Genomic DNA, 144,179 nt, shown 5'->3' on the forward strand with positions numbered 1-144,179 from the left:
TACTTGGGTCACTACTATGTTTCTACATGTGACACCAGTACTGGTTGGTTACAGGAAGCGGACTCGAAAGTGATTAATATAAGCAATTGAGCTTAAAATAAATATGTTTAAACCAATTAATTGAATCATAAATTTACAACATGTATAATAACAGTGTATCTTACTTGTGTTCTACCATCAGCAGTGCTTTATTGTTTGATATATAAGTGGTGTCTGAGGCAGCAGTTAACTCCCCTTCTCCTATATTCCCATTATTTAAAATTCTGTTAACTTCTCGTATACTTGCATCAATTTCATCTTCACCCTGGAAAAAAAAAATTTTATGTATCATTAATGAATTACGACAGGTGTCTTTTATAAAGAGATGCATGTTTTTCTATCCAGGTACTTTTTTTTCATAAAGGTATTATCTTTTATTATAACTCTTTTGTTAAGAAAAGTTTACTGTTACATTAAGTCTTACAATGTACCTTAAATACATCTTCCAGAAGGGAAAGTCTTACGTTTGTATGACATTCATTTAGATAAATCTTTTGTTATGATTTTAATGAAATAGTATCATGATGGTTTTACAAAGTTTGTACAATGTTATGAAAACTATCAAGCCATAAACTTCTCCAACACTTATTTGGAGACGCAAATTTATTAGAAATTCATTTCAATCAATCTAAATAATTACTCTCATCAAAATTTGAAAATGAATTTCTGGTAAAGGAAATAAACTTTATCATTAACTGGTACACTGTATGTTAGTAGTCATAATTTTATAAAAATCCAGAAATTTATCTCCACAAATTTACTAACATCTTTTGCTATGTCATCAGCATTCTCAGTAACCTCTTTCTCTTTTCCTTTCCTTTTCTTCTTCTTCTTTTTCTTTTGTTTACTTGTCTGGTTGGCAGCAGTTTGAGTTTCTGGCTGGGTTTCTATTTCCTCCGATTGATTACCATCGTTATCTGGCAAATTGTCTTCATCTTCATTCAGCTACGAGATATGATTTTGGTACATTTCAAATGGTAAAATGGTATACAAGTACACATGATGTATAAAAATTAGTCTTGTCTTACAGTATCAAAGCTGTACACCTCTAAATGAAAACAAAAAGTAAAAAAAAGTTCACATAAATATTCAGAGAAATATAAATTAAGAATATACATGGTAGTGCAAACTGCATGTATATCAGGGCTTCCGATAATGGAAGTTTGGGAGTCATTTACTCCTTGATTTTGGCTTGTGACTTCCAAACTATAATACTTTTCTTTCTTTACCTTTATAATGTGACTTCCAATATCTCAGATTTTACAGTTTCTGACTTCCAAATTTTGAAGTTTAATGGAAGCCCTGGTATATAAATGTCTGAATTTAAATTTTTTTTTATCATTTTATCATAACTATTTTATCATAACTTCACACTATTATTTTTGAGAAAGTTTGTTGTTGTTGTAATTTTCAGCAATTTGCATGATGTCATGGTGGGGTTTATAATTGGTCCAATGTAAAATAGATTCTTCACAAAAGTAAAAATTTTATAAACCAGAATATTTTACCTCAAGATTGCTTATCTTATTAGAGAAAATAGTAAATCTATGTTACTGGAAAATGGAAAAGACTTACTTTTTATTGGTTAAAAAATAATTTAATACATTATTTCAAATTATTCTTGGTGACAAACCAAAGAGGCAAACCTTCATCCTTCATATTGGCACAGTGCTCAATAAATAAAATAGGTCACTGTATAGCACTTGTATTAATAGCGAGCTCGACGAGCTGGCCCAAAGGGCCTGCTCGCAAAGTGAGCTTTACGGTAACGCGAGTACCTGCTAAGTGATGGTTTTGAAAACTTTCGTCCGAAGTACCGAATTGGACACATCGCAACTTTTCAAATTTAAAGATAACGATAAAAACTGAGGAATTCTGACTGAAAACGGATGTGTAGACTGGTCACCCGCACACGTCTATGGGAACTATAATTGGACAGGGAACCAGAATAACGGAAGCTTTCACATTGAAGGCGCCATTTTGTTTGAAAAATCTGATAAATAAAAACAATTTTTGGTCGAATTTTGTTGTGAAAACTATCTAGAATGAAAGAAAATGGTCTAACTAAGAAAATGAATCCGAACACCAATATTTTTTATTCAGTCGTTAACGCTGTACAGACGCTTAAAGTATTGTTTACGTGACGTCACAATGTAGCGCCAAACAGCACGTGCAAAACAATCAAATCAAGTACGATATTTTAATGTCGCAAACGTGTAAAGTTTACATTTATTTCACTTTTAATAATCTTTATATCGCTTGAAAAATTATAGAATGACGTTTTCAAAACTCGATATTCATTTAACGACAGGGGCGGAGCCATATTTAATACAGTATGTGTGACGTCACACGCACTCGGAATAAAAATGAGCGATTATTTCATACTATTTCACGTTAAAAGTACATCGAGCTCGCTTTGAGGCTTTGCCTTTTTCATATTATATTATGAAAGTTTGATTCTTTTTTAATGTAATTCTCAAAAAAATCTCCAGAAAAGGGACTTTTATAAATGTATGTAAAATTATGTCGTCGAGGTGTTTCCGAGTGAAAATGGAACAGGTACATGAGATGCCAAATGACACCTTTATAGCGAGCTCGACGAGCTGGCCCGAAGGGCCTGCTCGCAAAGCGAGCTTTACGGTAACGCGAGTACCTGCTTAGTGATGGTTTTGAAAACTTTCGTCCAAAGTACCGAATTGGACACATCGCAACCTTTCGAATTCAAAGATAACGATAAAAACTGAGGAATTCTGACTGAAAACGGATGTGTAGACTGGTCACCCGCGCACGTCTATGGGAACCATAATTGGACAGGGAACCAGAATAACGGAAGCTGTGTATAAAATTGTAAATTGAAGGCGCCATGTTGTTTGAAAAATCTGATAAAAAATAAACAATTTTTTGTCGAATTTTGTTGTAAAAACTATCTAGAATGAAAGAAAATGGTCTAACTAAGAAAATGAATCCGAACACCAATATCTTTTATTCAGTCGTTAACGCTGTATAGATGTTTAAAGTATTGTTTACGTGACGTCACAATGTAGCGCCAAACAGCACGTGCAAAACAAACAAATCAATTACGCTATTTTAATGTCGCAAACGTTTTCAGTTTTACATTTATTTCACTTTTAATTCATTTTAATAATCTTTATTTCGCTTGAAAATTATAGAGAGAAATAAAATAAACAAAGTTTTATAAACGTTTTCAAAACTCGTTATTCATTTAACATCAGTGGAGCCATTTTTCACACAGTACGTGTGACGTCGCACGCACTCGTCACTGCATTTGAAATAAAAATGAGCTATTATTTCATACTATTTCACGTTAAAAGTACATCGAGCTCGCTTTGAGGCTTTGCCTTTTTCATATTAACTGAAAGTGTAAATAACAAAAATGAACAATAATTATAACCGACTTCCCCATTCATATTACAGATCTGAAAGGCTGGCGGCTGCCAAAGATAAAACCTCATACATCAAATATATCTATTTCTTTATCAATCTCATGTTAAATTAACAGTTTCATATCTCAAGGATATTTATCTCTGATAATCTTTGCTACCAAATTTACCAATTCAAATAGATTTTCAACTGCTGGTTTCTTTTTCTTCTTGTTTTTCTTGGCACTAATAGGCTGCACATCTGGCTCCTCATCAGAAAGAGTTTCTGGTAGTTCTAAGGCAGCCAAGTCATCACCCTGAAGTTTTCTCAATGCTCTACTAGACATTTTATTTTATTGTCAGTTGTAATGTTGTTATTACTGCAACATTATGTTTATTGCTCGAAAAATAAGAAAATTTCACTGTTTTCACATTTTATGTGCAAGTCGGAAGTAATACCTGATTAAATAATATTTGACAGCTGACGAGAATATATTCTAATTTTAAACACTACATGAAGTGCGAAAAAATCTTTTTTACGCGAAAAAGAACAACATTTTTTTTGTCATCCTAGATGAATCCAAGGGGTTTTGTCACTATCTGGAAGATGAATTTATAAAATTAAAAAGGCCTACTAAAAAACCATTTTTGATATTTAGCGATAATCAAAGGTGAACCTCCACTGCAATAAGAAATTTTCCTGTTTTTCTTATTTATAAGGGACAGTAACTTAAATATATTCCAATACAATTAACTTTTGATCAATAATACTTTATGTGTATTATTTCCTTAATGATATAGCCACATTATTTTCATTATAAGCAAATCATTTATTTGTGAAAATGGTCCAAACTGGTCATTTTCCTCTAAATAGTACTCATGTTTAAACAAAGGACAATATATATACTGCAGTATATATATAACTCATAATCTCGGTTTAATTAACATATTGCAGTGTTTACATATTCTAATATATATATACAGTAGAGTTATACTTAAATATATATTATAAGTCTCTGAATAGCAATCATTTCTACATTTTTTTAAATTTTAGTTAATATATAATGATAAACTTGGCTAATAATAGACACAAGAACAGATAGAAGAAGAAAATGAACACAATTTTAAAGCAGAAGATAACATCTTACGGTATAAGAATAATGTTACTTAAATTTCAATAGAAAATGTAGATTGAAATAAACCAACAACGCACGAGATAAAGAAGATATGTGACAACTCAACTCAACTCAACAATTTCATTTCATAATTAACAAAATATATATCATACAATAAAACAGCATTTGTAAAAGGTAATATCGATATAATTTTATAATATATATTTTATAATATATAATATATATATTTATATAATTATATTTATAACGTTGTCTACTAACTTCAAAATAATAGCAATATATATGACATTGTCAACTAACTTCAAAATAATAGCAGTATTTATGACATTGTCTACTAACTTCAAAATAAAAGTAGTATTTATGACATTGTCAACTAACTTCAATTTAACAGCAGTATTTATGACATTGTCTACTAACTTCAATATAATAGCAGTATTTAAGACATTGTCTACTAACTTCTAATACATTGTATAAGATAATAAATATATGTAAATAGCTTTCGAAGAGTTTCATCATTCCAAGTTGATAATAACTTTTATCACACACCCGTGCCGATTTTGCGACTCCGTAAAAATGGTATTGCACGGCCGTGTATATATTTTGACGTGACGTCATTAGCGTTATACAAACATAGTGTAAAGACGCGCTAAATGTTAGCGTTATACTATAGGCTCGTCAATGAAAAATGACTCTTATTTCACTTTTAACGGTCTTTATTTTGGGTATGTGATAAAAAGAATATTAAATTCGTGTAAGTTCATTACTGAATTTATTGCACTAGTTGAATAAAATAATATTATTCAACTCGTGCAATAAATTCAGTATTGAACTTACACTCATTCAATATCCTCTTTTTATCACACACCCGTGCCGATTTTGCGACTCCGTAAAAATGGTATTGCACGGCCGTGCATATATTTTGACGTGACGTCATTAGCGTTATACAAACATAGTGTAAAGACGCGCTAAATGTTAGCGTTATACTATAGGCTCGTCAATGAAAAATGACTCTTATTTCACTTTTAACGGTCTTTATTTTGGGTATGTGATAAATAGAATATTAAATTCGTGTAAGTTCATTACTGAATTTATTGCACTAGTTGAATAAAATAATATTATGCTCGCCAGAGGCTCGCATAATATAATTTTATTCAACTCGTGCAATAAATTCAGTATTGAACTTAGACCCATTAAATATCCTCTATATAGAAATTTCTACCCTAGTTCCAGAATTATACCTGCTAAATAGATATAAATTTCTAATATATATGTATATATATATATATATATATATATATATATATATATATATATATATATATTATATATATATATATATATATATATATATATATATATATATATATATATATATATATATATATATATATATATATATATATATATATATGGAAAAATGCATGATATTCACAGTCTATACATCCAAGTCCCTTTCTAAGCAAAAAGTACATAAATGATCATTATATGAAATATTTAAATGTCTGTCTCCCTCTATGTATAATTTATGGTTTGAACATCTAAACTTTTTTAACGCAATTTTATGTTTTAAAGGCGTACTTATAGACAAATATCATATTCAATGTTAAGTAAATGATTTTAATGATGACAAAGACTTGAGTTATTTATATTATCATGCCAGTTCTGAGTAGAACAATCTATCAATCTGTTTCTAAACATTTAAATAAATAATTTACAATCACCAACAGTTTGTGATATCCATGCAAATCCAAATCCGTATTTGAATAAAAGTAATTTAACATTTGTTGCCCAACAATTTCTTCCAGCATTATCAAGAGCATATAACATTAAGTAGCATTGTTTTGAGTATCTGTGAGAAGGCATAAAATTTTGCAATAATTTACACCAGTAACGTACACAATTTGCATGTAATGCATATATGTAGACGTCCACATTCTCCTAACACCATACATGTATTTGTAGTTTGACGTACAAATTTAAGTTTTCTACAAAATTGATTATGTATAGATTCAATTTTGGTTATATATATACAGTGTACACATATCCATAAATATCATGTCTCAGATATTTCTCGACAAATAGACTTGACAGAATAGAAGAAGTTTTATCACAAGTTTTCAAATGAGCTTATAATTACTGAATTATATTCAATAAAAGCCGTGGTTTCCACACAGGGACTCGGCACAGTGTTGGTATAGTGTAAAAAGTAATTCTAGAAAAAATATATACTGTATCTATATATTATATACAATGTTTACAGTATATATTTATCTAGCATTACTTTTTTACATTATCCTAACACTGTGCCGAGTCCCTGAGGGTTTCCATTGCTGTTGACCACATTCTTTATATTTCTAAGTAAGTGGATTGTCCCTTCTTGATGTAAGTTAGCTAGTACATTATATGTATATTACCATTGTCAAATAAAGGCATTAATTTGCTTTTTTATCAAATCCACGAGACAGTTTTGCTTTTTACACAGTTTCCAATAATATATTTCATACAGATGACACCATTTCACACAATCATATTGCATATACAATAAAAATCTGGAATCGAATTGATCACTCGGATCGAGGCATTAATCACGACAAAATTACATGAAAATTGCAGACTCGGTTTGATTGAGTCTGTACATGAGGGATAATGAATAAGTGCAACATCCCTCACGCCTCCTGGCACCGGCTGAACGGTACTCATTTCTCAACACTTAATGGAAAGTAGTTTACTGACCTTGATATCAAGCTGTGTGTAAAAAAATAGTACCAGAGAAATTAACTTATTTTATCCATTTCTTGCATACATGACATACACAGACACACTTCGCTGTTGCACAATAGAACACGAGATACTGCTTTTTGTGGAATTAAGTTTTGCAAGTTTTTTGTTGCAAAAAAAGCATTCCTCTGCACTGAAACAGATTTTAAACAAGATTTTGCCATTAATGAAATGTACTTCAAACTTTGCTGGTCTTCAGAAATTTAGCACATTCAAGGTAAATATTCTTATTGTTATTGTTTATATTTTTGTTTATTACAGTCTTTAAAACATAGACCTGGAAATGTAATTGCAAATTGTTAACAAACATGGCTGAAAATGCGGAAATAAAAACTTCGATTAAATTTTGTCCATTTTACGAAAATAAATCAAATGCAATAAACATGGCTGCCGCCTTGATTCGCAAGAAGAGTTTTTTGTGTAGTTTAATGCTACATAGTACTGTCAGAACAATTTATGGCACTACGGAATTACAATTTGATTTAAAGAAATCAAAAACGATGAAGAAAATATTGAAAAAGGCTGAAAGGTATATGAATTCACAAATTTACCAAAGGGAGGGAACTCTGTTGTAATGGCATAGTACTCGTATGACCCTTTATTCGGACAGAATGTACACAGAAATGAGTTTTTTAGTTGACATTGCCGATCAGTTATCTGATTCACCTGAAAAAACTCATAATAGTCAAGAAAGTTGCCTTTCTGACAACTAATTTTTGTAATCTCAGTTTCATGTATTCAAGAAAAGTAGCACTTGGTGTAAGAATTAAATTTGTTTTGGCGAACATAATTTACGAAGAGGTGCGAAAAGTGCTTTTGTCAACCTTATGTTATATAGTAATTATACGTTACCATTACCTTAACTTGATTGTGAATTAATTAATTACTTATTAATACTGTGCATATATGTTTATTGTCAATATATATCATATGTTGGAAAAAGAATAAAAAAATATTTTGTTATTTTCTTTTGTTACAAATCGTGGTGTATTTTCTCTTATATTCTCTTCAGTTTTGTTTTGCCTGTTACTGTGTAGTGGAAACATATAAGGATCACTTCTCTGTTGTCCGTCAAAAACTTGTCTGGACTATTCCTCAAAAACTACTGGTGCAATTTCATCTAAACTTAAAGGAATGATCAGTACATGCATTTTCTAGTTCAATGATTTTTATGCTCCCCGAAAAATTTCTCAAGTACTTATGCATATTACAAGGTTATCTGGTTGAATGGAATATGTCTGAGTTATGGCCCTTGAATGAAAAATGCATTTTGGCCTGTTAATGATTTTTGTGTCACCATCCATACAGAAGCTGGATTATGGTGCAAAGGAACCACAACATATGGTTATAGGGATTACTTCTTTAATGTCTGTCAATCTGTGTGTTGGTCTGTCTGTCACAAAGCTTGTCCAGACTATCCCTCAAAAACTACAGATGCAATTTCATCTAAACCTTACAAGAGTAATAAGTACCAAGTCTACACTATAGTTGTGCATATCATCAGAATTTTCCATTTCAATGATTTTTGTCAGAGTAATTGTCTTATTCATCATTTTTATTTTTTAAAATTTTGCCCAAAATTCTTCTTTTATACTTATGCAAATTGAGTGAAACTTTTCAGGATTGATCATTACATCAAATATCTGCACATAGTTAACAGGTTTTTGGGTTGAGTGATTTTTGCTGAGTTATAGCCCTTGGATAAAAAATGCATTTTGGCTTGTTAGTGATTTTTGTGTCTTCTGCTACACAGTAGCTGTTACAGTGTAACATGCGGCAACTTTACAACTGATCAATCACCAGTCAATACAACTGCTTAATTGGCTATCAACAGGCCCTATAAAATGAGCCGCATCACGACAAAACCAGCATAGTGCGTTTGCGACCAGCATGGATCCAGACCAGCCTGCGCAGTCTGATCAGGATCCATGCTGTTCACTTACCAACCCTATAACAAGTATGGAAACTAATAGCGAACAGCATGGATCTTGATCAGACTGCATGGATGCGCAGGCTGGTCTGGATACATGCTGTTCGCAAACCCATTATGTTGGTTTTGTCATGACACGGCTCAAATATTAATTCTAACATGCTTCCACACTATTCCTATCAAACAGATAGGGCAATCAAGTGCATATTACATATATGCACAGCATAAAAAAGGAATGCTTACACGTCAAAAGGGGGAAAACCTGAAATTAAATTCCAACAACTGAGAATGGAATTTACCCACACATTTTTAAAAATTTTCAATTTTAATTTAATTTAACATGCATGGTTCTTAGCAGAGGCCATCTATAGTGACAGTTTGCTGTTTTTCAGTGAATTAAATTTAGCAACTAGCTGAAATAAGTCAGCTGCTGTTAAGTCATTGTTCTAATGAAAAATGTGCACAGGGCATTTCAGGGGAAAATATATCTATTTTGGTCTAGGAAAAACAGTTTTTTGCCATAAAATATTGGAAATTAATAACTGTATAAAAAATTATGTTATCAAAATAAGACGTAAATGGAGAAGTACAACACGTCAACACCAGAGATGGTTAAGATTTATTTATTTTCTACTGATTTCAGTTCTATCACACCTTGAAAAAGATTATGTTGTAACACTGAAGCCTTATTAAGAACCTCATTGCCTTACAGTGTATTATATTGGAATATTTAACTCTTGTCGTTAGATATTTTAATTGGCTACGCTCACAGGTTTTTTCTTTTTCAGAAAGAAAGATATAAAATGGTTTGCACCCATTTATGGACAGGTACGGGTACAATTAATTTATTTTTATGCCAATGATTTAGCAATGTATAATGATGTAGTCTGATAAATTATCCTTGAATTTAACTTCTTGTGTAATTTGATACATTGGCAAAACAGTAAAAAAAAATCTTTCTAGGTATCAGTTAAATGTGCAGAGAATTTTGGTAAATAAGAACATGAACTGCATGTAAGCAATCTCATTAAAATCAGATCATTGTTTTCGCTCCCTTACTCTTCGCTATTTGGCGTAGGGTGGTGGAGAGATATTTAGGATATGATTTTAATGAGATTGGCATGTAAGTTGTTTTCTTTTTCCACAGTATTCATATTACTGCAACATAATTATTATTCGTGGGAAACTAATTTTTGTGGTTTTCGTGGATAGGTCAATCTACGAATTTAAAATCCACAAAATTTCATTTCATCTACTGAAAGATCACTTTATTAATTGCATCACATTATTTACATTTTACCTTTTGGAAAAAAAAACAGTCCACAAATTTATGAAACCTCGGAACTGTTCTTTGTGACAAAACCACGAAATTTCATGCTCACAAAATTAAGTGAATTACAGAATGTAGTATTAACTCCACTCTTGTTTCATCATTAATGAAAAAAATTCTTCTTTTCTCAACTCCATCTAGAAACCAGATGTTGATTTCCCTCGGTCAGGAAAACCTGCAAAATCCAAGGAAAGATTCTCCGAAGGGAAACAAAGACGAGCAAATCATATTGGTGATGTCATGTACGATACCGTCTGTGCCATAATAGGAAGTGGACAACTTGGTGTCAAAGCCAATATTTTACAAGTATGTTCGTAACGTTTTTTTTTACTGTTCAATATATTATAATGTACTATATCTATGCCCATTTTCTAGACCATCCTGTCAATATTAATACATGTATAATTAAATGCTTTTGTTGGATAATGAAGTACTGTTAAGTAATTATTTTGTAATAGTAGTGTGGCGACATGGCCGAGTGATTAACGCTTCAGACTTAGTAGAACTCTAATGATTGCTGATCACATGGGTTCAAACCCTGTCAGATGCAAGCCTTTGTTTCCATGAGCAAGAAACTTTACACTCATTGCTTAGTATTGGTGGTTCCAAGAACGGATTCGAGGGTGTTTCAATAAGCTTATAGCTTCCAACACAATGGAGATAAAATAAATTAGTATAAACTATAAACTAAGTAATTTTTTGTATAAATGTTTGTGTAAATGATTGTTTTGAAGGCCTTAAGGAATAAAGGTTTTATCCTATAGAGTTAGCTTTGGTATTCTTGTTCATATCACAATTATTGATGTGTTAAGATGATTAGGTCATTTTATCGGATAATGTGTAATAAAATTACTGTATTTATAGGTGCAAGTAATACCGGATATGTCATACATGAATATATTTTGGGAAGCAAGTGGGGACAAAGAGAAAGATGATCAGATAGAGTTAGAATTAAATGAGAAAGCAAGTTTGTTAAGGTATTTAAAAGAGTTTTCAATTACAGTATGCCCCCAAAAAATGGGGGCGGTTCAAAGTTTTTTTGCATTTTCCTTCCATCTGTCCGTGCACAATTTGAGTCTGGTCTATAACATTGTCATTTTTAGCTGGATTTGGTAAATGTTTGCATAAATGTGAAGAACATTGAAAGGATATGTTGTCAAGGTCAAATTGTGACTTGTCAAGGTCAAATCTTTTTATAAAAGTGCATTGATGTTCCTGTCTGGCCAATTATTCTGTTATTGCTGGATGGATTTTATCATAACTATTATTCATAAATATGTTAGACATGATGATCATGCATCACTTGCAAGAATTTTGTCAGTAGCTCAAAGGTCAAGGTCAAATTATGGATGGTCTTTGAAACAAATATGCCTTATAAATATGCTGCTTATTAAGAGGACATGCAGTGAATAAAATTTCAGCTGCCAAAAAGGTCAAGTTCATGTCAAAAGGTCATGATATGATAGTCATGTCCAGTTCATATCTTTGACAGTCACAGATTTTGTAATAACTTGGCTTAAATTTATGATACATTAAAACAATCTGGGTTGCATTTTAAGACTATGTGTTTCTTGCAAGGATTAGGTCTTCAGTTCAAAGGTCAACGCTACTTAGTATGTCAAAAGTCATGGTTGTGTGTTATAATTGAAATAATTTGAACTAATACTTGATTGTTTCCAATGACAGGTCTTGTTCTTGAATTGTTTGAAGACAATTGGTAATTATGATTTATCTCAGCCACATGTCTGAATCCAGGCCAACTTGTACATCCAGTCAGATCATGCATAATACAGGTGGAATTATGGATTGGGAATCTTTAAACCTATTACATTAAAACAGTTCACCTCCAGATTTTTGTTATATCTATGACATTTTAAAAACTGTTGTGAATTTGTCGTAAAGTATATATATAGTGGAAGTGGTGGCCTAGTGGTTAAGGTGTCTGCCTCTCAACCCTTGGGTCATTGGTTTTAGCCCCACTTGGGTCATGACTGAGTTTCTTCATATGACACCAGTACTAATTGGTTCCAGGAAGCAGACTGGAAAGTGATTAATATGATCAATATAACTTGCAAGAACTTGTTTTGCAATCAAGCTTTAATTAATATGTTTAAACTAAGTATATAATTATACATCAAGTCATTAAGGTAGTCTTACTGTATACTTTTCCGCCAAAAAACATTGCCCAATATTGTAGCACATTGCTTATTTCCAGAACATTATTTTTTTTAAATCTTGGGCATTAGAATATTTACAATCACACATCATTTATCGCTTTGTACTAAATCTGGTTATAAACGGTTAAAAATTACTGAATACCAAAGATTGTGAAAAATAGTGTTCCGGAAATGACAGTTTTATTACGATATTGGCCGAAGTTAGAAACTCATTTGTAGGAAATCATTGCAGAGTAAGACTATCTTAAACATTATTACAAGCACACTATATCTGCATAAAATTCTATTTCAGACAAATTCTGATGGAGACTAATCAGGTAGGAAGCGTTCCAAAACCGATATTTGTTAAAGACATGTCAATATCCAAACAGAAGCATATTGAAAATTTACTGTATCAAATCAGACTTGACATGGAAAAAGAGACACCCGCAGAAGAAGATTCTGAAACAAATTCGGATGTGGAAACTTTATATGAATGTGATGCAGAAAGCGATTCAGACGTTAAAGTTGTTAGTGCTATGAATATGGACAGTGGACTAGATTCCAACGATGGATCACTTTGTGAAAAAATCGAAACAGAATTTAGACAAGATTTGTACGATGTTCCACATGATGTTCTTATAAATAAAGTTGTTACAGCAAAACTTTCTGCCTATCAAAGACCTACAATTGAATCCACTACAAATATTGACAATGATCGATTCATGGATTTTGATAAAAAATTGAAAAAAGTGCTCGCACCAAAAGAAAAGATAAGTAGAAAAAAGATGTTACGACAGTTGGAGCAAGAAGAGTTGCGCAATTATGAAAAGGAAATTTATCAGTCAGATGAGTTTGATGAAGAGTATGAATATGATGACGATGATGATGTTAACGAAGAGAAGTCCGGTGTAGATATTTGGATGAAAGGATACCAGAAAGATTTTCCCGATTCAACCTAACTTGTCTATTAATTGCATTAATTAGTTATATGGTAAAAGATATCATGAATAAAAGTTTTAATTTACTTTATTACTCATCATTATAATTTGAACAAAGTTTATCAAATATGAATTTACATTTAATTCTGTTTATTCAGTGTACTCTGTAACTTTTAAGCAAGTTAGACCTTTGCAACTTTGCTGCTTGGCTTTATAATGGAGAGAGCTGCAGAATGTCTACTTAAGCTACCCAAACATCATGAATAAGATACGTTATTATGCCTACAACTGATATTATGTTTAAAGAAATTATTAATGATCAAGAACTTCCTCCATTACAACTATCGCCACTCAAGAGGTAACCCAGATCTTCACCTTGTAGTAGCAACTCTTGTGTATCTACCATCTGGGAAGATGAAAGAGTAGTACTAAATGACATAAATATAACTAATTAGTCAATTAACAGTATCTTTTCTTAATCCAATTTCCACAGCATAAAACTATATTCAGACTTTGAGTTAAACATTAAACAAATTCTATTTTTAGAAAAATCACATGGCGCATAGAAAAATCACATTATGGCGCATATACTCTATTTTTATACGTTAGGAGATCAAATTTCTCCTGATATTATACAACTTTGATGAAAAGTCGTAAGTGTGGCACCCTCAGTTATCATCATTAAATAAACCTTAAAACTTATCCGGTGTTGATTATTCCACTTAATTCATTAATTTAGCAAGCTGTGATTTGGTTTGATTAGAAGGTACACAGATATGGTGGTGATTTTCCAGCTTTACTTATGTGGAAAGACCTTCAGTATACTGCAGTGCAATATTCTGAAGAAGCACCAGAGTAAATTATTTTGCCAAATATGATTTGTTTAGTAGGTCGTCATGCTAGTTTTCACACATACACAGGTTTATGGGACTGTTACTGATAAGTGTTCATGCATGCTGTACCAGTACATGCCTATGCCCGGTATGCCTATGTCAAAGTGTTCAAACTTGCAAACAACACCTATACCTAACCTTGGATAAGATACATACCAATAAAAAAATTGGATTGTTTGTCAAAGAAGAATCAATAAGGGAATATCTAATTAAGTTCAAAATAAGAAACAAAATTTCCTTAACCATACAGAATTTTAAAAGTTACAAATCAATAAAATGCACAACAATCATGAGTTTATGTTTTTTATTTACAGGATATTTTTTTTTTAGAATTAACACGAAAGAGGAGAAAAAAGTTCAATAAGTAACTTTGACAATATACAAATATACATGACATGACAAAATGAAAGAAGGTATACATGTGAATGCAGAGTCCTTACAAAGATATACATGTATATAGACGACTATATGAAAATGCACTATCTTTTATTTTTTTGACATTTTTATATTTCCTTAAATTTTTTTTGACAATGCTAGCCTAATAGTTAAGCAAGTGCGGCAAAAAATGATACTAATTCAGCAATGGGGACGTATACAATGTACTTTAACATTTTAGTCATCATCATTTAAAATTGAAGAGCAAGTGTTATAAAATTCAGTGACAAACTTGTCATAATATATGGTGGGAATCAAAGTAATGGCTTTTATTCTATAAACATTGTCTTCTTGTCAGCATAAAATACTTTCGCTCTGATACATAACACTTTATTTCAAATGAGAAAAGAATTATTGCAGAGATAAAGAAAAATTGTTTTTAGCACCTTTTGTACATGAGTATGTATTATAAACACATTTTGTTTTACCCTGATCATGCCAAATTTATAAAATGAACTTTACCAACTTTAAATTTGGCACAGTCGACTGTAGTTTGACCCCCTTAGTCTGCTGGAGGAATTTACCATGTGGCCAGTGCAGACAAACATCAGTCTGCACATTCATGCCATCTGATCATGGTCTGCACTGTTCACTATTTAATCAGTACATACTTTAAAATTCTCCCTAAATATTAGTAATGGTTTTGTCAAGATTGAAAGATGGACAAGTTCATTTACGATATATTTAGCGTGGTTAGAAGTGTTTTTGTATCAAAATGCTAAAATTTAGCAGCCAACAATATGAATCTTGGTCAAACTGTACAGATGCGAAGGCTAAACTTTTATAAATGTTTTTTCTATATGTTAAAGTAATGTTTTAATCACAGTTTTGGCTCTATTCTGTTGCCTGCCCTAGCAACAGGTATTAACTTTTCTCGCTCTTCCATCGGTAGGTACTTTGCTATAAGAGATTTTAAACTCTGTTTCGGCGTCACATGACCTTGTCTTTTAAACAGTAGAACAAAATCCGACATGTTGATTTGTTTTCTGCCTGCATGTTTGGCATAGGCTTCCAAATCCTTGGCCATGATGTCCCAGTATTTCTCGGATCTAAAATAAAACAACCTTAGTCTTATCTATAAAATGACTTTGTTCTTAAAGATAAATATTTGAAGTTCAAAATTGACATTTGAAAATATTGAAAATAGCTACACCGTCTCTTTTATAATATAAAATCAATATTTGTGGACTTCACACAGAGTAGATATGTTTTTAAACTCTACACACTATAGGAGGCCACAATATGAGTTATTTCAAGAAAGGACCAACTTTTCTTGATCTGTAATTGGGAATGCAGCTTCCTGTATATAGTTTTTACACTGTTAAATTCAAATAAGACATATTTAGGAAAAATTTCAATAAATTTCAGTTATAAAAGTTTTTTACTAAAAGATGAGCAAGGTATATTTTTAAGTAAATGACTGGCTATTTAACAAGTAAATCCTACCACAACTGATTTAGATGACATATCAACATCATTAGTATCAAAATAAATCTCCAAGTTTGAATGATTTAGGTTGGATTTTAGTCACACCAACAAAGTTAAGGTCATATGATCACTTTCCAGGTTTATTGATGGAGGAAGACATCAGGTGCACCTCTGTGCATTATTTTAGCAATGAACAGGCACCTGAGTATAACCACTGACTTTCCGTAAGCTAGTCCAAGTTCTCATAAGGGTCATTTGAAGACGGTATCCAGACAGTTAATCCTTGTATCAAAGGAGCTTGCTGGTGCCCCCCAAAAAATGCACTGAGGGGTATAAGACGTCTTCTTCTTACAGAATTACGAAATGAAAATCAGTATACAACTGTCATTTTGATACAAAATTAAACGAAAATATAAAAATAGTGTGAAGTAAAAATCTTACACTTTCATCACTTCTTCAACAGCTTCCTTGGACACCCTCATGCCTGCATAGTGAGTAAAATGCTTCTTTACTACAGAAACTGGTAATGAATAGTTGGACTTCTGTCTCGGCTTTCTAACAGCTTTCTTACGTCTGTAAAACAATTAATGTGTGATTCAAATTTCATCACAGATCACAATTTATGCACTTAAAATTTTGAATAAATTTTGAAGAATTAAATAACGTTAGTAGTTAGTACAATTATATCATTTTAAATTTTTCTCTGAAAATAAACATATAGGGTTCAAACTTCGTTTTGTTTTATTCATTTATAAGAGAAATTTTATTTGTTGGGTTTTATATTGCATAAACACAGCAGGTCATATGGTGACTTTTCAGGAAGACCTTAGGTACTTCTCTGTGCAATAATTACATTCACAAGAGCCCACCTCAGTAGAACCACTGACATTCCATACACTAGCTGGATAGCTCCCTTACATGGATAAATCCATAGTCATGGAATGATTGGAACCTACAGCAAAGAGGGGAAAGGTTTTTGAAATCAATGACTAAAACCACTCGGCCACAGACTCTCCATATAAGGTAATGGCATTCTTGTTTTTATTCAGTTTTGAATGCAGTACATGAGATAACCAATCATGCTGGTGTTACAGATATAAGACCTGTATTTTGATAATGTTTCTCGGAATAATAAAACCAACATCCGCATATTAGAGCAAAGTTCTCAACACAAATTCTCAAATTATCTTTACATAATACTATAAAATATATAAAGGATATTGAATGAGTGTTGGTTCAACACTTAATTTATTTCTGGCGAGCGTAATATTATTTTATTCAACAAATTCAATAAATTTAATAATGAAGCTACATAAATTCAAAATTCTATTTATCACATATCCAAAATAGAACAGTTTACAGTAAAATGACTCACTTTTTTATTGACACTCATTTAATGTGACACTAAGGCTGTGTCTTTATGCATTTTGTGTACACAGCAACTGATATCACATCAAATACCATTCTTACAGTGTCACAAAAGCGGCATGGGCATGTGATAAAATAGGATACTTGTATTCTGTTATTGTGACATTTTTACTTTTACAGAAGGAATCTTTAGTGATGATGGAAATGTGAAAAAATGTCGGCATTACTTTTGGTACAGGAGTGGTCTCTTCAACCATGGGCACAGAACTCTGCTGACTTTGCTGCTGATTTTCAGTTACTTCTTGTTCTTCATTTATCTGAATTAATATAAATTACTTTTCTTGGGGTTTGGTTTTATGTTGCACCAACACTGTAAAGATCATTTGGCAATTTTCCAGCTTTACTGGTGGAGGAAAGGCTCGGGTGCCACTTTGTGCATTATTTCAGGCACACAAAGGCACTGGAGTAGCACCACTGACGTTCCTTAAGCTACCTGGATAGCTTCCACAGTCCTGAGGGGCAAGTGGTTTGAACTCAATGACATTAACCACTAGACCATGGACACCCTCAGTTCTGATATTCTATGTACAATAAACAATTGTACAATCAGGAGATATTTCTTATTTACTATATCCCTTTAAGAAATTACTCTTTAGTACTAATGCCCGGCTGCTTATGCAACACTCTAACAAAAGGGTTTAACAAAAATGGAAGCAAAGAACAAACTAATTAAAACATCTTCCACCTCGAAAATAAATAAATAAAAAAAAAAATTCAGAATAAAGTAAGAATAAGGAATCTAGCTTACCTCATCTTGCCATTGCTCATCATTGTCAACATGTTCATTATCTTCATCATCATCATTCTCATCAACACCAGTATCTGTATGTACCGTAGTACTTCTGTCCACAGCATCAGCACGTACCGTAGTACTTCTGTCCACAGCACCAGCATCAGTATGTACCATAGTACTTCTGTCCACAGCACCAGCATCTGTATGTATCATAGTACTTCTGTCCACATCACCAGCATCTGTATGTACCGTAGTACTTCTGTCCACAGCACCTGGCCCTGTACGTGATAATGTTGCCAGATTCTGGGTTGATGCAATTTCTGGTGAGAAATTAACTGTATTGTTTGGTAATGTATTTACCATATCTGTAATTTAAAAAAAAATCACATAAGTTTAATATTTTTCTAAAAAGTTAAAACTTAAAAATCATTTGTTATCTAAATATCAATTTTGATTATTTCAGTATGTACAAGTTCATTCATTGGCTTTTCCTATATAGAGGATATAGAATGAGTGTAAGTTCAATACTGAATTTATTGCACAAGTTTGAATAAAAATTTATTATGCGAGGCCTCCTTGGCAGCAAATATTATTTCATTCAAACTGTGTGCAATTAAATTCCAGTAATGAACTTACATTGAATTTTAAATATTCTTATTTATCACATACCAAAATAAGACCCTTTAAAGTGTGAAATAAAGTCATTTTCATTGACGCGCCTATAGTTTTATCGCTAACTTCAGGCGCTTCTTCGCACTACGTTTGTTATAACGCCTAATGACATTCACGTTCAAAATACTAGGCACGGTCGTGCAATACCATTTTCACGGAGTCGCAAAATCGGCACGGGTGTGTGATAAACATTTTTATGAACAACTTGAGCTTGATTGTCTTTCAACCTATTTTGTCATTAAACAAATAAAAGCCTATTTAACTGGCATTTTCATCCATTTTGGCACAAATTTTGTGCCATGCTTTGAGTTAGTACATTGTACATGTATAAGAAATATGTGTGTACTTGCATTAAATGTATAAGTCATTTAAACAGTCACATAAAATCAATTTTAGTTTTATTCAGTGTTGACAATATTTTAAGAAGCTCAAATACAGTTCACACTTTTATCAACTCAAATAAGAATAAATATATAAAAGACAGAATAAATCATAATGTAAAAACAGAATAAACTACCTGGAGCTAGCCTCCTACCAGCAACAACTGGAGAAGTAGATAACCTTGTAGAGGGTGTTTGACCTTTTGACCTTGACCTGCTCAATGATTGATTTACAGATGAACTTGACCTTTCTAGCATTTCCTTCTCTTCTCCTAGACTTTCTTGTTCAGAGTCACCTAAATGTGTCCTAGATTTTCTTGTCGATGGTTGAAGCTCCATACTACTTCGAGATTCATTCATACTGTTCGCTCCTGGAGAAACCACTGGTGATGGGGTCACTGTCTTTAATGGAGTGTGATCCCTGGATCTCATCTGGTGTCCTGCTGAACCTACTGGTGTCCCGTGTCTCGAACCACCAGACACTGGGGTCAGCATTTGTTGTGGTGTATAATTTCTTACAGAGGAGTGTCTAGTAGAATTTCTTGATGACAAACTTCGTGCACTGCTCGATGGAGACACAGATCTGGACTGGTTGTCTCCACTTGACGGCATTAACGCTCTACTTTCATATCTAGAACCACTTGGTGTCTGAGTATAAACTCGTTGAGATGTACCGTCTCTAAATGCTGACAGTCTCGATGAATTTCTAGAGGACAAACTCCTTGAAGACAAACTTCTAACACTGCCATCTGGGGAAGCCGAAGTGGACTGGTTGTCCTTGTTAGATGGCATCAACACTCTTGATCTAGATAACCTTGATGATGTCCCACTTCTTGGGCTTGATCCCGGTGAAACTACTGGGGATGCCGTAACATTAGAACGCGGGCGGTCTTCTTCATCTTCATTAGTTTCCATGGTAATGTTTCTCTGAGTTGAAGATATTCTTGGTGAGAAATTACCAGAAATATTTGGCAAGCTCTGATGACGTAAATTTTCTGGAGGAAAAAATGCAACAGTGTCCAGTTCAATGAAATAACCATATTAATCACATCATTTATCACTGTAAAGGGGGAAAAAAAACTTAAAGGAACTACACTGAGGTCCAAAAGCATAACAAACATAAACTTTGAATTTCTTTCCTAGAGCGCTTAAAACAGTAAAATATGCAAAATTTAATTCAGAAATATACTCAGAAATAAATTGAAAATCACATTTGTGTGCTATTCTTAGCCCAATTTGATTGAAAAGCATTTCAACACTTATCTATTTTAGGTATGTTTTCAAATTAGAATAATAAATAGTCTAGAAAAAACAAGTAAGCGTTCAATCTGAATTTATGCACACAAGTTATTGCTCTCGAAAAATTATTAAAAGTCGTCTTTTGACAAAAAACTTCAGTGGAGAGTCCCTTTAAAACTGAAAAAACATATAAAGTTCAATGTATTTTGCTAGCATACAAAGTTTCATGTATATAGCTAGCATACATATGCATCTTGACAATGAAGTACAGGTAATATATTATTACTCAATATATAGAGGATATTGAATAAGTGTAGGTTTAATATTAAATTTATTGAACGAGCTGACTAAAATCATATTATGCGAGCCCCTGGCGAGCATAATATTGTTTTATTCAACGAAATCAATAAATTTAGTATTGAATCTACACAAATATAATATTCTGTTTATCACATATTTTACATAAGAACGGTAAACTGTTATCAAGAGTCATTTTTCTTTGACACGCCTATCATTAGCGCGCTTTAACACTATGTTTATAGCGCAAATGACGTGACGTCAAAGTGTTATTACACTAGTGTAATATTGTCTAGTGTAATACCATTTTTATTAAATGGCTTTATTACACTCCTTCACCGCGGTTTATGCGATAAAATTAAAATAAACAACAAGCACAAACCTTGCCTTGAATATTCTAACTTCTGAGCAGTATACAAGTCATCGACATCATCATTGAATGAACGTATTCTAGCAGGTGACACAGCATCTAGTATATTATCAACCTGTCTACTAGACATTCTTGATACCATATCTGCACTCCTTGAGCTTAAATTTCTATTCCTGCTTCTATTTTGTGCCTCATATCTTGATGACTCTTAAAAAAAATAATATAAAGGTGTATTAAATTTGATTGCTTTGTTTGATTTTCTGTTGCTTTATTTGTGCTGATCTTAACACATTTAGGCCATATTTTGGCAGTCAATCCACCTAACTGACTTTTCTGGATAACTAGTTAAGTGACCTACTACTAATCCCACAGGATCTCTGAATCGCCTTTGGGAGATCAATGACTACCAGACTTATTTTGTACACTGGATACACACATAGTCTAATTTATTGACTGTCCCTGAATAAGTCCAAGTATTCTCATTTTGACTTATGACTAACAACAATATATCACCTGTTTGGAAAAAAATATTCAGCAACTAAAGATCATTTTTCTTTTTTATGCTCCAAAGACTTTAGTCCATACACCTCAGGAGAATCAGAGAGGCCAAATTATAACCTTTTGTTCGTGATTTGTGGATGGAAACTTTACAACTTTTTATCGGACCAAGACAAACGGTCAGTCATGTCCGATGCATTTTGCAAATTTTGCTTAGTCTACTAGATCTATATAACAATTAACATTTAAAATAAAACTCCTAAAATGAATTAACATTCTTTTACCTCAATCAGGTTTTAGGTATTTTTTGATGGCAGATTGGAAATATATACATGTTCTCATTATCAGACCGATATTTAATATCATGGTAAAGGCCATAAAAATATCATACCTGCCATTGAGGTTTCAATACGACTGTGTTGTCTTTGTGACTGGTTCAAGTCATGTCTCCTTATTTCATTATCTGGTGAATAATTAATGTCCACAGTCCTTTGACCTGGCATTGATCTTCTATGACCTTCAGTTGACCTCTGACCTGGTGACTGGAGTCTACTTTGATGCCCTTCACTCCACCGTCCCATTCTTCTGTAGTCCCTGTTTCGCCCACTTTGCTCCACATCATATTCGCTCTCTAGGCTTAAATTACCCTGTGACCTATCAACTTTATAACCGCTTGATCTATTAAAACTTTTATCAGATATAACCGGGCTTCGATCCATCTCACCACCTTTCAAGGGTATAGTATATTCTTCCCAGTCAGGTAACAAATTGGTACCCGGTTGAACTTGCGATGGCATATAACCGGTTCCCTCTTCATAATCCATTTCGTTCTCACTATCGCCAACCATATCATTCTCAAACTGCCTCTCTGTTATTCTAGATTCCTCAACAACATTATCAGTGTGCATCTGTGAACGTTTGTACAAGGAAATCTCTTCTCTCATTGATTCAGGAATTGAGATGTTAAAATTACCTGCAAAATAAAGATAAAAATGAAACATGACCTCTTAGGGGACAGTGCCCTCCACTTTTCTCAGTGCTGGATAGTAAAAAGAAAGCAACATAGAAAAAAGGGGCATAACTTTGCAAAAAATTATTTTAGGGTGCATTTTTATAAAACATTTAATAGCATGACCTTGACAGGCAAGTTTGACTTTTGAGCTGGTTTCCTGATTCTTGCTTCAATGTCCAAAACTTTTAACAAGTCATATTAAAATCCATTCTAGATTTTAAGAATTATTGACTCGACATGACCATCAATTTACCTTTATAATAAAGTCCCTTCAAGTTGGACCTTAACCTTTGACCTACAAACCTTAGTCATGCATGCAACACATTGTCTCAATATTACAGTAACACATTTCTGCAAAATTCTTTCAAAATCCATCCATAAATAACAAAGTAAAACAAACAAACAAACAAACCCAATAATTGACAAGATAGAGGGACAATTCATAAACTACATGTACATGCTATCCTTTGGGGACATAAAAAACCCTTTTATAATGTATAATTCAGTATACACAGACAGTGTTTGTTTTATATACCTTTACGATGTACAGTTCTACTATACACACTGGGCTGTGTCTCTGCTATTACACTTTCTTCATCAGATGAACAAAAAGCACTGAAATTAAAGCAATCAAAAACAGTACAATTAGTAATATAACTTTACACAAATTCTGCATTTTAGAGTTGTAGGTAGGACAGCATCCTTTAATATTCCTAGTGCTTCTGCATTAGACAAGAGTTGTAGGTAGGACAGCATCCTTTAATATTCCTAGTGCTTCTGCATTAGACAAGAGTTGTAGGTAGGACAGCATCCTTTAATATTCCTAGTGCTTCTGCATTAGACAAGAGTTGTAGGTAGGACAGCATCCTTAAAAATTCCTGGTGCTTGTTAATAAAACAAGAGCCTTGATAATGTAGAATCATCTGGATAAGGTAAAATTTTCTAAGTTCAAAAAGGGCCAAAATTCTGTCAAAATCCAAGTTAGAGTTATGGACCTTGGTCAGTGACCTACTTTTATGCTCTTAAATAAGTGTATGAATTTTCAACCCATTCCCTTCAGTACTTTTGAGACACCTACTTGCTTGCAAACACTTAACCTAATTGTGATGCTAGCGTCTTGGTGAGTACAATAGCTCTCCCTATTCTTAGAATAGTCCAGCTAAGATAAAACGTTTCCATATAAGAATGAGGGTTGGTAGGCTAACTAAAAACAGAACCCTTTCTTCATTTTTTGTGCCAAAATTGAACTAAATACTTTTTGATTTTTTTGTGTGTTTTTTTGTTGTTGTTTTTTTTAAATATTTGCCCATTCTGTAAAGATAAGAATGCATTTCTGTCAGTAAATGTGCTCTAAAATCACTTCATATATTACAATACCTGGGTATTTTAAAATCTTCTGGATTAGTGGGAGGGATCATGCTGTCATCCACAGCTTGGTTCACACTCTCCATTATACTGTAATGCTCTGAAATAGTTAAAATATAAACTTACATATTAAAAAGTGAAAACCTTGAAGATTCTTGGGCAGTGTAACATTTATAGTCCTGTTAACACAACTTTACAGTTTTCCACATAGAAAAAATGAAACAAGAGCACTGCATGCTGTGTTAATACCATTCTGTTAAGAGCAATGACTATTAGTTTTGACAAATATTCTATGTTAAAAAGAGGGATAACTCCAGAAATATATCTTTCGAATTATGCACCTTGTCATGATAAGCAAGTATCCCAAGTTTTATGTTGATTACTTTAAAATGCCTGAATAATGTGCTATATTGAAGTTTAACTTGTGGTTCACTAGACAATGCTACAGGACAAAAACTTAAGCTGTGAGTGCTTTGATTTGGTAGAAGGGGATTTTAAAAGCTTACTTATATGAGATTCTGTAAAATCAAGTGATGCCCCCAATACAAATAACCCAATATACAATGTACATGTATATTATAATAAATCACTGGTAAAAGGGACTTCTGATCTGTAGTCTACAAGTAAAGTAAAAACCTAACACTTACATAATAGACCATAGTGACCTACCTTTTGTTCTTCTCGCAGATCTAGGCGTCTTTCCTCTAGTGCTCCCATGTGTTGTGACACTATCAGACTCTGATGAGTTTGTTCTAAATGGACTGTAAACATATAGCATAAATATCTATAATATACATACCACATTGTCTTCTTTAAGGTATGAGGCCTACCAAATTATATAAACAGGGTTTTCATTTTTATCTTGGGCAAAAAGATGTTCCAAAAAACAATTGATTTTGCAGGGGATCAAGGGTGATATCTTAATGTACAGGCAAAAACAGATTTTAACAGCATTTTAACTAATGATATAGATTGTGAATCTGTTAAAAATGAAAACCCTGTTATACATTTTATATTTAACATAATGTTACTGGAACAATTTCATGTATAAAACATTCATGCTGTAGTTGATCAAAGCATTTTTTTTAATTTAAAGTTTTAAAACTTTTATATATTACTGATACACAGTTTTGAAATTGCTTTGATATTGCAGATGCCATAAAGTTAACATAACTTTATACATGTATTGAAAGGACAAGGTATTGACATTATTATCTAAAATTCCCCAGGTGCATAATTTCATTAGACACCACCCAGTAGGCTGCACTTATAAGACGCACTTATAACTTTTTGGCAAAATATTCATGACCAAAACTGGGACTTATAACTGAGTATGTACAGAATTTTAAAATTTTGTTAAGATCTATTCTGCCAATCAATTCCAGTGATCATAAAAACTTAGATTATAAACTTGGCAATTAATTTAGAATGTAGTTTTTCTGGGATATTAATTTATTATAATAAAATTAATGACCTGGGAGTGTGGTAGGTCTCTTGGTGCAACTGTATTTCTGGACTTAGCTGCTGTGGTATATCCTTTCTTGGTGCCGGGGTATCAATTACATCAGTTGCTGAAATAAAACAAGAGCACAACATGGGGTGATAATGCTTGTTTGTTAAAGACAGTGACTAATTTTAATATTAATTTTTTAAGTTATAAAGGGGTATTACTCCAAAAAATATATATTATGCCCCTTGTCTTAACAACTGCACCTTGTCATGATAAGCAAGTAGTCCAAGTTTCATGTTGATAACTTTTAAAATATTTGAATAAAGGGCTACATTTAAATTTTCTGCATGATAACACTGACATTGCAGGGATCGTAAGAGCTTGACATGAAACAGACATGCAAAAAAGGACTTTATCTTCATGTGTTTATAGTTTTACGAAACATCATAGTCTCATTATTGAAATCTTGTTACATTGTAAAAAGGCAAAATAGAAAGTATATAAACATACATTAAATATTCTTGACTTGAAGACATGATATATCCGCCGTGATTATATCAAACAACATCCAAAGTCACTGATACTCTCTATGTCTAACAATTATAGCACATTTAACTAAGTTTTGTCTAAATTAGTCATTCATTTATTCATTAACCCTTTCCTTCATGAGCATATTGTGAAAAATGGCCTTTTTCATTAAAAAGCCTCCTGTTACAAGTTCAAACTATGAAACTATGAAAAATGCTTCAATACTGATGAAACTTGGCACAAATGGTGACGGACTATAGCCTCTGTAACAGCATTCTCAATCTTAAATTTCCTGTAATATTGGCAACAGGGGGATGTCTCAAAATTGCCAAAATTCACTTTTTTCATTGATTTTTTTCCATCAAAACTGATTTCAAAGTGCTGCAACTTCTCAATGGATTGTTTGTTTTGGGTTTTACAAATAGGGGGAGGGGGGTTCGAAAAGCTGTTAAAACACATGTCTATATGAGGTAAAAGGTTAAAAAGTTCACCTGATTTTTTTATTTGGAACTATAGAATCTTACTATTTAGAACATATCTCTGTAGGAGAGTCCTTGGTGTGTCATAGTCTATATCAACCGTAATATTGCCAGGTCTGACAAGCGAAGATCTTCCACTACTGGATGATGAGGGAGCCGGCTGACTAGATGATGGTCTACCTTGAGATGTCCTACTTGCATATCTCACTAGTGGAGCAGTTGTGTCCTCACTCTCGAGGAATCCTTGAAGCTACAAGGTAACATATCATGATGTAATAGCGAAAATAAATTAGAAACACTCTGCAAAGCAGCACATGAAGTCCCAGTGGGCTGAAGCCATTAGTCCCCACTTGTCAGTAAAAATTCTGTATGATTACTATGAACACAACCACAACACTGCATGATCTCCATATAACAAACTCATTTTTAAGGGAAATATTAACACATTATCACATACAATGTAATAATAATCACATATTCTTATGTTTCAAATAATACATGTTTTAGAGATCCTCATAATCAATATTTTAAAACAAATAATTTTGAATTCTCCATTACTATATCAATAATAATTTTCATCTGACAAAAGTTAAATGCCTATTCTTCATTTTGCTGTAATGTTTCACTAACATTTCTCGAGTACCTAGTGATATCCAATTGAATTACTTACTTAGTATGTAAAAATCTTATTTTAAAAAATCCTGTTACTATAGTATAGCAACCAAAATATTCAATCATGAATGGTATAATTTTTACTTACCATCTGTCTAGGTGTTTCTTCCGCATCATTATTACTGGAGACAGATCTCCTCTTACTTCGTAATGTAGACACTCTGTTATGCTGTGGGCGACTCTTTCCTGCTGAATGTATATATGGCTCAGGGGTTATAGATGTGTATCTTTCTGTTCTACCACGTTGTTCATCACGCTGGGAATGTATGTAAGGTTCAGGTGTCCTAGACAGCCGAGGCCTGATAGACCTTTGATCTGTTGGTGGTGTTCGTATTAGACTTCCATGCTGATTCCTTTGTACTTTAACTGTCTGAGTTTTGGAAGCATCCAGATAATTCTCAAGCAAGGTTCTAGGAGTTTTTGACGACATAGCAATCGTCTAACACCTGTATAATGATAAAAATTAAAAAAATATAGTATTGCAAAATCAGTAGGTGACCACTTAATGATTCTCAGTTCTAGTCTAAATAGTAAAGACTGGATAAAGTATGAATTCACAAAAAGGAAGATTCATTCAAAATCAATAACGGTTGTAATTTTCAAAGTAAACAAATGGTTGCAATTCAGTTTAAATCAATATAGATAGATAAAATAGTGTGTCAAAGTAAAATTATTTTTGTAGATGAATTGATTATCACATCATTCATTCCAAGAGACTTCTAATATATATCATATACTGGTGTGTTCCTTGAAATCAAATGAAAACTTAATTTTCCTTGGTAAAATTACATCAAACTTGCAAGTTAACTTAAACACCACTTCTCACAAAGAAATTCTTCTTGCAAAAATTTTACTATTACTGTACTAATATTTAATCCAACAAAATTGATGGAACAGTACCTCTGTTAGTTGGCTGTGGGTTTTTTGTTTCAATATTAAGTTCCAAAAGATGCGATTAGTCAATTAGAGTGTCAGTAAATTATTATGCAATGTTGAATTATACAAAAACAAAAACTGAGGTGTACTGTCTAGTTAGAAATCCAGGTAATGCTTGTATACATGTGTTAGTGCTATACACTGGGCATGTAAAGAACTTAAGTGGTCTGTCTATTCAGTAAGAGCTAGGGAGTGGTTCCCGGATTCCCTTGTATCTCATAGCTGTCTCTGAATCTAGAGTCATGTCTACATCCGTGCAAAGGGTTTGACATTAATGGACGATAGATAGATAAGTTTTTAGTATTTTAAAATTATTTCTGTTCAGATTTTGTATTTCAATTTCAAAAACCATTATGCATTAATTTTTCAAAAAAATGCATATCTATGAAGAAAGTAAAAATAAATAAATTGAGTATTATAACATGAAAATATTTTTATAACCACTTTCAGGGTTTTACGGGATGCAGAATTCTGCGTCCCTATATGCATAAATTTTGACATGTACGCATATAAGTTATCCACTTTCGTCCAAGTGTACGCACAAAAATAATCCTAGACAATAGATATTATTGTTTCTGACCAGACATGATTTTATCTCTCTCTTCTCAAAGCTCACAAAATTCCAGTTAAAATCTAATACATTGCATTTATGATTTGTTTATTTCGGAAGTTAACATAATTGAAATGCTATTGGCAAGTGCCCACTGCAGAAACTGATGACGTTTACAGTGCAAGCTACTGTAACTAATGACGTTTACCGTAAAATCTATTTTAGGTCGCTGTTTTTGGGTTTTCTTTGGCTATATTTAGATGGACTATTTATAACAGGCAATTACTATTGGTTAGCGTTTCCAATGTCGGCGAATCTATTTTGTACACGAACGGCGATAATAAAAAAGGCAGTGTTTTTTTGCAAACTTATTTTCAAAGTGTTTTAGAAATTAAGTCACTGGGTATGTAATTATCGGTGGTGTTAAAAATATAATGGTTTCGGCGAACTTAACTTATGAGGAGGTGCTCATCGGCCTTGTGTTTTATGATATTTTTTAAAAACACAACATATTTAGCTGATTGGTCTGTAAAGCAAAAATATTTACAAATAGATCAGTACAATTTTCAGTCTGTTGGTGTAATAACCTTATCAATAACAAAATATGCTACTAAAACTTGACATTCCAGCCACTCAAAGACTAAGCCTTGGAAATAGCACATGATAACAGATATTATGGTAAAGGCGCTATAATAAAAACCTAGTGATAACAGATATTGAAATCATATACTACTTATGAAAGCAGAACAATATACATGCATATTTCTTACAAGGTAAATAAATGATTTTAAGCAAAATTGAGTGGTCTTCATAGTCTTTTTTAGCTGTTTAGTGAATATAATTATGGACCCCTAAAATTTAGGCCTGGACCCCTAATTTTCTAAACTGTGCATCCACTGGACCCCTAAAATTTCAAAAATAATCTAAGTTACTAATTAACTTTCCACCAAATCACAGGGGGCCCACACAGTGTTTGAATGGTATATACTGCTTGATAGTGACCTTAAAATGAGATTTTAGTCATAACCTTATAATATGTATATAAATATAGACAAGGGGCATTACTCGCTAAATAGAGAATTTTCGATCACCCTCAAATTCATGCGAGTTTCTATTACCTACCTGCGCAAATAGTCGTGAAGCGCTCTATATTCGTCTGTTTCGAACGAAATCTTCACATCTTGGGGAAACCCTGGTCACGTGACCAGCCGGTGTATCGAGACCTTTCATTGGTTCAGTAGAAACTTTGTTTATAACGACAACCAATGAAAGGTTTCCATACACCATGACCAGAATTTCCAACATGTATTCGCCGAAGCAGATTTCTGCACTGATTTGAAGATTTCGTTCGAAACAGACGAATATAGAGCGCTTCACGACTATTTGCGCAGGTAGGTAATAGAAACTATGTTGTGTTATTGTTTGCATGCGTTTATTTGTACCTACCCCTTTTAAAATTGATATTTTAGCCGTGGAATTTGGTGTTGCGACATCTCGTACGACTAAGCAATTTTGTGACAGAAGTGAACGGTTTTGAATATTTTTTTTTAAATGGGCCAAGGGAATCAGAAAAGAGTTAGTGTTTATCAATTGTGGATTATATAAGCTATGCAACGCAGTATAGTTTTTGGAATTTTTTTATTTAATTAGTGGAAAATCTCGCATGAATTTGAGGGTGATCGAAAATTCTCAATTTAGCGAGTAAAGCCCCTTGTCTATATTTATATACATATTATAAGGTTATGACTAAAATCTCATTTTAAGGTCACTATCAAGCAGTATATACCATCCAAACACTGTGTGGGCCCCCTGTGCACCAAATGGAGCGAATTGTCACAGGACGAATCAGAATTTAGATACAATCATTTTTAGCTGACCTTGTGTTAGAATTACCTCAGACTAGGCCTAACTGTTGATTGTTTCCAAGGTCTATGTCTTATTTTAATTATTTGCAAAACTTATCGGACTAAGACAAAGTTAACAAACCTTTTTTGTTTATTTATTTGATTTTTCCGCCGATGATCTCGGCCATCAGATGCTTGAATTTACGAAACCAGTCTATTTTTTTTATTTAAACCCAAAGAAAGAAAATAACAACAAAGGTTACTTTGAAGAAACCAATTATGAAACAAATAATAAAAAAGATTAAAGATAAAGAAATAACAAGAATAATAACATTGGCTTTTAATTAAACATTTATTTAGAACAGTTAACATACCACAACATTTAATTTCTAAAATTTTAATATCAGAAAAGTAGAGTTTCAGATAAATATCGAAGTTACCTCCCCTTTTCATTATTCGCCATTTGTAGTATGGTGTGTCGATTACAAAAGTAAGGGTTTAAAACATTTAAATTCTTTTATCACCCAGAAGTAATTGATTTAATCCTTTTATCACCCACTATGGAATAGGTGTGGACATAATCATTAAGACAAAAATGTTACACTTTATGACCAGATAATTAATACCCAATCTATACTTATATACGGTATTGCAGTGTTCCCACTAGAATTTAAATTTGAGGGTACATGTACCCCCTAGGTCATATTTTTGGGGGTACACAGAATATTTAGGGGGTACAAACTATAAAGACAAGCAAGTCAGTTAAACACATATCAGTATTTTTATTGAGACATCTTTTCCACAGCTTTCTGAATAACTTCATTAGAATCAAAATCTTGCTGATTGGCAGAAAAGTGTATCATCATTCTATTTTGTACATTTTTAACAGTCCTCCTACTACAGTACCTTGAAATGTGTCTGTTTTGTGATGAGAATCCCCTTTCACAAGGGACAGAAGTTAGAGGGATTGTCAGCAAGATACTAGCCATATTGGCAAACCCTGGGAATGTTTCAGATTGTTTAGTTATAATATCTTTGCATAATTCCTGCAATGATAACTGCCTATTGACATTCAAGAGGTACTTAAACTGAACAAAAGAATGTTTTAATTCTTCTCTGTTGAGAAGATTCCCATAGAAATCAAGGACCCTGTCAAGTTCTACCTCCCCATGGGTGATAATGCCCTCATGGTCACTAGGAAGCAATGCTGGGTTGAGAATAGTATTTAGATCTCTGAGGATTTTCATATCATCAGGGGGAAATCTACTCTCAAATTCTGCCAAAAGATGACCCACAAATGTTCTCCTCAAATTGGCCAATGTTAATCTATCCCTCAAAGAACAAGACAAAGTAATGCCTTGGTAAGTATCAGTATCATCTATGCTGTCAATCAGCTCCTGAACTGAGGGAGATTCAGTAGAACCACTAAGTGCAGAAATAGTAGCTTTTGTAGCAGAGATCATACTATCAACCTGATGTATGTCAATATTATCTTTCTGAAAAAACTTTGACAGCCTGCAAATCCAACTTAGAATATATTTAAGAAGGCATATGGTTGAAATGAAATGGAAAGTTTTGATTTTCCTAAGAATACCCTTACTTTTGTTACCTCCCTCAAATTGGGGGATGGTTGCACACTCATGTTCTAACCCTAACACCAAAGCTGACCAACTTGAATGTACAGCTTTAATGGAATTCTGTAGTGATAACCACCTAACCTGAGTAGGCTTCTTAAACCTTTTCACTTGGTCACCAATTATTTTTTTTAATTCTCTAATTTTGTTGTACCTGGGTGCTGAAAACTCATAAAAATTGTAAATATTAACAAGAGTTTCTTGTACATTCTGCAGATAAGGGACTCTTTTAGCTGCCCAGTATGATACAAATGTTAATTATTCTGGGGTTGTCAGCCTTTAATTTTACACCAACCCCAGCTTTCTTCCCTGTCATTACTGAAGCACCATCACTTCCAAACCCTGATACTTTGTCAACATTTACACCTACAGAACCAAGCCAGTTTATAATTTCCTTATATACAGTTTCTGCTTTGCCATCAACAATGTCAACATTTGCACAAAACTCTAACTTAAGTTCACCATTATGAATGATTTTTGCAAACATTACAAGTTTTTTTGTGGTCGTTATGTCTAAAGATTCGTCCACCATAATGCCAATATATGGGCTGTTTTTAATCCGGATAAGAGCCATTTCCTGTAGGACATCAGCCAGGTACTGTTGCATATGCATGACTGCTTGGTGGTTCCTTAAAATTCCTGAAGGTTTTCTATTACCAAGATCAGGATCAGTGGTTTCTTTTACAGATGAATTATAGAAGATGTGTGCATTGGATATCTGCAGTGAAAATTAAAAATACATTTTAAAAATAGTAATGATATGGTGTACAGTTGCCTAATAGTGGATTTTTTTATATATTTTATAGAATAGAGATAATTAGATTTCAATGCTTAGTGATTTTTTTTCACATGTATTTTTAGCATGCGAAGATTTATTTTCTGAAAAATTATTTAAAAACAAACGATTACTGATTAAAGTTTTAACAATAGTTCTTTTTTTATAATTTTTCTGTGATTTTTTTAGCTTTTGTAGGGATTTGAAATCTATCAGCATGTTATTTTGAGTAAAAAAAATCTACCTGCAAATCAATCGAACTCAGAAACTTTCTGTTGGCAATAGTTTCTTTAGCCATATACAATGCGGTCCTGAGCTGTGCCTCTAAGATTGGTTCATATTTTTTCTGAACTATTTTTACAGCAGCAGTCATGTAAGATTGTTGCTTTTTGGCGTTGCATGTAGTGTTGTCCCGATTGTCTCTGAAAATCGATAACTAATCGGACCACCCCAAAATCGGCAACAATCGATAGTCATTTTTAACAATCGATTATTTTAATGTTCTACCACCGCTGAATTGCTTAGGGCGTAACTTTTTTACACACAGTCAAATAGAAGTTTACCGACCAAATCTCTTTAATTCCAGAGGATCCTATAGTCTTTTTTGTTTGCCTTATCAAAAAGATATACAGAAAAAACATGGCTAGTGAATAAGTGGGCAATTTGAACGACTTTGTTTCCTGAACACCAAAGCAAATTCATCTTTGCCTCTCACAAAGTAGTATTAGGTATTTGTGTTGTTTGTTTTGAATTCAAAGAGTAAATCTTACTTTAATCAAGGAGACAAGAGCTTATTTATTCTCAAAATATGGTCACTACTGTATAAAAAATACATACAAGGATTGGTACCTTAAAAGAAAAAGGGCCAAAAAAAATGCAAAACTCGATTATACTATCGGAAGACAATCGATTGTGGTGATCCGATTATCGATAGTGATTTTTGAGTCCGATACCCAACACTAGTTGCATGACACATTATGATCGTCGCATTTCTGGTGTCTAACTAATGCTGACCGCTGGAAATTATTAGTCCCAATTGTAAACGCCGATTTCAGACACTTTTTAGTGTTTTTTTCATATGTCTCGCATGTTAAACAAAACATTTTCCCATTGTCTTTGTCAAATCTAAGCCATGAAAATTCGGACAACCAGGAGTTCTGAAATCGTTTGCAATGTTTCTTTTTCGGGGGTTCAACACTATTTTCACTAGGGCCTGGTTCTTGATTTGCGCTAGAGGATTGAGTAAGGGTCGGCGATTTTTCGCTGGAATCGCTTTTATGGAACCATTCACTTAAATTGCGTTGCATTTTCAATAACTTTTCCGGCGATTTTTTAATATTTCAGACGGCTTATTTGTATCACCCGGATGTAGACTTGTTACTGCTTTTAATATAGAGCGTCGCGAAGCGTCGTTAATTATTATAAACCAGTCCATGAGCTAAAAATAGAACAGCTGGGAAACCCGAGTTATGACCTCAGTTATGACTGATGGGATTAAATTACGGTCTTGTAAACAATTTCAGAGATTTATGAGTAGATTATTGATTTGTGCTTCGAATTTACGGATAATTTTTTGGCAGTTTTACTTTATTTTTTATACGTGCATGCACGCACCTAGCTGTAATTTCATGCGTGATTTTTGTAAATTATGCGTGATTCACGTACATTTGTGCGTGAATGGGAACACTGGTATTGTCTGCAAAATCTATAGTCCTAATTATAAGACCTATACGTAACCTATTTCATATTTATCATTCATTAATCTGACATTTTACATTTTTCATTTTCCATATTACGTTAGGTCTTAACAGATCTTTGCAAAATCGTGTAGCAAAAAAATTGACATTAGACATCGATTTAGATCTAATGCATTTAAACAATTAAGACAGCGTGTATTTACATTAATTTTGACCTATTTATGAACAAAACTAAAAAATAAATACCTTTTAACAAAATAATTAAACTGTCAGATCCGAAAAGTCATGATTAAATCCTCTCATTTAATTAAATTCCTTGTACAGCCAATATACAAATGGCCGCCATACAGTGCGCGAAATCTGATTTGCTAATTCAAATGCAAGCGTTTAAATGAGTCCAGAAGTTTCTGACGGAATATTTTTTCAACGAAATAATTTCCCGTGCACCGTCAGTGTGAAAGCAGTGTGCTTGAAAGGCAAGTCAACAGACATTTTTTTAATTTTTCAAAATGCTACACGTTTATGAGCAATAACTATTAGACGTCAGGCTTGACCAACATAAAACTATAACAAGCCTGTAACGTCTAATATATTGGACTACAAAATCTAAATCCCATTTTTTATTAGATTATTCTAAACCCAAAAGTTGCAATAGTTCTACTATTGGAATACCTTGCAAATTATCATTGAGTTACATTAAAAATTGCAGTGCCATTAAAAATTGTGGTGATTAACTTCAGTCCAGAATTTCACTGGTCATACATTTAATAATTATGTTCATAGTTTAAGCTTTCTTTTTTTATTCCCTCAAATGTATCAATCAAATTCTCAAGATTGTCATTTGTCAGTTCATTATTTTGTTTGGTACTGAAAAGCAATCCTGCCATTAAAGTGTCATACAGTAAGGGATATATTAGTCCTTCATTGAATGACATCGCATTTTCGTTTTTTTACAGTTTGACGTAATCGGAAAATGCGAAGTCTTTCCATAACTGGCTAATTTCCCATAGCACAAATCGACACGATTCTCGAGTCAATTTGAATTTACCGGTAAATCACAACTTAAATGCTATTTATCTCAAAAAGCAATTGATTGCATAAAAGACGGAAGCATATTTTCCCAAAAACTTTAAAAATATGCAAAAATTACTCATGTCAGATAAGTAGTTTATTTATCCATATATTTAAGAAGACACATGAAAGACATTTTGTGTTGACCCCCATATTGAAAATTCCTGGACATGCTGTGACGTCACTCAAAAAACAATAGTACGAAATTTAAGTGTGAACAAAAAAAATTTCTGTTGTGATGTAAAACGCTGACAGGTGCACGCAGTAAAAATTTCGTTTAAAAAATGTGGTTCCAGTAAACACCGCATTGCGTAGTAGACACCAATATGGAGGCTGTTTACACGAATTCTACACATGATTTGTTTAAAGTTACATTAAATAAATTTCATCAAAAAAGAAATAGCAACATTTCATTAATAAATTGGGTTTCATATCGACTCCAGATCTTATTTTGGTGTCCAGACAACCAAAATGAGTTTAATGAGCATACAAATGTGCAACCTCATTGTGGCGAATTCGGAAGTACAATTTCTGTTTGCATGAGAAACTCCGCCTTCAGATCATCCGTACATCAATATTAAATCAACAAACATGACAATAAGTAGCAGTCCTTATTTAACGGTATATTTCCGCATTGTAACGGATATTTTCATACAAATTTAATCTTTTTTATGAGATGATTACTTTTTTCTTAACCACAGGCCTAGTGCACCGTGAAGCTTAAACGGTAAAAGTGTGTTTGCACAAGAAAATCTTATATTTGCTGTGTTCCGGGTAGCAACTATAACACCGTGACGTAGCGCATACACGAGCTGATTATAGTCTTCATTTGCATGTTAAAATTCGTATACGAACTTTAGTGTTACCGTGGGGTTTTCCATTTAAAATCCTAATTTATGAACAATATTTGATGAGATTTACAACGATACTGTTAAAGAGGTTAATGAAACTGTAGAATGCTTGGTTTTTAGGCTGACGGCAAAAATATTTTAACATATTTAGTTAATGTAGCTTTAAAATTGTTTTGTTTAAAATTTGAATAAGTTGTTTTTGAGTAGCAAAATACACATTTTTGGTAGGATTATGAATACCAAGCATTATTTGTAACATTTTACATAGGGAGTTTGAATGATTGTGCATGTTTATTGCTTTTCATTTTGCTATGGACTTTTAAATAGATATCTTGAGACGTTAAAGCGGATTTGACACATGTAAAAAATAGCTTCAAATCCGCGGTTACGTCTAATTATTTGGACAAGGGATATATTTGTATAGCGTGACAATTTTTTAAAGTGATTTATGTAGCATTTAAGTGCCATTTTCTAGCATAGATAACTTTATTTGTTTATTCAAGACAATATTAATTTCTACTAAATGTATGTTTTGTCATTGTAGGTCACTCACACTGAAATGACTGAATAACTGGACAGATGATGGCAGAGGATACAGCCACTATAATTCCAGACCCATCCTCGGTGATTTCAGCTTTACAAATCCTTACAACAGCAAAACCAGGCAACGATGGGAGAAATCCTGGTAAAAAATTATAAAAATTAACAAATTTATCAGCTCATGTTTAATTTTTTTTTATCATCATCATTTTCTTTTTAGCAATGTTGTACAAATTTTTATGTAAAATGTTGTTAGGATGTTTGTAAAGACTTATCAGTGTTCATAGTTTTACAATCTTTGGATACAACAAGTTGTTACAAGTATTATCTGATTAGTTTACAAAAAACAAACGCAGTTAATTTTGTTCATTCATAATATAATGACAATACAGGTAATTTTGTGTGTCTACAATATAATCGAAAATTTGCCATTTCCAAGATTTATATACCATTTGATGTAGGTCTGGGTATTTAACTTGTGTGCAAATTTTTAGGTCATTCTCTCACCCCATTTTCAAAATGTGCAAAATGATCTAAAAATGTAAAGCTTGTCACTCTGCACAGAAAGTCCTTATTCAGTTTAAGTCTGAGTGTATTTCTTTATTACCCTTTGCAGACTTTTCCATTTTAAGTCAGTGCTTTACTTGATTTAAGTATAAACTTCAAATTTTATGTATCAAAGCTTTTTGACCTCAGTGGAGCTCCTGTAATGATAAAAAAAAAATACTAAATGCATATCATAGTAAAATATAATCATACATGTATTCTTTTTCAGGCTCAAATGCAGTTTTCAAATTAGATGAAATTCTGTTAGCCAACACAAGAAAGCTTGAAACTGCATTGAAATCAGATACCAAATATGAGAAGTTATATAGCAGATGGACGTCTGATACAGTTGTTGTTATACCTACAGAATGCTCTTCAAGATGGAGATTTGTTTTGCACTGTTTAAAAACTCTTCACCTTCTTCAAGCGTCTTTACAAGAAAGCCAGGAGAATTTCATTAAAACAATTGTGACGGGGGCGAAAGAAACAAAGCCTCATGAAATGACACCCGACACGCTGAGTTTCAACGAGCAAAAAGTTGTCAAGGGTGCGTTACAGTTCGTAATATGTTTGGGCATTTGTCCAAATTTACACAAAGGCGTGGGTTTACCTTTAGAGTTAAGGTCGGGATTCAGTGCTCTCGTAAATATGGTCGAGGACAAGGGAAACATGTCCGAGCATGAGAAAAATGTTCAGTTGTTTTGTTGTGTAAAAGTTTTGATGTCATGTGTGAAATGTCCGGCACTTGGCACACTGATCCTTACTCAACACCTTGTCGATATTCTAGCTGCCTTGTTTCAGCTTACACATATAGGGAATCAACAAAAACGTAATGAGTTACAAAAGACAGTGAAGACTGACACAGCTGTTAATGTAGATTGTATGAAACGTGAAATATCTAAGGAGTCGGAAGAAAATTTAGTAGAAGAACATTCATTGCATGATATGAGTCCAGCAAAAATGGTCGATTTTGTAAGGTCAAGGTTTGAAGAAAACACCGTCACTGATGTACATGAAATGAAAAGGAAAGTCAATGAAAAGTCTGGACTGCTTAATGAAAGCCATGATGATAAACGTACATCAGAGGGATCTGAAGCCAAGTTTAATCAGATTAATTATAAGTATTGTGAAAAGTGTCTCGAAGATTTGCTTGGGAAGATATACCCACCTTTATTAGTAAAGACACTTTTGCTACTACAAGGGGGACCTAAAACCAAGGTATTGCTATGTTTTATTTATGCCATAAGTAGGACATTTGCATATATTTCATTTTCCAAACTTGATACATTTCTATTTATAGAAATATCTTTGAAGACCTATGAATTCAATTTCTATGCCTAAACTTCATATGATAACACTTAATGATATTGTATTGATCTTTTCAGAGGAAACCTAATATGACAAAAAGGTCATGCCAGTTTAAGCCTTTATTCTTAGTAGGATTTAAGAAAGGCTATATGAGGAAAGTTCTATAATTAAGCAAAACTGTTGTCATTACCAAAGAATGCCTTGTTTCATCTTTTGATTATGTATTGTTTTGATCCTATAGCTTTACTACAGATAAAATTATTTAGATCTTAGAATGCATCTGCAGTATAACCTTTGCAGAGTAACACCCTTTGGGAGACAAATATTTTGGTTGTTGCTAAGAGGTGTTGCTCTACAGAGGTGAAATGTAGTGGAAATCTTAATTTTTGGAAAAAAATAATATTTTTCCCTTTCAAATTTGGGGTAAAAGGGGAAATTAGTTGTAGAAAAATGGGGGTTTTTTTGAAAAGGGTTTAATTTCCCCCAGCAAAAAAAAACTTTAACATAAATAGCTTCAAGGGTGCATACATCACAAAATACGTCAACCGGGTTTGCCTTATTGTCAAAGTTTGTAACTAAAATTTGGAAATTGTACCCCTAATTAGCTGGAAAAAAAACACAAAATGTTCTTAATTCTGGAGTAAGTCTATAATTCTGGAGTAAGTATACAATTCTAAAGTAAGTCTACAATTCTAAAGTAAGTCTATAATTCCGGAGTAAGTCTATAATTCTAAAGTAAGTCTATAATTCCGGAGTAAGTCTATAATTCTAAAGTAAGTCTATAATTCTATTTGAGTAAGTCTATAATTTAATTGCTCTTCATAGTGTTGCTCTGCAGTGGTTATACTGTATTTGTATTTGAGTTGCTTCTACACTTTACTTTAGATCTAGATCATCCTGAATTCAGGATAATTTTATTAGTCCCCTACCGGTTTACCGGAGGGGACTTTAGGTTTACCCTCCGTCCGTCTGTCCGTCCGTCTGTCTGTCAGTCCGTCAGTCCGTCCGTCCACAAAACTGGATCCCGCGATAACTTGAAAAGTACTGAAAATATTTTTATGAAACTTGGTATATGGATAGATGGCAGTATGGAGATTATGCACGTCTTTTTCTTTTCTTCCTATGTTGAAAATTCTGGTTGCTATGGCAACAAATAGGCTAAAAATATGGCATATTTTACACATAAACTGGATCCAGTGATAACGCAAAAAGTACTGGAAATATTTTTATGAAACTTGACATATGGGTAGATGGCAGTCTTGGAATTATGCACGTCTTTTTCTTTTCTTCCTATGTTGAAAATTTTGGTTGCTATGTCAACAAATAGGCTGAAAATATGGCAAATTTTACACATAAACTGGATCCAGTGATAAAGCAAAAAGTACTGGAAATATTTTTATGAAACTTGACATATGGGTAGATGGCAGTCTTGAGATTATGCACGTCTTTTTCTTTTCTTCCTATGTTGAAAATTCTGGTTGCTATGGCAACACATAGACTGAAAATATGGCAAATTTTACACATAAACTGAATCCAGTGATACATTTTGTAACTCAAAAAGTACTGGAAATATTTTTATTAAACTTGACATATGGGTAGATAGCAGTCTTGAGATTATGCATGTCTTATCTGTTCTTCCTATTTTGAAAAAATATCAGTTGCCTTGGCAACAAATAGGCTTAAAACATGGCAAATATAACAATATTTGTGATTAGTCAAAAAGAGCTGAAAATTATTATGAAATTGCATCTTTAATTCAAGAGTTATCTCCTCTTTAAGAATTTTGCTTTTAAAATGTTATATTTTGGTAACAGGGATGTTTCAAATATTAACTTTAGAGTGTCCTTGACAGTCCGTCTGTCTGTCTGTACATAAAAACCGTTTCCTGTGATCACTTTTAAAGAACTTTTCCAACAAGTTTACTTAAAATAGAGAAAAATTGAAACATAAGTGAATGGCCAATGGCCCTTCAGAATGTTGATGGGGTTCTAACCGGTAGGGGACTTATGGATTGCTTGCAATACTATGATAATTGCTTGTTTTGAATAAGCACTGTTTGTATGTACATGATCATGTATTATTTTGTGTTATAGGTACGAACCTGTCAGAATGCACCCGTATTACAGCAGGCACCTCCGTGGTTAAGACAGGAATGTGGCAGAAGACTGACAGCTGTTATTATAATGCCTAAAGGTGTACAAAGTGTTCTTAGGGGAATGTTAGATTCTCCAGGGATGGCAAAAGGTATCTTATTGTGATGATTGACATGATTCCTTTGAGATGAAAAAGTGAAATTATGAGAAGCAGAATCCCCTTGTGGCTGAGGTGTTGCCTCTAAGAGTTTAGGTTGCATAAGAATTGCCACCACTGTGTATCACTGAGTAATTGTAAGAGGCGTCTGAATGGGGTCAAATTAATGGAGTGACCAAGTCTATCCACCTCTTAGCTCCAGCATTTGAGGTGGTTTTGACCCCTGGTGTTGCTTTAAGTTTGTAACACCTAAGTTTAGCCAAAATCATCTTACCTGTTTTGGCGCAATGTGACCTGAATTGTGTTGGTGTGCCATAAAATTAAACAAACAATGAGGAGCAGAATGATTAGGATCGCTGACTTTTGGGTCAGAAGCCTGTAAAGGCTTTGGGTTTGAATTCTTAAATTTTAGGTCAAGTTCTTCTCAAGTGTTTGCTTATACCCGAATTGAAAGGCCCCAGAAGAAAAAATTGATTTTTGAAAAATTTTAAAGTCTTCTTAAAGGGAAAATAAATTGGGTTTTGCCCCCCCAAATTAGGGATGGGGGGTTTTTCCCCTTTTCAGTCTGGGCCCCACCCGTCCATCCCCAAAACAGACAAAAAAAGTTTAAGTGAGGGCAACCCTGTCCTATAAAAACATTTCTAATTTTTTTTTCATTGAAATTTTGCTTTTTAAAAAAAATGTTATTTTTATATTTATAAATTTAAAAAAATTTTGTTTTTCAAGATAGAAAATGGAACCAAAAAATCACAGTCTTAAATTTTAAAACTCCATATTCGTCTCAGTGTTGAAAGTTAATTGTATTATTATGTTTATTATTTGGGGCCCCATCACATCAAAAACCCAAAAACCAAAAGCATTTGCGCCAGCATGGATCCAGACCAGACTGCGCATCCGCGAAGTCTGATCAGGATCCATGCTGTTCGCTATCAGTTTCTCTACTTTTCTCAGACTGCGGGGATGCGCAGGCTGGTCTAGATCCATGCTGGTCGCAAACGCATTGTGTTGGTTTTGTCGTGACGTGGCTCATTTGTAACAATTACTCTCTCTACACAGGCATGTCAGAAGCTGATGATTGGAGGAAATGTGATGCTGTTGCCAAGGTGATTGCTTGTTGTCCACTTCAGTCAGTTTCTGTAGATGAATATTACAAGAAAACGGCCCCTCAGGTTTGTTAAGATTCTTCAGTTGAGTTTGGTTAAATCTATAATGTATACATTGTATACATGTATATAGAGGGAGAAATAAAAGAAAGGCTGGAGTGCCCATAACTTTTGGGTGGCCCTTTTTTCCTAGATGTTGTTCATGATAAATCATATTTGACTACTTTTTATGATAAAATAATTGTTGACTACAGATCATCTGTACTTAGAGACCATCTTAGGTATTTCAGGGAAGTGTCTGAATACATGTACATAATCTCAATACATAGAAGGGAAAGATGACTTATCCAAATGTTTACTGGCCAAATATATAAATATTTATTTCACATTTTCTTGTGTGTTGACATAACACTTTAAAAACTTCATTTATTTGGGGAAAAAGCTGCATTTGCCTGTGAGTGAAAAGAAGTCTATTTCTTATGAGATACAGTTGGGGTTTTCTAAACCATTGTTGGAAAATTAAATGAATTCTGAAGGTTGCTTTAGAAATTCTGGTACAAACCAGTTTCTATTTGATCTTTTGGTGACTTATTTGTTTATCTCAATTTATCATTATCTCGACTTTCATTTGATGGTGCCAGCGACTTTGAAATAATGAGAGTTGACTGTATTGGTACACTATATTTTATTTCTCTGCTGTCTGTTTTAGATACTGGAATTACTACATATAAAGGACAAACAAGTAAACAGACAATTTCTGAGAGTTGCTTGCACCACTATATCAACCATGGCAACACAACAACCCTCTCTCACAAAGAAATATTTGATAGAACCAATGTTGAAGCCTCTTTTGAAATGCTTAGACACAGAAGGTAAGGTTCACAGATATCTTGTTGATATGCAGTAACATTATTTATCACATACCTGTGCCGCTTTTGTGACTCCATTAAAACAGTATTGCACAGCTGTGCATATATTTCAATGTGATATCATTTGCGTTATACAAGCATACCATAAAGATGCTCTAAATGTTAACTTTATACTATATATAAACGCATTTATGAAAAAAGATTTATTTTATCTGTAAACACTTTATTTGCATATGTGATACATAAAATAGCTTCAGCACTAGATTTATTGAAATAATACATTTGTATTACACTTGCTAGAGGCTCAAATAATATAATTTTATTCAACTCGTACAATCAATTCAGTATTGAATCTACACTCATTCAATATATTCTATTTAAGCTCACCTAAAAACAAAAGTTTATAAGTTAATGTTAGTTTGAATATAGAAATCAACTCCAGTTTCAATTTTAAAATGTATTGTTTTATTTTTATGCCCCCGACATATAGTAATTGAACCGTCCGTCCGTCTGTCCGCACAAACCAGAGCTACATTATGGGGTTTGGTCTATTGTTCTCATAACAATAGATGTCTTTGATGTCATTTATTCCATTTCTCTTGTGGGGTTATTTTTTGCATTGTGGGGTTAAAAAGAACAAAAGAAATAACAAAAGAAAACCCCATAATGTAGCTCTGGTAAGAACAACCGTACAAGGTTAAACTAGAACGGCAAGTTGGATTTTTCTTAAGTTCTATCTGTACCAATGGCTTCATAATTTACACACTTACTAATCCATACAAAGTATATGATCTGGACAAGTTAAATAACTCTAGCTTCCATTTGCACCAAGTTATGGCCCTTTTCAGCACTTAGAAAATGAATAATGGTTAACCTAAACCGGCAAGTTGGAAATATCTTATGTTCTATCTGAACTAATGGCCTTAATATAATTTTCACACTTACTTATTAATACAATGTACATGATATTGCCAAGTTATATAAATGTGCCATCCATTTTCCCAGTAATTTAACTTTTTATCACTTTGAAAATAGGGCCATGTATGGTTAACCTATTCCGCCAAGTTGGATTTATCAAAAAATTTCACCTAATTACTTAATTTATTTAATGATATCTTTCATATTTGGTAGGTGGATACCTTTAACGGTCCTCTAATTTTTTTGTGGCGTTAAGCTCTCTTAGGTCAAGGTCAAGGTCACTTGTGTAAAAAAATAAATCTAAACATTTCTTCTCATACAGCCTTTCTTTTTTAAGTTAATGTCTTTTCATGTTTATAATAGTCATATACCAAGGGGGTCCTCTTCCTTTTCCTGTAGTAAGGGGTCATTTGGGTCAAGGTCACCAATGTCAAAAAATAGATTTTTTACACTTTTACAGGTGTATTAATCCTAATTCTATCGACAGATGTCTTGTATATTTTGTAGGAACATAAAATTGAGGTATTCTCATTTGGATGGAGGTAGGGGTCAGTTGGGTCAAGGTCAACAGTGCTAAAAAAAGATTTTTACAACTTTTGCCCATACAGCCTTTATATCATTGACAGATTTATTTCATATTTGGTAGGAAATAAAGTTGCATGACTTTCTTCCTTTGGATGGAGTTAGGGGTCAGTTGGGTCAAGGTCACCAGTGCTAAAAATATATTTTTTACACTTTTGCCCATACAGCCTTTATTTATTGACAGATTTATTTCATATTTGGTAGGAAAATAACTTGCATGATATTCTTCCTTTTGATAGAGGTAGAGGTCAGTTGGTCAAGGTCAATTGTCATAAAAGTGGTGAAATGTAAACAAAGTAGAATTTTGTCTTCCATACAAATTAGCTACTTCACTCTCTAAAGTTAAATTATTGACAACAGTGAGCGCGGGGCATTTGTGTTTATCAAACACAGATTCTTGTTTTTTAAAAGTAAACAACGTTTCGACTCAAAAGTCTTCGTCAGGTAAACTTGTTTATAGGAATTGCCTATAGAAATTATAAATCATATTTATAGGAATTGATGTTACAATGGCAACCAGTGATTATACTGTGGTAGAGGAGTCACAGCTTACACAGTGTTTGGAAGATTGCCATAAGGTAAAATTTTTTAACACTATGTCAAGCTTATAAAAGGAGACAACTTTATAATTTAGTGAATAAACTATAGTGCACCCTCCACACAGTGGTTCTCTGAAGAGCAATTACCTCTTAACAACAACATTCTCAGTTTTTCTCGAAGTAAGACTTTACAATAGATTTAACCTCTAGAGCAATGCCTCTTGGCAACAACTAAAATGTGTAGCTGCGTGGCCGAAAGGTTAACATGTCAGATTAGTAATTCTATAAGGATTGCTGGCCGCGTGTGTTCAAACCCAGTCAGTCAGGGGTTTATGTAAACAAGAAACTTTACACGCATTGTTTAGTACTGGTTAGTTCCAGAACGGATTCTAGAGTGTTTCAATAAGCTTATAGCTTCAAACACAATAGAGCTAAAATAAATTTGTATAAACTAAACTAACAATTAAAATTTACATCTCCCAAAGAGTGTTGCTCTGCAGTGTTTGTACAGAACTTATTGTGATTTTTTTTGTTTGTTTGAAAATGAATACTCATAAAAAAAAATTTTTAATAGTGTGAGTTACAGGGCTTTCATTATTAATAGATTGGCGATCCACATTATCGGTCAAAATGCTGTTAAAATCGATTGTATTTTCAGCATGTAGATCAAAATATCCGCCTTGACTCTTGGCTAAATCAGTTTTTCTTTGGCACATCTGTTGCCTCAAATAAAAATGATAATCTTGAAATTATAAGATTTTACTTAAAGGTTTGTGTTTGTATTTCAGGTTTTTGTCTGTGGAAATGTTGGTAATCCACAATTAGTTATGTACATACAGCCAGTGGTTCTCACATTGTTCACATTATACGTTTTCATGAAGCCTGGAGTATCTGCTTTAAAGTAAGTGATGCTTTATAATTCTTGCTGCTAATTCAAGTTTATTTGGTGTCAGTATGTGACTCTCTGCTTTTCCAGGTATTCAATGAATGCTTTTCCAGGTATTAAATTAATACTTTGGGTTTTAAGAATGCTATAAACATTCAATGTTGCTTAGCATAATAATTGAGATATTCCTATGACGAAGAATGGTTCTGTAAATTGTTAACTTATTTCTAATTATACAATGTAGCAAGGAAGGCAACTCTGGCAAAAAGTGCTAAATATAGCAAGAAACATTCTGACAACAAGTGCTAAATACTTGAAAAGCAAGGAGAGCTACTCCAGTGTAAATTATTGCAAGACACATTATTCTGGCAACAAGTGCTAAATATAGCAAGAAACATTATTCTGGCAACAAATGCCAAATATAGCAACAGAGGTTATTCTGGCAACTTAAATGCTTAATATAGCAAGGAATGTTATTCTTGGAAAAGTCACTTACTAAAGCTAGATGCAGCTGAAGTCTAAGAAGTTATTATGTCAAGCAAGTTTTGAAAGAAAAGCTAATCCTTAAATCTGTTGATTTGTCTATAAATTTGTAAGATCAGTGAATTATATGAGTACTTAATGCATGCAATGATGTGTAAATCATGCTTAGAAATAGGTTGTTATATTAGGCACAAAGTAGCAACATTTTTGATAGGAAAGATAGTAAGATTTTTCTAAAGGCCAGAGTATGATGAGAATGATAGTCAGTTTTTTTGTGTTTTATAATTTCAGGACAGCTTGTCAGGAATTGATAGTTGCCTTCTTTAAACAAGCAGACTTAACTGTAACATTGACATGTTTGCAGTTAATGGCTTTCCAGCAAGCAGAATGTCAGAATGAGGCTGAGATTCCCAGATTGCATCCCTGCCTGAAATTTGCTAATGGAAATAATGGTGGAATTATGGTTCAAACAAATTTTAATGAAAAGTGAGGACACAATTTGAAAACAAATTAAAATATGATGGTTATAATTTGCGAAATAGGTTTAAGCTACTTAATATTAACCCTTAGTCTGCTTGCGGCAATAGATGCTACCCATGTGACTAGTGCAGACCAAGTTAAGCTAGACCAACTTTGTCATCTGATCATGGTCTGCACCGTTCACTAACCAATCTATATTTTTATGCCCCCACAATGTTGGAGCATATAGCATTGCACTTGTGCGTCCGCCTGTCCGTCTGTCCGTCCCGAAATCTTGTGAACGCAACTCCTCTTAAACCGGATGGCAGATTTTGCTTAAACTTTCAGGGATGAACAACCTTAATGTGTAGATGGTAGTAAAGGAAGGAATTTTTGCTGCGACCAAATTTAACAGAATTATGGCCCTTTGTTGATTTTTTCACTATATACTATGTAGAAATTTTGTGAACGCAATTCCTCTTAAACCGGATGGCAGATTTTGCTTAAACTTCCAGGGATGAACAACCTTAATGTGTAGATGGTAGTAAAGGAAGGAATTTTTGCTGCGACCAAATTTAACAGAATTATGGCCCTTTGTTGATTTTTTCACTATATACTATGTAGAAATTTTGTGAACGCAACTCCTCTTTAACCAGATGGCAGTTTTTGCTTAAACTTACAGGGATTAACAACCTTAATGTGTAGATGGAAGTAAAGGAAGGAATTTTGCTGCGACCAAATTTAACAGAATTATGGCCCTTTGTTGATTTTTAGTTTTCAACTTGTGGCACATGTAGTCCAAAAAATATTTGACTTAGAGTCATAAGATTGACAGAACAGTGGCGTGTGGGGGCATCCGTGTCCTATGGACACATTTCTAGTTTTAATTTTCCTGAAAATGATGAATAGTTTTGTCCAGACTGAAAGATGGACAAGTCCATTTAAGATGTTTAGCATGAGACGGGTTTACTATGAATAGTAACTGTGCTAAGTCTGCCAAGGTTAATAAAATAGCTGGAGCTGAATGTCAGTGTTTTCATGCTTTAATGGTAAAATGTTCATAGTCATAATGACAATTTGTATGTATCTGACAAGTTCAATACTTAATTTTTAAAGTGAAATAATGGGCAGAGTATAAACATTTTACCTGTTGAGACCAGGTTAATGCTGGTTTGGCCAAATTTTGCTTCCATATATATGTATACACTGGTACTGGAAACAGGATTCATTATTTTAATTGAAAAACTGTCGAAAACAGCAATAAACTTATGGTAACTCAAGTGAAATATATGATTTTGTTTCAGTCAAAGTGAAAGTACCCAAGAAGTGAATGTAGAATGTATAGTTGCACTGTTGAAAGATTTACAGAATACAAGTATTCCTGGAGAGTTTCTTGTTTTCATGCTGAAGGTAAGGTTACAGTGGATAATATTTGTTTTAGATTGTTTTATATCCATTGATACATGTATAATGTTTGCTAGAGTTTGTACTGTTGCAATGAAAAAGTGTTAATAAAAAAGCTCTTAGAAACTCTTTGTATGTTACTAAAGTAGCTGACAATTAATGTATTACCAGAAATTTTGTTTCTAATGGTCACATGTAAATCCAATTTTTCTGATAAATTTTTCTGATAATTACATTTTTGTTTTGTGATGTGAAGCACTGACAGTCCGATACTGTAAAAATCATATGGCAACTGTCCACCTATGCAGGTGAATGAAAACTATGGGTACCTTTTTTGCTACATTTAAAGCCTTTTAGGCATGAGTAGGTATTTGAGTAAAATCTCCAACTTTCTAAAAGCTAGATAGAAATCTTCTTCACATGGAAGAATCAAAAGTGCCTACAGGGATTTGAACTCACAGCAATGAGGGGGGAAGTAGTTTTAAATCAGAAGCATTAAACACTAGGCGATGGCTTCCTTTAATACTGGGTACACAATATTATGAAATGATGACATGAGCTTGCACTTACTTCTAGGAGTTGACACAGTTCATTAAGATTGAAGTGGATGGGGATGAAATTGAAGATCAAGCTTCTACTCAATCTGATGATAATCAAGCACTTATTGACATTGAGCAGAGGAACCAGTCCAAAATAGACCAGTTTCACAGGAAGTTGACATTACTGAATATCCTGGCAGCAGTCTGTGAAACTGTTGGACCAGAATGTATCAAAAATGCTAAACATACATTAGAATTTGTAAAGGTAGGTAGATAATCTATGCATAATACAATTTCAGATATATATTGAATGATGAATAAGTTTTATTTTCTTATGTTAATGAATGAATTTATGATAACCAGACATAGATCCAGCAGACATAGTAACTTTTCATTAAAGTATGGCTAAAGTTTGACAGAAATCTAGTATGCTCTTTTCATGCTGCCAAAGTGAGGGTATATAGTTTTTAAATTGTCAGTTTCTTGTCCGGTCTATAACTTTGTCATTCATGGGAGGACATTGAAATAATATTGCATAATTGTATGGTACATTAAGATGTTGTGTCACATGATAGACTCACGTTTGTAAGTCAAAGGTCAAGGTCACATTTGAATTTGAAAAGAATTTTTTTCTAAAAAAGCATTGATGCTTGTGGCAAGTCAACAATTCTGTCATTCATGAAAGGATTTTAATATAAAGTGGCATAAATGCTTGGATGTGGTGACTGACATCATGTCACATGCAATAATAACATCTTCAAAGGTCAAGGTCACATTTGTTTGATAAATTATTCATAAAAGTACATGGATGTTTGTGTGTTCTGTCAGTAATACTGACCGCCTCCGTGGTCAAGGGGTTAGAGTCGATGACTTCTAATCCAGTTACCTCACTGGCGTGGGTTGGATGCCCGGGAGATGCTTTGGTAGTTTAGCGCAGAGGAAGGTAGTCTAGTACTGGTGTAACTCTCCAGGAACGATGGTTATGAAACTACTCGCCTATATGACTGAAATACTGTTGGAAAAAGGCGTAAAATGAAACAAACAAACAAAAAACAGTAATACTGATATTCCTGGATGGATTTTCAATGTTTTGGCAAAGACATGATGATTATGTGCTGTCTGCAAGAATCAAACCTCCAGCTTAAAGGTCAAAGTCATGCTTTATTGGTTTTCTGAAATACTAAGTGTTAAGTGCCAATTTTCAATATGATGATCACAACTTGAACTAGTGCACATAGCAAACATAAATGTATAGCTACATGTTTGTACATTAGAATTATTGTAACATACAGCTTTATTAGAAACTTTGGTTTCATTCTATGGATGTTCAGAATGTTTCCACATTTAGATGTAATATTTTTGCCAATACAATAAATAAATTCTGAATATATTTTTCCATAGGCTACATTGGAACGAGGTGTTCAGGTTTGTAAAAATACTGAAGATAATGAGTTTGAGGTATTTGAGAATGAAACACTGACAATGGCTATGGGTCTTCTTACAGCTCTGCTGACTGGGGCTTTCCAGGTATGTTATTTGTATTTATCAACAAATATCTAATGTCCTGTATTCAGGTATATTATAAGCAAGTGTTACAAAATATATACTGGCCCGAAAGTTACTGATAGGAATAGAAAATTGTAAAATACTTAATATTCCTAGTCATATTTTGATAAAATGCAATAATTTTAAATTGAGTGCTTGTAAATTCTGTCAACTTACTTATCTTTAGCTAGCCAATATAGATTTCTTGAAAATATTTTCTTACAATCTATGCAAAAGAAATAAAGGAAGAGTGATATAATTTGTTAAAAATAAGGAAAGCAATTTATAAATTTGAACTTGGTCGTCAGTGTTTAGTTAATCTAATTTTCATTCCAATTCATCACAGTGTTTTAAGAAAAGTGATTGTAGTGTATATTTCAAAATATTTAAAGTCAAATTCTGTGTACTGTAGAACACTTTGTTTTTGCAAGAACATAATTTTTGCGTTAATTTTCAAGTGCTAATAGAATTAATAACGTACTTTAGTTTAAAGAAGATTATACATACAAAAACTTAGTGTTCGTCTTATTTTTTCCTCCACCTAGTTTTGTACTGTTTCCATATTGTTGACATGCACATGCTTTTAAGTGGTGATTTGAAAATGAATGGAGAAAAAAATGAAAGTGCTTGATATTTAAACCTGTTTCTCCCTTGTTCTTCTAGCTAACAGATGAAGACAGGCAAAATATGCAGGAGTTACTTCCCTTGCTACAGGAGATAAGTTCAGATCACCCAGAATCATCAGTACAAGAAATGGCAACAGACATTAGAATTGCCATAGCAACCCATGGTGCAGTTTGGTCTGAACTAAGTAAAGAGAAAAGCCAGAATTTTGAAGACATAGCTAAAAAGGTGACAATATTTGACCCAAATTTTCACATACTTTATACACTACACTACACTGGAGCAACTGGTGAAAATTTTTGACTTTTCAGATTTGATTCTGTCAGTAAAAATATACATATACAATGTGTGATGTTTGAAACATGTAAGGCATGTTGACATTAGTTGATAATTTCATGTATATGACATTCGCTTATAAGGCAATATACTTCCATTTTTTTAGCTCACCTGAGCATATGCTCAGGGTGAGCTATTAGGATCACTCTACGTCCGTTGTACGTCGTCCGTTGTCCGTTCACACTTTTAAAACGACATCTCCTCTGAAACCATAAGGCAGATCATAATGAAACTTCACAGGGATGTGTGAAGCCTTAACAAAGTTGTTCAAAGAATTCCATTCCATGCAGAACTCTGGCTGCCATGGCAACCAAAAGAAAAAACTTTAAATATCTTCTTTTAAAAAACCCAAAGAGCTAGAGCTTAGATATTTGGCATGAAACATCTTCTAGTGAGTGTCTACCAAGTTTGTTTAAATAAAAGCACTGGGGTCAAAATTGGCCCCGCCACAGGGGGTCATTGATTTTCCCTATATGCATATAGTAAAAACTTTAAAAATCTTCTTTTAAAGAACCCAAAGAGCTAGAGCTAAGATATTTAGCATCTTCTAATGGGTGTCTACCATGTTTGTTCAAATAAAAGCCCTTGGGTCAAAATTGGCCCCGCCCCAGGGGGTCATTGATTTTCCTTATATGTGTATAGCAAAAACTTAAAAAATCTTTTTTGAAAAAAAACCAAATAGCTAGAGTTTAGATATTAAGCATGAAACATCTTCTAGTGAGTGTCTACCAAGTTTGTTCAAATAAAAGACCTGGGGTCAAAATTGGCCCCGCCCCGGGGTCATTCATTTTCCTCATATGTGTATAACAAAAACTTAAAAAATCTTTTTTGAAAAAAAAACTCAAATAGCTAGAGTTTAGATATTAAGCACGAAGCATCTTCTAGTGAGTGTCTACAAAGTTTGTTCAAATAAAAGCCCTTGGGTCAAAATTGGCCGGCTCGGGGGACATTGATTTTCCTTATATGTGTATAGCAAAAACTTAAAAATCTTCTTTGAAAAAACCCGAATAGCTAGAATTAAGATATTAAGACTGAGACAATTTTTAGTAAGTGTCTACAAAGATTGTTCAAATAAAAGCCCTGGGGTCAAAACTGGCCCTGCTCCAGGTGTGTCATTGTTTTTAACTATATGTGTAAAGAAAAAACTTGAAAAAATCTTCTTTTAAAAACCCCAAGGAGCTAGACCTGAGATGTCTAGCGTGAAACATCTTCTAATTGGTGTCTACCAAGTTTGTTCAAATAAAAGCCTTGGAGTTTAAACTGGCCCCATTCCGGGGGCCTATATACAGGTGAGTGACTTCAGGGGCATCATGGCCCTCTTGTTTTTTCATACAAGCATTTTGGAAGCTTTCGTTTTAGAATTTAAACAGTAGATTTTGCCTCAGATATGTAGCAAATACACTTTAAAAATTTAGTTCTTGTCATTTAAAATATTGTCAAAAGTTAACATCCTTTCTCACCATTTTAGATAAAGCAAGAAAAGGAAAAAGTCAAACCTCCAGCAAGGAAAACTACCAAGAAGATTGAAGTTTTATCTGAGCAACAGTTCCCTAAACAGAGAGTAGAAAAAGTAGAAAAAAATGTTGATGAAACAGGAAAATCTACTGGTGAAAGAGAAATGCAGAAAAATGAAAACAGTAAGGTTAGTCAAACACATTCTAGGGAGATTACTCAGAAATGTAGTGAAGATACTCCTGTAGATATTAAAAAAGAGTTGCAGGATGTGAAAACTATTTATGTAAAAACATCAAATGAAGTGAAACAAATTGGTCAGGAAGCTGATGTTGAAAAAGTGAGTTCAGAACTTGACCTGGCATTTAAGGAGTTATGTGATACATTGATACCTGTCAGAGGGCATGGTCTTATCAGACTTACACATCTGGTACAGAAACGAGACCCGGAAGTGAAGAAGAGACGGGACGCAGTGTTGAAAATATTTGTAGAGAATTTAGATCACGGGGATTCTTATTTATACCTGTCCGCAGTCAATGGTTTAGCAGCAATGTGTGACATGTATCCAGATTTAGTAGTGCCCGACGTGTGTAAACAGTTTGCGGATTTTGATAGGTTGAAAGGCGAGCATGGCAAGAAAAGGTCGGCAGAGTTGAGGATGAAACTTGGTGAAGTAATGGTGAAGGCATCCAGATGTCTAGGTATGTCTGTCTGATGATATAAAATATTTCATATTACAGTATGACATTTTTATTACCTTTTTACAGAGAGATTAACAATTCTTGCATAGCAGACTGGCGTTTCAATGAGTTTTACCCATGCCAGATAGAGTCTGCCATACAACATGGTCATTTTAGCACATTTTATGAATGAACCGCGTTAAAATGACTTCATTTCTGCGCATTTTAGAAGGGACTACATGTATGTGCTCAGGATGACGTCGTTTTGTCATTGTTATTAAAGTTGTAGATTCATACACTATTGTAAAAAAATAGTTATGGATGAAATGACATTAACTTCCGTGAACAAATATCTTGCGGAGGTAAACCATTTTAGATATGAAAGAATATAGTAAAATATGCAAGAAAAAATATCTGACATATGTTTGCAGTTAGGAATATCCATCCCCTTGGAACCCATCAATGAGCTGGTCCCCTCGGGACGGATATTCCAGTTCGAACCGCAACCTATGACAGATATTAGGACCTCTCAGAAAATTTTGCCAAATTAGAATTTATAACTCACAAATTTTGTTGATTTAAATATTTTTGAGAACAAATCTTGCAAACATTTAGTAAATAGCATGAAATTAACTTTTTTTTTCAGAAAACAACCTTTACTTTGCCGTGGTATATTCTTTTAGATTGATACCTTTAAAAGTCTAATTAGAAAAAGTAGCATTATTTATATAAGGTGGGGGATACTTGTACAAATGCATTTTTTTCCAACTAAATGCATATTATAACAAATAAGATATACTGTGATCACATCAATGTTATAATATAGAGCAGGTTTGACTTTAAACCCAATAAAAATATTTTTCCTTTGCAATGGTTTTATCTCTTTGATTTTAAAGCTTTTATAATCTTATAATGAGTTGCGATTGCTGGCCATGTGGGTTTAAACCCTGTCAGGGACAAGCCGTTGTTTAGGTAAGCAAGAAAATTTACACTCATTGCTAAGTACTGGTTAGCGCCAGGATAAGATTCTAGAGTGTTTCAGTAAGCTTATAACTTCCAACACATTCAAGCTGAAATAAATTTGTATAAACTAAAATCTAATTCAAAGCATTGCAGTAGTTTTATACAGTGTTTTCTGGTTACATCAATAATATTTTATATTTTACGTATTTCAGGAGACACTATAGCAGGGTACCGTGACTTGCTGGTTCCTAGCGTACTAACTGGTGTAAGGGACGAGGAAGCTTTTGTTCGAGCAAGTAGTCTCTCAAACCTTGGTGAAATTTGCAAACTTCTCAAGTTTTCACTCGGAAACATCATACATGAGGTAAATAACTTAAATAAGTATAAGTTCACCAGCACTCAAAGTACTTGTTCTGAAATTGTCTGTCTTAGAAAATGAGAGTCTTCAGTGTGTTATGTTTAGAACAATTTATTGTGACCATCCTGTGTCAGGCTTCCATCGTTCATTGTTAACATTTTACATCTCCCTTGGTCTATAATAATGAATGTAGAGTACATATCCTTTGATGGTCCTCTATAAAGATTGCTTAAATTGTTTCAGTCTGCTGAACAAGATAACCAACAGATAGCCAAATATAGACCTAAAGTTGCTTATTTAAGAGAAAGTTGTATCCTGTAAAGATTATTGTAACGCTGGAATTTTGTTCTTTCAGGTATTTGAGTGTTGTAGCAGTACCCTGAAACATGACAATGATGTTGAAGTTAGAAAAGCAGCAGCCCAAGCTTTGACCTTACTTATACAGGGGTCAGGTCCACAAATATTCAAGGTGAATTTTGTTCAGATTCTTGTGTTTATAAAATGAAATTATTGTAAAGTATAATTTTTCTACCTTCTTAACATAAGGATTAGCCCAGGATGTGGATTTGAGTTTGATTTTAGATAAGCTGTAATATTTCAAAATTATGATGCTAAAATGTACATGCATGTTTAACCTTTAGCCAGCAGGCAGGCAAGATCTTCCAGCATATCCTTGCTACTTAATCACAAGGCCTCTGTAGTGGTATGATAATAGTTGCTAACATCAGATTACTTGTTCCTTAGTGTCTAGGACTTTGGATGCTTTCTTGTGAGGAAATTATCCAGCTAGCTTACGGAAGGTCTGTGGTTCTACTTAAGTACCTGCTTGTGCCAGAAATAATGCAAAACAGGGGGCTAGAAATTAAGTAATTAATGACTTTATTTAATGAGACTAACACATTCGGTTTCCTGATTTTCCAAGTGATCCTCAGCACCTAAGGTCTTTTTCCGCCATTAAATCTAAAAGGTAACTGTATGACCTTTACAGTGTCAGTGTAACTTTAAATCCAACAAACAATCAGTCAACAAGTCTGATCATGGTCTGCACTGTTTGCTATTCAGTCTGTACAGATTTTTTTATACTCCATAAAATGATGAATGGTTTTTGTCCATTTAAGATATTTAATATGGTGAGAAATAAATTATTGGTCCAGTATATGCTCAATGCAGAAAGATATTGTATCTTTATTCTAAAATTTGTCTATTCTGACTGTTTATAAAGTTGACATTATACTCAAATTGTCATACACATTTAATTTGAGATGACAGGTTAATTAATTAATCTTTGATAGTTTTTTTTTTAATTTTAATAAACACAGATTTCTATTTTCTCTTAAGGCAGCATGCATCCAGATTTATGCTTATTTTCGTGAATTTATTTTTAAAAATGTATTGAAAACTTCAAGAGTAAAACATTGACAAGTGAAGAAAGAAAAAAATGTACATACATGTATTGCAAACGGCACTTATCTACCAAAATTTTATAAATATTCTTGTTACAATGGAGTTTAACCACAATTTTAATGTTAAGGCAACAAACATGAGTAGCTTCCCTTTGATTTTTTAGATGTAAAAGTGGCTTGTTTTTTTATAACAGTTATTTCATCAGTGTAATAGTCATTTTTGATTTTTTAACGCCATACCTAAATTATAAAATCATATTGTGCTCCCTATTTCTGAATCATTACCGATGCTTCATAAAAATTCAAAGTTAAACCCTCCTTATGATTTTTCCATTATGAGCAGTTTGAAGCAAATTAATCTTTTTCTTCCAGATTCTTGACAGTGTTCTCAAGGACCTGTACCGACTGTTGAAGCACGTGATGCAGAATGAGAAAGAAGATGGCGTAAAGTTGCACGTGCATCTTGCTCTAAATGAACTAGATGACCTCACGAAAGAACAATTGTTTCCTAAACAAAAACTCGAAAAGAGAATAAAGGTGCTAGACTTTGATTGATATAATATTATGATGAACTTTTAATATAAATGATATGAGAAATTCAGCTACAATTGTACCTCTTTCTCTTTTATTTTGTTTTGCTATTTTGATTTCATAACTGTCTTGAAGCCCAATTCCAACAGGCGCTGTTTAAAAGCAAGAAAATCTTTCCATTACGAATCACCATGATGTCAGATTCTTTAAGATAGAACATTTTATGTGTGTCAGTATGTAAAATATAACAAACAGTAAACTCAGTTATGTTTAAAGATCCTGTATGTTTTAATTAAGGATGTAACAACATTTAAGTGAAATTTTATATATGTATATTATTAATCTTCTAAAACAATTTCCAAACATCAAGAATATGTTAAATATGTACTGCAAATGTTTATACGCATTATAAGTAATCATTTAAATGTATGCATTCATTTTTTAATGAAAAATTTGGCTTAGACTTTATCGAAAATCTATTTCTAATTACCTCCCTTTATTTACATGAAATGTAAATTCGGTAATGTCTTGACAAATAATGCTTTTTGGAACTAACAATATTTATAAATCTTTATTTGAGCACCATATTAATGATATAAAACCATGAAAAAAATTGAGTTACAGAAGAGAACATCATGATGTCTGTTTGTTGTTTTTTTGCTTGGAAAGAAGCCTCATGAATTGATTTTGTGGTCTGCTGGATTGCTAGGTCTTTGATAACATTTCTCAGTGTGTTTTCTCAACAAATGCTTACAAATGTCATAATTCTTCTCGGGAACCTAAATATCTGACAAGGGCAAATTATATTGAAGGCCTTAAATAAATGAATGGTATTAATTTCATGTCTGATTCGAAAAGCCATGCCCCAAAATAGATGTGACCTTTGAAGGGACGCATAAAACATAGATCAGCTGGGGCACTAAAACATAAATATTTGCAAATATTTTTTAAGATATATATTCTGAAATTAATTGAAAATCTTATTTTTGTGCTCTTCTTGGGCTTTTTTCATTTTGTGATCATTTTTCACTATTAGAATAATTGATCTGGAAAAACGGATTGAGCGAATGGTTTGAAATTCTGTACACAAGTTATTGGTTTAGACCTACATCAAATGGAACATTAATTAACATAAAGATATATCAAGTCCCTTGTGTAAAAAGAAACAACGCCAGCGGAGTCCCTTTAAAGCATGATTGAATCTATTACTAATATTTGTAACAGAGAACCGGTAGCTTTCTCCTCTAAGAGGTTTTTGGAGTAAAGACTTGTATCATAAAATTCTTATGTCTAACTCTCCTATTTCCGCTTGCTTAACATGCTGAAATCATGCGTCCTGGGGTGTTTTACTTAAGAATTCATGTTCTGAAACTCGGGTAATGTTTGCTTTATTTGGAAAATGAATCAGTCTTAAGAGAGTAGTGTTTGATTGGTCCAGGGTCTTTCTATTGAAAGACCCTGATTGGTCTCCCTTGTACTTTGAGTTATGTTGATTTAAAATTACTCGATATGACAGGTTTGTTATATGAAGGCAAAAGCATCAGAAAAATATCTCGTATATGAACACTGTTTTGAACCCAAACTATAAATACAGACTTACAAACGAAATGGCAACACTTTGGCGGACTTGGTATTAACAATGCTCCCAGACCACTGATTAAGTTGTATTTACAGTAATAAAAGTACACTTGATTAAAAGCAGTTATACATTCAGTGATAAATTGTAAACCCTTTTGTAAGGAACGACATTTAATAGCACGATAACTCCACATACTCATATCACGCAATTAGTTTTAATATAAATTTAGAAAATTTTACCCTTTGTTGTTGCAAAGAAGAGAAAAAACAACAACAAAAACGTACCTCATTTGAATGAAATTAAAATGTTTTATTTACTTGTACATATATAATTAGATGTACAAATGCTACAGTTCAGCTACATCTATCATACGTTTTTTGTAAGTTAATGAATGTTAACGGCCTATTAATCTACCGTCGGGAGTGACGTCAGCATAACCTAAATCTCTTGCTTGTGTAAAGATCGTTAAAATTATATGTGCATAATGTAAGTTTTGGATTAATTCGAAGATATTTGTCACAGAAAGATAAGTTATACAATTCAACATGAAAAAAGGAAGCTTAAATACTATGTTAGCTAATGCTTTGAATACAAAATTTGACGTGAACATTTAGCTAAAATCTGGGCCATACGTCATTGTATGTCCCAGCTAAGATGTGCAAATGTAATGAATATTAAACGGAAAATGGCAGTACAGAGCTTGATGTTTGGATTTTTCTTTTTAAGTTTACTTTTTGAAGTATTCGGCAAGGAGAATAATATACTATTGCACCGGACTTTGAACTCTAGCACTGTTAATCGGAACGTCTCAAGCAATTTGATTAATGATGTTGGGAATTATACAGAGGAAATGCCGTCAGAAAGGGACGTCACTCTGAATACTGACGTCAATACGTCTCTAAGCGGAAATATAGAAGCATTGGATATAACAGCTTATGGTAACTGGAACAACATTTCTGTATACATAATTCCAGATAGTTGGTTAGGCATTTGTAAAGTGTTCGAAGGAGAAATCTATGAATCTGAATTTACACCAAGAACGAACCTTATATCCATTAAGTGTACAATAGATGTCAACCACTCTAATATATTGAATACGAATGATCTAAGGGAGACTTTGGACTCTTATAAAGACCTGAACAAACGTTTTAGTTTGGAAATTAATTGTCGATCAATGGCGAACATTTCTTTATCCTTTCCATTTAAAGTCGATAACTTGTTCATCTTGAAAGTTCAAGGCTGTAGAATACTTGATTGTTTAGCAGACGGCAGAAACAACGTTTCGGCGGCCATTCCTGATAGTTTGCGCGTTCTTCAAATATTGAATACAACAATTTCTGTCAAACAATCAAACTTGAATGAATTTATGAGGGACATCAAAACACTGACAAAAGGTTACTCTTGTTTACATGCGGAGACTATTGAGTTCATAACGATGAGGAATATCAGCTATGAAATTATTAAAGATATTGTCAGTGAACCGGAAGAAGTAGGGAATCATGGTCGGAACATCGTCCCTAGATCGCGTCACATACCGGATGTTTGTGATTATTTGCATTTACGAATTCTAGACAGAAGTATTCGCACCAGGCCTTTATTTGATCTCTACGATCTGTTTACAGAAAGATCGATTTACGAACGAGTCCAAATTTACAACGCATCGAATTCTGGTATTGCAGAATTGAAGGATCGATATTTACAATGGTCAAACACATTTCCAAATTTACAAATGTTAGATCTTTCTAAGAATAATATCTCAAAATTATACAGATTTGCTTTCCCGTTGCATTCCATGGCGAATATCAGTAAATTTACAACTGTAGATCTAAGGTTTAATAAAATTTCAATGATAACTGTGAATGACCTTGACCGATTTAAAATGATGCCGACTGTCTTCTTTGATCTGAGAAATAATCCTATAGATTGCAATTGTTCCGACACTTTGGAAGAATTATTACGATATATAGAAGCAGGCAAACATCTACAAATATCAAATATATTCGATTATAGTTATATCGAGAATTTGGAATGTAACTATCCGGAGAACTTGAAAGGCACAACCATAAAGACATTGACATCTGAGATGATTTGTGAATCCAATTTACAGACGGAATATTTCTTGGTTCCAATAATTTGTTTGAGTGCCACAATTGTTATTTTGGCGTTATTATTCCTTGTGATTTGTCGATTCAGACACGAAATTACCATTCTATTATTTACGCACTTCAATATAATTTTCCCTTGTCAAACACGCGACAGTTACGACTCTGAGAAGAAATATGACGCATTTGTTAGTTATAGCAGTAACGAAGAAGAATACGTGGAGAAACTTTTCGAAGATCTTGAAAAGCCAGCAGACGACAAAGCGCGCCCATCGTTTAAGTTCTGTATGCATCATCGTGACTTTGTTCCAGGAAAAACTATTTTTGATAATGTTACATTTTCCGTTGAGTCAAGCAGACACACAATTATTTTATTGTCAAACCATTTTATAAAAAGCGAGTACTGTTTATACGAGTTTCAAGAGGCTTTCAGACAAAGTATCATGGAAAAAAGGCGCCACCTGGTAATAATCATGATGGAAGATATTCCTGAAAAACAACTGCCACGCGATCTCAGACGCTGTGTAAAAACATTTACATATATCAGAAAAGATGATTTTCTTTTCACGGAAAGACTAATTTATGCACTATCTATAAAACATGAAAGAAAAAGTGTCATCAAAAATTCTGAAGAAGTATAGGGTGAAACTTAAAACTGTTTATTATTGAAAAACTACAGACATCGAAAGATTTAAAATGGGGTTCATTGTTGACATAGCTGTCAGAGATATTGTTGACTTTTCAATGAAAAGTTACAGTACGTGTTATTTCTAATTTTCTACTACTTTCTATTTTACTATATTTTCCATAATATCGTTGACAAGGTATCTACTTTCCTTTACCTGAAAAATGACAACTTTATGGTAACTGAATAATGCCATGTCGTATTTTTGCTCCGCTTTAAGCCAGACGAAAACACGGAAATACGACAATGTGACCATTTTGTCGCGAAGAGCCAGGAGAACATACGAACATACGACAACTTTGTCGTACTTTTTCTCTGTAGGACGACAGTCGGAAACACGACAATACGAGAAAGTAACTAACCATTTTGTCGTACTTTGCACTGCTGGACGGCAGGCGAAACAAAGTAACCACTGTCGTATTTGTGGTTTTTGCCTGGCGCCCCGTGAGCGAAACACGACATGGCATTAATCAGCTACCATACAATTTAGTTACAACATATCACCCGTTATTTTTACGAATAATACTTTTTTCTTAATTAAACTTGATTATTATTCGCTACATTTTATATCACATCGCCCAAGATGGCCTGAGATGTCAACAACTGTTACGTTGTAATGAAGTACCTTTCCTCCGGAATAAATGTACTTGTTTTCATACTATTTGTTTTCATTGCAGTTCTGTTTTGATCACTTCATTTAAATGCAAACATCCACCAATTGATGTATTTCAATATGACATTAACTGCACACTGTAGTACACTTTAGATTCTTTTGACAAAATGAATTCATGATCTTAAATCGTGCGGTATGAATAAACGTAATATCAATAATTGTAGGAAATTGACAGGGAAAATTGACTACAGTTATAAAACTCCAGACAGTTATTTCCTATCTAAACCAATTTAAAAAATACTTGTCCTTTGATCATGAATTTATTGCACCTGATATGACAGTATTGTTGTGATGGCACAGTTTAGTTATGAAGTAAACATATTGTTTCAAAATTAAAGGCACATTATGCCTCAGAAGTTAATATTTTTTAATGGTTTAGAATGGTCAAACATGTGTTAAATAATGCTTAAATAATGGATTTAAAGCATGTTAGATGTTAAACAACCGACGAAAGTAACCTTAATCGTGCAGTAATGTGTTTTAAAGGCATTAAAATTTACAAAGTAGATATTTGACTTTGAATCACTATAATTGTACCAATTGCCAAAGTGTAAGAGAAGCAAAAGATAGTTCATCTATATGGCCAATGGATAACTTTTTTGAATCTATAACAATATACCAGAAATAAGAAAATAGTCATAAATGAAATTTTGGAGGCACTTTAATGTTATTTACTTTGAATATTAGTGTTTGTATGAATATTCTGAAATCCTTGGAATATAAAGAAGGGGTGTATATTAATTCTGATAAATTTGTTATTTGATAAACAAGAACAGTATTAAAGGCACTCCACTGAGGTTTTTTTAACATGACGGGACTGGAAATATTTTTTTCGAGATTATTGTTCCACCTGATATAGGTCTAGACCAACAATTTTTTGTACAAAATTCCACGTCATTTGCTCACTCAATTGACTCTTAAAGGAACTGCACTTAGGTCTAAGCCTAAAAACATAAAATTTTAATTTCTTACAAATATTTAAAACAGAAAGGTATTCATAAGATAATTGACAAATATACTCAGAAATATGTTGAAAATCATTTTGTTGTGTTAATCTTAGCTAGATTTGAGTGAAAAGTGTTGCAAGACTTTTCAATTTTGGGTCATTTTTCACAATTATAATAACTAGTCTGGAAAAACAGAGTGAGAGAATGGTCTAAAATTTTGCACCCAAGTTATTGGTCTAGACCTACATTAAATTAACAGAATATTAATCGCGAAAAATTATTTCCAGTCCCATCATGTCAAATAAACCTCAGTGGAGTGCCTTTAAAAGAAACACAAATGCTACGTACATTTCTTACAAATAAAGCCACATAGTTAGCTACGCTGTAATGTACATTTCATGGTATTAATTAAGGCATGTTACCCCTAATGCATTAGATGACTAGTCAAATAGGCTTCAGTCTCTGCCACATGCATCGAAACTTTGGGTTGTGGGTTCAATCCCCAGAAGAGTGATACGTTAAATTCGTATTGGTAAAGTTTCGAAATTCGTTCTTATTAAATATTACTGACATTTAAACTTTTAAATATTACAACTGTATACGCATCGGTTTAAACTCGATGTGATACTCATATATTAATTATTCTCATAATGAATTACATGAAACTGCTTCATTTGTGTAATGAATTTGAGAAAAAATCCATTTAAAAGTTAAGGAATTTCATAACCACAATACAAAAAAGTTAAATAACCGACTGTATAGAACCCTCATCAGACTGCATGGATGTGCAAGCTGGTCTGGCTCTGTGCTGGTGGCAAATGTCAGCAATACATGATACTCTAATCAGGCAACTAAATGTTCTGATTTTTGCCGATTTAATTGCTTATGTTTATTATCAAGCTGAAAATTTTATTAAAATATCTTTAAATTTCGAGAGCGTTTTTATATGTTACTGAAGTTAGCCAGACAGCCGGAACACTTTTTGCCAGAATCCGGTTTCCGGCAGAACCGGCTAGCCAGAGATGGCACAGTAAAACCTGTGCAAAAGATTATTCCATGACGTAGTTTCAAATTGTATATCACCTTGATCTCCGGCTACTCCGGCTAGCCAGAAAAAGCTTTTGATGTTTTTTCTTTAGGTTTAAATATACATTCTTTTGTAATATGCAAGTTATAATTAAGCACCTTGTAACACACTTCGTTTGATTAAAACTGCTGAAGCAATTAATTAATACAGTGTCTAATGCACTGTTGATCGAATGACAACATCTATACATATTAAATTTCTACTTCCTTGTACGAATCTCTGGTCACGACTTTGATATTATCAACTTGAGTATTTCCTTCTTAATTAAATACAGCAGCAGTATTTCCTTCTTTCTTCAAGTTTAATATCATTAAAAATTTCAATCTAGTTTTTATAAAATAAAAGATATTAAAACATGACTTAAAGTGCGTGATAAGGATATGATTTTAAGGCATAAAGGTAAAAAATATTAATATAACTTGTTGAAAAAAATATACAATCTTATTTTATATTCGTATGTTTTCGCCGGAGAAAAATTCTTCAAAAATAAAACAAGACTTAAATTTAAAGTTTGTGACAAGGATATAATTTTAAGTAATGAAGGTAAAAAATTTAATAATCAAATAACACTTTGAAAAATTATAATCTTATTTTACTAGATCTAGTAGACCTTTATGTTTTCGCTGGAGAAAAAAATCTTCAAATGCTGTTGATATATGTCTTTTTTTCTTGGCAATTTGCCAGATACATTTATTACAGTTATTACAATGTATATAAAGCTTCATGAATTTATTATTCATAAAACGTAACAATTTGGTGGCGATGGTGATGCAATAAGATACTATGATTATAGATAAAACATGTGGATTATTCAACAACAAGTAAAATGATAAAATTTTTATTGTTTATTAACAATTTAATTATATTACTTTTATTTTCGGACAAAAAGTTAATTGACTGTATTGCGAACAATAAAAATTGTCTTGACATTAATTTTTATTGCAGAGGTATTTATTTATTTATTATTATTAAGAGATATTTTACCCATTTTTTATTTTATGTAGATTTTTATGTTTAAAGCTCTTTAATCGGTATAAATATTTAACTTTACACTAATTCTTTAACTTTACACTCATTATTTAACTGTACACTCATTCTTTAATTTTACATTCATTCATTTTACAGTCATTCTTTGACACTCATTCTTCAACTTTACAGTAATTCTTTAAATTTACAGTCAATCCTCAAAACTGGTTAGTTTCAAGAACTGTACTCATTTTTAACTTTACAGTCATTCTTTAACTTGACAATCAATCTTTAACTTTACACTCAGTCTTTAACTTTACAGTCATTCTTTAACTTGACAATCAATCTTTAACTTTACACTCAGTCTTTGAATTTACAGTCATTCTTTAACCTTACAGTCATTTCCCAGTACTGGTTAGTTTCAGGAACTGTACTCATTCTTTAACTTTACACTAATTCTATAACTTTACATTCATTCTTTAACTTTACAGTCATTCTTTAACTTTACAGTTATTCTTTTACTTTACAGTTACTCTTTAACTTTACACTCATTCTTTAACTTTACACTCATTCTTTAACTTTACACTCACTCTGTAAAGATAAAGAATGAGTGTAAAGTTAAAGAATTACTGTATTCTTTAACTTTATACTCATTCTTTAACTTAACACTCATTCTTTAACTAAACACCCATTCTTTAATTTTACAGTCATTTTTAGCTCGACTATTCTGTAAAGATAAAGAATGAGTGTAAAGTTAAAGAATTACTGTATTCTTTAACTTTATACTCATTCTTTAACTTAACACTCATTCTTTAACTAAACACCCATTCTTTAACTTTACAGTCATTTTTAGCTCGACTATTCGAAGGATATGAGAGCTATTGTAGTCGCCCCGGCGTCGGCGTCAGCGTCCGCGTCGGCGTTGGTTAAAGTTTTTTGTAAATTCAAATATCTCAATTATTGCTTGAGATATTCAATTGAAACTTACAATACTTATTTATAGTAACAATGTACATCAGATTGACAAGTTGGATAACTCTGTCTACAATATTGACAGAATTATGCCCCTTTTTAACTTAGAAATTTTGGTTAAAGTTTTTTGTAAAGTCAAATATCTCAATTATTGCTTGAGATATTCAATTGAAACTTACAATACTTATTTATAGTAACAATGTTCATCAGATTGACAAGTTGGATAAGTATGCCTATAATATTTACAGAATTATGCCCCTTTATAACTTAGAAATTTTGGTTAAAGATTTTTAGCTCGACTATTCGCAGAATAATCGAGCTAATGCAGTCACCCATTTGTCGGCGTCGGCGTCGGCGTCCCTGTGGTTAAGTTTTTGTATGTAAGCTGGTATCTCCATAACTACTGAAGGGAATGGATTGAAACTTCACACACTTGTTCTCTGTGATTATCTAAGATGATTGGCACAAGTCCCATAACTCTGATTCGCTTTTTTTTTTATAATTATGCCCCTTTTTCAACTTAGAAATTCTTGGTTAAGTTTTTTTGTATGTAAGCAGTTATCTCCATAACTACTGAAGGGAATTGATTGAAACTTCACACACTTGTTCTCTGTGATTATCTAAGATGATTGGCACAAGTCCCATAACTCTGATTTGCTTTTTTTCATAATTATGCCCCTTTTTCGACTTAGAAATTCTTGGTTAAGTTTTTGCGTGTAAGCTGGTATCTCCATAACTACTGAAGGGAATGGATTGAAACTTCACACACTTGTTCTCTGTGATTATCTAAGATAATTGACACAAGTCCCATAACTCTGATTTGCTTTTTTACATAATTATGCCCCTTTTTCGACTTAGAAATTCTTGGTTAAGTTTTTGTATGTAAGCTGGTATCTCCATAACTACTGATGGGAATGGATTGACACTTCACACACTTGTTCTCTGTGATTATCTAAGATGATTGGCACAAGTCCCATAACTCTGATTTGCTTTTTAACATAATTATGCCCCTTTTTCGACTTAGAAATTCTTGGTTAAGTTTTTGCATGTAAGCTGGTATCTCCATAACTACTGAAGGGAATGGATTGAAACTTCACACACTTGTTCTCTGTGATTATCTAAGATGATTGGCACAAGTCCCATAACTCTGATTTGCTTTTTAACATAATTATGCCCCTTTTTCGACTTAGAAATTCTTGGTTAAGTTTTTGCATGTAAGCTGGTATCTCCATAACTACTGAAGGGAATGGATTGAAACTTCACACACTTGGTCTCTGTGATTATCTAAGATGATTGGTACAAGTCCCATAACTCTGATTTGCTTTTTTTGCATAATAATGCCCCTTTTTCGACTCATGAATTCTTGGTAAAGTTTTTGCATGTAAGCTTGTCTCTCCATAACTACTGAAGGGAATGTATTGAAACTTGAAGAGTTTGTACCTTTTCGGACAATTTTATGAATTCATATAGGTAAGCATTATTATACTCAATGAAACACCCTTGTGACAAATTTTCGAAAAGTCGAGCGTTACTGTCCTCCGACAGTTCTTGTTTGTAAAGTCAAATACATGTATCTCAATTATTGCTTGAGATATTCAATTGAAACTTACAATACTTTTTTATAGTAACAATGTACATCAGTTTGCAAAATTGCATAACTCTGCCTGCAATATTTGCAGAATTATCTGCCCCTTTGAAACTTAGAAATTTTGGTTAAAGGTTAAAGGTCTTCAAAGATATTTACTTGAAACATTACACATGTACTTAGGGTCATAATTGGAGAGTCATAATTGTATGTCACTGACCAAGTTCCATAACTCTACTCGCATTTAGGCTGATTCATCTCCCCTTTTCTACTTAGTCTCTTGGTTAATGTTTACATGCAAGTTTTACATATCTCAATAACTAATAAAGATATTTCTTTAAAACTTCACATATGTATTTAGAATCATAATTGTAGGTCACTGACCAAGATCCATAATTCTATCTTGCATTTAGGCTGATTTTTCTCCCCTTTTTCAACTTAGAAATTCATGGTAAAGTTTTGCTTGTAAGCTGTTATCTCCATAACTACTGAAGAGTTTGTGCCTTTTTTGGGACATTTTTATGCATTCATAATAATAAAGCAGTGATTTACTTGATAAAACATCTTAATAACAAGCCTTTGTACCTTTTCGGTCAATTTTATGTATTCATAGGTAATTAGCATTATTATACTCAATAAAACACCTTTGTGACAATTTTTGAATAGTCGAGCCAATACTGTCCTCCGACAGTTCTTGTTTAAATTTACACTCAATCTTTAACTTTACACTCATTCTTTAACTTTACACTCATTCTTTAACTTTACAGTCATTCTTTAACTTAACACTCATTCTTTAACTTTACACTCATTCTTTAACTTTACACTCATTCTTTAACTTTACACTCATTCTTTAACTTTACTTTCATTCTTTAACCTTACAGCTGGTTAGTTTCAGGAACTGTACTGATTCTTTAACTTTACACTCATTCCATAGAACCGGTTAGTTCCAGGCGTGCCTTTAAGCTTATAACTGTGTTCATATTCGGAATAAAAATATTCTTTATAAACAAGTATTTCTCTTCCGTACATAAAACGCTATTATAACAACCGTGATCGTTTTTCCAACTGTCCACTACACGTAGATATGTACATGTATATATGTATATTTCTGACGATGCATATACATGTTTAATGTCACTAATGTCACATCAATGTTTTAAGTGATATAAAAATAAAATAATTACATTAACATATAAAATGTGCAAGTCACAACGTTTACCATTGTACACATTTATTTGTTTCGCCACAGGGCAGTATAACAAATGCGATGTGGTCAATGTGAAAACATTAATCATGTCAATTAGGACAAGGGTTGAGGGAAGAGCATCATTTTATCCTTATAAGGATTAATTAAAACCTTAATTAAAATCTAGGTTAGGCCTATATAAAATGTAATTTTTTAGATGGATCCGGTAGGTTACTATAAGCTTGAATAAAACCAAATGAATGTATCTTCACATCAACGAATTGATTTAGTCATGATATATAAGATCATTTAATCAAACAAAATTTAATTAATATATCTTCACATTAACAAAATAATTTAGTCATTTATATATTAGATCCTTTACAATTATGTTATATCCGCTTCCGTGTCATGATACATATGTTCTTTAAGAAATTATGTTGTCATTAAAAATAAGATATTGTAATATTATACAAATGTTCTTGCAAATTTTAGTGAAATGTTATAATCCTCATATAAAAAAACATATTATGCTGTCAATTCCCTCTACGTGCACAGAACAGTCAAGGGAAAGATTGCAAGATTGACCGCTGTTGACTATTGGTTTGTTGGAAAGAGTAACTCTCTTGTTATTATTTTCGCCCGAAAAAGCTCAATAGGGAGAGCAGTCTATTATCCTGGGTCCGCTGGTTTGATCCTCGGACGAGGGAAAATTTCTCCCTGACAATAAGTCTCGGACTTACGGTCTTCTGGGTATTTGTATCTCAACGCTGATTTAGAAACTATTTTGCAATGGTAATCGGTCACTTGCGAAGAATTCTAGAAAAAGCCGATAAGGCGGACCGATCGCCGCGATCCGGAATAGACACTGGCACAGGTTTTCTGTGTGGTGACTTTGTTTTTAGCTGATAATTTTGTCTATTAAACATTTGATACAATTTAAAGTCAAAAAGAGTATTATTTCAATCGCGCACGTGCAATTTTCAAATAACATATCTAACAATTTTGGTAATAAGTTTCGTACAGATATTTTCAGAGGATACGTATATAAGGATAATAATGCCATATTATTGTCAATAATTTGAATTAGAATAGAATGTACGAATGGACTAACATACATTGTGCGTTTAATGTTTTGTTAGGACTGAGAACTGTTTTGTAGTATTTACTCGGTATTACACCGGTATGATATTTGATGTCGCAATGGTAACATTTAATGCCGCACAATTTACCCTTGCCGTTAAATGTCGCAACACTACCGTTTAATGTCGCAAAATGTATATTTATGACTAAATTAAGTTAGCTATTAATATAAATTACAATAAACATTGAGTGAATGTTTGATATAATTTTTTGGCATAAAGAAATGTTTCGATCCATCTTGTGACTCAAGATGATGTTTTTAAATGTGGATTTGTCTCAAATTTGCTCTCTTTCAAGAAATATTTTTGCACGACCTTAATAGAAGCCTGAAATTCTTTATAATGCTTATTTGTTCTTTGCATGAAAACCGAATTAAAAGGCTTTGGTTCTTATTTTATATTTAGGCCTTTGAAGCTCCTCCTAATTAAGATTTTATTTCTCAACTGCTAATGATAGTTTTATTTCTCCAAATAAGGGGTTTAAAACTTCTTATTAAGAGTTACAAATTTTTAATCAGGTTTATAACTCCTAATTATGAGGAAAAATCATAATAAGTTGTAACTTGGAGTAAGAAATTTTAATAAGGTAATCTACATCTTCTATTTAATTAGGAGAATCAAAGTCCTAATTATGCTTCTCTAGCTCTTAAGAAAAAGTGAAAAAGTTTTTATTCGGGGTTTGAAACTCTCATACAGCAGTAACAAAGTTCTAATAAGGCTTTTAAAACTCCTTATTGCGAGTTATATTTTTTTATTAATAACATTAAATTTTTGCAGCAGACGATTCTATACCAAAACAGTTTTGAAACCGTTGTTATGTTATTAGATAATTTCGACCATGCGACCACATACATGCATCGAGGACTTCTTGGAAGGAAAGGTGACCGTGCGACCTCAAACACGCATCACAAAATTCCCCTTCTCGTATGAGAGAAGGGGACAAAGAGTTGTCCGCCCCTTTACAAAGGGGCAGACTTTAAAAATATAGCCGCTTCCTTATTGATAAGGAGGGACTTTTTACTTCTGACATGTATTGTATTAGTTTATATACAACAGTAGTAATGCAAACCAAGTAAGTTAACAGTTGTCGCCTTTCTAAGTCCGCCATGAAATTTTAAAAAGATCATATTTAATTTCTTGGAAAATTTTGAGTTTACAGTTTTTTCAATTTTTCGTTCTATGTATATAATAGAATAATCTTATTTTTTGCAAAACACGAACGTTCAAATTTTTTATGCATTAATAATATTTCACACTTTATATTATCCTGAGGGCATTCTTGCCACAAAGAACGCATTTAATTTCTATATTTCACTTATCCTACTTGTAATAGAAAAACCATGTAATGTGATGGGCTGCGAGAAAAATAATTATATAATATAATTGAGCCGCACCATGACAAAACCAACGTAATGCGTTTGCGACCAGCTTGGATCCAGACCAGCCTGCGCCTCCGCGCAGTCTGATCAGGATCCATGCTGTTCGCTAACAAACCATATAACAAGTACAGAAACTGATAGCGAACAGCGTGGATCCTGATCAGACTGCGCGGATGCGCAGGCTGGTCTAGATCCATGCTGGTCGCAAACCAATTATGTTGGTTTTGTCATGGCGCGGCTCATATAAAGCATGAGGTGCTGACAATTGTAACACTGGTAATATAAGACTTTACATATTTGCAAGCCTTTCTGGGTTATCATTTGCAATAATAACAGATGTACAATAATAACGTTAATACCGATACAATCACAGGCAAACATATTTGTAGGTGAAAAGGCCAACATAAAACATAAAAAAATCTGACCGGAGATTAAATCTTAATTGAATTTTAAAATAAACTTCTCGGTGTGTTACATCCGTCTCCTCAAGCTGCTCGAAGCCACGACATCTGAGTTGTTGAAAACGAATACAAATGTGTTTTATCACGACAAAATTGGCATAAATTCGTATTGATAAATAATTTATAATACCGAGTAAGATGGCTTTAATTTCAACCAAATTTTTTGTACATTACAAATGTTTTCTTATCAGATAGTTATCTAGTCCGCAGATCACCTACAAAACATTAATATAGACATAATACCAGCTGTTTAACATGACTTTAGATATTGCGACATTTAACAGTAGTGTTGTGGCATTTAACGGTAAGGGAAACTGGTGCGACATTTAACGTCATCATTGCGACATTTAACCTCAAAATATTTTTAGACATTTAGCGGCGGTTGCGCCATTTAGCGGCAATAGTGTGACTTGTAGCGGGTAGTGTGACATTTAGCGTCGTTGCGACATAAAACGGCCCCACGCCGTGTACCAGTATTAAATGTAGTATATACGTGGGTCCCGAAGATGCATTCTTGTCAGCTATTAGCGAATGTCACTTGGACGTTTAAAAAATAAAACAACAACAACAACACCAACAAAACGTAACGGAGTACGAATCTAAATTATGTTACAAATAAAATGCATGATGGATATTCCAATATTTTCTAAAATACTCTAGAAGCCTCCGAACTGAATTCTTTATTCTTTAATGCTAGTATATTTTGATGTTTTTAATCTAACCTGCAAAAAACTATGATCTTGAATAATATGTCATTTTAAGTATACATCTTAAAAGGAAAATACCGTCATTTGAGTATGAATTTATCGGTGTGACATGCGGCGAACTCGTGTTCTACAGAATAAACAACATGTAAACGTGCCATACGATAACAAAACACATTTACATTCATTTTAAAAGGTCAACTATTTATTTAACATTTTAAAAGTACAAATGTATACTTGTATACCATTTGACATGCTCGAATATTGTTGCTTATAAAATTTCATCATTATATCTTTTTTACATTAAATATATTACATAAACGAATCTGCAAGAAAGTTTTTTTTCATTCACGTCCCACAACGTATATTTTCACATTTTTTGTTCTGACCTATAAACAAACAACACGCGTGACGTAAATGAACTAATTAGCTATTTTTTATGCAGGATTATTTAATAAGATGGATGTATAATTTTACTGTTCAGTCGTTTCATTGAAATCGTCCTTTTCTTGTTAAGCCATTCATTCCGACTGTAATATACATGTCATGACAAACATGTAAACAAACGACATGTGCACACATATAAACGGCTGTGACCTCATTTTTAAAAATCACCACAAGTCAGAAACAGTTTATATTGAGACTAATTTTTAATACCTTTTTAGAAAAATCATACTTCCTCATTATCATGATCTTATATAAAAAAACAACATTTCTCATTTTTCAATCCGAACTTTCGGCCCTTTCCGGCCAGTTTTCGGATAAGGACAAGTTAATATTGATAATGGCCGAGATATTCCGATTGTCCATTTTTATGAGACTGGTCTAAAGTAACATGATGTACCGTTCTTTATAATTTACATGTATTCCTTTTCATTTTATAACTTACACGCAGTTCTCCGTTTTAAAAACGTACATACATTGCTTTGTTAAAATATCATTTACTTAAATCATAACATATGGCAAACGCAACCATATACATATAGGCCAATGCCCCTTAGCAGTCATTTCAAAAACGAAATAATATATAGAATCTATTTAATTTAATTAAAGATTTTCAATTTAAGACTAATTTGATACACTTTATGATTGACAGATAACGCTAACGAAGAGCCCGAGGACATGAAAAGAGCACGTATCACCTACGTTTTTACGCCTACGGCACGTCAACGACATAATTAATGATTCATACATAGCGTGTGTTACTTTATAACGTGATCTTACATTATAAACACATTTACAAGATGGCTGTAGAGAAGTATAGTTGGATATTTACTATTTTATGTCTGAGTTTACTTATTGAAGTGTTTGGAATTGAACCTAGGACCTCGATAAACCCGAGTGTTGAATCTAGTTCAGTGAGCCAAACAAACATTAGAAGTTTAAATGCAAGTGAGTTAACGAACAGTTCGATTTCAAAGGAAGATGCCAAAGTAATGAGTGACACAACAAGTAAAGGCTCGCCGGAAATAATACTTCAATATAAGTTGCCTGAAAGATGGTCTGACTTTTGTGAGGTGGTCGAAGGTGAAACTTATGAATCGGAATTTACAAAAACCAATTTAACATCAATAAAATGTGTGATAGACGCTGAGCACTCGGATATATGGAAAATGACGGATCTTCGGAAGAATTTAGACCAGTATAATCACCTCAACATGACTTTTAGTGTGGATATAAAATGCCTATCGATGGCCAATATTTCTCTGTCTTATCCATTTAAAGTCAACAATCTTTACATCTTGAAAATTCAGGACTGTACGATATTTGATTTTCTAGCGGAGAGTAGTGACAGTATTCTTGAAACGACTCCTGACAGTCTGAGAGTAGTTCATATATGGAACACTTTGAACGTTGTCTTGCTGTCTAGAATGATAGAAATTACCAGCAATATCAAAAATGTCAAGAAGGAATATGACTGCGTTCATGACGAAACGATTGAAGACATATCGATGAGAAACATAAATTTCGATTTTATAATAGACGATGAATTGTTGTTACAGGAATTGCTCGAACGCGGTCAAGATTTTGTTCTAAATACTCGACGGATACCGCATATATGTGACTATCCGAGGTTAATATCCATGGATGAAAGTAACAGTGATAGCCGATCTCTTTATCATCTGGATTTACAGACAGACAACGCAATCTTTGATCATCTCCGTACATTCAATGTGTCAAATACACACATTAAAGTATTGAAGGATCAGTATTTACAGTGGTCAATGACATTTCCAAAACTACAAATGCTTGATCTCTCTCATAATAACATTTCAAAGTTATACCGGTTTGCTATACCGTTACATACCGATTTGGATGTCATCACAACTATAAACCTCACCTATAATCAAATTTCCACGATTACTGTAAATGACCTTGACCGGTTTAAAATGATGCCAATGGTATTCTTTGACCTAAGGCATAACCCGATAGACTGCAATTGTTCCGACACTTTGGAAGAGTTATTGAATTATATAAAACAAGGAAAGCATCTAAAAATTTCAAATCTGTCGGACTATAAATATATCGAAAATTTGCAATGTAACAATCCAGAAAACTTGAAAGGAACAACCCTGAAAGCATTGACATCTGAAATGATTTGTGAATCTAAAGTTCAAACAGAATACTTTTTGGTCCCAATTATTTGTTTAAGCACCGCAATTGTTATTTTAGCCTTATTATTGTTTATGGCTTTGCGATTCAGACATGAAATTACCATTATATTGTTTACGCGGTTTAATATTATTATACCTTGTCATACACGTGACAATTACGACTCCGAGAAGAAATATGACGCATTTGTTAGTTATAGCAGTAACGAAGAAGAATACGTGGAGAAACTTTTCGAAGATCTTGAAAAGCCAGCAGAAGACAAAGCGCGCCCGTCGTTTAAGTTCTGTATGCACCATCGTGACTTTGTTCCAGGAAAAACTATTTTTGATAATGTTACATTTTCCGTTGAGTCAAGCAGACACACAATTATCTTATTGTCAAACCATTTTATAAAAAGCGAGTACTGTTTATACGAGTTTCAAGAGGCTTTCAGACAAAGTATCATGGAAAAAAGGCGCCACCTGGTAATTATCATGATGGAAGATATCCCTGAAGAAAAATTACCACGTGATCTCAGACGCTGTGTAAAAACATTTACATATATCAGAAAAGATGACTTTCTTTTCACGGAAAGACTCATTTATGCTCTTTCTATAAAACACAAAGGTAAAACCATAATGAAAAGCATACAAAATGACTCAGATGATAAGTTTTCCACAGGCCACACATTTTCAACAAACTCGGAACCTACAAAAAGTAAAGAAAATAATAAAAGAATAAATACTATGGACAAAGTGAAAAATTTAGACACAGAACCAAAAATCTCAAAACCAGAAACAGACAACACTTGTAAAATAGATATGGGCAATTATGTTGAGTTTAAGGAACCTTCTAAAGATATATCAATAGAAAGACATAACAAATACAGGAAACACAGTGACAAATTAAAATTGTCGATTAAACACACAAACGACTCAAATCTTAGTCCAGTTGAAAGAAAACTAAATAACAAAGACCTTGACTATGACAGAAGTCTGTCACTTATTTCTCAGGATACTGGATACGGAAGTGACTTAGGATCTATTTGTGAAAGACTTTCACCGGAAGTGACTATCGGCATGGATGCGTTCCCAGAGGAAGTTGTTTGCTAAAAACTTAACTGGTTCTTTGACGTATGACTTGATTAGCATGTAAATACATGTAAAAGGATTCAACTGAACCATTAAACAAAATGTCAAATCTCATTTACAATTCCTAACAATTTAAAATGCCGTAAGCAAATATCTCAAGCTCAAGTAAACAACTGTGCTATACATATTTATGACCATCTTTATCATTCTTTAATGAACAATACTGACTAAATAGGTAGGGTTTATTTCATGTCAAATTCATTGTTTCTACAACAAAGCTAATGTTATGTGCGACTGTAAACCATTTCTTACAATGCATGTTTATATTTATTTGAGGTGGCAGCAATTGTCATATTTTTATAGTTTGTGTAAGTCAATAGAACAATCTTAAAGAATCATTTTAAACAATAAATGATAAAGTTTTATACAGAAAAATAAGCAAACAACATTAACCTTTAGTCTGCGGCGGCAGCCGATTCTATCCATGCAATCAGTGCAAACCAAGTTTAGCCAGCATATCCGTGTAGTCTAATCATTGTTTGCTCTGTTCGCTATTTAGGCAGTACTCGTATTCTAAATTTTTCCCTAAAATAGTAAATGATTATTAACAGATTTAAAGATGGAAAAGTTCATTTAAGATTGATTTTTATGTATATATATCTTGTCGATTCGGGCTTTGTTAATGATTTAGATTTGTAATTGTAATTGTATGGCATATTTGCAAGAATAAAATTATGTTCAATTTTCACTGCACTATGAGGTGCAAAATAATACAACCATTTTTGAAAAAGAAAATCTGTGCTGTCTATGAATGATTAAGTGTTGTCATTTTTTTAAATAGATGTAAACTTTAAACGTGAGTAATATTTGATAAATAATACAAAGATGACAATGGGAATTCAAAATCATTTGTATATAAAAATGTATAAAATAAATAAAATCATGCTCAAGGAGAGACTTGTTTATCATCAAATTATCACTCAGTACCCAATATGACAACTTAAGATAGATCTCAGCTGCTATTTAATGTCTTGAATAATTCGAGAAGTAAAAATTTCCAGACTAAATGTAATCGGTGGAGGAAAAGGTTACAAAACTGGATGATAAACTCAATAAGTTATGGTCTGATTTAGATAAAAGAGTGGCTAAAAGTGAGGATAAATTAAGTTCCGTGGAGGACATGGTGGAATTACATGATTTTAATTTGGATAAAACAAAAGAGCAGGTATCAATTTTACAGTCTGAAAATAAGAAATTAAAAGAGACTATTATTGATATCCAAGCTAAGTCTATGATGTGTAATTTGATCATTGGTGGGATCAAAGAATCAAAGGATGAAACAGCCGAACAGACACTTGGAAATGTCAAAAAATACTTTCAGGACGATTTGAAGATCCCCGAGGAAAGTTTGGCAACACTAGAAATAGAGAGTGCTAGACGAATTGGCGTTCGAAGACAAAGTAAGCCAAAAAATGTATTAGTTACTTTCAACAACCTTAAGACAAAAAACTACGTAAAATCATTCAAAGATAATGTCAATCCTAGAGAATCTGGACTATTCATGCATGATCAATATCCGCCGGAAGTTGTTTCACAAAGGAAATTACTTGTTCCAATTATGAAAAGGCTCGAGAGGCAAAAAAGGAAGCATATATCAAATATAACAAACTTATCGTGGATGGTAAAGTGTATACAGATGGTCCGTATGGGACGGTACCGTAGGAATTACAAGAAGGTGTAGTTTCGATTGCCGTATGGAATTGTAATGGCTTATCTAAAGAGAAACAAGAGGACGAAGACTTCTGTAATATAGTATCTAAATATGATATTATTTTTTCTTCTAGAATCATGGACATCTAAAGATAGTAATATAAAATTGAAAGGATATGCATCGCACAATTTCTATCGCAAATTTCAACACAGAAATGCACGTCGAAGTAGTGGTGGTATTATGTTGTTTTACAGAGACTATATAGCGAAAGGAATTTCAATTATTAGAAATCACTTTGACACAATCATATGGATAAAGCTGGATAAATCATTCTTTATGTTAGATAAAGACATATATCTATGTGCCACTTATATATGGGGACAAGATTCGCCTGCTTATAATGTATGTAATCAAAATTTATTTGACATTTTAGAAAATGATATAAGCTTTTTTAGTCAACGAGGAACGGTATTGGTTTCTGGAGATATGAATAGCCGAATTGGACTTAAACCGGATTTTATCGAATATGACAGAATGAACTCAATTTTGGACGGAGATGACTACGTACCAGACATCCCGCTTGATCGCACGTCTATGGATACACAGTTTAATTCTTACGGTTTACAGTTATTAGACATGTGCAAAGCGACCGGTTTAAGAATATGTAACGGTCAATTAGAATCGACAGAACCGTATACATATTGTGGAAACAATGGGAGTACTGTTATAAATTACCTTCTTGCTAAACAGTGCAATTTTAAATACATTAAAGCGTTTAATATTTCTGACTTTAATATATTTTCAGACCATGCAATTATAGAATTTACTATTTCAACCAATACTATAACACAAGATAGTAGCAATTGAAAATCTTTACAGTCAACGAAATGGTCTGGAGATAAAAGAGATACTTTTAGAAGAAGATTGATTGGCAGATTGCCTGAATTAAACAATTTAATAAGCTATTCAGAGGAGGAAATATTTGATAACATCAAAGTAAATGAAATGGTTGACAGATTCGCACAAATAATAAACGAAGAGGCAAAGCCATTGTTTCACAAGGAATTAACCATGCGAAAACAAAATATACAATTTGATACTACAAAAGTGATGAAAAATCAGATTGGTTTGATGACTCGTGCAGAGAAAGAAAGTTAGAGTATTTGGAAGCATTACGATTATTTAATGAAGTGAAGACAAATGAAAATAGACACCAGTTAATGTTAAAAAAGAGACAATATAAATCTTTGATAAAAGTAAAGCGCAATAGGAGTAAACTTATAAAGATGCGAGAAATTGAAGCACTTAAAAGTAAAAAGCCGTGCGATTTCTGGAAATATTTTTCAAAGAAAAAAAACACAACTGAACGAAAACATATCTGTGCAAGAATTCTATGACTATTTTAGGAATTTATCAGATAGCATTAACACTACTACTGATCCAGAAAGCGAGAATTACTGCAATAACCAATATTGTTATGATGACCCTATTTTTCGCGAATTAGATTCTGTAATTACAATTGATGAAGTGCGACATGCAATTAGTTGTTTGAAACGAGGCAAGGCAGGTGGGAGTGATGACCTCATAAATGAATATTTTATTGAAACATGTGACATCATATGCGGGCATCTACGGGATATTTTCAATGTTATACTATCGACTGGACATTTTTCCAAATGCATGGATGGAAGGAATCATTATACCAGTGTTTAAAAAAGGAGATGCTAGTATTGTCGATAATTATAGGTGAATAACACTAGTTAGTTCTATGTCGAAAATATTCACATCAATATTAAATAAGAGAATGTCAGACTGGAGTGATAGACATAACATAATATCAGATTCACAATTTGGATTTAAGAAAGGATTATCAACCACTGATGCGATATTTTGCCTACACAGTATAGTTAATCACATGTTAAATAATGGTACACGCCTCTACACTACCTTTATAGATATGCAAAAATGTTTTGATAGTGTATACCGGAACGCATTGTGGTTCAAAATGTCAAAACTGGGAATAAACGGTAAATTGCTCAGGGTCATAAGATCAATGTATGAGCAAGTGAAATGTAGAGTACGTCATGGAAACGAATTCTCGGACTTCATGGAAATAGCAGTGGGCCTAAAACAGGGAGAGATATGTTCACCGTTACTGTGGTCTATGTTTATTGAAGATCTAGAGTTGTACATTGGTTCGAGACCAGAAAGTGGCTTAAAATTTGATGATTTGACTCTGGTGCTGTTTTTATACGCAGACGATATGGTACTATTTTCGGACACTGTAGAAGGATTACAACAAAGTTTAGATGACTTGCTCACATACTGTAGGCGATGGGGATTAACCGTTAACATTGAAAAAACCAAAGTTATGGTTTTTTAGAAAGCGTGGACCGTTGCGTGAAAATGAAAAATGGACTTACAATGACACAAATTTAGCTATTGTTAACAATTTCAACTATTTAGGGTGTGGTATTTGACTCAAATGGCAATTTTAACTATAATACACAGATGCTCGTCGGCAAAGCGCTTAAAGCTATGAACTGTTTAATGAATAATACTAAGGACTTTGATTTTACCCCAAAGACAATGTTGAGTTTATTTGATTCATTTGTTTCCTCAATTTTAAGTAACTCTTCTAAAGTTCGGGAATTAACTTAAAAAAAGACATTGAAAGGATAAATTTAGTAAAAGAAGTCTAAATGTAAAATTATCGTCCAGTAGTGTAGCTATAAATGACGAATTAGGACGATATTCATTGTATGTAAACAGATGTGTTAAAATTAAGATCAAATATACTAATAATTGTATAATAAGTAAAATATATTAACTGTTATTAGAGGATTTGTGTAAGAATAAGAATAACTTCAAAAGTTTCAAAAGTAAAGAAGTTATTATATGAACATGGTTTTGGATACGTGTTTGAAACACCGTTAACAGTAAATGTGAACCACTTTATAACTCTGTTCAGACAAAGACTGATTGATACATTCACACAGAATTGGAGTAGCGATTTAGAGAGCAATCAAGTATTACATTTATATAAACATTTAAAGCACCATATTGAATATGCTGAGTATTTGAGTATCTTAAGTAGAAAAAATTATAGATCTGTTATTACCAAGTTTAGGATATCTGCACATTGCCTTAGGATTGAAACCGGACGATATGGTCAAAATAGAATTGAAAGAGGTGAAAGAACATGCAATGTATGTCAATCCAGAGACATTGAGGATGAATTCCATATGATTTGTGTGTGTCCCTGCTACAGACTTATAAGAAAACGTTACATTGATAAATATTATTATGAAAGACCATCTATGTTTAAACTTACCCAGTTGTTGTCAACCAGAAATGAAAAAATGTTGAATAATTTAGTTTGTTTCCTAAATTGTGCATTAAGAATTAGGCATAATCTTTTACAATAAATAATTAATAAATATATAATAAATAAATAAATGCTCAATTTATTGTCATGTACGTTAAGAATTTCATGTTAAATGATACTGATACATATTCTATACCTTCTTTTGTCATTTGTACCACAGATACTGTCATTTTCAATATTGTGTTATATCATTATATTGTTTGACTTTGACATAATAATGTATAATTATGTTATGGATGAGGAGCGAAATGCTCAAATCTAAAATAAAATTCATGTTCTGTTCTGTTCTGTTCTGTTCTGTAAATAATGGGATTGCTTAACATTATTTTGTTGTACTTAACATGTTTATTTTATCTTTCTTAATCCTAAAAAGAAAACAACGAAGAAATGTTTGAATGTATTTTGACAACGTAACATCATAATCGGTCACCTCAAAACCTAGGAAAACCAATTGTTTATTCATTATCGTTTGATCCTTTCAAAATTATAGAGACAACCACATAGATAGACATTTTAATATGATCTTGCTCCTTCGTTTGCGTTTGATGGTGCAATCAAGTCTTTAATTGTACTTGTAAAGAAGCTTACATTTATTTAAACCCGCAAACTGCACATTTTAAAACTACATGTAGTTAAATACAAAGAATATATCTGACATAAACACAAATACAATTCATATTGCAAGTACATTTATCGTCTACAATTTAAATTTAATCAATTTGCTGGATTACTGTAAAAGGTTTGAGTTATTTGAACTTATCTCGAATCTAACCAGTGATGTTTTCATATTGTCACCTTAGTGCAGTAACCGGTTAACTCCTTTATAATTTTATCAAGAGTTAACCCGTTACTGCATTACGGTGACGGTATGAGGAGACGTGATTTATATCTGATAGAAACATCCTTAACTTTTTTCTATTGTTCTAAATAGTGTTTGAATCGAATGCATTAAGATTTGAAGTTGTGAAAGTTATTTGATAATTAACTGTCTATTCAGTGGCATTTTTTCAAGATCGGCAAAGGCCTTTTATAATTTGTATGAAATAAACCATTGATATAAAAATATATCATACTACTTTTAGGTGTCACCCTTGGCATCAGATACATTGAATGAGTAAGATACAATCTGGAACGCACCTAATGTAGATCTTCTGTAGATCTCCTGTCTGTGGTGCTTCTAGATTGCTGATCGACCTCCATCATCAGCATGGTGCTCGCCGTCATTGATATTTCGGCCCTTATCCATGTATATCTGCTGGCGAGTGGGCCCACCGTCTTACGGTGTGGAGGTCGATTGCTTCCAGCTCTTCTCCTTTCGTCTCAGCCACAGCCAGCTAGACGCACGCTCGGGAGCTTGGCTCAGTCTCTGGATTGTCCTACGTCTATCCCTTCCAGTAGTTCCTATCGCTGTCATCAGTCGGCACACAGATTGCGAACAGAACCCTCGCACACCTACTTCAATAGGAAACAGCCATGTATGCCAGCCTCTCTGTCTACATTGGTTGAGTAGCTCTGTATACTTTGCTTTCTTCCTCTCGTAGGCCTCTTCACATCTTGTCTCCCAAGGTACTGTTAACTCGATCATGATGAGTTTCTTTCCTTTTTCAGACCACAGTACAATATCTGGTCTTAAGTTGGTCTGGACAATACTTGGGAAAACAAGATTCTTGCCAAGATCCACCTCCATGTTCCAACCTGTTGCGCCATCTAGAATCAATTGATGGTTGGTGTGGCGACCGTGTTTTGGCAGTTTCACCCGGTTTCACAAAGTTGATCTGACAAAGCTTTGGGTTACTCCTTCGTTCCTTTTTCCTTTCACCTTCAAGCCAGTCAGCCACCTCCCTAAGGACGTGTCATGACGCCATCGATACCTTCCGTGTGTTAGTGCAGTGGAACAGGAAGAAAGGACATGCTCCACAGTGCCAGGACGATCGCACAGGTCACATGCTGGATCCGTTGTAAGTCCCCACCAGTGGAGATTAGCTGGGGAGGGTAAGAGGTCATGAACTGACCTGATAAGAAAGGATAACCGTAATGGTTCATACTTCCATATGTCTTCCCAAGTCAGCTTCCTGTCTATGGTGTTCCATGAAGTCCATGCTCCCTGTGCTCCCATCTCTATTGCTCTAGCCTGTCTTGCACTCTCCTCTTCCCCCCCCCCTGACTTCTGACTGAATCATGGCACGTCTCTCCTTCTGGTCTGCCTGTTTCCACAGGGGTGTCTTGGTAGCACCAATTCCCTGTCGTCCCACAGCGGTCATTCCAACAATGTTCTTGAGCTTAAGTGAGCTTTCAGTCTGGTTAACGGTCTCTGATGCTGACCACTTCCTGCCTGTACGGGTTACAATCCCTGCTTCCCGGATTTGCTCATCTGGGGAATCTCTGAGGGTGAGCACAAATCTTGTCTTCGCTGTCTTGAATTATTCCCATACCTGTGAAGAAAATTGGAGTTGAAGCTGATTGCTCTTTCCATACAATCCTACACCGGAGAAACTGGGTGGTATTCCTAACCACTTGCGGAGGTGTCTGCTTGTAATCCTCTCTAAGGCTTCAATTTTTGAGCTTGGTATCTCATACAGCATCATAGGCCAGATTAGCCTTGGAAGTAAGGCATGCTGGTATAACCAGGCTTTGAACTTCCCAGGGAGATTGCTTTTCTCAATTTTCTTAAGCCCGTCTTCAACCTGGTTTTCTAGCTTCTTGACATTGTCACCATCTTGCAGGCTTGCATCAAACCACTTCCCTAAGCACTTGATTGGACTCTTAGTGATATATGGGATATCCTCATTCTGTACTCTGAGAATGAACCTATCTGTGGTTTTGCCATTCTTGATAATGAGAGATCTGGACTTTGCGGCCTTGAATTTCATTCTAGCCCATGAAGCGACATCTGTCAGGGCTGTTAACATCCATCTCGCCTGTACATGGGTGGTTGTGGTGAGAGTGAGGTCATCCATAAAACCTCGACTGGATGGCAAGTAAATCCCTGAATCTGTCTTTGGTCCACGAGTCTCTCTTAGAGCAGCGTTGATTAGAAGATTCATTCCCATAACGAAGAGTACCACGGAAACTGTACATCCGGTTACAATACCTTTCTCCAACTTCTGCCACTTTGTCAGCTGGTCACCAACAGAGAACCGGAGTTTGATGCCATCCAAGTAGCTGGTGATGATTTTCTGCACATGGTTTGGGACATGGTAGTGTTGGAGGGCTGTGTAGATCAGCTGGTGTGGGATGGAACCATATGCGTTAGCTAGATCAAGCCAAACTACTGTGAGGTTCTTCTTCCCTGCCTTTGCCTCTCTTATGAGCTGTGAAATAGCGCTTGTGTGCTCTACACAACCTGAGAACCCGGGCACTCCTCCCTTCTGGATGGAAGTGTTGATGTACTTGTTGGATGTGAGGTAAGATGTAAGTCTTCTTGCAAGGATAGCAAAGAAAATCTTCCCTTCAACATTGAGCAATGAGATGGTCCGGAACTGGTTGACATTCTTGGAGTTCCTTTCCTTGGGAGTAAATATTCCCTCTGCTTCCTTCCAGGCATCTGGTATTTCACCTTTCCTCCAAACCACCTTGAGAAGCCTCCATAACCTTTTCAGTAGAAGTGGGCACATCTTATACACTTTGTAAGGGATGGCGTTAGGTCCAGGAGCAGAACCAAATCTTGCTTTTTTGATGACCTCTTTTACTTCTCCCAGTGTTGGCTCTGTAGTTATGAGTTCAATCTCTGGAAGTGCTGCTGGATCTATGCGTTCACAGTCACCTAATGCATTGTTTCTACTAGCATCGGAGTGGGTTTCATGAAGGTATGTTTCAACCTCTTCCAGCGGGGCTTCAAGAACACCCGATCGCTCTTTGTCAAGTAGAGTTCTTGCAAACTTGTAGGGATTGGCTGTAAACGCCATTCTCTTCTTGGCTCTCTCCCGGGCCTTCCTCCTCGTGTTTTCGGCTTTCCGCAGGGATTTCAGCTCTGCTCGTGCTGTGTCTCTCGAGTCGCTCTAATGATGAGCTCTTCTTGTAATTTTAGCTTCAGCTGACGGAGTTCCCTTCGAAGGTTCTCAATGCGTAACTGCCGTCTGTTAGGTTTTGGGGCCTCCTTTCGTACCTTTGCTTCTGCCACTCCAAACCTTTCCTTTGCTACAGAGTAGATCAAGGTAGAGAGAGTGTGTAGCTTCCGGTCCACTGGTCCTTGCATGGATGTCTCAAGGATAGTATCCAGGTCACCGTCTAGGAGTTTCCATATTGTCTTGTCTGATGCCTTGGGCCACTTAATCCTTTGTTTCCTTTGACTAGTGGTAGGGTCTAGACGTGGTCTATCCAGAACAGCTACCTGCTCTGCTTCTTGGCTGCAATGTCCCGGAATCTTAAGTAGTTCTAGGAGAGGGTCTTCTTCTTCCACCTCTGGGTCATGAGAGGCATCGTGTGTTGTCTCGAAAACGGAGAGTTCCTCAATACTGTGGGTTGAATCCGGATTGGGGTACTCCTGCGTCTCACTAGTCAAACCGACTAAGCGCTGTTCTCGGGGCCTCACACGTTGACAACCAGTCTTGCCTTGGTGGATTCGTAGACCTCGTTGGTTCTTGCAGACTTTTCCGCATTTGCATGTAACTGTTGTTGCTGTTTTCATAGTCGATTGTGCGGGCCGCGTCGATTCCATAAAATCCGTCCAAGTGAGTCTATCATCCTCCCCCCCTCTCGGTAGACTCTGGGGGTGTCTTTCATTGTTGGAGTCTGTAGCTTGCTTGTGGGTGTCCTCTCACGAAGACTGCAGTTTGGGTTGCTAACCCTAGTGCCCCTGTTCCAGTCTATTCCTGGTGGTCATCTGTCTTTCCAGTGTCACCAATCTGTTCTCGGTTGTCATCTAGTCTTTCCTAGAAGCCACTGTATGTCCAGTTGTTAGATGAGTAAGATACAATCTGGAACGCACCTAATGTAGATCTTCTGTAGATCTCCTGTCTGTGGTGCTTCTAGATTGCTGATCGACCTCCATCATCAGCATGGTGCTCGCCGTCATTGATATTTCGGCCCTTATCCATGTATATCTGCTGGCGAGTGGGCCCACCGTCTTACGGTGTGGAGGTCGATTGCTTCCAGCTCTTCTCCTTTCGTCTCAGCCACAGCCAGCTAGACGCACGCTCGGCAGCTTGGCTCAGTCTCTGGATTGTCCTACGTCTATCCCTTCCAGTAGTTCCTATCGCTGTCATCAGTCGGCACACAGATTGCGAACAGAACCCTCGCACACCTACTTCAATAGGAAACAGCCATGTATGCCAGCCTCTCTGTCTACATTGGTTGAGTAGCTCCGTATACTTTGCTTTTTTCCTCTCGTAGGCCTCTTCACATCTTGTCTCCCAAGGTACTGTTAACTCGATCATGATGAGTTTCTTTCCTTTTTCAGACCACAGTATGATATCTGGTCTTAAGTTGGTCTGGACAATACTTGGGAAAACAAGCTTCTTGCCAAGATCCACCTCCATGTTCCAACCTGTTGCGCCATCTAGAATTGATGGTTGGTGTATTAATATATATAAATATATATTGCATTAAAACACTCTTCTTTGTACATAATTTATAACTGTCTTTGAGCTATGATTTACTGATTTTAAGTTCAGTTGATATATTTTACTTTAAGGCCAAACTCATCAATTTTTTTCACTTTTCAATCAATGCTTTTTACAAATATCACTGACGGTAAGAGATAGTTACCAACATTTGTGCCTTTAAAATTGAAATAAACATTTCTAAAATGTGTATTTAAACAAGATAACGTAATATTTTCGAAGCTGTATAATTCATTGTAAATATCCTATGGAAAATCACAGATACTTGAAACAAACTATTTTTAATGTTCTATATAGACTATATACTATAATAAGACTAGTCTGGAAAATAAAATGTTCGGAAATGTTTCGATAAGATTAAGACCTTATGCGAATTAACAAACTACTTGATGTAATGAATTCATTAATCTAAGATAATTTTGAATTGTTTGTTGTGTCCCAAATTGACCACCACTCCTTCACCACAACATTATCGTTATGACATCTTTTAATTTCTTCTTACTTTAATTAATCATTTATGGTTGTCAATAAATTAGCAAACATTAAACTTGAACTGAATTGACAAACATATTAAAGTTTGAAAACATCAATTATTTGTTTATTTATTCCACATGCTGATCATGATCAATGTGACAGTGGTTTTACATCATTACGGCCTTTGTTGTTTCTTTTTTTTTGTTTATGAGAAACACACAAATAAATCACTGTAATAAACCAATCACCGATCATACAGTAGTAGTTCACTGCATATTAAATGACAGTTGAAGCTTTAAAGTTTTATGTCATTTCCGTGAAGTGCGGTGTTTACGGTACACTTTTTAACCTTATACAAAACACATTGACCTATAAATAAAGGATATATATGTAATTATCACACATGCATTTACTGGCATCAATATATGCGCTCTTCAAAATCAGTCAGTATTTCAAAATGAGACAATTTTCCATTTTTCATAACCGCTTCAATTTTAAATTTAAAAGAGTTCACAATGATATCTATATTGTAGTTTATTAATTAACTGTTCATGTAATTGGGCTGAAATATAATACAATGGTATTTCATACGCATTTCATACGCATATAATCATTTCAAAGCGAGGCTGCTTTCAAAAAACCTCGGCTTTTATACTGTAAAATGTTACTATTATCTTAGAATTGATTTGACTGTTTTGAGTTGCTTACATGTGTATGAACACTCAAAAAATGTTCTAAATCCTACGCAAATGCTTCGATGGTGTCCAGTCCTTTTAGTACTTTGATCAAGACTAATTGAAAAATGGGATACATCAAATAATTACAATTTACAATCATGTTGATCTACAAATATGTCAGGAGAATTGATGGTCAATGACTGATGTTTGATTTTCTGTCTCCTTTTGGTAAATTGTTCGTCTGATCCTTTTCAATATCATCCGTAGATATACACATCGTTTGTAATTAACTGTTGACCTTGATGACTGAAAGCAAATTACGGACGATTTTATAAGCTATGTTCAATGAATTCTGTCTATATAAAAAAGTCACAGCAGTATTAACCATATGAAACATTAATTAGAACAAAGATCCTCAGGGTTTGGTTTGTTTTGTTTTACGGCGACCTAACACATTACAGGTCATATGACGCCGGAACAGGAAATTAAGATGATTTTGGCTAACCTCGGGTGTTACAAACTTCAAAGCAACACCGTAGGTTTAAACCATCTCACCTAATGGAGCTTAGAGGTGCAAACACTCCAGATAATTCGAGCCGATTTAGTCGTCTCTTACGGGCAAAACAGTGGCTGCAATTCTTATGCCTCAACTATTAAAGCCAACACCTCAGTCGCAAGATGATACAACATTAGTTGATTATGGTCGATATTTATTTAATGCTATGAATTTAAAATTCATCTTTGTTGTTTTAATTTGTTTTTTTTTCTCGATGTTATTTGTCTACGTTTTTATATTCTAATCTATAGCATATAAACGTTAACAATTGGCTTAGTAACTATTTAGGGAAACTGACCAAAACCGTCATTTGTTAAGGCTCCTTAAAGCGATAAACCTTAACATTTTATTCACTTTTCAGTATGTTAAACTAAAACCATTCGATACAATGTGGAGCTATCTTGGCCACAGCTACTAAAGAACGCTCATTTATAAAAAGTATGACGTATGAATGAAAAAAACAAATAAGAAAGATATGTACTCAGACACATACCGCACTATGATTGATATTCAATTAGAGTTTGGAAATTAGTTTTTGAAGTTTTATTTTCGAAATCATTTCCTGTTTGTCTTTTGTTTTCTTTTTTATAGTTAATAGTGCCGTCTACTCATATATTTTATATTTTCGCTCAGTTTCTCAACATATACAAAAAACTAGTTTTTTTTCCGAGGGATTTAGCCAAACTTACTTATCCTCATTACAAAATACCTGTCCAATCTCCAAGTTTTTTTTTGGAAAAAGAAGTAAAATTAAAAGAAACAAAGATAAATGTTTCAATCTAAATGACTAAAATCCTGAAGAGCAATACATTAACACCTATTAAAAACAACAACAACAACAATAATAATAATAATAATAATAATAATAATAATAATAATAATAAAAATAATATTATTATTAATGATAATAATGATGATGATGACGATGATGATGGTAATAATAAGTTGAATATTTTGTTAGGAAACGTTTTATCCTCTCTTTTTACACAAACATTTTGTGATAAAAGTGTTAAAAACAGAACAGTTTCAATGTCTGATCATAATAATATAGTCACTATGATTATTTAATTGTTTTATTTCTACGATGTCTTTCCCAATGTAAACTCCTTTAAATGCGTCTATTTGTGATGGTTAAGTATAACTGTTTTTGTCCATATGAAAAAGGGTCTTTCAAATAAATTCTATTTGAAAGACACTGTATCGGGCAATGATGTCATTTTATTAATTTTACTAGTAATTTGTGTCAACCTTTGCACCAGCTACATAGAAAAGTACTCTACTTTTGACATAATTTTATAACTGTCTTTGGGCTATTAATTTCTAATTTCATGTTTAATTTATATATTTTAAAAATGAATAAAATTTTCCTTCTGCAGAAAGGACAAATATGTGTTTTAAAATGATGTAATAATGGATTTAGAACACGTGAGAGATGCTAAATAAATATATCTGTATGAGAAATAGTTTGTCAAATTGTAGTATTTTACTTCTGTTCAAATACATAATCACTTTATCTGTACTAATTGTTTAAAACGCAAGTAGCGAAAGATGTCTCAGCTATTTGGCCAATGAGTAACTTGTTAAACTATAACAGGATTCCAAAAATGAAATATTTATGAACAATAAAAATGATAGCATTTCTGAGGCTTAGTGGGCCTTAGAAACCCAACAACAACAACAAAAAACACACATTTGTAACTGACGTGTCCAATGTTCATGGACTTTCATCTCGGTTCTCTAACAGAACGCCCCCCTTTGTTACGCGTAAGCTCAGACAGATTAAGAGTTATCAGTTCTAGAAATTCTACAAATTATCTAAATTGATTTCATTTTTAGACGTCCTTAAAATGATTCAGCGGGGAACTTATTCAATTTGGAACACAAGCGTGATAGTCATTATTCTAAATTAGCCGTTAGAACCAATGTTTTGTAATTTTTTTAAATAGTTTTGCTACTCCTGCAGGATATAACGCTATGTATATCAAAGTGATATGTTATCAATGATTTTCTGACAGCCAATATTCTGATGACATAAAAAGGATTAGTCATTGTTTTTATGTCTGTTAATATATAGTTTATTTCTGTTTTATGTAATGTCAACAATATGAAAAACAAAAAAACAAGGAATGGTGGCATTTAATGAACGCGTCCCCTACACGACCAAGCAACACAGGACCACCGGCAAGGAGTCCAGCAGGACACCAAACAAAAACAGTGGAGCGCAGTCAATGAAACTTATTAATTTAATGAACAATTATTTTTGAATGATTGAATAAATTGTATATTGCCCAACCACCACATTCATCGTATCCTAATTTTGAGGATTTAAATAATATCCAATGTCTACAAATATCAAGTTTCAACAACCAGATCTTGTAAAAGTGACTTATTCTAAAAGTATATATTTCCGAAATCCCCAAAACAGTAAGTTTGGCATAACATTAGCTGCTCATGTCCAAATTGAATTGGACTTTTTAATGGTATATAACCTGAGAGCCTCTTTCATTGGAGGTGCATTTATGCCAAACAGTAACTGCATTACCTTTATATTAACAACTAAATAAGCCTATCTCAGTTTTCACTGCAGTAGAGTGAATTGACAGGAGCGTGCCTGCATTCGAGATTCTGTACCGCGTGCAGTAGATAATAAATTAATTGGGAGGTAAAATAAGGTAAAGCTATTCAGATCTACAAATGTCAATTTGATACAATGTACATAATCCTATCACCTAAAATAAGCATTAAAAAGTCAGCCGCACAAATACATGAAGTCCATTTCAACTATGCAAACTTCAACCTGTAAAATGTTGACCGGTTTTCGATCAGTATTTTTCTTTTGTCCATCGACATTATTTATTCCAATACTTTATTGTGTTAAAGATTGAATATTGCTGCTTAAGCGATACACCTTACATACTATCTTATAAATAGACTCATCAAACTAATCTGCAATTTTTCCTTTTCATTGCTTTCAAGAGGTCTCCCCATTTTTCTTATTTTAAAATGCACATAATATGTAGATGATTCTTAATCGAAGTCGTGGTTGTAGTTGCGGCGATAAAGCTAGCAAAGACCAGTATTGATGTTTCCATCCTCCAGATTAGCTATATTTTGCTGCTGCTTGGTATTCGACAGGAAGAATGATTGGTTGTTCTTGCTGTGGCATAAAATAGAAATAAAAACGCTCGGCTTTCTCAATTTTACTCGGGTGTGGATGATTGGGGTGGGATGACACGTACAGATAACGTCGTATTTCAATATATAGATTTATCATATATGTTTGAAAAAAGTTTTCTGAACCAAATATAAGATTCTTTTTGATTCTTATACAATATTCTGTCGAAACAGGAGAGATTATTAGAAAAAAACACATTTATCTATGTCATATTAATTTCTCTTTTGAATCCAAAAATGTTTTTAATCAATTTTCCTTATCATTCAATACATTTAGAAAAGCACAGCTCAAAATTATTATTTTAATCGAAATTAGGTAGTCATTCAAGTCAATTGTATTTTTTCTTCTTATTTATGAAGTCGTATTTAGAAATTGCACTGGTTAAGGTTTCACATATCAACGTGTATACTTCTTACCTTTCTAGAACACTAAATGAAGTCAACGTTTGCGTGATACTTGTATGCATGTGGATGAAGTCAAATATTTGCATTGTCCTTACATACAACATATTATTTTGATGGAATTCTATCTCTTACGTGCAACTCTTCTAACATTTGCACTAACATGCCTATTGCAGGATTTTATTAATTTAAACATTTTTGGGGGTAATGTTGCCCATTACTGATGTTATCTAATTTCTGTAATAAAGGAATACTCGGACAAGGCCACTGGTACTTCTGAAGGAATTAACCTAATATTATTGGCAAACAAATATGGCTTTGTGATAATTCTTGTCACTTGCTTTTTACTGTAAGTTTATGTTATTTGAGGACAATCTATGACATAAACAAAAATGCCAAGTCGGATCGGTTCTAATTTTATTTTGCATTAAATTGGTCCATGTACCATATAGCTAATTCAAAATAAGGAGACACATGTTCAAACTTGTAAACTGATAACTCTTATTCAAAGCAAGAATTAGCAATGTATGTTTTAAATGGGTAGAAACCCTTTGAATTCAGCATGAAAATTAATCTTCTCTGTAGTGTAACGTATTTCAGAGAGCCAGGAAAGTAACGTTTGAAAATGAGAAAATGGTGAAAACATTGGAGAAATTTGTTATCTTCATGAACAACTCAAACACATATTCATAACTAAATATGGCTATTTCAGTTGATAATATAGAGAAAACGGATTTCCCAAAAACGCACAAAACGGCAAAATGGGAAATGCTGTAGGCTCGGTTTGATTAAACCTGTTCACAGACGGCATCCGAAAGTGCAAGCCATATACATCCACGCCCCCCCAGGACCTCCTTAAGCAGAATTCAACATTTAAACACGAAAATGGTGATATTTTGAATTTAGAAACATAAAGCCGAAAAGCAAATGCTTTATCGTTTACATTATGAACACTGATTTAATTGCATTGAAAGCACAGAAAAAGCAAGCCACCGCCTACATACATGAACTAATAAATAAAAAAATCATTTGGTTACAAAATGACTATGCTTAGGTCAGTTATTTTTTAATGTGTAGGCGATTCATGAGAGGCAGGCTTTGAAATACTGTTATAAAATGTATTGAACCGATGCTTTAACGCTATTCAAATAAAAGGCATATACGAGTATATATCTTCAAATATTTATCCTAAACTTTTCTTCAGTTGTTTTGGTATGATATATTCGTATTTATTGACAGAGACATCAGTAAAATTGAAAGCATTTGCAATGTCCACAAATGCCTGTTCAATATTAAACAATATGTATTTACATGTATAAGATCAGAAAACGAACGAAATATCATTTCGTGCTATTTTGTATTTCATCTTAATTGATTTCATTTTCAAACTTTCCTTACGTTCGGAAATTAACATGGGAATTTGTCTAATTTGGACTCGTATCACGAACGCCATTAATCTAAATTAGTTTTAGGAGCTAATTGTTAATATAACATTATTTTGTTAATTTTGGTAAAAATCGCCATGAGAGAGTAAAAGATTATATTTCCCCATAGCATGCTAATTCGTTCCTGACAGCCAAAATATTGTTTTGTACGCAGAAAACTATGATATTGATTTCTACATTTATTTCATAGCCAATATCAGATATGATGTGTCCATGAGACTTTGAAAATAATTGCTTTAGAGGTTATGAGTTACTTTTACTGAAAATGAATATCTTATGTTCGTATTAATGTGTTTTTGTTGGGGTTTTATATTTCTATAAAATTATTGATAACTTCTGAAATCATGTAAGGGATGTTAAATTCTCTTCGAATATATAAAACCAAACAACTGTCTTATCTATCTCTTGCCATTAAAGCAAATAATAAACTTGGTTGATTTCTACATTATGTGGACATTTCGATAATTCTTTAATAGTTTCAGAAGACAAACTCTTTAATTGTCTGGTTGTCGAAAACAAACAAACAAAAAACAAAACAAAAAAAACACCATCGTTCCTAGCATTTTCAGATTGTGTTATCTTATTTAAAAGATGTCTTTTTGATGATTAGCTTGGAATGTTTAATTTGCAAACCTATTACGATAATTGTTTATTCAATTGAAAAAAACTAATTGGAAATATCACATTGTTTTTGTGATTGGAAATGTCAGAACAAGAAATATAATGCAACCCCAAGCACCGGCTAAAGCAGAAATCTAACATTTGATATACATGTATAAATAAGATTTCCAAAAGCTTAATATTATTTCAATTCTTTGACCAAGACAAAATCTAGAATTCAAATTGGCTTCTACTTTAATATTAAAGATCCTGTTTTAACAATTTATAAAGCTTTATTGAGATCGCAAAGACTTCTCTTTTATGTAAAATTCTTCACGTAGTGGCGATGAAATCACCTATTTCAGTGCTCTTAAGTACACAATATAATAATCAAATACTGTTTTCAACATTTTGGGTAATTTAAAGTCAAATAAAAACGATTGTATCATAGTTTGGGGACCTTTCTGTCGAAAATGTGTCAGAGTTAAATCGTATACATATACATGCACAGTGCTTTAACTGGAGTGCAGGTATTAAGTTACCTCACTCCAGAGCATGCCCATTGATTGTCTCATTTTTGCTGGGGTTTACTTATTGTGACGGCAGAGAAAGGGAAAGCGATTGAAATATCATATCCAGATGCTCGTTGATTGGTTTCTTTTTTCTGGGTTTCATATTGTGACACAGGGAACGTGTTTTTATGTTTGACTATGATGCAAAAGAGAAAGAACATCAAAACACTTGATTTTACTTTAAAATGGTGTGTTTACCAGATGCTACGACAGCGTTGTGTTATCATATTATTATGCTGTTTGTGATATGTATAAATGCAAATATATTATTGTACATGGTTATTTTATTACATGTACCATTTTTATCATGTGAACCACTGTGCGAAACTATCATTTCTGTATATGACATATCAGTTTATTTTGTGACTGCCAGTATGTTTTACTAGGTTAACCTTCCGTATAGAAAACTACTCTACAAAATATAATGATAACTTTGCATTAAGATAAATTGCTCGTTTACATTCTAACAGTAACCAATTTGTGTTTTGCATTGCATTTTGTGATTCCAAAATGCTAGGATGATGAACGAAACGAAACCTATATCAAAATCTTAAAAGTATTAGTATAAAAGAATTAGATATATATGTACATATATTAGAGGTGGCTATTGAGGTTTTGGAACAAAATTAGCATGTCACAGGAAAGAATAATCATTTCTCTCTTTTTATACGAGCAGAAAACTAACAGTTTTAACTTTTGGATCATATCGAAATCGATTTAATTTTAGACATTCTTTGGTAATTAACAAGGGAATTGATCTAATTTGGAGCCCTATCACGAGTGCCATTAATATTAATTTGTTTAAGAAGCTAGTTGTTAATGTTACATTGCTTTGTTAATCCCGGGAACATTGACATGAGAGGAAAGATCATATTTCCCTGTGACATGCTAATTTCGTTTCTGACAGCCAAACTATTGTTTTGTATGCGAGAAACTATGATATTGATTTCTATATTTATTCCATACCAAATGCCAGAAATGAAGGTTCTATGAAAATAATTGCGACATGAGGTAAAGATTGACTTTTTTTGAAATTCAATTGGCATTTCATGTTATATTTTATTATAATTGTTATTTTCGAAAACTCTCATGACGATTTAATAAAAAATGACATCAAAAATAATTAGCTCATGTATTAAAGTATACGCTAAGATAGTGAAGAAGATATATACATGAGTCTTTTCAAGGCTTGAAAATAAATGCATGCCTATTATGGATACGTTTTGGGTGGGACCTTTTTCATGGTGACTTTCTTAAATCTTAAATTATGAAACAGACGAGTTAACTGGCTGGTGCTGTAATAAAACTGATATGCTAAAATGTTAACAATATATGACTATTTCTCTAGCTACCTTGCTGAAATTATAAAACACCAAATATTTATAAAATGATTTTTGAAACAGTGATTATCCACAATCACCGTATATCACTATAATATCTCAATTATATAACAACACTTCACAATATAAGTATCTTTCTAGGTTGAATTTTCTTTTTATCTTATACTAGCTCGAACCGGTCCAATCGTTTAACTTTATTATAACCAGTCTGCAAGAAAGCTATATTATCTAAGCTATAAAGTACATGAAGACACTAGTTTGAATTATATTGTTATCAATTCACTAGCTTCCTTAAAACCTGTATTTCCTATCTGTTGAAATGGCGATGCTTTAGTTCAACAATTTTTAATTATTTGTGTTTCAGTCAGCAGTTAGCGCAATGTTTTCTGTCATACAAGCACAAAAAGTCATAATTAATGACCTATTCTATATCATTCTACATATATCTAAATGTAAGCACTATATATAAATTAAATTACATTAGCTATTCATTCTACGTTTTAAACATGCATCGATATCTGAATTGCTATGAAAAATTAGAATTAAAACATTTTTGAATCAAACATTTATCAGCAAAATTTTTGTATAGTCTGAAGAGACAGATGTCTGAAAAATAAAATATATTTGTTATGTTGTATATTAGAGCAGTAACGGGTTAACTTCTTATATAAGTTAATTGGCGTAAACTCATTACTGCACTAAGGTGACAATATACTGCATATTTGATTATACACATTTTTATCACGAAACAAACATAATATAGCAAGATATTGTGCAACATTAGGCTTATAAATTAGATTTTTGGAATTAAATGTGAACATTTATTTATAAGTATTGCCAATTATTTATCAAACTGTTTAATTCATTTGTGACTTGCCCTACTTTTTGAAAAATTTTGTTCCGTGCTTAGAAATATAACTAATCATGTAGTAAAAAAAGAAAATGTTGGTTAAGAATAATCATGTTATTTAACATTCGAGTTCTTAATATTATATGAAACCAATAAACATGTTATATCGGCGTATTTTATCACTTCTCTACTGTTCGAATTTCAAATCCCCGTCGTCATATAATCAATACATTAAAATGCAATGAATGTCTTAAAACATTCGCATTGAAATAAAAACAACCACTTCTCGTAATTATTTATTCTGCAGTCTCCTAGGATGCATAAACCGAACGTTATTGACATTGGTAACGTCATTTCTGTAAGAAAGAAGAATGATTGCAAATGTTGATTTGTGATGTTCTTTACAAGGGACCATAAAGATTCGTGCAATTTGGTAAAAGTAAATATTACAAGCCCGACTTTCTTGAAGCTGCTCATGAACCACAGATATGTAACGCTATTGACAGCCACACCTCAAACACCAGCTATAGCTGAATCTTATATTTATTATTTTGACATCAAATATTTTTATCTCTTTTTAGACTCTTTAGAACACGGTCAATAAAAAACAACACAACAAAATAATAAAAGCAATAAGATTAAGGTAGTATGAAAAAAGAAAAGCTAAATAATATCACTTGACTTTTCAGTAGCAATTAAGATATTTATTTTGGTTGCATGCATTTAATAATTCTCATTTTGTGGAAATATTTTCTCAGCAATCTTATTAAGTGTTTATATGTAGGAATGGACAACACACATATATCAGAAAATAATGGAAAATGAAAATGATTTCTTCATATAGACCAGGGATGATTGAATATGAAAAGAATGTCGACAAAAATGTTTTCAATAAGAAAATAGTGTAAATATAATAGTAAGTATTGGAAAAAGGAAGTAAAACTATAACCTTAAATATTAATATGCAATATTTATGTTATTGAAGAATTCTATGTGGAACATTTTTAGTAGTTGAAGTTTCTATATATCAAATTAATCGTATGTTTTTAATGAAGCAGTTTATATAAAATTAAGACAATTATCAGGGCAAACATCAAGGAAATCGAGCAGCAGATCGTTGAACACCTCGGATACGTTGATAATAATTACATGTTGACCAAAATAAATCGATTCAGAATAAAATGTTGATAGTACTAACCAAAAAGAAAAAATCATGTTGTTCTTCCCTTAATTTAGGATACTGATAATGTTGTAAGGACGTTTTCTTTGCATGATTTACTTTATAAAATACTTATCATTGGAACCGTTAAGAGAAATAAAATCATTCTTTCTCTACGACATGTTATTTTCTCCTGTGGGAGCTAATGTTATTTACAAGGGTAATCCTTGTACTTGCGTTCTTTATACAGTAAAACTTTACTAATGTAGTTACTAAATTGTCTAAAGAAGATACTGCTTACTTGCGTAATAGTGGCTCATATTGCCCGTGTTTGAGATAAAAAGAAAATATTGGTTACATTTCATAAGCTATGAAATAATAGATAAATACTTGACTTTCATATGCGATGTTTGCAATTACAATTATTCGAGGGTAACTAAAAACTATTGTTTTCCATAAAATATTTATGTTAGATTGTTAATACAAAATGACTGCTCAATATTGAGTTTTTTTATATACGGATATGTACAGTTTCATATTGAATGCTTTGAGATTATCAAGATTGTTTAGGTCCATACTGAATGCCATTGGACGAGTACACAGCTATCAAATCTATATCAGACGAGGTGCTATAGTCGAGTCTTGTGCAAAGTCATTTTGTACAAATACATTTGTGAATCATTCTCCTTTTCAATATTTTTGTACCGTTCTGAGAAATATAACTGATAATAATCTGGAAAATAAGTAGAAAATGTTGGTAAAGAATTATCGTGTTATTTTAAAATTAGATTTCCTTATCTTAGATGAAACTAATAAACATGTTGTTTTTATTCGGCGTATTTTATCCCATCTCTACTGTTCGAATTTCAAATCCCTATCGCCATATAATCAATACATTAAAATAAAATGAATGTCTTACGACATTCGCATTGAAATAAAACAACCATTTCTCGTAAGTATTTATTCTACAGGCTCTAAGGATGCATAAACCGAATGTAATTGACATTGGAAATGTCATTTCTGTAGTAAAGAAGAATGAAATGTTGATTTGTGATGTTCTTTATGAGGGACCATAAAGATTCGTGCAGTTTGGTAAAAGTAAAAATTACAAGCGTGATTTTCTTTGAGCTGCTCATGAACCACAGATATGTAATGTAATTGGCATCCAAACCTCAAACACCAACTATAGCCAAATTTTATGTTTATCATTTTAATATTAAATATTTTATCTAATATTAGATTCTTTAGAAGACCGTTTATAAATAAGCAAAACAACAAAATGAACAAAAGCAATAACGTAGTATAAAAATAGGAAAACACGAACAAAACAAAATCTGACTTTTCAGCATGCCATCAACACATTAATTATAATTGTATTTATTATAAATTGTCGTTTTTAGAAAATATTTGCCCAGCAGTCTCATTAATTGTTAAATTTAGAAATGAAATGCTAAATGTAGAAATGAACCACACACATGTTTATTACAAAAATATATCAGAAAATACGGATTTCTTCATATAGACCATCAATAATTGAATATAAAAAGAATGCTGACAAAATGTTTTCAATAAGAAAAATAACAGTGTGAACATTATAAATATAATTGGAAAAAAGAAGTTAATCTGAAACATTACATATCAATATGGAATATCTTTGTTGTCGAAGAACTTTATGAAGAACATTTTAAATAGTAGTAGTTTATCAAAGTAAAATCAAGTCAAATACAAGTAAAGTCAAATAAATCAAATGTTTACATTGACGCAGTTTATATGAAATTAAGGCAATGACAAGGAAATAGAGTTGAACACCTTGGATACGTTGATGATTATAACATGTCGATTAAGAATAAAATGTTGAACGCTAGTACCAATGAGAATGTTGTGCTTACCTAATTCAATGATACTGACAACGTTGTAAGGACGGTTATCTTGCATGATTTACTTTATATTTCGGAGAACGAAATCTATTTATCTAAATCAATTATTGTGCCTATCAACCTGTCATATTACATGTACATTTCTATCATGGTAACCGTTTAGAGAAATAAAATCATTCTTTCTTTATGGCATGTTATTTTCTCTTGTAAGAGGAGCTAATGTTATTTACAAGGGTGATCCTTGTATTTGCGTTCTTTATAAACAGTTATACTTTACAAATTAAGCGACAAATTGGCTAAGAAGATATTGCTTTCTCGAAAAAATTAGAAAATATTGGTAAAGAATAATCGTGTTATTTTAACATTCGATTGCTAAATCTTAGATGAAACCAATAAATATATTATTTCGGCGTATTTTATTACTTCTCTACTGTTCGAATTTCAAATCCCCGTCGTCATATAATCAATACATTAAAATGAAATGAATGTCTTACAACATTCGCATTGAAATAAAAACAACCACTTCTCGTAAGTATTTATTCTGCAGACTCTTAGGATGCATAAACCGAACGTTATTGACATTAGTATCGTCATTTCTGTAAATAAAGAAGAATGAAATGTTGATTTACGATGTTCTTAATGAGGAACCATAAAGAATCGTGCAATTTGGTAAAAGTAAAAATTACAAGCCCGATTTTCTTGAAGCTGCTCATGAACCACAGATATGTTATGCAGTTGGCAACCACACCTCAAATACCAGCCATACCAGAAGCTCATAGTCAAATATCCCCCCCCCTCTTATCAGACTCTTTAGGAGATAGTAAATGAGAGACAACATGACAAATGAATAAGCAATAAATTGTATGAAAAAAGAAAACAAACAAACAAACAAACAAAAAACTTTCCAATATACCATCCATACATTTATTATAATTGTATTTATTAGAAATTGTAATTTTGTAGCAATTTTATTAAGTGTTTATATGTAGGAATGGACCACACACATGTTCATTATATAAATACATCAGGAAATAATGAAAAGTGAAAATGATTTCTTCATATAGACCAGCGATAATTGAATATGAAAAGAATGTCGACAAAAAAGTTTTCAATAGAAAAATAACAACGTGGGCATTATATAATAAAGAACATATGTATGTATTGGAAAAAGGAAGTAAAACTGTCAAGACTATGCTATCGAATAATTTTATGTGGAATAGTTTAAGTTTACCCAACTATTCAAATAAATCGAATGTTTATAATGAAGTGGTTTATGTCAAATTAAGACAATTATCAGGGAATACATCAAGGAAAAAGAGAAAATAGAGAACAATATCGTTAAACACCTTGGATACATTGATAATATTTACATGTCGACCGAAATGAATCGATTTAGAATAAAATGTTGATAGCACTAACCAAAGGGAAAGGAACACATGTTGTGATTTACCTAATTGTATGATACTGACAATGTTGTAAGGACGTTTTCCTTGCATGATTTACTTTATATTACGGAGAAATGAATTTATTTATCTAAATCAATTAATGTGCCTATCAACCTATAATATTACATGTACTTTTCTATCATGGGAACCGTTAAGAGAAATAAAATCATTCTTTCTCTATGACATGTTATTTTCTCTTAGGGGAGCTAATGTTATTTACAAGGGCGATCCTTGTATTTGCGTTCTTTATAAACAGTTATACTTTACAAATTAAGCGACAAATTGGCTAAGAAGATATTGCTTTCTCGAAAAAATTAGAAAATATTGGTAAAGAATAATCGTGTTATTTTAACATTCGATTGCTAAATCTTAGATGAAACCAATAAATATATTATTTCGGCGTATTTTATTACTTCTCTACTGTTCGAATGTCAAATCCCCGTCGTCATATAATCAATACATTAAAATGAAATGAATGTCTTACAACATTCGCATTGAAATAAAAACAACCACTTCTCGTAAGTATTTATTCTGCAGACTCTTAGGATGCATAAACCGAACGTTATTGACATTAGTATCGTCATTTCTGTAAATAAAGAAGAATGAAATGTTGATTTACGATGTTCTTAATGAGGAACCATAAAGAATCGTGCAATTTGGTAAAAGTAAAAATTACAAGCCCGATTTTCTTGAAGCTGCTCATGAACCACAGATATGTTATGCAGTTGGCAACCACACCTCAAATACCAGCCATACCAGAAGCTCATAGTCAAATATCCCCCCCTCTTATCAGACTCTTTAGGAGATAGTAAATGAGAGACAACATGACAAATGAATAAGCAATAAATTGTATGAAAAAAGAAAACAAACAAACAAACAAAAAACTTTCCAATATACCATCCATACATTTATTATAATTGTATTTATTATAATTGTATTTATTAGAAATTGTAATTTTGTAGCAATTTTATTAAGTGTATATATGTTGGAATGGACCACACACATGTTCATTACAAAAATACATCTGAAAATAATGAATAATGAAAAAGATTTCTTCATTTAGACCAGCGATAATTGAATATGAAAAGAATGTCGACAAAAATGTTTTCAATTAGAAAAATAGCGTGGGCATTATATAATAAGGTACATATGTATGTATTGGAAAAAGGAAGTAAAACTGTCAGGACAAAAAATATATGTTCTCGAAGAATTTCATGTGGAATAGTTGAAGTTAACTCAACTAGTCAAATAAATCGAATGTTTATAATGAAGCGGTTGATATTAAATTAAGACAATTATCAGGGAATACATCAAAGAAATAGAGAACATGATCGTTGAACACCTTGGATACGTTGTTAATATTTACCTGTCGACCGAAATGAATTGGCTTAGAATAAAATGTTGATAGCACTAATCACATGTTGTGCTTTACCTAATTTTATGATACTGACAATGTTGTAAGGACGTTTTCTTGCATGATTTACTTTATATTACGGAGAAAATCTATTCATCTAAATCAATTAATGTGCCAATCAACCTATAATATTACATGTACTTTCCTATCATGGAAACCGTTATGAGAAATAAAATCATTCGTTATTTTCTTTTGTGAGAGTTAATATTATTTACAAGGGTGATCCTTGTATATGCGCCCTTTATACAGTAAATCTTTACAAATTTAGCGAGACATTGCCTAAAGAAGATATTGCTTTCTCGCGTGTGCTTTCTGAAGGTTACTCATAAATAAAAAAAATGTTGTTCGTATTGCCTTCGTTTAAAATAAAAAGAAACATTGGTTACATTTTATTAGGTATGAAATAAAAGATAAATACCTCTATTTCATATGCAATATTTGCAATTACAGTAACTTGAGGGTAACATAATTTTTTCATGAAATATTTTTTTAGACTGTTGATACAAAATGACTCCTCAATATTGAGTTTTTTATATACGGATATGTACAGTTTCATATTGAATATTTTGAGGTTATCAAACATTGTTAAGGTCAATACTGAATATCATTGGACGAGTACACAGCTATCAAAGCTCTATATGAGACGGCTAATAATCATTTTGACATCAAATATTTTATCTATTATTAGACTTTTTAGAAAACGGTCAATGAAAAAAGAACACAACAAAAGATTAGAAGCAATAAGCTAGTAAGAAAGAAAAACAAACAAAACATGTCTGTCACTTTTCAGCATTCAATCAACACAATTATGATTTTATGTTTTCATTTTGTATAAAATATTCATTCAGCAATGTTATCAAGTGTTTATATGTAGGAATGGACAACACGCATGTTCATAACAAAAATATATCTGAAAATAATGAATAATGAAAATGGTTTCTTCATACAGACCAGCGATAATTGAATATGAAAAGAATGCCGACAGTATGTTTTCAATAAGATAAGACAAATAACAGTGTAAATATAATATTAAGTAGTAAAACTGTATCATTGCATATTAATATGCAATATCTATGTTATTGAAGAATTTTATATGGAACAATTGCAAATGTCAAATAAATTGAATGTTTACAATGAAGTGGTATATATGAAATTAAGACATTAATCAGGGAATACATCAAGGAAATAGGGAACAATATCGTTGAACACCTTGGATACGTTGATAATAATAACATGTTGGCCAAAATAAATTGATTAAGAATGAAATGTTGAAAAGCACTAACCAAAGAGAAAAATATGTTGTGCTTTACCTAATTTTTTGATACTGACAATGTTGTAAGGACGTTTTCCTCGCACGATTCACGATTCACTTTATATTTCTAAATCAATTAATGTGTCTTTCAACCTATCATATTACATGTATTTTCCAACAAGGGAACTGAGAAATAAAATCATTCTTTCTCTATGGCATGATATTTTTTCATGTGACAGCTAATATTGTTTACTAGGATGATCCTTGAATTTGCGTTCTTTGCACAGATTTACTTTACAAATGTAGCGACAAATGGCTAAAAGAAGATAAAGCTTTCTTGCAATTGTAACACAATAAATAATAAGAAATTTGCGGTTCGCATTGCCTTCTATTTAATATAAATGTATTGAGATGAAAAGAAAAACAGATAAGCGATTAATTAACGTATTTCACAGTGAAATGTTCAAGACATAATCCACTTTTATATTACAGTAAACTACTAACTGAAAATGAAAGAATATATTGATATATATTTGTACAGTTCAAATTACATAATAAATAAATATTATTATTCCCATTGCTTGCACGCTATTGTCGAATAATTAGTGATTTAATATTGGTTATGCCAAAACATACCACGCTATTCTGTAAACATTTCCAAATAAGTCTCTGTAGAAGGATAAAACAAGTTAAGCATGGAATAGTTCTTTAATGAATGGTTTATGAAAGCTATCTCGGTTGTTTGTTACCAATACCAGCTTTTTAGAAATCTAATTTGTTCAGTTTTAGTGTATGAAAATAAGAATTTAAATTATTTTAAACTTACATAATAGCATAGACAATTTAAATTTTAAAAAATATTTTTTCTTGCTTGTGTCACTACTTTGTGTAAAGTTTTCCTTATGTATCCTTACTTTGAGAATGCGTCCACGAGTACAAACACAGTTTCGAAAATAATTGTTGGTTATCTAAAAAATACTATCGCATTAAATTTTATTTCTTAACTTTTATTGTCAAAACAAAAGTATTTATACGTCTTATATTAACTTATAATTTTCTTCAACATAAAACAAAAATACAGAACAGGCTTTAAGGTGCTTATTTACTAGTATTTCATACATTGCAGGACATAGTAATTTCCTTAATGCTCCCTCTATGCTATCCACGGCCGGAATGCTCGATCTACCTTTTAAACAATCTCTTTAATTGGTCAACATATTCCACACATATTCCAGTAATAATAGTTTGTAAATTATGCAAGGAATCCATTTGGAGGGAAACCTGATGATTCAATCAATTAAGAATTACGTTCTGTTTGAAAGTGTTGTATTGCTTTCAAAATTGTACATACAATCTCTTTCGTCTGTTCAGTTTCTGATAACATGATATTACAATTGAATATATCTATATTTTGTTGTTAGTTAGAATCAAATATTGGCCAATTGTTGGACAATCGACCGAGAACTACTATTCGTTCAAACCCAAATGCAAAAAGTAGTTTGATTATACAGATGGCATTTAGTAAAAACAAAAACGATGTTCATTGAAATAAAAATGTATTCATTTAGGCAATAAAATGATAAAAAATGTTTCATGTAAATCGTGCTATAGGCTTTTATTTCAGTATTATTAAAAATTTCTCTACTGTTCCTCCCCTAAATAACCATATACAAGTTTTGTAACAACAACAACAACAACAACAACAACAACAACAACAACAACAACAACAACAACAACAACAACAAAAACAACAACAACAACAACAACTGCAACAACATATATATCAGATAACTAACATGTCATAACAGGACTCATTTTGTTTCCTATTGAAATATAGGTAAATTGATGGGTGCAGGCATAAACATAGTTAATTGTACATACACTGGAACAAGTATCGTGAACATACCTGAGACTTTTGTTTGTCCGCTGAAGTGTAATGTTTTATTTTTCACAATGAAATCTTTGTCAGAAATTATGAAAAATCCATCAAAAATCTTGAATGAGTAATCGTATAATTTTTAATGCAAATTGTTAAATCTAAGTTCATGCGAGATATCTTAACATAAATTCAACACCAAAATGTTATTAATATGATACCAGTTTCATTCGTGTATGGTTAGGAATTCAAAATAGAGTTTGCTGTATCATTTTTTATCCTTACGTATGGCTTTAAATTTACTTATTCAATGGGTTTGGTCAGTAGGACCTGCGATTGCAGGTCATGTGAAATCTGTAAAACAATTGATTGTTTATAATTTTTGTCAACATTTCTCATTTCTCTATTAACTTTTTAAATTTGGAAGTATCAATATATACTTAAGATTACTTTAGCGTGATCAATTCACTTTGATCCTTAAAATATACTTTGTTAATTGCTTCTCATTAACTCAATGTGCCCATACCTTGATAAAAATATTAAACTCTAGTAAAAGGGTACTATTGAGTAGAGTGCAATTTAAAATGTCAAAACATTTGTTAACATCAGAAAAAAAATGTTGCATGGGCTTAAGTCTGTTAAGGAATATTATGGGGAAGTTTTAACGGGTTCCCTTTCTTTAAGTGCCTAGTTTGAGCAAAATCGTTATCTTATCTAATTAATACATCTTAAATTTTGGCGGTTTTATTTGCATGTAAAATTGTCTTGACTTTCGATTATACACGTTCGAAAGCATTGTAAGTATTGCATAAACTTTGTGAAAATTACAATTTACAGTATATTTTAAGTGAATTGGTCGTATAATTGTAGGTCTGTAATTAATAAAAACTACGTCTGTAATATTCGGTATCAGACATAACAACAAAACACGAAATAATTATGACTCGATGTTGCTGGTAAGTGTAAGGTACATGATCCAATATTAAATGAAATTTATATTTATATAGCAGGTAAAAATATTCTTGAACAAAATATCACTATTCATCATAATAATGTTTATGCTAAATCAGTTAACACATTTTCAACAATTTTTTTTGCAATATTGTATAAAAATATCCAAATGATACAATTATATTGTTTTTATCAATATTTAAAAGACTAAAGGAAACTGTGCCCATTTTAGACCAATCAAATAACCGTGTGTTCCACAACCGTGCCCCATAGATATTTCCTCTTGCAATCAGTCAATCTGTAAATATGAAAATTTAACTGGTGCAATCTGAATACATCGTCCATTACAGTTCAATTAATGGCGAGGTACTTTATATGGTCATTGAAATTAGTATTGACACAATTGTCTTAATATAAAACTAAAATGAAACAGACACTTCATTTGAATAATAACACAAACAATCTCGTATAAGAATGTTTCTCGCAGTTACAATCTCATTACAAAGAACTATATGCACTTTATTAACTAGTTGTCGGGGCAACGATGGGGCGAAATCAAACAGAAAAAAACAAAAACAACGACAAAAACTAAAATGGTTTTCTCCAGAATTGTTTCATGTTTGTTTTTCATTGTTTTTCATTTTGATTTCATTAATATCGGTCACCTCCTTGTTTCATTTTCGTGTGCACTTGTTTCATTTAAAACTTTAAATGATTTGTTTATTTACAAATAATATATTTATAAGTTCTCTTTACTAACACTCACCACATTCTATGATGATGAAACATTACTACGGAGCGTTGAGAAAACAAATACTAATAGTAAACAGACTGATTCAGTTAACAGACTCACAAGTAAATGTTTTGCGTGTTGACTTTTAATTCATCTGAATAAAGACTAATAAATCATATCAAAGGGATATGGTATCAACTTAAATCACATTTTCTGATTAAATTATATAGCTAAAAATCAAATCATATCTCTTTTTAAAAAATGATAGACAGCAAATTTATTGGTATACGAAGTATTGATGAAATTCATGTTTGTAAGGAAAATAAATACAAATCATATCTCGAAACAATCCCATTTTTAAACAAGGCGGCCAAGATGGCCCTGGATCGCTCACCTGACCCATCGAACTCATACGAACAATTACCTAGACAAGCATTCTGACCAAGTTTCATGACAGGTGAGTCAAAAATGTGACCACTAGAGTGTTAACATGGTTTTCCATATTTGAGCGGTGTGACCTAGTTTTCATCCGAGATGACCCATGTTTGAACTTGACATAGAAATCAGCAAAACAAACTTTCAGACCAATTTCTAGGATAATTGGATCAAAACAGTAGTCACTAGAGTGTTAAGAAGATGTTTCTATTTTTAGCTCTGTGACCTAGTTTTTCATCCGAAATGACCAATGTTCGAACTCATTTGAGCAATTACCCAGACAAGCATTCTGACAAAGTGTGATGATGATTGAGGCAAAATGTGACCGCTAGAGTGTTAACGAACAAGTGTGGACGGACGACGGACATTCAAAGATCTTAAAATCTCACCCTGAGCTAGCTCAGGTGAGCTAAAATGAACGATTAGTGAGTCCCAAAACGTAATATATTCGCACAAGTATGGTAAATTGAATTTAGTGGTGATGAATATCTATTAACGATGATAGTTTACCTCTGTTTTTGACGGATTTTGAAATAAAGAGCTTTTTACATGACAGTTAGTGAAACAAAATTCATTATATTTTTCATCAATAAAACGCTCTCATTTATATTTTTCCTTTTCAAATTTCGTTTTGATTAAACTACAATTGTTTAAGTATTTCAATTTAAATCTATATAAAATAAGCAATATTTATTGAGAGTAAATATGAACTGTAACTTAATTATTGAGTACAAAATAAATTGATCTATTTGTATGCGGAGTTTAAATTTTGCTTTAGAACCCTAAACTGTCACACAATTAATTTGTTGGATGAGGTTATGAATCACTTAAGGTCTTTCTCTAGTTATCACAATTGTCTTTGTTTGTGAAACCAAGGTTGGTTAACAAAGTTTAATCTGTGTCTTATATTTTTCTTTTTCATCATATCTGTTGTATTGAATTAAAGATAAAACCTTTATTTTGCTGATTGTATACTATACATTATCCGCCTATTTATATATGAGATTTAGTTATTAATCCGCCCATTGCAATATTGCATATAAATACAAAATTTATAATCTGGAAACGATGACTCCTAAACAAATGCTTTGAAGAGGCTTCAATATCAGTATGCTTAAAATTTAATTAATATGTTTATTTTTAGCTACATGGGTTGTCCCAATACTCTGTGACAAAAGTGTATAAAAGCTAAATAAAAGAGGTACGAATTAAATATTTTGATATGCTATAAACTTTAACAACTGAAACATTTTTTTCAAATTTACACATAAAATATCAACACACATCAAAATGATGGACAGAAATACCATGACAACTAAGTGAATAGCGGCGCACGCCAAACGTCAAAGAGGACGCTCAACCTACATTAAGCGCTTTTCTAAAAATATTATCCGTGACATTTAACGCATACACAGTGTCGCTTTATCATTATCGTCAAAAACAGGCTTAAACTTTGTCGTTTATAGTTTTTATTTAATGCTTGGGTGACAATAATTCCTCATTAGTATCGTACTTCAGGTCTCGTTACACCTGCTCTAGCTTTGGGAAATAAGCGACGGAGATATATCTTGTCGTTGTTTTCTTCTTTTTACCTTCTTAATACACAATTTTGCTTTCATGTCATTTGTAATGTTGGAATAAGCTGCTAAACTGTTATATTCAGTGTATTAATTGTAAAGTCTTAACAATTGTCATTTTATACAATATGAGAATGAAAGCCCTTACCCAAGCAATAAGTTTGGGAGATTTCTGCGTGGCATGATCGTGCTTTGGACAGGCAATTTGCTTTTTTTCTCTTTAACTACAGATTGACTGAAAATTTCAAAAATAAAATCATATCGAGACATGTGTTTATATAAAGTGTAAAGTGAAATTTCTGTATCGGCATTTTGGTCTTTCTGTTTAAAAAGTATATAAATGTTTGGAAAAACATAATCTCAAGCCAACAGTTTAAACCCCATTTGATTGTACTTTCGATTTTGTACTTGTTTGGAGAGTCTTCAAAACACAATATAAGACCCAAAGAACTTACCCAAGTAATAAGTCCATGAGATTTCTGCGTCGCATGTTTATAAGACCAGCCCTTTGTTCTTTTTTGGTATATTAAGTGTTTAAAATTTGAGAAAAAAAACCCATCACATATCAGTTAAATTCTGGAAACAAAGTGATCCCTTGGAAGCATTAATCACAACAAAATTACAAGAGAATTGCAGACTCGGTTTGATTGAGTCTGTACATGAGGGATAATGAATACGTGCAACATCCCTCACGCCCTCTAGCACCGGCTTGAGCGGTACTCAATTCTCAACACTTGATACTGCCGGCATCAATGATCCCGAAGGACCAGAAAAATATAACAACACTGAAGTGAAGTAAAGGGCATTTTTTTACAGCTGTCATACACCACTTGACACCTGCTGTTGTGAAGTATAAAAGTCTGGAAACAAAATAAAAATCATTTGACTGATTTCGTTGCAGATTCTATTTTGTACTTTTTTGGAAGGTTTTTTGTTACACAATATAAGGCCCAAAGAAGTAACCCGAGTAATATATCTGGCATGTTTTCGCGTGGAATGGTCGTTTTTCGTACCGGCTATTCGTTTCTTCTGTAAAGTGCATAACTATTTGGAAAAACATCATATTCTCGAGCCAACAGAGCATTTGACTGATTCCGTTTATGATTAGATTTTGAACACGTTTAAAGGGTCTACTTTACACAATATAAGGTCTAAAGAACTATTCAAAGAAATACATCCGGGAAATTCCGCGTGGCATAGTCGTTTTTCGTAACAGTTATTTGTCCCCTCTGTATATTAAGTGTATAAAATTTCGTAAAAAATCGCTATATTCTTCTGCTAAACGTTAGAACACAATTTGTCTGATTTCGTTGCGGAATCAATTTTTTTACTAGTTTGGAGGGTATTCTTTGCACAATATAAGGCCTTAAGCCCTAACCCAAGCATTAAGTCCGGATCATGATCGCGTGACTTGGTCGTTTTTCGCACAGGCTATTTGTTCTTTCTGTAAATAAAGTGTATAAATACTCGGAAAAACATTATATTCTAGAGTCAACAGTATAAAAAGCATTTGACTGATTTTGTTCTAGTTCGGAGGGTCTTCAAACACAATATAAGGCCCAAAGAACTAAATAGTAAACAAGAGCACCGCTAGGCGGAGCATTATATGCCCGAAAGTGATTTTTTTGTGTGTAAAGATGAAGCATTTGTAAGACATGGGAATTAGATAAAGTATTACCTCCTTCAATTAACAATTCTCCTTTGAAGTTTCAATTTTGTTGTCCAAATGGAACTTAAGTTATGCCCAAGAAACTGTTTTCAATTCTAAGGTAATAGTGACCCTGACCTTTGACCTTGTGACCCCAAAATCATTAGGGGTCTTCTACCCAATATGGAAAATCATACTATGAAGTTTAAATATAGTAGGCCAAATGATACTTAAGTTATGTTCCGAAAACTGTTTTCAGTTTTAAGGTAATAGTGACCTTGACCTTGTGACCCCAAAATCAATAGGGGTCTTCTACCCAATATGGACAATCATCCTATGAAGTTTGAATATTGTGGGCTAAATGGAACTTAAGTTATGCTCAAGAAACTGTTTACAATTTCTAAGTAATAGTGACCTTGACCTTTGACCTTGTGACCCCAAAATAAATAGGGGTCTTCTACCTAATATGAACAATCATCCTATGAAGTTTGAACACTGTGGGCCAAATGGAACTTAAGTTATGCTCCGGAAACTGTTTTCACTTCTAAGGTAAAAGTGACCTTGACTTTTGACCTTGTGACCCCAAAATCAATAGGGGTCTTCTTCCCAATATGGACAATCATCCTATGAAGTTTGAACACTGTAAGCCTTATGGAACGTAAGTTAAGCTCCGGTTTAAGGTCATAGTGACCTTGACCTTTGACCTTGTGACCCCAAAATCAATAGGTGTCTTCTACCCAATATGGACAATCATCCTATGAAGTTTAAACACTGTAGGCCAAATGGAACTTAAGTTATGCTCCGGAAACTGTTTTCAGTTTTAAGGTCATAGTGACCTTAACCTTTGACCTTGTGACCCCAAAATCAAAAGGGGTCTTCTACCCAATATGGACAATCATCCTATGAAGTTTGAACACTGTAGGCCAAATGGAACTTAAGTTATGCTCCGGAAACTGTTTTCCGTTTTAAGGTCATAGTGACCTTGACCTTTGACCTTGTGACCCCAAAATCAATAGGGGTTTTCTACCCAATATGGACAATCATCCTATGAAGTTTGAATGTTGTGGGCCAAATGGAACTTAAGTTATGCTCCGGAAACCAAATTGCTAACAGACGGACGGACGGACAGACGGACGGACGGACGCCAGGGGGTATAACACAATATGTCCGAAATTCTTTCGGGCATATAAAAAAGAATCCGTAAGGAAAACCCAACACGGCAAAATTGAAAACATTGCAATGTCCGGTAGATTTCTGCGTGGTATGGTCGTTTTTCGTACCGGCTGTTTGTTCTTTCTGTATATAAAGTGTATACATGTACATATCTAGAACAAAATCCCGTAATATATTCTCAAGCCAACAGTTAAAAAAAACAGTCGACAGTTTCCATAGCAGTTTCGATTTTTACTAGTTAGGGGTTGGGGTCTTTAAAACATAATATAAGGCATAAAGAACTAACCTAAGTAATATGTTCGGATGATTTCCCTGGGGCATGGTCGTTTTTCGTATCGGCTATTTTTTCTCTGTATATAAAGACAGCATATTTAAATCGAGCTAACAGTTAAAAATTGTTTGACTGATTTCGTTGCAATTCGATTTGTACTTCTTTGAAGGGTCATTATAACACAATATAACGCCAAAGCGTTAACAAGCAATATGTCCGGAGATTTCCGCGTGACATGGTCAGTTTCTGTTACATAATGTCTATCGATCTCGATACAGTGGTCTAATGATATTCAGTGGTTTGTGACAAAAAAGCGCATTTGAGCACGTCTTTACAGGAATTGATGTCATGTACAATTAGCCATTGCAAAATAAACGCAACGGTCTTTAAAAAAATGATCAAGTAGATTGTATTAGGGTCAAATTAAAATATCTTCTGCTATAAAGCTCGGAAAATAATAGAGGCCCGCAAAGAATTGTCCATTCTTAAACGGGCGTTATTTGTTCTTTAAGTATACAAAGTCTATTTGTTTATGCTGTCAAAATCTCTTCATCAACGAGATCGACCACGTTAATGCGGCAGCTGTATTTTGTGTCGAAGCATTGTGAATTAGATATCACTCAAAAGAAGTACATACAAGTCAAAAACTCGATAGGTCATGTTTACATCTCCATCGTATTTTGAATTTCGCATCTTCTCGGCCCTTTCAGTACACAGAACAGATAGATATAGTATTTCAGTCTATCCTACGCTAAGAAACTAAACATGTAAACAAATAGTAAACAAGAGCCCGTTTTGATCCAGGTGATGCTCCCCGATAAGTTTTGGACACAGAAAATGACACCTTTTGTAGTTTTAGAGTTATGTCCATGGACAAAGTTCAAAGTGCAATAATTCCAAAATTAGGCAAGACAGAATTACGGCTCTTGTGTACTGCACATCTACCCATTGAGATATATTTACCTACAAAAATTCATATTGATATCTCATATAGTTTTGTCCCGGACAAGATTTCTCTAAAAGGCGAAATTATTTAAAAACGGGACAAAACAATGTTATTGTTCTTTTTGCATTGCACTTTAACCAAATAAGATCTATCTACTTACAAACTTTCATGTTGATATCTCTTATAATTTTAGAGTTATGTCCCGGACAAAGTTCAAAGTGTAAAAACGAACAAAGGACAATAACTCCAAAATTAGGCAAGACAGAGTTATGGTTCTACTTACACCTAAAAGTTTCATATGGACAGACGGACAAGTTAATGCTCTCCTTTCGGGGAGCATAATTTTTCTTAATGCTGGGAGTTGTTACGTAAGTTTTTTTGCCAATATATCGCGTTGAAATTACAGACATAAAAGTAAACAGAGTAGTATTTTGATTTCCATACAAAATACATTATTATGCCCCCACTTCAAACAGAGGGGGGTATATTGCTTTGCATTTGTCGGTCCGTCGGTCTGTCGGTCCGTCGGTCCGTAGACCAAATGGTTTCCGAGTGATAACTAAAGAACGCTTAGGCCTAAGAACTTCAACTTGGTATGGTGATTGGTCATTACCAGTAGATTACCGCTATTGATTTTGGGGTCAAGGGGTCAAAGGTCAAGGTCACATTGACCTTGTTGGTAAAAACGGTTTCCGATCAATAACTAAAGAATGCTTACGCCTAGGAACTCCAAACTTGGTATGGTGATTGGTCATGACCAGCAGATGACCCCTATTGATTTTGGGGTCAAGGGGTCAAAGGTCATGGTCACATTGACCTTGTAGGTAAAAACGGTTTCCGATCAATAACTAAAGAACGCTTAGGCCTAGGAACTTCAAACTTGATATGGTGATTGGTCATGACCAGCAAATGACCCCTATTGATTTTGGAGTCAAGGGGTTAAAGTTCAAGGTCACATTGACCTTGTTGGTAAAAACGGTTTCCAATCAACAACTAAAGAACGCTTAGGTCTATGAACTTCAAACTTGGTATGGTGATTGGTCATGACCAGAAGATGATTCCTTTTGCTTTTGGGATCAAGGGATCAAAGGTCAAGGTCACATTGACCTTGTTGGTAAAAAAGGCTTCCGATCAATAACTAAAGAACGCTTAGGCCTAGGAACTTCAAACTTGGTATGGTGATTGGTCATGACCAGCAGATGACCCGTATTGTTTTTTGGGTCAATTGGTCAAAGGTCAAGGTCACATTGACCTTGTAGGTAAAAAAGGTTTCCGATCAATAACTAAAGAACGCTTAGGTCTAGGAACTTCAAACTTGGTATGGTGATTGGTCATGACCAGCAGATGACCCCTATTGATTTTGGGGTCAAGGGGTCAAGGTCACATTGACCTTGTAGGTAAAAACGGTTTCCGATCAATAACTAAAGAACGCTTACGCCTAGGAACTTCAAACTTGGTATGGTAATTTGTCATGACCAGCAAATGATCCCTATTGATTTTGGGGTCAAGGGGTCAAAGGTCAAGGTCACATTGACCTTGTTGGTAAAAACGGTTTCCGATCAATAACTAAAGAATGCTTTCGCCTAGAAACTTCAAACTTGGTATGATGATTGGTCATGACCAGTGGATGACCCCTATTGATTTTGGGGTCAAGGGGTCAATGTCATATTGACCTTGTACTTCATGACGGTTTCTGACCAATAACTCAACAACTCAAGTTGCCTTGGTTGATATTTTTATATTAAACTAAGAATGCTTTTGGTATACACATTTGAAGGTCTTATGTAAAATCACAACTTGGCTGTCATTAATGAGGCCTACATGATTCATAAAATTTATGCATATATTATTTGGTAAGATTTGTAATAACTTAAATTGCTGCACACAACCTATGGGGTCACAATAAGTATTACCTTGTGACTAGTCATGACCAGTAGATACTAGATAACCCTTATTAATTGTTTGTTCACTGGGTCAGAAGTCATGCATAATAACCTGATCACATGACTAATTGGCTGCCGATAGGGGGCATACATGTTTTACAAACATATCTTGTTTATATACCTATTATTATGATGGTAGAAGCCTGTTGACGTTTATTCAGATTTGTTTATCAGTGGGCATTTTAAAGTCATTATGATTGTCAAAAATAATTTCCGTTAAACTTCATAATACATTGTCAAAGACTGCAGTCTCGTTTTTTTTGTGTACAAATAAAACTACTTTTAATCTGTATGTCCGCGGTCATTATGAATGACAGCCAAGGTGTTCCGAATACGCATTTGCATTAGTATAAACCAACTTTACTTTTATGTTAATTACAATTTAAATTTTTGGATAACATCTCAGTTCTCTTCAGCAGATATGACATATGACTTTATTATAGCATATGCCTTCATTTTCATGAACATTTGGAAAGTGTATTTAAAAGTAATATATTGTAAAGTGAACAAAAAGAAGAGATTTTCAAACTGCAAACGCCACTTTCAATGTACGCAAAGTAGACAAGATGCAAAATCAGTCATTAATCTCACATAACATGTAAATTGTTACTAAAATCAATTATTTGTACATTTTTTTCCAAGTTTGATTTTCTTGATTTTTTTTTTGGCTCATTTGGATGCAAACGGCTTTCAAACATTTTAAACAATTAACATCAATTACAATGTACTGAAGACGTTAAGCTATGGAAATATCAATATGGCTATAATTATAGCCGTCCATTAACAATTATTTGAAATAAAACATCACTTGCCTAGTAGCTCGAATTATGTAACTATACATGCAATCGTTTATCCATGCCATATAACTAGGCTATATAACCTGTCAAAAGTTTTATTATATTAACATAAACTGTCATATAAGGTCCATTATGCCCAAAATTGTTTTATTTTCATATCTAAAAAGTTTGTTTTTTGCTGTCCTGTTAAGGTTTCACAAAAATTACTATTCAGCCATTTATCTAAACCATTTTTACCTTCTGTTGCATTTAGGCAGGTAAAACATATATAGTTATTTAGTTATCTGTATGGAAGTAAAGATAATTCTTTATTTACATTTTGCTTCTTTCATGACAAATTATTTTAATATTAACAAGCTAATTTCTTCAGGTTACAAACATTAAACATACTCGTAAACCGTAAAACGTTGTTAAACTCAAGTGTGCCCTAAAGAAGGAAGAAAATTATCGTTTCTAATGCAAATATGTGCCTTAAATGTTTATAATTTATCCCAAATGAATATTGAAATCGTTGTATAAATGTTACTACAAGAAAATCGTTTATCTCTTTATTAAGATATTCTAACATTTTCTACAATAGGCAAATGAAATTGTACGTAAAAAGAATAAAATGATACGACACAAAATATTTTGTTATTTTAAGTAGCACTTTATGCAGAATTTTGCACCATTAAGCAATGAGGACGCGTATGGGCCATATGTTTTCTAGGATGATTCTTTGTTTTCATACAGATTGTTTTTGGATGTATTCTGCTTGAAAATCTATACAATGGATTATAATCTACTGAATGCAGATATAAGGCCTTGTGCGCATTGAAAGTAGAAAATATCTTAGTCTAATAAACTCCGAAGTCATAAAAAACATGAAGCAAAAATTTATCTGCATTAACTGCTACATGTACACTATAAATTCCAGTTCACTTTTTAAAATCAAGATTTAATCAGCTGAAATATGTTGAGTTACTGCAACAGTGGAACATATCTGAACCTTGGTTAAATCTAAATTTGAAAAGATTCATTTGATCCTTTAATCTTTTCCGCGATTGTTAAGTATGAAAACTTTTATTAACTAATGCAGAAATAAGTCTACAAATGTGCACATTTGCAGCATTGTTTCTTTTGCTTATCTTCAAAGATTCAATGTACATGTCCAAGGCAATGTCTGGTTTATTTTCTTGTTCAAAGCACTGGCCAATTAAATTCAATGCAGTTTCCTTGTGTCCTAATGCTAACTCTGTACCAATAGCAATCCCAAAATCTAAAAAAGCTTTTGTTTGTTTTTCAGCCATTTTCAGCCGCCCATACGTTTTGTACTGTAAGAAGTACATATAAGGAAGAGAGTCAACTATCGCCCAATCCATCCAATACTGATTGTGTTTATTTATGTACAGATTATCCTTAGCTGTAGATCTGAACATTTCATACCTTAATTCACGTGGAATACAATTCTTTTCGCTAGGCAAGAACTTTACACAAAATGAAAATATATCTTTGATCACTTCTTCATTTCCTGTCATGCATTTCTTCCTGTAACCTATCCTTTCAAACTTTCTTTCTTGCTTCTTAGTACATGAACACACAGTTTTTATAGTATCGTTATCATATTTCTGTTCAATGTGGTCGAGTAAACGCCGTGCATTATACATATCTCCCGAGCAATACAAAGCAGAAGCAAACTTCAATTTGCCCGACGACACGTCTGAAACGAACCGATATGAAACAGGTGATTGATGTATATTGGAGAATATTATATTTCCGGAGTTCGAATTTGCTTGATCAATAGCGGGATCTAAAGGATCTACATTTAAATGGCGCGATAAATGTACCTTGACTATCAAAGACTCCCGAACTGTAATTGGCCATTTTATTCCAATTCTGTCACCTTCATACCCGGCAACTAATATTATTAAATCCAGTTATGGACTACTAAAAGGAAGTAAGTGGCATAATATTCAGTGAATGCAATAAATGGTTTATGAGCGGATATCCTTTGATAATAAATTCGGTATCGTTTCCGCTTGTGATAACCAGGAGAAAATCGATTCAGAAATTTTAGATCTAAATTCATCTTTTTCATTTTTAAGTCTTCTGGGGATTAAGTCGATCAAAACGATAATTCCAGAAGAAATTGTCCATCACTGTTTGTAAAACTTTGTATGAGATTTGTAAGATAACTTTCATAACTTTGACAGCTTTTCCCTCTCAAGAGATTATTTTCAGGAATAAAAAACTGTGAACAATTTTGTTCTCTGATGCAAGTTTCTAAATATAAAAGGCATTTTTTCAAACAATCAAACAATTTGTTTTCTGTCCACTCACATGATTTTGTATTTCGAATACAATTGAATAGAACATTTTTTAACATGTAACTTGAAAGTTTAACCATCGAAAACGTTTGTTCCTTGACTGTTCTGAATATCATTTTCATCAGAACGTAACATCTCATTTGTGTGATATTCAAGCTGAACATTAGACATCTCTCAGCCAGACAAGTTGATATTCTCCATTCTAGGTCCTTGTACTGACTGTTTTTGCTGCTCACTGGTACAATGACACATCCAGTTGCCTCACACTGTCTTCTCATATCTTCTGTTGGCCAATCACCTTTGCCTTTATTTACCAGCCATTGTCGAGCTTCTCTTGGCCAATGTTTGCAATGCCATCCTATGACGTTATCTTCTTCATTGTAAGCAACCTTTCCTTGAAAAGAATGAGCTGGACCATTTTTTCTATTGTATTTAAAATTAACCTCGTCATCAAAGCATGTGTTTTTCAAAAGCCATTTATTTTTCCCAAATGAATGAAAGTGTTTTTCATCCATGGAATATACGAATTTTAGTTTCGGTTTTTCACATTGTAAATAACAATGACCAGGAGCGGTGGTTTCATCCTGAACCAATAGAACATTTTCTGCTCCGGGCTTTGCTTCTTTCCAGTCTAGAATAATGTTCAAATCATGATATCCGAAAAGAGTATCAATATCGGAGTCAAGGTCTACTGTTGTTGATCCTTCTGATTGACTTCCTAAGTTGTAAGTGGTGATATTCTTGCCTTGAATACGACGAGTAATTGTATCTAGAGTTTCCATCAACATAAATGATCTTCTTCTTTTAAGAACTATCTCTTCTCGTATTCCTATGTCACCCATGACTTCCGATAGTTTCAATGAAAAAGTAGCATCGTCACCCAGAAATTTAGACATCCTGCATAAAAAACAATAAAAAAAATGTTAATTATGTTATCAATTCAGTTTTGGACATAAAATTTTTAACGGAAAAGATTATCTCATCATCCCCATGTAATTGCAATACAAACAACAACAGGTAGTATTTAGATACCAAATATGCCAGTATTAAATAAGTATACAAATTTACTCTTTAACTTTCTTTGTTAAAACGTATGATTACGGTATTTCAAATACAAAGCTGCTCTTATTAATTTTGAAGACATTTGTTGAATTTGCTTGAATTGTGGTGGTTTAATCAATCTGATTTCTTGAATGCTTTTAAGTTATTTATTTGTTTAGTGAGTTCTATTTGGTAATTAAGTAATATTTGGTTTTTAATTTATATTATTTCATTAAGTGGTAACGGAACGCAACAAAATTCTTTAAATTATCGCAATTCTGCAATTGAACTTTTCACCCTTCCGCGATTTTCACAAAACTGAAATTTTGATAATTATTAAATTCCAATACAAAATAAAGCATTGTACTGCTGAAGTTTATTTATTTCGGAACCGTTGTAAACATAACATGGATCAGTGCACTTCAGAAAAGGTAAGGCATCTGTGTATGGATAGTATATGGATAGTATAGTAATACTTATTGCCCATACTTTTCACAGCGAGATATTGTAGTGTAGTGGTAACGTGCTCCTGTATCAACTATACAGGTGGGGTTCAAATCCTAGCGTTTTTTTTTTGTGCTACACGTGACATAATGTGTTACGACGAAAATCATTTATTTATTGTGAGCACACGAGTCCTGGGCTGCTTGGTTGAGGTGTATGCATTGTTTGATTGATGAATTAAATTTTAACTTATTATATATGTTAAGCATTCTTGTGAATAAAAAACATGGACAATATATATATATACATGTATAAACAAGATTGCATTTGAGAAAAATGCTATGCCACCACATTAATACAACACTAAATAGTAGTGTAGGAACAGATTTCTTTTGTTTTTATACAATTGAAGATATTCATAATGCATAGATCCCTGACCTATCTAATTCATATTATCAGATTAGTAGTTAAATCTATTGTTCATCCAATAAAAGATCAGAGTAGGAATATATCAATGTACTTGAGTCTAGTGAATTTGGTGGTGAAGGTCATATTTCACACAGCCTAAATTTCATGACTACATCAAAGGACAATACAGTAAGACACTTTGTCAAAATCCAGGTCAGCTGATATCAAAGTTCACTTTACATCTTAATCTGTGCACATGGTTCAAATTTCATAGCTGTACATCAAAGGACAAGAAAGTAGTCACATCATCAAAATCTAGGCCACCTGATATCAAAGTTCAATTTTACAACTAAATCTGTGCACATGGTCAAAATTCCATTGCTGTACATCAAAGGACAAGAAAGTAGGTCACTGTCCCCTTGGGCAAGGCAAAATTTTGACACAAGGGTTTAATTCAAAACAATCTTGATACAGGTCCACCAAACAACATTTCAAGTCAAATATCTAAGCTGTAGCTTTCTCCCATTCAGAAAACATTTGTTTTATTTTCTGTTTTTACTATGTGTACATAATGAGAATCACTGCCCTGGGCAGGGCCAATTTTGTCACTAGGGGAAAAATTTGAACAACTTTGGTAGAGGACCTATAGATAATATTATATAGCAAACATCAAAGCTCTATGGCTTGTACCTTCAGACAAAAACATTTTTTATTTGTTTACTAAATGTACATAATGAAAATCCATGACCCCCGGGCGGAACCAATTTTGACCCCAGGGCTATAATTTGAACAATCTTGGTAAAAGTTCACTTCGCAAAGTCTCATGCCATATATTTAACTTCTAGTCTTTGTTAATTCAGAGAAGAAGTTTTTCAAGTTTTTACTTTATACATATAGGGAGAACTAACGCCTCTGGGGCAGGGCAATTTTAACACTAGGGGCATAATTAAAACAACTTTAGTAGATGACCCATAGATGATATTATAAACCAAATATCAAATCTTTAAGCCTTGTACCTTCAGACAAGAAGATTTTTTATTTTTTTACTATATGTACATAGTGATTATCAATGACCCTTGGGGGGTGGGGCCGATTTTGACCCCCCAGGGCTTTAATTTGAACAATCTTGGTAAAGGTCTACCAGACAATGCCTTACAATCATGATAGAGGTTCACTAAACAATGTTTCATGCAAAATATCTTAACTCTAGCCTTTGTAAATTTAGAGAAAATGATTTTTTAAGTTTTTACTATATACATATAAGGATAACCTATGGCCCCTGGGGCGCGACTAATTTTGACACTAGAGGCAAAATTTGAACAACTTTGGTAGAATGATATCATTTAACAAACATTAAAGCTCTAAACCTTGTACCTTCAGACAATAAGATTTTTTTATTTTTTACTATATGTTTATTTTGAAAATCAATGACCCCTCGGGGCGGGGGCAATTTTGACCCCAGGGCTATAATTTGAACAATCTTGCTAGAGGTGTACTACACAATGTAGCATGCAAAATTAATATCTAACCTCTAGCATTTGTCAATTGCTAGAATAAATTTTTTTTTAAGTTTTTACTATAAGTTTTTACTGTATACATATAAGGAAAACCAATGACCCCCAGGGCGGGGCCGATTTTGACCCCAGGGCTATAATTTGAACAATCTGGGTAGAGGTCTACCAGACAATGGCTTATGCAAAATATCAAACTTCTAGGCCTTTTGGGTCTTTACACGAAGGTATTTTAAGTTTTTACTATACGTACATATAGTGAAAATCAATGACCCTTGGGGCGGGGCCGATTTTGAACAATCTTGGTAGAGGTCTACCAGACAATGCCTTATGCAAAATATCTAAGCTCTAGGCCTTTTGGGACTTTGCAAGAAGATTTTTTTATTTTATTCTTATAATTCCTTTTGGTTGCCATGGCAACCAGATTTCTGCATGGAATGAAATTCACAGGAATATTGAAACAACTTTGGAAGCCCTTCGCCCAAGAATCAATCCTGCCAAGTTTGGTTGAAATTTGACTGGTGGTTTTCACAAGAAGATTTTTTAAGTTCACTATATAATCTATAGAACACACACAAACACACACACAGGTGAATCGCCATATGCCACCGCATCGCAGATGCTGCGGTGGCATAAAAAAGTAAATAGAAAATAAATAAAATAAAATTTAATAAATAATAATAAAATACAAAAGGCCTAATAAAAGTATTACCCCCTTGTCGGATTTGAACCTACGTCCTTCCGCATGCAAATCAAGCAGCATAACCACTACACTATCAGGCCAGATGATATTCAATTTCCTGTTTCCTGGTAATGTGTTTTCGTATATGTTTTTTTTCCTGCCACCCCTATGTACTTTTAGATTTAAGATTTCCCATTCTTGATCATATTTGAATCGACAGTATGGACAATACATATCTGAATTATTTTACTCTTGTATGTATACAAATTGTGTAACCAAATTGCAAATGAAAATATAATATTTAACAACGAAGCAAAATAACCTGTTATTCTGACATTCCTATATAAATCAACATGTATATTCTACATCGTGCACTTAAAGATTTCCGCTGAACACAATTTAATATTAGCTGTTAATGTTCCTTATCATAAATCACCAATAAGTGGCGTAGTTTTCTTTAGGCCGCGGTCTATTCTTCTTTTTAAATTATTTGATGTGAAAAATTGTTGTCTATGTGTAACTGTTAATCATTTGAAAACATGTATTGTACAGACCGCCAAAATTCATCTCTGACGAGAAAGGGCAAAATATTCTTGGTATAGTTAATATAAGACATTAACACCCCTCCCTCTCCTTCGGGGATACTACAAATGAATTCAAAACAATCTACGCCCCAGTTGTATAAAACATATAGTATTATTCCTCAGCTGACAATTATGTGACAACGTTAAATAATTTAACTTTTTAAAATACTTTTAAATTAATTTTAAATAGGTAAATGCGCCAAGTTATTAGAGTTAAGATAATGTTAGACATTGACCTTTAAATTCTTTCACAACATTAATGTTAACAATAAATATATTGTGATGCACCGCTGCGCTTCTATGAAATAATAATTTACGAAAGCAAGAAAAAAATTAACCAGTTACCTGTATGTTGACTATGTTATTCAATGATATATCCTTTAATATCGTTTTCGAATAGCTGTTTTTACACGAATGGGATATAGTGCAATATGGCTGAATTACATGTAAACAAACAATTTAACTGGTTACTATTATCAACGAAATCACTATGAGTATACAGTACTCGAACTTTATTTACCATGCGTGCGCTGATATTACGTGCGATTAATATTGTTATTATGGTTTTAATATGAATTCATATAAACAACTTACTTAACATTTAGCCTTCTGGCTGCAACAAAACACTTATATAAATAAAGAAAAGTCATATTACAGTCCCATTATGCTGAAAAATTTTATTTCTATTTTTCGAAAGCTTTTTAAATATGGAGTATTTTATTGTATCCAAAACGTTACTCATTGGCAAATTAACTGAACTTTTTTCATATATTGTTCTTTGGGAATAAGTATAGTTATAGTTAATGAGTACTTTATATGCATGTTGAAATACTACTTTGTTTACAATTTGATACTTTTGTGACAAATAACTGCACTTTTATCGCTACTTTCCTCATGAAACAAGCCTTTTACACCCTTTAACACTATTATTATAACATTATAAAATTCATGTTTACCCTAACTAAAGAAGTAAAAATATATTTGTTTTGTTTTTAGGCATTATATGCCTTAAATATATAAATATTCTTTGATATTTTTTGTCCAGATTATGTTCTTCATGTTTGATGAATATAATTAAATGTGTACAGCATATCAAAGTACAGCTTTAAGAAATACTTCTTCATTTATTGTCATATTCATCCTTACATAAAACACATAACGCTGAACAAGAAATAGCTACATCTTAAGTGAGTTGATCTATAATCATCATAATGGCAAGTTTGTAATACAATAAATAATAAAATCGATAGTACTTGGTATCACACATAATAACAAACCACGAAGTAATTATATATAGACGTTGTTGACAATTGCGAGATATATGATATTACATATATTTACATAGCATGTAATAGAAAATGTTCTAGTACAAAATAGTATATTCATCATATAAATGTTCATACTAAATCTAGACCTTTATCAACACATTTTTGCAAGCCATATTTTGTATGAATGCCTACATGATACATTGCTATTGTTTATCAATATTTGAAATACTTGTTAAAAATCGTCCATATAACCACTCTACTTTAGGTATGTTATTTGCATTATTTGACATAAAAGCTTTAACAATAATCGCACGGATCTGGTAACTTAATTGTTTGTTACAAGGATCCACATTTTAAGTTATTGCATTTAAAAGGTAGGTTTGCAGTGCGTGCACTGTATTTTAAGTTAGAGTAGGGAATTCGTTGATTATAGTAACCTATCAAAGTGTTGTTAATATAGACAAGTTGACTGGTGACATCGCAAGCACCTGTTACCAGAATATAACAGATTTACTGATTGGCAAAAAGATCGAATACTTACATACATTATATAGAAGCAGAATTTTAAATTCTTTAATTTTTTATTTGCGAATCGATTTTATTTTAGATTTTTATATCAATTTAAAGTTCTTTAAATTAGTAATTTGAAAATATCAGCGGAATTTCATTTTTGCATACTCGGGTATTTTTGAACTGTATTTTTTAAATGTTTTTCTAGCACCAAGCGTAACCTTTTACCAAGAAAAATGGAAAAGGTTTTGTCATCTTATTTTCTAAGGTGTAAAATATGAGTTAACAGACCTATCTAGTGATATCATTAATTAAACTGTTTAATGAAAATTAACATTGTAATTATAAGTACAAAATACTATGATTTCTATTTTACAAGCCGCAATATCTTTTGCTAACCAGTATGTCTTATCAGCAAAATATTACTACCTACTAAGATTTCAGAGTCATCTTGCACTACATCACAACCGTAGCTGACGTGTGAAAAGCTATAAAAAGATATTAGAGAATATATCATCGAATGAAAGTTACTGGTTCTTTTTCTTTTTGCTTACGGTACAGAAAATTATTGTTTCATAAATGTGTACGCTGTTCATCACAGTGTATTCACTGTTAACAGTAGTGTAGTTAAACAATTTAAAGATCAATATTTACGATAATTATCTAAACTCTTATAACTGCTCTACATGTTTTTGGCGTATCAAATTTTCGAAAATTGATTATAAAGTGTTTTAAAAAGTAAAAATTATTGTCCATGAATATGATTTCTTCAAAATCATTCGTAAGAATGAGTCTCGACTAAATCCAAATATGGAACGTATCTAAGTTTTTGTATCGTAATTAATTTCGACCAAACACAAAAGTCGCCTCAAATTGTTAGTCGGGTTGTCATTCTCACGAATGATTTAAAAGTAAACACATTCATCGAAAACATTAATTGTAATGTCGATTAAATTATCACGACATACCAGCCGTATTCGCTTAATTATATATTTCAATATAATTTAGGATAAAGTATTTCGGTCCATTTATTTTATACAGAGATACTCGTGTTATTCATTTGCGTTATTTCCGCGTTCTTGCGTCACTGGATAAACAAGGTATTATAGGAATGTCAGAATAATCACATCGATTATCTTGTTAATTTGCTTGTTGTAGACGTAGTATTAATATTTTCAGTTGCATAGGAAAGTGTGCACTTGGATACGAAATTTTGTACACGTGAGTAAAGTAAGATATAACAATATCCAAAAATGTAAAGTCCATATATAATGCTTATCTTGTTTTGGAATTTAATAATTATCGGAATTTCAGTTTCGTGTAAATCGCGGAAGGGGGAAAAGTCAAATTGCAGAATTGCGATAATTTAACGAAATTTGTCGCATTCTGTGACCTCACAATGAAGGATATAACTCAGTTACAAAATATTACTCAATTACCAAATATAACTCAATTATCAAATATTATCCAATAACTTAAAAGCATAAAGGAATTCAGATTGTTTAAAACCACCACCATAATTAAATTTATCCAAATGCAACAGAAGTCTTTAAAATTAATGCCGGTAGCTTTAGATTCAAAATAATTGTATTTTAACAAAAAAGTGTGCACCTGAATAGAGGTAGTTGCTTATTTAAGCAACATATTGGCACATTTGGTATCAGAATACTATCTGTTGTTGTTTGTATTGTAATGGCGTAGGAATGGTCAGGAAACCTTTTTCATAGTTGAAAATGTCTTGTCCAAAACTGAATTGATAAAAAAGTTAATATACGGCTTTTGCAGGATGTCTAAATTTCTGGATGGCGATCCTACTCTTTAAATAAAACTATCAAAAGTCATGGATGACATATGAATAATAGAAAAATAGGTCTCAAGAGATGAAGATCATTTATGTTGATGGAAACTCTAGATACGATTACCCGTCGTATCCAATGCAAGAATATCACCACATACAACCTAGGAAGTCAATCAGAGGGATCAACAACAGCAGACCTTGACTCCGATATTGATACTCTTTTCGGATATCATGATTTGAACATTATTCTAGACTGGAAAAAAGCAAAGTCCGGAGCAGAAAATGTTCTATTGGTTCAGGATGAAACCACCGCTCCTGGTCATTGTTATTTACAAAATGAAAAACCGAAAGTAAATTTTGCATACTTTATAGCTAAAAAATACTTTCATTTATATGGGAAAAATAAATGGCTTTTGAAAAACACATGTTTTGATGAAGAGCCTAATCTTAAATGCAAACGAAAGAATGGTCCAGCTCATTCTTTTCAAGGAAAGATTGCTTACAAACAATGACAAAGATAACGTCATAGCATGGCATTGCAAATATTGGTCGAGAGAAGCTCGACAATGGCTGGTGAATAAAGGCAATGGTGATTGGCCCTCAGAAGATATAAGAAGACAGTGTGAGGCAACTGGATGTATCATTGTACCAGTGAGCAGCAAAAACAGTCAGTACAAGGACCTAGAATGGAGAATATCAACTTGTTTGGCTGAGAGATGTCTAATGTTCAGTTTAAATATCACACAAATGAGATGTTACGTTTTGATGAAAATGATGTTCAGAACAGTCAAAGAACAAATTTTTTTGCCTGTTAAACTTTCAAGTTACGTGTTTTCAGAAGGAAAAGCCCTATTTTTATTAAAGTGTTCTTTTAATTTTTGAATATTTAACAAACAGTAATGTTGTACTGCTTTGAAGGGTCATTTTAACACAATATAACGCCAAAGCGCTTACAAGCAATATGCCTTGAGATTTCCACGTGGCATGGTCAGTTTTTGTTACATAATGTCTATCGATCACGATACAGTGGTCTAATGTTATTCAGTGGTTTGTGTCAAAAACGCACATTTGAGCACGTCTTTACAGGAATTGATGTAATGCACAATTAGCCATTGCAAAATAAACGCTATGGTCTTAAAAAAGAAATGATCAAGTTGTTTGTATTAGGATTATAAAAGTATTTTCATATTAAAGGATCTTCTTCACGGCATATAAGTCTTCAAACTATAAAGCACGGAAAATAATAGAGGCCCGCAAAGAATGGTCCATTCTTAAACGGGCGTTATTTGTTCTTTAAGTATACAAAGTCTATTTGTTTATGCTGTCAAAATCACCGAGATCGACCACGTTAATGCGGCAACTGTATTTTGTGTCGAAGCATTGTGAATTAGATATCACTCAAAAGAAGTACATACACGTCAAAAACTCGATAGGTCATGTTTACATCTCCATCGTATTTTGAATTTCATATCTTCCCGGCCCTTTCAGTACACAGAACAGATAGATACAGTATTTCGGTCTATCCTACGCTAAGAAACTAAACATGTAAACAAATAGTAAACAAGAGCCCGGTTTGATCCGGGTGATGCTCCCCTATAAGTTTTGGACACAGAAAATGACACCTCTTGTAGTTTTAGAGTTATGCCCCTGGACAAAGTTCAAAAGGCAATAATTCCAAAATTAGGCAAGACAGAATTACGGCTCTTGTGTACTGCACATCTACCCATTGAGATATATTTACCTACAAAAATTCATATTGATATCTCATATGGTTTTGTCCCGGACAAGATTTCTCTAAAAGGCGAAATAATTTAAAAACGGGACAAAACAATGTTATGGTTCTTTTTGCATTGCACTTTTACCAAATAAGATCTATCTACTTACAAACTTTCATGTTGATATCTCTTATAATTTTAGGGTTATGTCCCGGACAAAGTTCAAAGTGTAAAAACGAACAAAGGACAATAACTCCAAAATTAGGCAAGGCAGAGTTATGGTTCTATCTACACCTAAAAGTTTCAAATGGACAGACGGACAAGTTTATGCTCTCCTTTCGAGGAGCATAATTTTTCTTAATGCTGGGAGTTGTTACGTAAGTTCTTTTGCCAATATATCGCGTACAGTCCATCTAAATTAGGTGAAATTACAGACATAAAAGTAAACAAAGTAGTATTTTGACTTCCGTACAAAATACATTATTTATATACCTATTATTATGATGGTAGAAGCCTGTTGACGTTTATTCAGATTTGTTTATCAGTGGGCATTTTAAAGTCATTATGATTGTCAAAAATAATTTCCGTTAAACTTCATTATACATTGTCAAAGACTGCACTCTCGTTTTTTTGTGTACAAATAAAACTACTTTTAATCTGTATGTCCGCGGTCATTATGAATGACAGCCAAGGTGTTCCGAATACGCATTTGCATTAGTATAAACCAACTTTACTTTTATGTTAATTACAATTTAAATTTGTGGATAACATCTCAGTTCTCTTCAGCAGATATGACATATGACTTTATTATAGCATATGCCTTCATTTTCATGAACATTTGGAAAGTGTATTTAAAAGTAATATATTGTGAAGTGAACAAAAAGAAGAGATTTTCACACTGCAAACGCCACTTTCAATGTACGCAAAGTAGGCAAACATATACAAAAATAGTCCGTACTGTGTTTTCAAGCAGTAGAAATATGGTGATAGATACTGCAAAATCAGTCATTAATCTCACATAACATGTAAATTTTTACTAAAATAAATTCTTTGTACATTTTTTTCTCAAGTTTGATTTTCTTGATTTTTATTGGCTCATTTGGAGGCAAACGGCTTTCAAACATTTTAAACAATTAACATCAATTACAATGTACTGAAGACGTTAAACTATGGAAATATCAATATAGCTATAATTATAGCCGTCCATTAACAATTATTTGAAATAAAACATCACTTGCCTAGTAGCTCGAATTATGTAACTATACATGCAATCGTTTATCCATGCCATATAACTAGGCTATATAACCTGTCAAAAGTTTTATTATATTAACATAAACTGTCATAGAAGGTCCATTATGCCCAAAATTGTTTTATTTTCATATCTAAAAAGTTTGCTTTTTGCTGTCCTGTTAAGGTTTCACAAAAAATACTATTCAGCCATTTATCTAAACCATTTTTATCTTCTGTTGCATTTAGGCAGGTAGTACATATATAGTTATTTAGTTTTCTGTATGGAAGTAAAGATAATACTTTGTTTACATTTGGCTTCTTTCATGACAACTTATTTTAATACTACAAGCTAATTTCTTCAGGTTACAAACATTTAACATACTCGTAAACCGTAAAAACGTTGTTAAACTCAAGTGTGCCCTAAAGAAGGAAGAAAAGTATCGTTTCTAATGCAAATATGTGCCTTAAATGTTTATAATTTATCCCAAATGAATATTGGAATCTTTGTATAAATGTTGCTACAAGAAAAGCGTTTATCTCTTTATTAGGATATTCTAACATTTTCTACAATAGGCAAATGAAATTGTACGTAAAAAGAATAAAATGATACGACACAAAATGATATTTTGTTATTTTAAGTAGCACACTATGCAGAATCTTGCACCATTAAGCAATGAGGCCGCGTATGTGCCATATGTTTTCTAGGATAATTCTTTGTTTTCATTCAGATTGTTTTTGGATGTATTCTGCTTAAAAATCTATACAATGCATTATAATCTACTGAATGCAGATATGAGGCCGTGTGTGCTTTGCTTTGAATGTAGAAAAATATCTTATTCTAATATATTTCGAAGTCATAAAAAACATGGAGCAAAATTTTATCTGTATTAACTGCTACATGTACACTAGAAATTCCAGTTCACTTTTTAAAATCAAGATTTAATCAGCTGAAATATGTTGAGTTACTGCAACAGTGGAACTTATTTGAACCTTTTTTAATTCTAGATTTGAAAAGATTCATTTGTTCCTTTAATCTGTTCCGCGATTGTTAAGTATGAAAACTTTTATTAACTAATGCAGAAATAAGTCTACAAATATGCACATTTGCAGCATTGTTTATTTTGCTTATCTTCAAAGATTCAATGTACATGTCCAAGGCAATGTCGGGTTTATTTTCTTGTACAAAGCACTGGCCAATTAAATTCAATGCAGTTTCCTTGTGTCCTAATGCTAACTCTGTATCAATAGCAATCCCAAAATCTATAAAAGCTTGTGTTTGTTTTTCAGCCATCTTCAGTCGCCCATACGTTTTGTACTGTAAAAAGTACAAATAAGGAAGGGAGTCAACTATAGCCCAATCCATCCAAAACTGTTTGTGTTTTTTTCTGTACAGTTTATGATTAGCTGTAGATCTGAAAAGTTCATACCTTAATTCACGTGGAATACAATTCTTTTCGCTAGGTAAGAACTTTACACAGAATGATGTTATATCTTTGATCAGTTCTTCATTCCCTGTCATGCATTTTTCTCGGAAACCTATCATTTCATACCCTCTTTCATCCTTCTCCGTACAGGAACACACAGTTTTTATAGAATACTTATCGTATTTCTGTTCAATGTGTTCGAGTAAACACCGTGCATTATACATATCTCCCGAGCAATATAAAGCAGAAGCAAACTTCAATTTGCCCGACGACACGTCTGAAGATGAACCGATCATAAACAAGATTGATGTATATGGAGATATATATTTCATGCGATCAATATCTCTTGATGCAATAGCAGATGCTAACGATGAATACATAAATGGCGCGATAAGTTTGTACACTGACCTATGCAAAGAATTTTCCGAACTCTTGATTGCTATTTTATTCAATTCTGTCAACACATATTGTGCAAATTCTATCGGTAAACAACCAAAATTATGGACTAATAGTAAATGAAGTAAGTGGCAAATATTTAGCTGAACTGCAATATGATTTATGAGCAATCCTGATATAAATTCGGATATAGCTTCTGCTTGTTGAATACCAGGAGAAATCGTTTCAGTCATCTTTTCATTAAGCCTCCTATTTAGCTGATCAAGCGAGATTTTGAGAAGAAATTGTCCATTACTGTTTGTTAAATATTGTATCCTTACAAGAGCACTTTTATAAAAAGTAGGACTTTTCCCTCTGAAGAGATTATTTCCAGGAATAAAAAAATGTGAACAATTTTGTTTTCTGATGCAAGTTTCTAAATATGAAAGGCATCTTTTCAAACAATCAAACAATTTGTTTTCTGTCCACTCACAGGATTTAGAATTTTTAACACAATGGAATAGAACCGTTTTTAACACGTAACTTGAAAGTTTAACCATCGAAGTTTGTTCTGTGAATTTTCTGAATATCATTTTCATCAGAACGTAACATCTCATTTGTGTGATATTTAAACTGAACATCAGACATCTCTCAGCTAAACAAGTTGATATTCTCCATTCTAGGTCCTGGTACTGACTGTTGTTGCTGCTCACTGGTACAATGATACATCCAGTTGCCTCACACTCTCTTCTTATATCTTCTGTTGGCCAATCACCTTTGCCTTTATTTACCAGCCATTGTCGAGCTTCTCTCGGCCAATATTTGCAATGCCATGCTATGACGTTATCTACGTCATTGTAAGCAACCTTTCCTTGAAAAGAATGGGCTGGACCATTCTTTTGATTGTATTTAAGATTAAGATCTTCATCAAAACATGTGTTTTTCAAAAGCCATTTATTTTCCCCATATAAATGAAAGTATTTTTTAATTATAAAGTATGCGAAATTTACATTCGGTTTTTCACATTGTAAATAACAATGACCAGGAGCGGTGGTTTCATCCTGAACCAGTAGAACATTTCCTGCTCCGGGCTTTGCTTCTTTCCAGTCTAGAATAAAATTAAAATCATGATATCCGAAAAGAGTATCAATATCGGAGTCAAGGCCTATTGTTGTTGATCCCTCTGATTGACTTCCTAAGTTGTAAGTGGTGATTTTCTTGCCTTGGATAAGACAGGTTATTGTATTTAGAGTTTCCATCAACATATATGATCTTTTTCTCTTAAGAACTATTTCTTCTCTTATTCCTATGTCACTCATGACTTCCGATAGTTTCAATGAAAGAGTAGGATCGTCACCAAGACATTTAGACATCCTGCAAAAAAAATAAATCATAGTTATTTTATTAAGTCAGTTTTGGACATGATATTTTCAACTACGAAAAAGGTTTCCTGACCAACAACAACAGACAGTATTTTGATACCACATTAGCCAATATTATGCTTAATTAAGTAATGATCCCTCTAACCAAGTGCTCACATTTTTGTTAAAAACTACAATATTTAGCCGCTGTCATTAATTAAAAAGACTTTTTGCAATCTAACTTTTCACCTTTCCGCGATTTACACGAAACTAAAATCCTGATATGCATCATATTCCAATACAAATTAAAGCATTGTATGGACAATACAGTTCTGCATATTTTGATAACAAGTTTTACTCATGTATACAGAATTTGGTAAACAACAGCACCCTTTCTTTTGCAACTGAAAATATTTACACTACTTCTACAATGTTCAAGCAAAATAACCAGATATAACATCTGGCATATAATATAATATAAAAAATAATATAATATAATATATGCGTGATTATATTTAAAAACTTCAATAATTTTTAATGAGATTTATACATAAAGCGTTGGTTCGGTGCATCATTCACGAATTAGGCGTTGAATCTTAAAATGGTCTCAGTGCTAACCAGAGTAGTTTGGCAAACGTCTAATGTACAACGAATATAAACAAACATAATATAATATATGCGTGATTATATTTAAAAACTTCGACGATGAAAAAGGTCAACATCAATGCTCTATTCAGGGCGTAATTCTCTGAAATGATCTTGAAAAATAAACACTTCCATGAAAGTTTAAAATATAATGTTTCAGCGACTTTTCAGGTAAACTGGTGGAGAAAGGCCATAGATGCCCCTCCGTACATTATTTCAGACACGATCGGGTAGCTGAATAAATTCACTGACATTCCATAAACTAGCTGGATACCTTCCTCACATGAAATAATCCAATGTCTTTGGCGGGATTCGAACCGACAGCGGTGAGAGGAATGTGGTTTGCAGTAAATGACTTAAACAACATAGTGACGGACGCCCCCTGAATGTAGATCTACATCGTGAACTTAAAGATTCCAACTGAACACAAATTTATATTAACTGTTAATGTTCCCTATCATAAATCAGGGGCGTACCTCGGCTTATTATGAGTGTACGCCGAGTGCAGGTTTTTTGGCCGAAGGATCGCCAGAGACTTATATATCAAATATAGCTATGTGCTATAGCTAAGGATTTAGGGGATATTTAAGCTAATTGTACTTAACATTGTCTTTATCTATAGTTATAAAAATAACATCAAGTACATAATTATATTGAATGTAAGAGAAAAAGCACGAAGTTTAACATGTACACTGTTTTAAATAGTTAAAAAATTATTTGCTTTTAGGAAAACAAAACATAGCCAGGTATCTCTCTTGTAAAAAAGATGGGTTTTATATCCTTTTGTAACAAGTTTAGTTTTATCTTTGTTATTTTCTTTTGTTTCACCATAACTTAACATGAGATATAATCAAGGAAAATATGCTTTAAAATGATCTGTATGACTTTAATACAAACACAACATCTTAAATGTTTAGTGTAAGGAGATTTTATCGTATTTGCAGCTAAAATGTAGTATTGCACGATCATTTAGCTTCCTTAAAATATTTTTAATGCGTATTATGTCAATGTTGTAGACAATAAATATTGTCTTTAACATTTTTGTTCTCAACTCTAGCCTTTCAATTTCCATTCGAAATATTTAAGTTATTTCATTACGAAGTTAAATGCCTCACGCACTTAAAGCATGTTGGTATAAACATATATAGTCAATAATTGTATAATATATATATTACTTACTTAAAAATAATATACTAATTTATCGTTACAAGGTAAAATATAAAAAGAGCTAACTCACTCCCTTCCATTGTGCTGAAAACGCGAAGTTGCAAACAAGATCTTTATTTTGCATATAGATCTAGATGTAAAAAATGAAATAAATGTTCACTGATTTGATTCTTCTGCAAAAAAAATGATTGACATATATTGGACAATTTCTTATCCTTATTTGGATTTTGACAAGGTTTATTAGCATTATAACGCTTAACTCAAGCTGAAAAAAGAGAAAATTCCAAAGAACTTGTTTATATCATATTTTTACTCTCTTTCTTAATTGAAGATTTGACTGTGCATAAAAAGGTAACGCATATTCGAATAAGGTAACATCCTTTAGAAGCATACCTGTAGAATCAATTAGCAGCTACGAATATGTTGACCGATCTACGCCCAAATTAATGATTTCATTTTTGAAATTTTATTTTTGAAACTTTTTCTTACTATACGCCCGTGCGTATTGGCGTATTGGTAGATATGCCACTGTAAATCAACAATAAGGGACGAAACTTTCTATCGGCCGCGGTCTATACTTCTTTTTAAATTATTAAATGTGAAAAAAATGTTGTCTTCATGTAACTTCTATCAATCATTGGAAAAGATATATTGTACTTATCGCCAAAATTTATCTCTGACGAGAAAAGGCAAAATTATCTTGGTGGTAAAAGACATGAACATCCCCCTCCTTCCTCCCCGAAATCATATTACATATCATATCAATTCAGACCAAGTCACGCCCCAGTTGTAAAAAATACAATATTATTCTTCAGCTGATAAACCATGGGAAAACGTTAAATGGATTAACTTTATTAAATACTCTCCAATCAATTTTCGATACTTAAATACGCCAAAGAACCATGTTGAGTAGATTTTTTTAGATAATGATAGATATTGACCTTGAAATTGTTTCAGCAATAAATACATTGTGATGAAATGCGTACGCATCTATAAATAATAATAATTTACTGTTACTTAACCAAAAGGAAAGTGAATCAGTTACCTTAGTGTTGACAATGTTATTCATTGATATCCTCCCACAACCGAACTACGTCCACAACATAACTTCGACCGGCCCCGGAAAATAAATAAAACAAGGAAGTTATGTATCGCTTCCGGTAGTCCGCGCTAATATTTGTTTACGGTAACAGCAGAAATGTCAACAATGTAAAATCAGCCGATATGGAGATTAGAAAGGTTTGTTTTATCCCATTTGTTTAAAATATGAAGATTTTATCGATTTTCACCTATTTCCAAAATTAACGATGGAAAAAAATCAATTTTTTATATAAAATTTCTACATACAACTTTTACTACTTGCGTCTGCTAAATTATGCTTGTACCAGGGCCCAAAAACCACCACCATACCATTTGTGTAGTATACTGCCAATAATTAATAGCGTGACAAAATGCATCACTGTCCTTACACCAATATTTTGTAATTTGCTAATTGGAATTTAATTGATACATATACTCATGTATACATACCCTATTTATTTTTCATTATATAGCCCAAAGTGGATGTCAGGGGTCCATACAGGTCCTATGATGCTGAAAGATTGACTGAGGCCTATATTGCTGTCAAGGAAAATGCAGTGAGTATTAGAAAAGCAAGTGCTCTTTATGGTGTGCCCAAAACTACATTAATTGACAGACTAAGTGGTAAGGTTCATGTTGACTGTGTAACCACAGGAGCTCCAACATTATTTGCTCAAGAACAAGAGGCATTGTTAGCAAGGCATATAAAAACTATGGCTGAGGTAGGCTATGGTTACAGCAGACAAGAAACTATTAACTTGGCATCAGACTTTGCTGTCAGCTTAGGCTTAAGGGACAGAAATCATCCTTTAACTGATAGGTGGTTATATCAGTTTATTCGTAGGTGGCCTGAACTGAACATTAAGAAGCCAAGGAGTCTAGACATGGCTAGAGCCAGAAGGACAACAAGGGAGGCTATTGACTGTAATTTTGATGCACTTAACAACATAATGGTGAAGTACCATCTATTGGCTAAACCTCATTTAACGTATAATGTAGATGAGAAGGGACTGAACTCAGAGCATAAGCCACCAAAGATTGTGTCTGGAAAACACCACAAAGTTCAGGCAGTAACATCGGGCAGGTCTAAAACAGTTACAGTAATAGGATGTGTAAATGCTGTAGGGCAACAGGTACCCCCTTATTTTGTCTTTCCTGGTGCAAGAATGATAGATTCTCTAATGGAGGGGGCAACACCTGGGTCTAGTGCAACTGTTACACAGTCTGGCTGGTCAAATACGGAAATATTCTCTACAAACATGAAAGACCATCTCTTGAAATACTTACCACCAAGATCTCCTGAAGCACCAGTTCTGGTATTATATGATGGACATAAGAGCCATGTTGCTTTAGATTTAATTCAGTGGGCTAAGGCAGAAAATATCATTTTGTTTGTGTTACCTCCCCATTGCAGCCACCTCCTTCAACCTCTTGATGTCAGCTGCTTTGGGCCTTTTGAAATAGCATGGAATGCAGCCTGTCATCGTCACATGAGAGAATCTGGTGGAAGTATTGTTACCAGGTATGAAGTTGCCCGTCTTGCTTGTAAAATCTATGCATCTACTTTGACACCAAGCAATATACAATCGGCATTTAAGCGATGTGGTGTTTTCCCATTCAATAGAAATGCTGTATCAGATTTACAGGTGGCACCGTTAACAACATTTGATAGGGATCAATCTGGCCAAGATGAAAGATTGAAAAGTGACAATGTTGGGTCTAGCGGTATGTCTGATGCTGAGCATTTCCTGGAGAAGCGAGAAGGACAAATTCTTGAAAATGTGCAGAAGGCCAAAACAAAGAGAAATACACTAAGTAAAATTGTTGGTGGAATACAATTACTGAAGATAACATTGTTGAACAAATCATTGCCCATAATGAGAAATATGACCCAAAGCAAAAAAGCAAACAAATTGCCAAAAACAAAGCTAAAACTTCAAATCAGAAATCCCCCAAACCTGGAACATCTGGAGTTTCAGTTAACAAAAAAAGAAAAGTTAATCCTCCTATTGAAAATAGTTGTGACAGCTTAAATGAAGAAAATGTTGAAGAAAATGAGAAGTGCATTGTATGCAAAAATTTCAGCCCAGACATAAGTAAGCGGCCATATGTGATAATTGTGAATTGGGGACAGTGTGAGAAATGTTCAGGTTGGGTTCACCTGTCATTTTGTACACCTGTCAAGACTATCAGGCGGGGAGACAACTTTTTGTGTCCCTCCGGTAGTGAAATGTAACTGTAGACTAACTATAACCATGTAAATACGTTTTGTTGACAGTTAATTATAATTCAAAACAGTTTGTTTAAAAAGTTTTATAAAGTTTTTAAAATGACAGTTAATATGGACACAAACTTTTTTCCTGAAGTACACTATTACACCCAGTTAAAGGTCAAGGTCGAAGTGGTCGAAGTTCGGTTGGATAAAGTCAGAGTAACACATGTGAGGGAGCTTCCATTTTATTTGAAATGTAAACATTATCATTGCAGGTAGGAATTCTATACTATTTCAGTTATTACAGATTTTTTAATAAAAAACCTAAAACCGGAAGTGTGGTAAAGTGGACGAAGTTTGGTTGTACCGGGATATATCCTCTATTCTAACACGACCCGCATTGTTCCCTATTAAACATAGAAGAACAGAAAGTGTGTGTTATTATGCAACAGATGCACAGTTTGACGTTCTATATTTAGACATGTGACGTAATCATTATATACGTGGCGTAACCACTAAAAATCCGACGCGCTAAAAATAAGTACGGAAACAAATCAGGCGCAGTTTTGCTTACTTATCAAGTACGGCAACATTGATTTGTTGATGTCGTGTTAGAATCGAAATAATATATCCAAAATCAGTGATTTTATCGCTTGATAACATCACTGTTTGTCGTTCGGATGCGCATCATTATATCAGATCGGGCTACGCCCTCGTGATATAATTCCGCGCATCCGAACTCCAAACAGTGATGTTATTGAGCGATAAAATCAATCACTGTTTGTGATATATTATTTCTTAAATATCGTATTGAATATCTGTTTTTACATGACACCTAAGGATTGGACAATCGATATAGCGCAATATGGCTGAATTCAAAGTGAAAGTACACGCTTCATATTTAGCCCGCCTATAAATTAGGTACGAATTTCTGATAAAGCGTTATCATCCTGATTAAAATAGACTATAAATATGTGGAAATGATCAGTGTCACTGTATAATAGTTTATATGCTTAATACTCCTAATAAATATATACAAATGGAAATATGCTTTAAAGTCTTTAGGACATACAATCGTACAATAATGGGGTTTTCATTCATATGCCAAATAATGTAATCAGCATATGAACCTTTGTGAGGATATCAAGTAAGATGACTAAAGGATCATCTGAATTTAAATAGAATGTATACTTATGTTGATATGAAAGATATATAAGGAATCATATTATAAGAGAACCAAGAGATCATCTTCATGAACATATGCTCTAGTTTTGATAGAAAATGTATAAAAGGTTAATGTAAGATGAGCAGGGGATCATCTAGTTGTACATATACACTTTTTGATTATAGAACAGATATGAGGGGATCACGTAAGATTACAAAAGGATCATTTAGATGTACATATACTATAGAGTTCATTGAAAAGAAATCAGGGATCACGTAAGATGACCAGGGGATAAATTAGATGTGCTTAAAAATAATTTTCATTGAACAGAAATTAAGGCGATCACGTAAGGTAAGATGACCAGGTGAACATCTAGGTTTACATATACTATAGTTTCCATCGTATAAGGAGATCATTTAAGATGGCAAGGGGGTCGTCTTGATTTACATATACTATAATAGTATTCATCGGTCTGAAATAAGGGGATCACGTTAGATGACAACGGGATCAAATATATAGATGCACATATACTCTTTTTAACATTGAACAGATATAAGGGGATCACGTAAAATGACAAGGCGATCATCTATTTTTATCTATAAGAGACATGGATTAGGACCCATATACTCGTATTCTTAAGCCAAGCTGTACATCATACAGCTGTATGCAGTTCAAATAAAGACTAAGCGTTTTCATCCAGAAAATGATGTCATGTGTAATAATTGCTGACAGGGACATGGAAGTATTATTGATGACCCTTATCCTTTTTGTTAGTTGGGTTTAACATAGCACTAACATATTTTAGATCATATGGCAATTTTAAAGCTTGACTGAGGAAGATCTCAGGTGCCCCATCTGTAAATTATTTCAGGCACAATAGGTCACCTGAGTAGAACCTCTGATGTTCCTTAAGCTAGGCTGATAATTTGTCACATGAAGAATTCAAAGACGTGGACCCGGTTCAAACCTACAGTTGTGAGGTCAATGACCCCAACAACTGAGCAACGGACACCCACTGGCCTTTATCCATTTAAAACTGCAGTACCATTAAAAGCAGTGAAACTGTCCACTTATCTGCGCATTTCAGTTGCCATATCATTTTTTTTTTCATGACATCATACTGTGCAGCTACCAAACCTCTTTCGGCTACATATAGAAAAAAAATATAACATTACTTCAAAAAGACATACAAGCATTTTACTGACACTGAAAAATGTCACTCAAAAATGAACTGCTGTTTAAATCATTTCTGCTACATATTAGACAATGTACTTGTCATACCATTTGAATGTGGTCATTGGTAACAGACAACATATTTTAAGAAATCCTACATAATTTTTATAGTATGGTATTCTCTAGGCGGAATTTTCCAGACTAAACCATATCTTTATGTGCAAATGCTGACATCTGCCGTATCACACATATCTGTTCCTCATCATCTAGATGCTTCATAACAGCATATGCTTTTTCACTAATTACATCTAATGTCAGATGTCTCCTGATGTTCACTTTTCTTAGAAGAATATTCCATTCTTTCTCAAACATGGAGTTCCTCAACTCTACAAAAAAGGAAGATGCTCTTTTTTTTGGCATCAAGGTCATACATTATCCTGCTTCTTGGTTCAAATAATAAATAAGATATAATTGTCCTTGCGCAAGTCACTTGCATTTTGTGATCTGAAAATTAAGTGAGTTGCTGAGGAGAAAAACAATTAGTGAAGTAAACTCAAGGTCAATTAAAGTATGGTTAACAATAGTTGAAGGTAATATAAGATGTCTTTAAAATAGGTGTTCAAAATATATTGGTATGGTTTTTGTAATAGAAAACATTATTTTGAACCTTTTGCTTTTGTAAGTAGGAAATTCCTGTCTGATTTCATGTCCATTTCATGGTCATTTTTTTGACCAGTAAATTGATGGGAAATGTTGCCCTCTTGTTGTTTTCTTAAAAATATTTTTAGGGATATTAATGTCTTTTTCCCTTCGAACTTATGTCTTTTTCCCTTTGGACTTTGATTTCTTAGGCTGAGGTGGCTCCGCCACTTATCCATCCTCAACAGAAAGTTTACTCTGGAGAAACGAACCTCTTATAACCTCTTATTATTGACAACTCCTCATGGCATAATAAAGCCAACTGTGTGACAGACTTTGTTTGTGGCGACTGCTTCTGAATTGCTTCATCGGGACATGAAGAGGATGGTATTCCAGCATTTATCTCACTATCACTATCAACACTTTGTTTACTATTATACAATGCAAAAATGAAACTTGTGGATCCAGTATGATATATGGACTGTTACGGTAATGTTCTGGAAGACTTTCCAATGTACACTTTTGATTAACAATCAGAGCAAACATATGTTTTCATGGCATATTGTTCCATTTCCAATCTTGACACATACAACTAGGCTCTTCTCAGTTGATATCATGTGCATCACTTGGTTGATACTAGCTTCGAACCTAAGTATATGAAAGAAGTGCATATTTTAAGGTTGGGTTACTTTACTTTTTTACTCATTCATTCCAGTGTCAGCATCAATGCGCATTAGTCAATACTATCCCACCTACCATTTCAAAATAAATTCATTTCCATCATATGCTAGTTTTACATTTTGTTCATTGTTCATTTTTTGTTAAGTTGCAGATGGAAATATATATCAAATTACTTCATTCTTCATGTGGATTGCCATATTCTTACAATAATTATGGTCCTTAAAATTATCTGGAAACAGCTATGGAAAAAATAAACAAGAGCTTATTTGTTACCTTGAATATTCCTTTGAAACTGAGAAATCTTTTCTGCTAGATCTATTTTTCCGATGCATTGTCTCACAAAAGGCCTTGGTCTGTTCTGAAGGTATAATGGAATGCAATTACTGTATGCTGTTCCTACTTCTGATCCGTCAGCTTTTCCCTTGATATGCCTTTAATAAAATGTAACAACATATAAACTTGAAGAAGTAAGTTTACCTTTTGAATAACAATAAACATTAAGAACTGTCTATAAAAATATTGGAATTTTCAACTTCGAATTTTCAATGCAATGCGTTATAATGGCAACTGAATTCATTTTAAAGATATATTATATGCTTTAATTTCAAAATTGATTTTTTATAATTGCTATTCAGTATGTTTTGTTGAGTACAAACACACTACATATGTTACGTTAAAAAATCTGACAAATATTTGTTTTGGAAGAAGCCAACTTCACTTTTATATGGAATGCCGCTTTCAATTCACATTTTGCGTGTCATCTTATTCAAATTTGACATTAAATTTCTGCAACAAAAGGATTTTACTTATACATTTTTATTTCCCCATGATCAATAATTTGGTCAATTTATCTGGGGCAGTGCTTCTTAATGTGACAGTAACAAAGTTTTGCAAGGAACAAAGAAATTTTTTAATTAAAAAAAAATATCTCCAGTGTAAAAACTATGAAAAAAACTATAAAACATTATAAAAATTAAGTTCTAAGCTTCATTGTATCAAGAACTAGATTTTTCTGTTGTATTTTGCACTACAAGTTCATCACTGCATAATAATACCAAGTTATTTAAGTAACTTTATGTTGAGGACATCGTGTCCATCTGGTTCTTCTGTCTGGTTGTGTATTTTTTTTACATCAAATGCTGAAATATTTTCTTTTATAATCTATTTATATTTCAAATTAAACGTAATATAAAGAGGATGTAAGTTGTTTTTATGTATTCTGAAAATATAGGATTCATTTTCATCTAGTGGATAAAATAAATATTTCACGACTGGCGGGAGCCATGAGTGAAATATGATAATTTCCATATCCCAAGATGAACAAATCCTGTATTGTTAGAAAAGACTTGAATTTTCGGTTAAATTATACTTATTCTTTTTTGGAACTTACAATTCTTAAAATTCTATTTCAATTTTGTGTACTAACTGAATCAAGAAGAAAGTTTCCCAGCAAGTCACCAGTGAAAAATATGGAAAATATGTTTCACTTCAGTGAAAAATAAATTTGTACAGTGAAAATACGGAAGATGAAAATACGCATTTCGTTTCATCAATATTTCATTGATAAGTATATAATCAATATCAATATATCACTATTCAAATAAGAAAAAAGCTCAGACCTCGGTCTGGATACTAGATAAATGTTTTAAAATTAAAGTTTTATTATTAAGCATGGTACAATGTACTACATTAAATGAAATCATTGATTATCTCGTAGAAATTCATAACTCTGACCACAATTAACTAAGTAATGTCAATATAAATTATTATGATTAAATCATTAATAAGCATATTTAACTTACTTTAACATCATCACAGGCAGGTATTCACGCACCAGAACTGTAATAATTTCAGAAAGCCTGTTTTTTCTGCTGTAGGTACCTGTACTTAAACACGTTGGTTTGTCTTTCTAACCCATTGTTAGTGGCTATTGCTGGCTATCCATCTAGTCTGTAGACCCAGACCCACCTCTGAAAAACTATATTTGAAATTGAATTTGTCTTTTTCAAGGAAAAATAACAGCACCACTGAATGCAGCAATAAATAAATACAAAAAATATCAATGAAGTCTGTTTTACAAGTATTTTAAATTTAAATTAAACATCCAAAAATGATTG

The 144,179-nt window shown here is 33.0% G+C and overlaps 9 protein-coding genes across 9 annotated transcripts; 5 read left to right on the plus strand and 4 right to left on the minus strand.

The window, feature by feature from the left end:
• Positions 1-164: 164 nt before the first annotated feature.
• On the minus strand, positions 165-3,882 carry LOC132755783 (uncharacterized; the record flags this gene model as incomplete). Its single annotated transcript, XM_060746705.1, has 3 exons — positions 3,611-3,882; positions 805-984; positions 165-304 (listed from the first exon to the last, which is right to left on the minus strand). Coding segments are annotated over exons 1-3 (476 nt in total), but the record flags the coding sequence as incomplete, so codon positions are not given.
• Positions 3,883-7,673: 3,791 nt separating this feature from the next.
• On the plus strand, positions 7,674-13,729 carry LOC132755794 (uncharacterized). Its single transcript, XM_060746716.1, has 5 exons — positions 7,674-7,862; positions 10,052-10,091; positions 10,735-10,899; positions 11,458-11,570; positions 13,063-13,729. The coding sequence occupies exons 1-5, from the start codon at positions 7,717-7,719 to the stop codon at positions 13,709-13,711; spliced, it is 1,113 nt and encodes a 370-aa protein (XP_060602699.1). The 5' UTR covers positions 7,674-7,716; the 3' UTR covers positions 13,712-13,729.
• Positions 13,730-15,798: 2,069 nt separating this feature from the next.
• On the minus strand, positions 15,799-31,141 carry LOC132755830 (serine/arginine repetitive matrix protein 2-like). The gene is made up of 14 exons (XM_060746757.1): positions 31,042-31,141; positions 27,658-28,015; positions 26,943-27,147; positions 25,915-26,011; positions 25,110-25,201; positions 24,453-24,540; positions 23,611-23,690; positions 22,455-23,036; positions 21,578-21,772; positions 19,797-20,654; positions 18,623-18,972; positions 17,959-18,131; positions 16,888-17,019; positions 15,799-16,067 (listed from the first exon to the last, which is right to left on the minus strand). Exons 2-14 carry the CDS (start codon positions 27,997-27,999, stop codon positions 15,839-15,841), a joined length of 3,423 nt encoding a protein of 1,140 aa, XP_060602740.1. The 5' UTR covers positions 28,000-28,015; positions 31,042-31,141; the 3' UTR covers positions 15,799-15,838.
• A 201-nt stretch (positions 31,142-31,342) lies between these two features.
• Positions 31,343-57,309, plus strand: LOC132755871 (transport and Golgi organization protein 6 homolog). Its single transcript, XM_060746808.1, has 17 exons — positions 31,343-31,389; positions 37,472-37,612; positions 38,243-39,231; positions 41,415-41,565; positions 42,628-42,740; positions 43,384-43,546; positions 45,539-45,621; positions 46,371-46,483; positions 47,243-47,437; positions 48,715-48,820; positions 49,391-49,618; positions 50,755-50,880; positions 51,562-51,750; positions 53,327-54,011; positions 55,166-55,317; positions 55,667-55,780; positions 57,087-57,309. Exons 2-17 carry the CDS (start codon positions 37,507-37,509, stop codon positions 57,267-57,269), a joined length of 3,696 nt encoding a protein of 1,231 aa, XP_060602791.1. The 5' UTR covers positions 31,343-31,389; positions 37,472-37,506; the 3' UTR covers positions 57,270-57,309.
• A 1,980-nt stretch (positions 57,310-59,289) lies between these two features.
• On the plus strand, positions 59,290-62,870 carry LOC132755804 (toll-like receptor 8). Its single transcript, XM_060746726.1, has one exon. The coding sequence runs from the start codon at positions 59,465-59,467 to the stop codon at positions 61,565-61,567; it is 2,103 nt and encodes a 700-aa protein (XP_060602709.1). The 5' UTR covers positions 59,290-59,464; the 3' UTR covers positions 61,568-62,870.
• A 1,578-nt stretch (positions 62,871-64,448) lies between these two features.
• On the plus strand, positions 64,449-77,321 carry LOC132755881 (toll-like receptor 2 type-2). The gene is made up of 2 exons (XM_060746817.1): positions 64,449-64,717; positions 73,810-77,321. The coding sequence occupies exon 2, from the start codon at positions 73,958-73,960 to the stop codon at positions 76,415-76,417; it is 2,460 nt and encodes an 819-aa protein (XP_060602800.1). The 5' UTR covers positions 64,449-64,717; positions 73,810-73,957; the 3' UTR covers positions 76,418-77,321.
• Positions 77,322-118,747: 41,426 nt separating this feature from the next.
• LOC132755854 (uncharacterized) lies at positions 118,748-124,087 on the minus strand. The gene is made up of 2 exons (XM_060746786.1): positions 123,965-124,087; positions 118,748-119,846 (listed from the first exon to the last, which is right to left on the minus strand). The coding sequence occupies exon 2, from the start codon at positions 119,843-119,845 to the stop codon at positions 118,748-118,750; it is 1,098 nt and encodes a 365-aa protein (XP_060602769.1). The 5' UTR covers position 119,846; positions 123,965-124,087.
• A 6,925-nt stretch (positions 124,088-131,012) lies between these two features.
• Positions 131,013-136,242, minus strand: LOC132755890 (uncharacterized). Its single transcript, XM_060746830.1, has 2 exons — positions 136,158-136,242; positions 131,013-133,313 (listed from the first exon to the last, which is right to left on the minus strand). The coding sequence occupies exon 2, from the start codon at positions 133,310-133,312 to the stop codon at positions 131,189-131,191; it is 2,124 nt and encodes a 707-aa protein (XP_060602813.1). The 5' UTR covers position 133,313; positions 136,158-136,242; the 3' UTR covers positions 131,013-131,188.
• An 18-nt stretch (positions 136,243-136,260) lies between these two features.
• Positions 136,261-138,673, plus strand: LOC132755901 (uncharacterized). Its single transcript, XM_060746841.1, has 2 exons — positions 136,261-136,351; positions 136,666-138,673. Exons 1-2 carry the CDS (start codon positions 136,337-136,339, stop codon positions 138,223-138,225), a joined length of 1,575 nt encoding a protein of 524 aa, XP_060602824.1. The 5' UTR covers positions 136,261-136,336; the 3' UTR covers positions 138,226-138,673.
• Positions 138,674-144,179: the final 5,506 nt, after the last annotated feature.

The sequence above is a fragment of the Ruditapes philippinarum genome, unplaced genomic scaffold, assembly GCF_026571515.1.
Source record: "Ruditapes philippinarum isolate M1 unplaced genomic scaffold, ASM2657151v2 ctg1301_1_1_1_1, whole genome shotgun sequence".
NCBI classification, from domain to species: Eukaryota; Metazoa; Mollusca; class Bivalvia; order Venerida; family Veneridae; genus Ruditapes; species Ruditapes philippinarum.

Coding starts and splice junctions, on each gene's coding strand:
- LOC132755871 (XM_060746808.1), top strand. CDS start 37,507: ATGATGGCAGAGGATACAGCCACTATAATTCCAGACCCATCCTCGGTG. Junction 51,751..53,326: donor TTGAAGACATAGCTAAAAAG/GTGACAATATTT, acceptor TCACCATTTTAG/ATAAAGCAAGAAAAGGAAAA. Junction 55,781..57,086: donor CAGGTCCACAAATATTCAAG/GTGAATTTTGTT, acceptor TTTTTCTTCCAG/ATTCTTGACAGTGTTCTCAA.
- LOC132755881 (XM_060746817.1), top strand. CDS start 73,958: ATGGCTGTAGAGAAGTATAGTTGGATATTTACTATTTTATGTCTGAGT.
- LOC132755804 (XM_060746726.1), top strand. CDS start 59,465: ATGTCCCAGCTAAGATGTGCAAATGTAATGAATATTAAACGGAAAATG.
- LOC132755854 (XM_060746786.1), bottom strand. CDS start 119,845: ATGTCTAAATTTCTGGGTGACGATGCTACTTTTTCATTGAAACTATCG.
- LOC132755794 (XM_060746716.1), top strand. CDS start 7,717: ATGGCTGCCGCCTTGATTCGCAAGAAGAGTTTTTTGTGTAGTTTAATG. Junction 10,900..11,457: donor TCAAAGCCAATATTTTACAA/GTATGTTCGTAA, acceptor CTGTATTTATAG/GTGCAAGTAATACCGGATAT. Junction 11,571..13,062: donor GAGAAAGCAAGTTTGTTAAG/GTATTTAAAAGA, acceptor ATTCTATTTCAG/ACAAATTCTGATGGAGACTA.
- LOC132755890 (XM_060746830.1), bottom strand. CDS start 133,312: ATGTCTAAATGTCTTGGTGACGATCCTACTCTTTCATTGAAACTATCG.
- LOC132755830 (XM_060746757.1), bottom strand. CDS start 27,999: ATGTCGTCAAAAACTCCTAGAACCTTGCTTGAGAATTATCTGGATGCT. Junction 23,691..24,452: donor GAAGATTTTAAAATACCCAG/GTATTGTAATAT, acceptor CTTTAATTTCAG/TGCTTTTTGTTCATCTGATG. Junction 17,020..17,958: donor GTCACAATAACAGAATACAA/GTATCCTATTTT, acceptor ATTGTTTTACAG/ACGTAAGAAAGCTGTTAGAA.